A 144,179-nucleotide genomic window follows, 5' to 3' on the forward strand; every position below is an offset into this window, starting at 1 on the left:
ACTGTTATCTTTGCATGTCGGTACGCGTTCACTAATTCTGTCATCACATCCGTATCGCTAATGCTCAGCTGTTCAGCTCTCCACTCTGCTTTTCTTTTCTTGAGAGACACGTCTTAGAAAGATTTACTGAACTGGCTAGAGACTCGTATGAAGGTAGAAAAGAAATCCAAAGGCACGAAGGACTGTAAATTCGAGGTTCCCGTGCTGACAAAGGGGTTGGGAACCAAAAAGGCAGTCGCTGCAGGTGTTGAAATGGGTCTTCGATAAACCTCATCTCTTCTGTGGTAACATCACACCGAAAAGGGCTGACTTCCAAAACGTATGTTCGAAAACAGTCCGACTTCTGCGCACCTTTAGACACAACCAGCCACAGGTGGTTCCACCTCATCACGCATGTGACATCTTTATGCAAACATTTACATTTATTCATTTAGCTGACGCTTTCCTCTGAAGCGACTTACAATGTTAAGGTACCTACACTTTATTTACTCGTTCAAACAGCTGGGTAATTTTACTGGGGCAACTGAGGGTGAATTGCTCAACGGTACTACAGCCGGAGGTGGGAATCAAACCCGCGACCTTTGGCAGTAGCTCTAAACTGATAAATCACCCTAATGTCCATTATGTTTATTTACGTAGCAGCAGGGGCTTTTACTTTATATATGTACAGGCTGCTATTTAAATAGGCTGGTAACATAGAGGTTAGAGCTAAATTGCTCCAGTAAAAATTATCCAGCTGTATAAATGAGTAAATAACTGTAAGTGGCTTTGGAGAAAAACGTCAGGTAAATGAATAATGTGTCAAATATGGCGAGGAAGATGTGGGGAAAACGGCCTAGGACGGTGACGAAGAGACTTGTTGAAAAAAAAGCCACAGAGGAACACCTCGAGATGAGGCAGAGTCTCCTACAACACAGAACATCCGCCACACTCTTAAAAACTCCAAAAAAAAAAAAAAAAAAAAAAAGGTTGTATGAGAATTCATGAGCAGTTTCACTTTCCGTGCGTACACACAAACAGGAGAGACAGAGTTCAGGCAGGGCGATGGGGTGCCGGACACCGCCTTGACGAGCCTGTCCTGTGCGCGCGCGCGCGCGCTCGTTCACTCGCTCCCTCGCTCGCTCGCTCCCGCCTGGCCAAGGAGTGTGCAAAAGCAAACTTCTGCTTCGGCCGGGGGTTAAATTCGCAAAGGGCTGGGCGACAGCAGGTGTTGCGCTCAAGTTGTTCGCGGCCGAAGTGTGACGAGCCAGGCGCGCGCTTCCGGGTACGCGCGGCTCTCTGATCCCATCCCGCGGCGCGCGGCGCAAGGCACTCGTTCACACCTCGTTCAAACTTCACGCAGTACGAACATGAGCGAATCGATAGAGTTGGAGAAGTTGGAAAGGGCGCAGGAGGGAGCGGGAGAGCCGCTGGATAACAACAACTGTGGAGAGGAACGCGGTCACGGTGCCAAAGCGCAGGTAAGTCCTTCTTTCTCGGGGTTTCTTTAACGACAGGTCGCCGCGCGCGCGCGTCCGTCCGACACCTAGCTGTCCGCTCGCGCAGGTCAGTGCTACTGTACTTCTCGTGGCAGCACATTCCTTTTGTTTATGAAACAGTTAAAAAAAAAACATATTACCTAACGTTCTGTTACACCTTCAACCAAATTCATTCCTTTAACCATTTCTTTTGGGAATTTCTTATTTACCCACTGAAATCGTATTGTTTGTTTGTGAGTAAATTTGGATTTGATACCTTAAGACTTATGTTCCCCATTCATTTCCTGCGGCCTGATATTCTTTCTCTCTCACACACACACACACACACACACACACACGCACGTACAAAATGAAAGTGGAGATCATAACCTTTTTTGTGGTGTGAAGGATTTCATGAAACCTTATTACTGAAAAATGAAAAGAAACCATAATCACGGTAAAGAAAAGTTACAAATGGAACGTGACCCGAGGGCGAATGCTGTGTACTAATTTCACAGTTTGTACCTGTAGATAAGGTTTTCCACACACACATAAATTTGAATTTATGGTCCAGTAAAATTTGCATTTAAAATTGTTTCTGTCAGGCAGTCTAACATTCAGTCTTGTAGAGGAACTTACACACACACACACACACTCACTCTGTATGTACACAAGCTCTATAATCTTATCTTTAATGCAACCCCACACCAGCATTGCGGCTCCACTCTTTTACAGTGTCTGTAGGAAATAACGTCAGTGTAAGTCGCCTCAAGGTGCTAACTGGGACAAAGGCCTTTAACTAGTACTGCACTAGTAACTAGTCTCTGCAGAGCAATAGGCAAGGTCTGAAAACCTTCTCCTTTCATTTCTTCACATAAAGAGAAAATAGAAAACGTGCTCTTTTCACGTACGTACCTAAAGAGAAAACTGAGCACGTTCTCATTTCAGTCGTGCACTTGAAGAGAACGTTAAGCCTCGTTGTGTTTTTCTTGGCTCGTACCAAAGCTCTCACCAGGTTACTTTAGCTTTAATGTTGCACGGAGCAAACATTGACTTTTAAGTCGTTTGGCGAGGTGAAAAGTGGGCCGATATTAGGGTACCGTGTTCCATTTTCCCACGATCCTTGAATGATACAGCGGTATTGTTGTGTCACCTTCTCAAAGCCGGACATTGGTTGCCATTGTCACTGGGTGCTGACATGGTTCCATGATCTCATTTTCGCAGGCAAACGTGGATGGCTTGTGCCCCCCGGTTACCCCAGAAGAGGAAATCGAGTCACTCTTGCCCGCACAGGTTAAACTCTTTCAGTCCTTGCCTTGTCACTTGTTTGCTAAGCTCAACGGGGTTACTGTATTGAATCGTTCCTCAGTTTAACCAATTTATGGCCATTGTTTTTTATTGTCAACATTTTTCTTTCTTTCTTTCTTTCTTTCTTTACTTGACCTCATGGTCTGTGATCACGGCTAATATGTTAACTATTGCGAACCGTTCTGCAATTTTTAACTTCACAAATGACTGCTGTCAAATGAGCTAGTTCAATAGAATGCACTACCTGGGACACAGTTAGTTATTAATAATTAATTTGTATACTTCCTATACATCATCATTAGTAGTATTAGTATACTGGGGAAAACGTATAGGTGCGTTAAATGATTTAGGACTAAGTATCAAAATGTCACTGAAATGTCACGTTGTATTCACTTAGACAAAAACCAGTCAAAGCTGTCCCTGTGGGAAACGTGACTGCAGAGAATAAGAAACAAGAGCCAGAATCAAGAAGCTAAGGGTGCCAGAGAAGCATCTTCATTGCATGCTGTGTGACCTGAAGAAGGGTGTAATTTTCCTTTCGCAAGGTTTTTAGCAAGTGGGCAAGGGCTCTCACAGGGCGCGATGATGACATATCCACTATAGTGGCTTCCTTTTAGCTGTCTGGCAAAAATTAAGATGTACTTCTGAAGAGCACAGATCAGAATGAGACAAAGCCACTGACGTTTTGTGTATATTTCTGAACCAGGCGCTGCATGCTGCCTAGTGGAAGTAGACAACTGCAGACAACACTTTGCGGATTTCTCTGAGTCACCGACAGGGTGGCCATGTGTGACCTTTCTAAAAGTGACACACGGAGTGCAAAACGTATATTTTGGAGATATTTTCAGCACCGTCGTCTAAAAATGGAACAGTAGTCCTACAAAATTGGAGCTGAAAGATTTTTACTGTGCTGAACTTTGCCAGTCAAACACCAGTCGAGTCCGTAAAGTTGAAAGTCTTAGGCTAGAGATCTGTGATCCTGAATACATGCTACAATACATGATGATGAGTGTGTGAACCTTTCCTGAAACAGCAGGCAAGGTTATTAAAGTCTATACAGGTAGAGACTTGAGTCGGATCAAGGACCATAAAAGAACTGAGTAAGTTACTGAAGAACTTTAGACAGGTGAGCCATACTGGTCTCTTGTTTGCCAGCAGTCCATGGTTTTGGTCAGTTAGGCTACGTAACCCTTCACTCTGGGTACCATTGAAATATAGGGCAGCTGTGCAGCTATTTTCATTCCAGTCAATTTGTAGTACATTTATTGATACAGATGCATAGCCACTCTTAAAGTGCATGCATGCGTATTGGCCATCATAAGATCACGATCAGAACTGGCGACATTGTGTGTGTACATGTGCTTACTTGTGACTGGAAACACTGTGTGAATGCATGTGTGAATTTGTCTGCATGTGTATACGTACGTAGAAGCTGGATGGGTTTATGTCTTTGTGGTTTTTATGTAATGCAATAGACAGTAATAAGTGATATCTGTAAATGCTTTCAGGGTGCTGCAAGCAATGGGTCTCAACACACTGCGGAAAGCCACGTCATGATCAGCGTTGATCCACAAACAGTTCATGCACAGGAGAGCAGAAGACAGGTAAACACACACACACACACACACACACACATTGGCTAAAGCCGCTCATCCCGAGCGGGGTTGCATTGAGCCGGAGCCTAGCCCGGCAGCACAGGGCGTAGGGCTGGAGGGGGAGGGACATACCCAGGACAGGACGCCAGTCCATCACAAAGCACCCCAAGCAGGACTCGAATCCCAGACCTGTCAGGGAGCAGGACCCAGCCAAACCTGCCGCGCCACCACACCCCCAAGATTGATTTAGTACCACCAAAAACCTGTTTGTGGGACCATACCATTAAGAATTCTTGTTTAAGATAAGAGAATAAACCCTATAAGGTTTGTTCACTGTTCCTAATAATCCTTTCTGATATAATTTCTCATAGAATATTTTTATCCCATTTTAACCCAGTGTTTTTTTTTTTTTTAATACATTTTTTTTTAATATCTTCAATTAAACTGCTCCTGTTCCTCAGTGGTATCCTTAAAAGTTTTTCAGCATTTTCTGCTTTAAAGGTTTGACGACATTCAAACAATAAAACTGTAAAGCTGCCACACCCCTCTAGTCCAAACTGTATGATGTCATAACTCTGTCACTACTTCTTGAAAGCCGACAGTTCTATCGGAACCGCATTTTTTATGTTATTAGAATGAACTGTCCTCCTCTCTCCATGATCAGTTACTATTAAGTTAGTGTTAAGCACCAGATCAATGAAGGTGAAAGAAGATTCTTGTCTTGTGACCAGATTGCTTGCAGCTAAAGTTAGATATGTTGAAAAAGTGCAGTTTTACTGTTTGTCATTTACTGTCTTACGAAACTCACGGTTTGCAACTGTGGAAGAAAGTTCTGTAAAATAATATTTTCTTTCTAGTGTTCACCTTGTCTCCCTCATCTCTGCTTTTATGAATTTTTATTACTTTTTCCAGTTGACCTCTTGCCAGCTTCTTTTAGTCTGTAATTATTAACCGGTAATTAAACTTTAATAAACAAACAGTGAAGCAGCATGTTTTCATGCTATGTCCTTGGGGATTTACTGCTCCCTATTTTAAAATGAGTAAGGGGTGCGGTGGCGCAGTGGGTTGGACCGGGTCCTGCTCTCCAGTGGGTCTGGGGTTCGAGTCCCGCTTGGGGTGCCTTGCGATGGACTGGCATCCCGTCCTGGGTGTGTCCCCTCCCCCTCCGGCCTTATGCCCTGAGTTGCCGGTTAGGCTCCGTGACCCTGTATGGGACAAGCGGTTCATAATTTTAAAATGATGTGGTGAAAGGGTGGCACAGGAGGTAGTGCTAGTGTCTCACAGCTCCTGGGAATGTGTGTTCAAATCCAGCACAGTCCTGCACGTTCAGTGTGTGTGATGTGTGGGTTTTCTCTGAGTGCCACAGTTCAAAGGCATTTGATTCAGTGACTCAAACATGCAATAAGTGTCCTTATTGCATGTTTGAGTGTTTTACACTGCTGTGCTGTGTAAATGTACAATAAATAACTGTAGAAAGTTTACTGTAGTGTATCTAACATGGAAAGTCACTTTGGATAAAGGCACCAGCTCAACACGATTTAGTAATCACTGTACATTATTTCAGAGAAAATTGTTAAATTGTTAAATGGCTTAATGTAATCTGTAAGTGGCATACTGTACATCCAGTTAGCTACTGACAAAATATGATGAGGTAAAACTTGGTATTACTATAGTTATAAGTTTTGGTCAGTACAGTTCAAAGTTGCTTAATAAAATACATATTAACTTAATTGTTTAGAAATTCATATCAAAATCAGTCAAATCAAATTAAGTTTTCCTAGCTTTAAACATTTTTTGTGCTATGAATATGAAATTTTGTTGAACAATATTGTCTAATGGAATGTTAAATATTTTAACCGGCAAAGGTAACATTGTGGTTATAAACACCCAGGTTTGAATCCCACCACCTGCTGTAGTACTTTAAGAGCAAGGTAATTAAAATTAATATAATTAATTAATTTAAAAAAAGATCACCTGATTGAATGGGTAAATAATTTTAAGTAGTTTCATATCAAATCTAATATTGTAAATTATCTTGGAGAAAGGTGTCAGCTAAATGAATACATAATGATCATGATAAAGGTGACCCTTTTAGCAAATTCCACATACATAACTGGTAATGTCTTAAGCACCGTTACTGTGAATGGTACTTTTCCTTGTAGCCAATGAGCACCTACATGAGTGTTCTTTACCTGCTCTGGGATTACAGGTGTCATTAATGAAGGTCTCTGTGGAATGACTAAGTGGCAAAAAAAGGGTTAAAGGAAGGCATGTTTTTAAGGAATGCATCGTAAGCCGTAGTTTTTCCATTGTTTAATTTTTATGCTTCTAGAGCTGACCCCTACGCTCAAGTATCTCTGTTTTAATAAAGTAGACCAGATGGAGGCCAGATGTTGTGTGAGCAAGCAGGATTCATGTAAATAAAAAAGATACTGATCACTATAAAGTACAATGGAATCCACAAGCAGAAAAGAAGCTGTTATTCCTTTGAAAGGCTTTCATGTTTTTATTTTCGAAAATCACCCATTATTTAACGTCCTGATGTTATGGTGATCTAGTATGTTACCTTTATGCATTCATTTTCCTATTGTTACAGACTAGACTTCCCAGAACAAATTTTTGGTTTAGCAAACACTAAAAACTCTTTTAGTGCTTCATGACTGGGTTGAAAGTAGTGTACAAGTCGTTAGTCACATTTGCATCCAGTTACTGAAAGCAAAGGTGTCTGGTGTCCTGTACCCCCCTTACCACTGTGTGGTTATGAAGTTATTATTCTCTGTAATATTGAGAAATGTTGCGAGTCTGTCCCACACTGTTCTTTACTCGAGCTCCTCAGTGTTTGGCATGCGCTCGAGTTCTCCCTTACCTCCCCTTTGTTTTCTTTCCCTTTCTGCATAAGGATTGTGTGCTCTTCACCTGTCAGCCATACCTTTCGTGTTTCTGTTAGGTGTTGTACTGCACTTTTCTCTGAACTCATCCTCCCTGTTCATTTAACCCACACGCTACAACTTAGCAGTGATTTGCCTTCTGCCTTGTTGCGCCATCAGAGTGAATCCGTAAGGATGGAATTGGAATTTGAGGTTACTGGATGTGTGATGAGCAAACACTGACCACCGGCGTGTACTCTTCCACAGAGGAGCAGAAAGAACAAGGAGATACAGTGGATCACTGCAAGTCTGAATGAAATAGTCTTCTGGAAGCTAAAGTTGTGGATGATCATAGTCATCATCTTCCTGGTCATCGCTCTGGTCATCATACTTTCTCTGGTCCTTTGTTCAGGTACTGGGCAAAGAGGTGGTTTTCCCCAGAACAAATGGATGAAATTTTATCTGTAAATTGCTGTTATATTTCTTTTGTCCAGTACTTTCAGCTGTGTGCATTTGTACTGCTGGAGATTTTACTTCATGACCTTGCTCAGGGGCATCACAACAGGGTTCCTCCTGCGATTTGGACCATTTTACAGCTCAGTGCTTTGACAATTTTTATCCATAAATAAATCTGTTCTATATGTTTCTGGAGGTAGCAGGCATGATAAAAGACCTGGCACAAAACGCTTGCAGTAAAAGTGTGTTGAGTCCTGCAAGTTTAACATTATTTAATGGGCACCTGATTAGCACTTGTAACACCAGATAAGGTGAACTTACTATAGTACTGAGCTGACTATTTCATTTATTTATTCTTTCATTCATTAATGCATTCTTACATACTTGCCTAAATATGAAATTTATTTACTTCATTGTAATTCCAGTGTCTGTCATTACTTTGATGTAGGCATGCTGCTGTAGCCCCAGCAAGTTCCCATTTGAGATTAATACTTAATTTGAGTTACTTCAATGTCCTGTTGTTTAAATGGTTGAACTGTGGAGCAACGCAACGGTCATCTGTTAAACACTTTTAAAAAAGGACCATTCAGATTTTTACTGCGATTCTTATTGCTGTGTTTTCTTCATAGTGATATATGAAGACGAGGACGAGAAGTTCGACAGGGACTTGTTCACTGTCCCAATCTTCTATTCTGGGACATTCAAACTGGTCAATCAGGAGTTCACAGAGGAGCTGCTTTCCACATTGTCTCCTCAGAGCCAGAACCTGTCAGCCCAACTCAGGGAGAAGGTCAGACTGAACCTGGTGTGGAGTGCTGTTTTCAGGTCATCTTTAGTTGAACTAAAGGAAATGCTGAGAAACAGTTCAGTCAGAAGTGTCTTGGGATCTGGTTCAAGGCAGGTCAAAGGGGCTTTAGCAGGACGAGGAAAGTTGAAGGAAAAAGTCAGTTCCACAGCAAAAATGAACATTAGTTCGCCTGTGAAAGAATGCATGGTGTTTGTGTTTCTGCGATTTTGGGCACTGAAGGTAATTGAAGTTGTGAAAGTGAAAGGGGAGAGACTTTGTTGTTGTGTCGGGTTTTGAGTGTGGCACAGAGAAATGGCCCGACCTCCGATGTGATGTCACTCATCTCATGGGCTTTCTTGGGATCTACCCCAAATCTCCCACAGCTGTCTGACCTCTACTCGTCCTCTCCAGCCCTGGGACGATATTTCTTTGGTGCTGGTGTGTCCTTATTCAGGTATGACCCTCACAAGTCTGCTCATCTGAACACCTGGACACTGAGAACACAGTGAGAACCTTTATGAAACATTATTGGTATTGAACCAGCCCACATAGAAAGCAATGGAGAGGCTATGATGAATAGTAAGAATCCCCAGGAAAGGACCTGTTTTTATTATTATTTATCCATCATACCTTTTTTTTCAAGCTAGCTTCCAATGACAATGTGACTACAATACTAAATTTGTATTTGGAGTGTACAAGAAGGCAATCACATGATAACAATTTTAGATAAAGTACAGTACTATTCTTTAACATGAGAACAGCAACTTGCATATGAACAAAAAGAACTGACAATCAGACTTGATTAAAAATGAAATTACAATAAAATTACTATATTAATAAGAGACGGTTACTTTTATAACCGGAATTGCTCCAGTAGCAGTTCCAGCTTTGTGAATGTGTAAATATCTTGAGTTCAGTTGCATAAGGTGCCTCTACTCTGCCACTTTCCTTCAGCAACGTCAGCATCATGGCCCATTACTGGCTGAAGTTCCAGCTGCCCTCAGAGCATGTTGACCTGTTGCAGTATACTGTGAGCAAGGAAATGGTGCTCAATGTTCTACGGCAACACCTCTATGACAAGGACACCGACCTTCAGGACTCACTCTACATAGATCCCACCTCATTGCATATGGATGGTCAGTTCACCTCCCCATACGCTAGGTGTATTTAGCCTAGCATACATGCGATGGACATTACAGACTTTCCGTCTTCATGCTGGGCAATTATCTTGAGTTTCTCCTCAAGAGTAATTGCTCTCCTCTTCTTCTTCCCACCATTAACAAGAGACAAAAATGGGCGTTTCTGTGACAATTTGGATGTACAAAACACAACTGCATGGCAGACTGGGAGATGCAAATCGCTGCCACTGTCCAACATTCCGAGAGAGTATCACATTGCGTATCACTTATTTTGGAAAAAATCAAAATTCGAAGTACGGTTTCTACTGAATATCTGATAGCTCACCATGATAAAGTCGAAAAATCGTAAGTCAAGGAGCATCTGTATGTACTTGAAGCATTCCATATTTTCTCTAAATCTGTTTTGATAGGGTAAAGACTCCTCATGTCAGTGTCTGTTTACACCACAGAAATGCATTATGTACATCTGTAGCAACATTTTCTTTCTCACCAAAACAACTTTGAACAAGGTTGTAGGAAGCGGGGTTTGAAGAGCATGTGAGATACCAGTTTTAAGTTTTGACGGCTTAGTAATCGGGTTTCGATGCATGACAGTGGCAGCGATCCAGGCCTGTGATTGCATGATTAGTTCACCAGTAGAGACGTGATGGAGAGAGACGGTTTCTACATAAATTTACAGTTAATGAAGACATTAATATAAAAAAAACCAGGATAGGAAATTGATATGCTGGCTACAGATAAAGGATCTTTCTCTGTTTTAAGAGAGAGTAGGAAGATGACAGCTGGGAAATACAAAGTGATGTGATGTTGCACCAGCACCTTTGAGATGATGTATTTCAGTACATATACAATTATAGAAACATAGAACAGTATGAGTCAAAGAGATGTGCAGCGAGCTGCCTTTTTCCGTCGAAAAATGAGCCATGCAATTCTTGGTTAACGATTTCTTTTTTCCTCCTCTTACAGCTGGGCGTAGCATTTTGACGGAGAAGTGAAATGTGACCCTGGTAAGTACGTGTTCAATAGCGTGTTGGTCCATACACTGCTTTTTATGTGCTTGTTATGTGTCACACAGCTCAGGGAAGACTTTCCCCTCGTATTAATCAGTGGTTATGTACCTGGTTTTAGGAACTTTGCAAATTGTTTTGTTTTTATTTTCTGTTTCCCTTTGTCTCTTATTTTAGTTTTGCCTTGAAAAGTTTTCAGTACCTGAAAACATGTTTTAGAAACTTCTCTAAATAGCGGAGGGCCATGCTGGAAACCAAAGCTTCTGACCTTCTGCCTCGCCATTTCCTTCGCGATTGCTGTAAGGAGCCTGCACCCAATACACATTTTCCGTGTGTCTGCACTCTCCAGGATTTTTTTCATCATCATGAATTTTATACTTTTTGATACATCCCAGACTCAAGTATTTTTCACAATCATTCAAGGAAATATTTGTTTCGTCAGTATGGTTTTAAAATAAAATGGGTATGTTTTTTGGTTCCACTTTTCCTGTGTGTGAGCATGCACATATGTGTATATGCAGAGATCAACATGACCTTTGGATGGCAGGTGTTAATTTAAAACCTGTAAATTATTGATTGAATTCCCTTGTCGTATGTGTTGGTGCCAAAACAAATCTGGCAGCTTGCAATTTTACAGTGGAATTATTTGAATGCAGTTCAATGCAATATACATTATTTTTTGTTGTTTTGTTTTTTTTTTTTTTTTTTTTTTTTTTTTTTTTTTTTTTTTTGTTTATCAAATGTTTATTACTGTTTGGATAACTGTGATAATAGATTTTTATAAACAAAGGGAAACATGGTGAAAATGTTATTTATAGTTTGAATATACAATATATAAAGAAACAATGAATGAATGTCTGCACTTTATTTCCTGCTGAAGAAAAAATGTTTTAATATTAACCAACGATGAAATTACAGTACAGGTCCAGTGGGGGGCAACAGTGTTGGTAAATCGCGGTTTGTTCCTTGTTCTTAGCAAAGGCTAGGAAGAAGACTTCATAAACCTCACCGAGACTGTAAATTTGAAATTTATATTTTAGATTTTAAATGCTGTAACAGTTTATAAAATTCATTCCATGGTAGATAAAACTCTGCATTTAAATCACAGTTGTCTTTCGGGCCCTTGGATTGCAATATGTTATGTCTTACGTCTGTGAGGTATAAGTGGCCCAGCTGCATTCTTGACGTGCCCAGACTTGTATATCCACAAACTGGCCTATCAAGCTGGTAAGGGCACTGTTTGTGAGAAAGGAGTGGCTTTTTCTTACACTGACTTTTTTTTACAAAGCTTGTGTACTCCATCTTTGATCTCCTTGAAAATGGATTGAAAACGAAAAGGATGCAACCACCACAGTGACCCACTGCAGCATTATGTACACATCTCATTTATCTAGGTTTATCTAAGAGGTGATGACAATCGGAATCAAATTGAGTTTTACTGGCGAAGTGTGCTCATGCACACTAGGAATTTGCTGTGGTTCTAGATGCTTCAAGTATTTGCAGATACACAGCTGACACAACATTGCAGAAAAAATAAATAACATATTTACAGAGTATACAAACACGAGAGTATAAACAGTAGTATAAATACTAAAAAAGTAAATTTGTCAATGCGTAATGTTGACTTATTTCCATAAAAATTGCCCTAAGACTAGAAAATCAACAAAGAAGCTTACAATTCAGGTCTGTGGTAATCCTCTGGATGACAAAAGGAAATTATTACAAAATAACTGTATTCACATTTTATTTGACAGTAATTTTATATTTCTTAAACAATTATCCAGTACATATAAATTTTCTCATTTCAGTCTTATAGACTTATACTCTTTAAACAGTTTAACAAAATACAAAGCTGTTTGTATGCTATAAGAAAATTGTTTCTATTTTGGTTACATTTCTCAATTTCTCAGCCTTTACAGGCCACCATCCTCCCCCTATTCTTTTCAACATTTACAAGAACTTCAGGACAGAAACTGAGTGTATCTATGTAGGTTTATCATACAGCCCTGTCATTAGAATCCTAAATCTTTTCAAAGACTAAAAGCTCTTTCAGGATTCCAGTTGTGTGTTATCTATAATATAGCCAAATAAATCTCAGACTAAGCAAAACCAGCGATTTCTGCTTTGTGATACACTATGTTGAAGATTACATTTGAATGATCTGCTGATTATAAGTTTATGTGCCAAAGTACACAAAAATTACAGTACATCTAGTAGGCAGGACTTCAGTAAGTGTCTAATAGTGTATTTTCTCTTTTACTTCTCTTTTACTATATTAAAAATACAGGCCCCACTGTAGGAACTAAATGCAACAAAAGTCAGTACACCTTTCATTACTGAGATTCAAATCTTTAATTTTCCATTTCCACATTTATTTTTGATGACAGACTCAATCCTCCTCGGCATGGAGGATACAAGTGTTGCATAAATTTCTGGAGAAATGTTCTGCCATTCTTCAAAGACAATTGTGTTGTCTCTGAGGCAATGTGTTGCTCTACCTTTCTCTTTAAAATACCCCAAAGGTGTTCTGTCAGGTCAGGCAACATACTTGGCCAGGTCATAGTTTTCACTTTGTCGTTCTTTAGATACTCTTGCGTGATACTGGCAGTGCGCTTTGGATCATTATCATGCCAGAATATTCCTCTTCTGCCAAGTTTCTGGAGACTGGGAGTCATCTTGTCAGCCATTATTTCAGGCATTCATGGAGCCGTCTATAAATGTCATCTCCCCAACACCTTTTGCACTCATGCAGCCCCATATCATCACACTCCCACCTCCATGCTTCACTGTCTTCACTGTGGTAGTCCTGGCCAGGTTCACACCAAACATGCTGAACCCCGTCTAAACCAAACAAATTTATCTGGGTCTCATCTGATCAAAGACCCTACTGTATAACTAAGAAGTAATGCAATTATTGAGATGAGAAACAATTTTTAATCATTTGACATTTAAGTGATAATGCAACTTCTGTTGTATACTGTATAATAAAAAGGTTATTTTGAATGCATCCAATGTGGAGCCAGTGTTAGTGTTTGTCAGTTACAGCATTAAATAGGTCACCTGGTGACTAAGTGACTTCAGCTCTGATATCAGTTACTTTAAGAAGCTCATTTTCTGGTCTTAGGATGGAGACAGTATAGGGTCCAAATGTTGTACTGTATGTATTAAATATTATCTGGGATTATTATTTGCTCAAGTTATTAATACTGTATTATTGTAGTTGGTCCCCTTCTTATGAACCTAAGCAGGGCTGAGAGTTGGTTCGTTACTTAAAGTTTGTAAATTAAATATAACATGGAGCAGGCCAGGGGCTCCTCATCAATTCTATGTGCAGCTACTTGTGTAAGGTATATTGACAAAACCCGTGGTATTGGACTAACTACTGATTCTGATTCTACTCACATGAAATGCGTATCTGCATCTGTAACTTTGTCTGTTGTGCATCTTGCCATGTCTCCAGACAATCCATCCATCTCACCGGCACACAGTCAAGAATGACAAGTAAAAGACTGTCACATCCCACGGGGTCACTGCCCCTCCTGGTCAGAGGCGGCGCCACTCAGTGCCGCTAGTTAACGCTTACCTATCACCTCACAGTCTCGTAGGACATAGAGGTATAAAAGGAGCCAGCAGAGCAGAACTAGTCGCGGATTATTAATCAGCAGTTCTCTTGTGCTTCTTTGGCGATTGGTAGTCTCTTGTTCCCTCAGTCTGTTTCCTAGGTGTGCATGTTCCAGTCCCGAGTGCCCGTCCCGTCAGTTCCTGCCTCTTGTTCTTCAGTCCTGGTCCATCGTTCCTGTCCGGTATTTCGTCACGTCTCGGGGTTGCGGTCAGACTCACAGATTAGCGTTTCACTGTTCACCGTAGTTCCAACACCGTGTGTGTTTCCTGGTCTCGTGTTTCTTGTTTCACTTTCACCGAGTGTCTTACAATACTCACCGTACACTTCTAACCTCACACTGCACGTGAAGTCATTATATATTTCGTCTGTGTTTGGACGTAATAGCAACGCGCGTCCGTGTCGGACTCCCGTCCGGACGCTACAGAATAATCCGCCTGCTAATATGACTTCAGCGGAATGGCGTGAGCTGGCGGATCTGACAGAGGCGAACCAAGAACAACTCCTGGTTTGCACAAACGCCGCTAGCCGCATCACAGATCAATTGGAGCGGTTGACACGACTCCTCAGTCACGGTGGGCGGGGCGCCGATCCGACCAGTTCACAAACGCATTGTGATTGGCGGACATGTCTTTTTGATCGTCTTTATGCTTCCTCGGGTCCTCGCGCGGAGCCCACGAGCCCTGTGCAGACCAATGGGATCAGCGCTACTGAGCAGCTGTCCGTTCCCTTCCAGGAGGCTTTGCAAGGTAGCAGAGATGAGAACCAGAATTACCCAGAATACTCAATCTCCAGTCCAGCCTCTCTGTTCCCAGGGCCCTACTCTCCTGAGTCACCCTCTAGCCCAGACAGAAAGACAGAGAGACAGTTCTTCCCCAGCACCAAGAGTTTTCAGGTGCGTTCCTGGTCTCCAGTGGAGAAGACATCCAGCCCCCGATTGTCAAGACCACTCTCTCAGGAGTTTTCGCCGGATTACCGGAGCAACTCCGGGTCCAGCCGGACCCCGACGCCGCCAGGGCAGCAGGTGCCCTACAGCCCTGTGGACAGTGAGCCGGCTAAAGCACGCAACCTTGTCAGCTGTGCAGGGCTCGAAGAACAGTGTGTCAGGCAGGGAATAATACAACTCAGTAACGGGCGTTTGACAGAGGAGGAAAGGAGGCGTCGTTTTCTGCAACGCTTGTGCTTTTACTGTGGGGCTGCGGATCACGTTCAGGTTTCCTGTCCAGTGAGGCCACCCCGTGGATCCCAACGGACCGACTTACTGGTGAGTGATGTATCTCTCCATACCTCCCTGTTGACATTACCAGTTACAGTATCCTGGGGTTTCCAGCAGCAGCAGACAAAAGCTATGGTAGACAGTGGCGCTGCAGGGAATTTCATGGATCATGATATGGCCGCGTCCTGGGGCTTGCCCTGTGCCCGATGCCCCAAACCCCTGGCTATTAAAGCTATTGATGGCGCTCCAATCGGGTCGGGGCGTGTAGAGCAGCGCACAGAGCCCGTTACTATGCAGGTAGGGCCACTCCATAAGGAACAGATATGGTTCTATCTGATTAAGTCCCCTGATAACCCCATTATTTTGGGATATCCATGGTTATGCACCCATGACCCTATTATCTCTTGGAGTGAGGGGAAACTGCTGTCTTGGGGAAAGCAGTGTCCCAAACACCTGGAGACGTCTTGTAACTCCACATCCATAGAGAGCCCTAATGCAGATCTGCCCCTGCAGCTTCCAAGGGAGTATGCAGATCTAGTGGCGGTGTTTAGCAAACACAAGGCTGCAGAACTGCCTCCTCATAGACCTTGGGATTGTGCTATAGATCTTTTTTCTGGCACTACACCCCCTAGGGGGCGGGTATACCCTCTTTCTCAACCTGAACATCAGGCAATGGAGGCTTATATAACGGAGGCACTAGAAGCCGGACTCATCCGGCCGTCTACCTCTCCAGCTTCCTCTGGCTTTTTCTTTGTTGAGAAAAAGGACGGGGGTTTGCGCCCGTGTATTGATTATCGGGGGCTAAATGCCATTACTGTGAAGTACCCGCACCCCTTGCCTCTTATCACGTCGGCCCTCGAACAGGTTTCCGGTGCTACCATCTTTACAAAACTGGACCTTAGGAGCGCATATAACCTGATTCGCGTTAGGGAAGGGGATGAGTGGAAGACCGCTTTTAGCACCGCCCTCGGCCATTATGAGTATCTGGTCATGCCTTTTGGCCTGGCGAATGCACCTTCCGTATTCCAGGCTTTTGTTAATGAAGTACTCAGAGAGCTAATTAATCGCTCCGTATTAGTGTATCTGGATGATATTCTGATCTTTTCTCGGTCCCGTGAGGAGCATATTGGACATGTCAGGGAGGTGTTGCAAAAGCTGGCAGCACATAAGCTGTACGTGAAAGGGGAGAAGTGCCAGTTCCATGTGCACTCTGTGGATTTCCTGGGGTACATCCTAACACCCAACGGGGTCACGATGGATCCACAGAAGGTCTCGGCAGTTCTGTCATGGCCCCAGCCAAAGACAGTAAAGGACCTGCAACGGTTCCTAGGTTTTGCGAATTTCTACAGGCGCTTCATAAGGAACTTCAGTTCCGTTGCAGCCCCGTTGACTGCTCTGTTAAAAGGAGCCCCTAGGCGCCTGACCTGGACTCCTGAGGCTAGTCAGGCCTTTGAAGACCTAAAGAAGCGTTTTACTTCTGCCCCAATCCTGAAGCACCCTGATCCCAAACTGCCCTTTATTGTGGAAGTTGATGCTTCCGAGGCCGGGGTAGGGGCAGTGCTCTCACAGCGCCAGGGAAGTCCCCTGAAGCTCTATCCATGTGCGTATTTTTCACACAAGATGTCGCCTACTGAAAAGAATTATGATGTAGGAAACAGGGAGCTCTTAGCCATAAAGATGGCCTTGGAAGAGTGGAGACATTGGTTAGAGGGGGCTACGCACCCATTCTTAGTGTTAACTGATCACCGGAACCTGGAGTATCTGCAGAAGGCAAAGAGGCTCAATTCCAGACAGGCGCGGTGGGCCATGTTCTTCACCAGGTTCCGTTTCACGGTGACCTATCGTCCTGGTTCCAAGAACGGCAAGGCCGATGCCCTGTCCCGCTTGTTCGAGGTATCGCCTCAGCTCTCCCCACCAGACACCATCTTGTCCCCGACGCAGTTTGTGGCTCCTATCCGTTGGGCTTTATTGGACGATATCCAAGCAGCCCAACGTCAAGAACCTGGTCCCAACGAGCAGCCCCAAGACAAAGAATACGTCCCGTCCACTGTTCGGTCCGAGCTCCTGCACTGGGCCCATGATGGTCCAAGTACAGGACACCCAGGGGTCAACCGAACCTTGAAGCTTCTCTCTGAACGCTTCTGGTGGCCATCCATGAAACAGGACGTACGAGACTTCGTCCTTGCCTGCACCACATGTGCCCAGGCCAAGGTCCCACGGCAGCTGCCAGCAGGGCTTTTAGAACCACTCCCGATTCCCAACCGTCCATGGTCCCATATAGCGGTGGACTTCCTTACTGATCTTCCGTGTTCTGATGGAAACACCACCATATTGGTCGTCATAGATCGCTTTTCCAAGGCCTGTCGACTGATTCCTCTGAAAGGTCTACCTACAGCCCTGGAGACCGCGGAACTGCTGTTCCAACATGTCTTCCGGCTGTATGGCCTGCCAGAGGATGTCGTCTCGGACAGGGGACCCCAGTTCACCTCTAGGGTCTGGAAGGCCTTCTTTGCCCGCTTGGGAGTCTCAGTCAGCCTCTCCTCTGGTTATCATCCACAGTCTAATGGGCAAGTGGAACGCCTCAACCAGGAGGTTGGACGTTACCTGCGGAGTTACTGTGCTCAGAATCAAGCGGATTGGAGCAGATACCTCCCCTGGGCAGAGTACGCCCAGAACTCCCTGGTCCATTCGTCCACAAACTTAACTCCTTTCCAATGTGTACTCGGTTACCAGCCTCCGCTGTTCCCGTGGACGATGGAGACCAGTGGGTTGCCAGCTGTGGACGACTGGTACAAGAGGAGTGAGTCGGTGTGGGAATCCGCACATGTCCGTCTCCAGGAGGTGGTGTCCAGCCAAAAGGAGAAGGCCGACAAAAGGCGTAGGACTGTATTGTACCAACCAGGGCAGAGAGTATGGTTGTCCACCCAGGATCTCAAACTACATTTGCCCTCGAGGAAGCTTGCCCCCCGTTTCATCGGCCCATTCAAGATCCTGAAGAGGATCAACCCGGTTTCTCACCGCCTTCAGTTGCCCTCACATTATCGTATCTGTCCCACGTTTCATGTTTCGCGCCTCAAGCCCCATTGTGTTTCCGCCCTGCAGAGCCCAGCAGTCTCTCCACCTCCACCGTTGGATGTGGATGGTTCTCCTGCCTACTCCGTCAGGGCCCTCCTGGACTCCAAACGGAGACGGGGTACGCTGTACTATCTGGTCGACTGGGAGGGCTATGGGCCGGAGGAGCAGTCTTGGGTACCAGCACGGGACATCTTGGACCCAGCTCTTATTGAGGACTTCCATGAGTCTCATCCAGATCGGCCTGCTCCGCGACGGCGGGGGCGACCGCCTACCCGCCGGCGTTCTGCGGCTGGAGCCGCCCCTGGAGGGGGGGGTACTGTCACATCCCACGGGGTCACTGCCCCTCCTGGTCAGAGGCGGCGCCACTCAGTGCCGCTAGTTAACGCTTACCTATCACCTCACAGTCTCGTAGGACATAGAGGTATAAAAGGAGCCAGCGGAGCAGAACTAGTCGCGGATTATTAATCAGCAGTTCTCTTGTGCTTCTTTGGCGATTGGTAGTCTCTTGTTCCCTCAGTCTGTTTCCTAGGTGTGCATGTTCCAGTCCCGAGTGCCCGTCCCGTCAGTTCCTGCCTCTTGTTCTTCAGTCCTGGTCCATCGTTCCTGTCCGGTATTTCGTCACGTCTCGGGGTTGCGGTCAGACTCACAGATTAGCGTTTCACTGTTCACCGTAGTTCCAACACCGTGTGTGTTTCCTGGTCTCGTGTTTCTTGTTTCACTTTCACCGAGTGTCTTACAATACTCACCGTACACTTCTAACCTCACACTGCACGTGAAGTCATTATATATTTCGTCTGTGTTTGGACGTAATAGCAACGCGCGTCCGTGTCGGACTCCCGTCCGGACGCTACAAAGACACCCAACAGCTGCAGAAAGATTGTGAAATCTCTTAGGGAACACACACCTCCCTTGCCATCTTTTCACGTCCAAAAACCTCTGAGTAAACCACGTGCCCGACTTTGGCCAAGACCCTCGACTGTGATTCATATAGCATTTTGAACCTGACACCTGCTCTTCCTTGGTCAATGGAATCGACCCTCACCTTGGTCTCCACCCAGCAACTTGGCACACATCGTTCCCTAACTCAGCATCGCTCCATCCTGTATCAGTTTCCTGGTTGCAGCATCCAGTAAAACTCTGCTCTTGATTCCACCCACGTCTGTTTTGGCATTTTTCATTACACCTCTGTTAAATGAATACATTTAAAAGTCAGTAACCTGGACAGTTCCCCAGGGAGGAAGGCAACAGTGGGGTATTTTGGATGGAACCAACAGCGGGCTGTCTCTCTCCCATTGAGCAGACTGTGGACAGTGTGAGAGAAAAATAAGAAAACTGAGCAGAAATGAGAATATGCATTAAATGTCCAACTGATGTGTTCTGTTACTGTTGCAGAAAGCCCAATGTATGAAAAGCAGGAATGTCCCGAAACTGCACCCCCATCTCAGACACTAACCAGATGCTGGTACTGAAAAAACAACAAAATAAATATTGTTGACAGGTTTAGAGATAAGCTGAAGGGGTGTAGGGTACCTGCTATATGAAGTGCTTACCCTACTGTAGCCTATAGAAAATGCAGTAGATAAGTAACAAATTAGAAGCAAACATGAGCTGAGCATGTGTTGATCATGCAGAAAGAAAGCCAATGAGAAATGTTTCCATATATGTATCATGTGCTTTTAGACCTATATAATGTGTGTATTGGCTGCTCGGGGAGACTCCGTAGACTCTAACATGGGACAGAAGACTCTCCCTCCAGCTGGGGTGAAATGAAGTAAGATACTCTCCTATCTTGTTTCCTTTGTTTGAGTTGTGTCAAATTTCTTCCACAACAGCGCTGGGGCGTACAGCCCTGATCTCTGGTGAGCTGGGATGGCTCTTGCATGCTCCTGAAGGTTATGAGTTCCTTGGCAGGAGTATTTTCAACACATTATAAATAAGAAAATCCAGTAAAGAGCCAGTTGCAGAGCTAGAGCCGGGCATAATTGCTGTATTTCCTTGATACCTTCTTTCACACTATCCATCGCACACAATTCACTAATACCAATACAAGCATAATAATATAAACCAAAAGCAAAATTATAACACATCTCTTCAAAAGTGTATGTTGCATGTTATTTCCCTTGAAGGGCACATAGCTGTGCCAGAGGTGCTACACATAGGTGAGGATGAACGAAACGGTGTTTTGCTGACCCCTCAAAAATATTAGACGTAGAAGCTGTGAGAGAATAATTTATGTTGCCTGTGGACTGTGAACTGCAGAGACCACCTACACATGGCTGCCTTGAGCCCCCAGCCACCAGATGCTCTGTCTCCATCTTGTTTGTTTCCCTTTGTCCCTGTCCCTTTTGATAAACACATTTTGTCGTTCTACTGTCTACATAAACATGCCATGTCCTGAGACTAGGCGCCATGTTTTTGAAACTAATAAAATCATGTTATGTGAACATACAAATGTAACCAATGAGAAGTTGTCAGTAGTTTACACCCCCTCCAATTTTATTTAAGGAGTGTGTTGTTTCTTGTCTGGGGAGCCCTGCCTCTCCAGCACTGGTTTGAGCGCTGAACTGCTGTCCAGTGCTTTACTGAAAAAAAACTTTATTACTTGTATTTGGGGGGGCGCGGTGGTGCGGTGGTGCGGTGGGTTGGACTGGGTCCTGCTCTCCAGTGTGTCTGGGGTTCAAGTTCCGCTTGGGGCGCCTTGCAATGGAGTGGCGTCCCATCCTGGGTGTGTCCCCTCCAGCCTTATGCCCTGTGTTGCTGGGTTAGGCTCTGGTTCCCTGCAACCCCATATGGGACAAGTGGGTCAGAAGGTCAGAAAGTGTGTGTGTTTGTGTGTGTGTGTGTGTGTGTGTACTTGTATTTGCTGAGTGGTGTGAAGTCTTGAAAGAATTCCCTGACAGCGTCTTCGTGTCCCAAACAGTATCTCAATATCCAGTCTGACGTGCTTCGGGTGTGGCAACCTGGACGCAAGGTTGGCCTTATAAGACAAGGCTCTGCAGACGGTTAGAACGGGTACCGATCAGGGAAACTCGGAGGGTGGGAAGGGTGTTCAAGTCCTACCAGTACCTCTACAAGAGAAGTCTAAAACTGAGCAGTCGCACCCTTTTCAGTCTCCGTAAGATGATCACAGCGCCTCTGGTCCCTGTCGGTGAAGGGCGGTCCATTCACCACGATACATCAGACCACGGTTGGGTCTGCACCTGACCGCAAGTGCTGATGCACCTTAGAATGACTTGAAAGTAAACTCCTGCCTGTGTCTCACCCTTGTTGTTTTGCTATTTTACAGAAACATATCCTTGTATATCCCTTAATTACTATTGAACTTACCTATTGTTTGCATAAATGTGACAGTGGGCCAGTTGGTTGTTGGTTGTCAATATATGTCGCTTCCTTGTCAGTGTTTACTACAGTGTTAAGTCCATGTTCATGTAATGATTTCTAATTATATAAGTATTGTTATACGTGTAGTCAATGACCTGAGAAAGGAAAAAAGAAAAAATGTAACAAAATAAAGCAAAATATTGGTAAACCGGTGTTCAACTTCCAGTCCAGAGGGAGGCCAGTCTACAGGACCAAATTCTCAAAAGGTGAACAGGTACGGTCAACAGTGTTTCTAGGAGGTCAAAATGGGAGACATGGACATGGGACTCTCCTGTACTGTGGACCACTAATGGCTTTTTTGACCATCCACAGTTGGAGACAGACAGTGGCAGAAAAAAGCAACGGAGGACGTAAAGGACGTGTGACGAGCTCAAGAGAAATTTGTCTTGTGTATGTGGAAAGTATTGTGTCTGGATGGTAGATGTTTGAGGCATATTAGTGTAAAGTCATCAGTTGCTTAGAGGTGATTATAAGTAGTGGTAAGTTGGGTAGAAGAGACTGAACACAATGGGTTTTAATGCTAGTAAGCAGAGTTAACAGGAGGATCCAACTCACCATGGTCCTTCCTTTAATGCATACTAAGTAAAGGTTTTGAAATGGTTAAAGACTTGGATAGAGGAATGTAGTTGACTAAAGATGCAGATGAATTATAGCCATGTAGTGGGAGTTTTGACAGGATGTGTCACGCCCGCACCCTCCGACACATCGGGAATACCTGCATTTGATCAAGCGGGCACGGCATAAAAGAACAACCTGGAAGCCCCACAAGCACGGAACCTCATAGAGAAGCTGCAGCGCTCTGTTCCCGTGTTTACTTCCTTGTCCTTTGCTTTGATTCCTTTGCTTTGTTCTACCGACTTCCACTTTGTGTATTCCCCCCCCTGGACAACGTACGCCATTCGACCAACCTTCGCCTGCCTTCCGACTACCCGTTTGCCTACCCCTTGTTGAATGAAAGGACAAGCCCGCACCTGAGTCCGTTGCTCGACTCGCGGCCTCCACCATGACAGGGTGAAGATAGAATGTTTGCAGAAGGATTTTGAACAGAGAGAAAAAAAGTCAAGGAGTTTCAGTTGCACACAATGCAGTTGCAGGCTTGTCAGCAGCAGGCAGAATGTAGAAGAATGGGGTTGAGGTCGAGGACTAGGTACGGCAAATGTACCACCTGGTGCCTGTTTTCATTGTGGACAAATGGGTCAATGGGCCAAGGATTGTCCCTTTTGTAGAAGTCAGGAAGAACTTCACCTCCCCGTGGCACAGCCTCAATAAGCCCCTTAAGATGTACCCTTTACCTTGAATAATCTGCTGGGGGAGCATAATCCTTGAATAGTCTAGGGAGAACATGTGGTACAGAATAGGGGGAGATCCAAGAGACATCAGCAGTGCAAGGTACTGCTCTGATTGCTTCTCCTTCTTCTGAGCCTCATTGCTTGCTTGAATTTGGAGGTGCCAAGTTGCCTTTCCTTGTGGATACCACCATAACCCTGTCCTCTGTTCACCAGGTTGACTTTCCGGACGCTAATTTGTCTGGTAAGGTTGTCAAATACTAATACTAACTATACTGATATTACTCTCTGATATAATAGTTATAACCTGTGTGCATTTTCATATAAGGGTAGGCAATACATGTGGACAGTTTTACTGAAAGATTACACTGAAAGCCTCAGTCTCTTTCCACAAGCTCTTAAACAAGATCTTGAGGATGTTCATTTTCCAGCCAGCTCCACACCGGTCCAGTATGTTGATGACCTCTTCATTGTCTGTCCTTCGAACCGGGCCTGTGAAGTTGATACTATTTTACTGCTCACTGCAGTAGCTCGTAAAAGTCAAAAGTATCCTTGAAGACGTTATATTTTTGTTCACCTTGTGCCATATTTTAGACAGCCCCACTCGCCACATTGCCCCAGATCACCTCCAGGCCATTGTTTCTTTACCTTCCAACTCCAGCTGATGGTGAAACCCATGGTTGTTAACTTGCTGTCAATACAGTACTGAAATCACATACTGATTTATCAGACCAGCCCCTCTCCAGCACTGACCTTGTTTTGTTTGTTGATGGTTCTTCACCTCGTTCACTTTCTGGTGCTTTAGATGTTGTATGCACCCTTTATGACATACTCGAGGCTGCCCGTCTTCCTGATACTGTACATGTTCCGCCCAGCAAGCTGAACTTTTTGCACTCACCCATGCCTGTGTTTTATCCTGTGACCTATCCGCCACAATTTACACTGACTCCTGTTATGCCTATTGTGATTGTACACTATTGGATCATCTACAGCTTCTTATATTCTCTTAGTTTTGAGAAACTTAAGGTAGCTATTGCAATTCATGATCACTATTTATTGGCACACTTGGTGACACCTTGGCATGCCATTTGAACTGGTATACTACATCTGCTTTTAGAAAAAATAAAAACTTCTCAAATTTGTATGGCCAAAAAATTTGTTAAATGAAAGTTGGGGACTAACTGTATTTATTAATCTTCTAATTAATATTTATCTAGCTCACATTCCCATTACAGTATTTATTTCAAGTTCAAGTTCGTTTTACTTGTCACCTACAGAACCATACTTAGTACAATGTGCAGTGAAATGCTTTTTTGACTGTCCATAATACAGACTAATAGTAGAAATAATAAAATTGAAGTAGAAATTAGAAACATACTACAGAAATATGAAGAATATATAATGATAAAAATACACACAGACACACAGACACACACTATCTGAAACTGCTTGTCCTGAGCAGGGTTGCAGTGAAGCAGAACCTAACCTGGCAACACAGGGCGCAAGGCTGGAGGGAACACACCCAGGACAGGACGCCAATCCATCACAAGGCACCTCAAGCAAGACTTGAACCCCAGCTCCACCAGAAAGCAGGACCCAGCCAAACCCACTGTGCCACCACGCCCCCCAGCTTGAAATATACAGCAAAATATTTTTCTTCATAGTGACTGGTAATGTTAAGTTTCTATAGTAAGCCACATGTCCATTTATGTAGCTTTATAGTTTTTACTGGAGCAACTAAGGGTAAGTAAGTTTTCTGACGATACCACCGTTGTGGATCTGATCACCAACAACGATGAGACGGCCTACAGAGAGGAGGTGAGGCTCCTTGCAGAGTGGTGCCAGGACAACAACCTGTCTCTCAATGACAGTAAAACTAAGGAGTTGGTGACTGATTTCAGGAAACAGGATACGGTTCATGCACCCATTTACGTAGGAGAAGACACTGTAGAGAGGGTCAACAGCTCCAAATTCCAAGGGGTCGCCTTCACTGCCAAATTCACATGGGCTGAGCACACAGCATCAACCATCAAAAAGGCCCATCAACGCCTCTGCTTCCTCAGGCGTCTGAAGAAAGCCAGGATGTCCACTACAGTCCTCACCACTTTCTATAGGTGTGCTGTGGAGTCCATCCTCACAGGGTGTATTACATCCTGGGGTGGCAGCTGCTCCATACAGGACAAGAAAGCCCTACAGAGGGTGGTCAAAACAGCTCAGGAAATCATCGGCACACAGCGACCAGCAGTCCAGGACACCTACACCACACGCTGCCTCAGAAAGACGATGCGCATCATGAAAGAGCACAGTCACCCTTCACAGGCACTTTTCTCTTTTCTTCCATCTGCAAAGCGGCTCAGGTCTATTCGAACCATTTGGCCATTATGGCAGATCTTAATTTCAGAATCTCCATGATCCTGTTTTGTTCTTGGTTAATCTGCTCCATGGCAGGTTTGCTAAAAGGAGTGCTGAACTTCAGCCACCCAGTTGATTAAAAAGGCCCTGCATTTCATGGCTCAAGTTCATGATCTCCAACAGAGGATTGCTGATTATACCACATGCAAAACCCACTCATCCACTAGTCACCATCATGCAGGTCAAGAGATTATTAAATTTTTTGGTTAAAAAAAATCTAAATAATATTCTCCCAAAATTGAAAGTGAGAAAATATATACTGAGATGGTAAGGTGGTGGTCTCTTCACACAGAAAAGTATAGAGAATAGAGCACACTGAAAAAAAAGAGTGTTGAAATCCAGTTGAGTGAGAAAGTAGCAGCTGGTGTAAGGGCTGGTGCTTGACTTTGAGGCCAGAAGGTTGTTCAGGTAGTAGTCTTCTAGTAGTATCAGCTGACGTCACTGTGATAATGTGGCATGGATTTACTCCAGTACAGTGCATCCCGTTATGGTTCAAAAACCTCCTGTTCTTCTATATTTTTCTACTTAAAGATCTAGTTAATTATGTTTGAGTTATTATAACTTTTTTTCTAAATAATTAATGGATCATAATTACGTTCCTTTTTAATTAATAGTTCAGAGCTCCTCTCCAATTACCCTAGTGACTGATTATTATTAAATTGAACACTAGTATGCTTTTGTTTGAGAAGCGCAAATGAACCAAATCAATTTAAGGGATTTTTTTTTTACATTTACATTTATTCATTTAGCAGACACTGTTCTCTAAAGCCGTGCACATCTCAGTAAAAATACAATTTGTGCATTGCATTAAGAGAAAGAGACATGGTTGCAGACGTGATTCTTAAGTAAACCCAGTTTGTTACTTTCCACTTGATGCACCGATATTCATCGCTCGAGTAGGTGCATAAAACGCAGGATAGATGAATCCTGATAACCTTCCTTGGGGATGCTCATGAAGTTATGGTGCACGAACATTTACACCATACATGAGCTGGAGAGATCTTGGACGAAGTGAGTCCGGAAAAAGTAAGTTTTCAGACCCTTCTTGAATGTAGAAAGAGTTTCAGCAGTTCTAAGTGAGAGGGGAAGGTCATTCCACCACAACGGACCCTGAACTGAGAACCTTCAAGCTTTACCTTTTATGCGCGGGACCACCAAGTGAGCAGAAGTAGATGAGTGAAGGGACCTGGCTGGGGTGTCGTGGTTGATTAAGTCCTATAAATAACTAGGAGGAATTCCACTGATGCATTTGTAGGCAGTAACCAGGGTCTTGAATTTTATCCGGGCGGCCATAGGAAGACTTTTTTTGCCCTTTTAAGAGGGACAAGCACAGGACATATTTTTCATTCAACATGTGGGATATGTAATTTGGGATTAAAACCAGCATATTACAACAGCCCAAATTGCAGCAGGGCAGGGAAGCATATTTAAGATGAGCTGCTGAATGTCTGTATGACATCCACCGATCGTTGCTTAGGCAATGCAGGATTGTGGTGGTTCATCAGTTGAACAATCATGGAAGCAGGGGAGATGAAGCATGGTATACCCTGGATGGGACACCATTCCATCACAAAGCATTCACACAGACACATGTATGCACATACACACATACACACACGCGGGCACACACAATGGATAATTTAGATCTACAAGTTCACCTGAAACCAAGAGTCCCGGAGCAGTGAAGCACCAGAGTGACCCACTATGTCACCATCATTTCCGTAAAATAACTACCTTAATGGGAATTTCTACAGCCTATGTCTAATTGCGGGTGGCATGGTGGTGCAGTGGGTTGGACCAGGTCCTGCTCTTCACTGGGTCTGGGGTTTGCGTCCCGCTTGGGGTGCCTTGCAACAGACTGGCATCCCTTCCTGGGTGTGTCACCTCCCCTCTCCGGCCTTGTGCCCTGTGTTGCCGGGTTAGGCTCTGGCTCCCTGTCGCCCCGTATTGGACCAGCAGTTTCAGATGATGTGTGTATGTATAAATGTACAAAATAATGATAAAATTGTCCCTTTTTTTAATATATCAGGGATACATACATAACATCATTGTAATGTGAATTTTGGACTTATAAGAATTAAATGACAATTCCTTTATCTTTATCTTGAGGCTAAAAAGTACTGGTGGAAGGGGGTATGCCTGCTTTATCCCTCTGGCAATGCCACTACTATATGTGTCAGTGCAGGGGCCCCAAAGGCGCTATGCTCAGGGCCACACAGGGCTCCATTGTGAGGTACAGTATTTGCCTGTGGGGGGCAGAGGAGCCAGTTTCCATTACTTACACATCCTGCTTCATTTACTCATATCTCCCATGTGGTCTCCCTCATTTTCTTGGAATATTGTTTCCGTCATCCCATTAAGAGGAGGTTAATTCAATGCCGTAAGAGGTTTAGGCTGCCTCCGGTCCTGTGGGATCAGAGTCACCCCAGGCGACACTCTTGCCTTTGCCTTCAGGAGTCCCACACGCAGACAGGAGACATGGGTGCCCAGGGCTCGAATCTGGACAACGTCTTAGCTGAGGACATGCATCACTGGTACAACAAGTTCATGAAGGAGTCGCCCTCAGGATTGATCACACTCTTTGAGCTCAAGGCCATGTTGGGGCTGCAGGGCATTTCTGAGGAAGCCAGCAGCTATGTGGACCAGGTCTTCTTCACCTTCGACATGGACGGAGTAAGTCTCCTCCGTCCGCCTCATTTCAAATTCCGTTCCAGTTTCTGATGAGATTTATCAGCTAGCTATCCCGTGTAGTATTGCTGAATATTTTCTCAATGAAATACAGGAACCATACACACTAGTTGTACAGATGTTTGTAAGAACTTTAAAATGCTTCTGGTTTTAAACAGTGATCCTAGGAAATAAAAATATTATTAGTGTTACTGCAAGAACTCCACAACTACAAATTGACCTAAAATGTGTTTAAACCGAGGTGCCTTGCTGTTTTGATTGGTAAATGAACTTAAAAGACAGAAAACATAGATATTATTTTCACTGCACTTTGGTGTGTTTTTTTTTTCCCCTCAGTGTCATCGATTCAAACTACAAATGATCTGACTACAAAAATTAAACGGTTAAATCAACCGATCAAATTTAGGATTTCAGAATCCGGGAAACAAAAACGTAATGGAGTCTGATTAATGTGAACAACGGCAGCGGGGGTCACTTCGAATCTATAGTTGCAGCTTTAGAGGTGGTCAGCAATTTCTCAGTGGCAACAAAATACCCTGCCTCCGTGAACCGATATCTATGAACACATGTACACTTTACGGTTGCAGAGGGAATTGCACACTTCAGGGAAATAGCTCTGTCCATATTCTCTGACCACAAAGTGACGCCGTGATATTTCTCAATACTTCTGTTCTAGATCTGCTGCTACTGCTCCTCCTCCTCCTACTACTACTACTATTACTACTACTACTACTGCCTTATAAGCACAGCATTAAGTGTAGGGTTTAGGACATAGATACTTGTAATCTAAATGCCCCTGGTTCAAATCCAACTCCTTCTTCAGTACTATTGATGAAATACTTATCTTAAACTGATGCAGTAAGAATACCTTGTTGTAAAAATGGGTAAAATAGCTTCTTTGACAGTGTAAATTGCTTTATACAAAGGTGTCAGCTAAGTAAAGGTTAATACTACAAATAGTAGTAATTGTAAGAGGGAGGTCTATAATTTTTTTTTTCTTTCTAGCCCGAAGCTTTGTAGGAAAACCTAAAGACAATTCACGGGAAACCTCATGAGGCATAAAGCCTTGGATTCATTAATCTTTTTAATATTGTGTCCTGGAATCTGATTGCGAGTGTAGTCTGACCTGAACAGATGGCTAAACCTATCAACAGACATCCCTACAAGCTCCCTACCGCCATCATGACACTTAGATTAATGCCGTGACTTATGATATACAGCTTATTTAAAAATTGCCCATTTTGATGAGCACTAAGACCATTCAAAAGCTAAAGAAAGAGGCTTTGCTGTGACACGAACTGACAGCCTTGTGGTTGCAAATGTGCCATTAAGTCACTGAAGCATAGTGGACAAATTTGATCAAGGTTTCTGGTCTCAGTGTTCACAGTAAAAGTTCTTCCTTTCCGGAATAATACTTCAGGAAAATACCAGCTATATAAAGAGAGAATGAGTAAAAGTGTACACCACTTTTACCACTTTAAAGAAGAGTGCCTGATATGCAATCAAGTAAAAATATATTGAAAAAAACAGCAGCAGAGCCATTCACTGACCCATGATTTTGCGCATGGTAAAAGAAGTGATGGGGTTGGGTAAGCCTGGGATGTGAGCCGAAGATTAGTCTGATCCACGGACGGGATTTTCTGCCCTTACTGTCAGGGACTGTTAAGTTCTCATCTTACTTCAGGCAACACAGAGGTTAAAAATGAGGATGATGAAAATAGCACTCACTCAAATTGTGAGTATATTCAGAATTGTGCAATATTCAGAAATGCTGCAGTGCCATCAACTATAGCACTTTCATTACCTAATGCTAAAGAATGACAGCAGTCCAGGTTCTGGTAACACTTACTTGAAGAGGCCAGTGAAAAGGAGCAGTAATTCCACTTTTGTTTTATAAAGTAAAAATCTTGTCCGCTTTTACACAGAATGGTGCTTTGATGCTTCAGAATGTCATGTAGGGCACATTTATCGGAAGCTCTCTTCCTCGCTTCCTTGGGGAATATCTAAATATAAAAACAGGTTAAGGGAGAGAGCTCAACACTTGAGATAAATGCACATTTACATCCATAACTTTTAAGACTTTTTTTTAAATAGCTTTTTCTTGTGGGTTTTTCTCTCTTCCTTTGCAGGATGGCTATATAGACTTCGTGGAATACATTGCAGCTGTCAGCTTACTTCTAAAAGGAGAGGTCAACCAAAAGCTCAAGTGGTATTTCAAGCTGTTTGACCAAGATGGAAATGGAAAAATCGACAAAGATGAATTGGAAACAATCTTTAAGGTACCTTTCCTGTGGTTAATTTGAGGAGTCTGCAAAAACCAAGACCCCCTTTAAATGATACATTTACAGCTCAAAAAAAAATGTGTTTCATGGTACGGGACAGTTTTTGAATCTCATTATTTAAGATATTGGCTATACAGCAAATACTTGTCATCACGCTTAATTTGATCTAACTGAAAGAAAAAGGATAGAAGATGGAATTGAACCACTAAACTTACCTGAACTGGTTAATCTTCAGAATATTTTATTTAATCCCCTCCTAAAATGATGTAGGTTCAGTCTCACTGAGCTGCTTTCCTAATTGTACCAGTAGGCCATGGACTCCATGTGATGTGTGTAACAAAATTTCAGTGGCTGAACTGTAATTTCATCACCATGTCTCTGTACAACGTTACCTGGGTAGGTGTTGCGATGCATTCTCAACTTTGAGAATTCAAAGTTAATACACAGCGGGGGATAGCCTCACTTAGTAACTGCAATGTTCCTGGTTCAAATCTTACTCCTCCTGCAATAACACAGATGAAGATACTTACCTTAAATTGATACTGTAAGATTACCATGCTGTATAACTGGGTAAATAGGGGTACAGTTGATATCTAACATTATGTGTCACCTTGGACGAAAGAAACAGATAAACAGAGGTTAACAGTCCTCCCACGATAAAGACAGCAAGTCTTGTAAGAATATTACTATTGATGATGCATATTGCGCAGGATAAAAATTTTATGAAGTAATGTAAAATAATGCTGAGATAACTAATAAGTGTTGTAATGAAGACTCCATTTTTTCTTAATGTTCTTAAAAGGATTTAAAAGCACAAGTTAAAAGCTTAATCAGTCTCTCTATTAGGTTACCTAGACTAGAGTAATGCCCTCATGCTGACAATAAACCTCTTAATTAATTTCCTCGGTGCCAAAGTGCTGTTGTCACATTTTACCGGAGGTTAGGGTCCCGTCGTTGCTTGCGAATGCCGTTCGTCATGGCTACTGTTAATCTCTGAAAATACCTCATTAATCCAGCTGGCTGCCCAAACAGCACCCAGTAACCTTCCAGCAAAGTATTTTAACATTCCTTGTGTATCTGCATATTCATTATTGCTGTTACGTTTTCACAAATGAAAATGATCTAAACGAGCCATAATAAGTAATTGATGCTAATGTATGCTGCATTATGCAAATGCTGTGCAAAGTGCTCTTTTGCATAAAGCAGTATCTTTTACCGCTTGCAGCACAGCCACTGGTTTTAGTGTACCCTGTTTTGTTTTTTCTCTGCAGGCAATACAGGACATAACTCGAAGTTACGAAGTTCCCCCAGATGAAATCGTTACCCTTATATACGAAAAGATTGACCTGAAAGGAGAAGGTGAGGAGAAGGGAGAAGAGGAGTTTCTTGTAGTGTCGTATGGTGGTAAAAGCTGCACTGTTACGCTGAGGTTATGTTTCGTACATTGCGAACAGTTTTGTCAAGGAAAATACACATGAGCTACAGTTGAGTTAAAGGCTCTGTATAGAGTTTAAACATACAGATTTGGTTACTATTCAAAACAAATTAACAAAGCATTGATCTTGTAATCCGCACTCTGCTGATTAACTTTGGTTTAACCAGTGGAACTTGGGCTTCACTTATTTTTACACCTGCGCTACTTCTGTTTTTCTCCTATGCACATGGTTTCCTCTAAAGGAACGTATGGAATTGGTCATTTCACACCTCTTATGTCAGATGAAAAAGGCTGCTTCTCATTAAATAGCCATTTTCATTGTAAAACTAAGGGACATAGTGGGTTCACATACTTTAAAGCAACACTGTAGCTATTTTGAAGAAATATCTATGTTTATTCTGCTCAGTCCAGTTGTCCAGATTAATTCTGCATCCATGTATATGTATTGATGAGAATTATTCAGGATGTGTATAGTGTGTGTCTGTAAGGACTGGGAAAAACATTGGATCCAGCTGTTTAAGTAGGTGCTCAGTCAAAACTGACTACTAATGGTCATAAATGGAACAATGTAGTCCTGCTGTAATAATTACAGCATTAAAAATGACATTTTGTCATTTTACATTGAGCACTAAATTATCTTTCACATCTATCTGATGCTTTTCTCCAAAGTGACTTACAATGTTAATCTACCTACAACTGCTTACCCATTTGTGCAGCTGGGTAATTTTACTGGAGCAATTTAGGGTAAGTACCTTGCTTAAAGGTACTAGAGCCAGAGGTGAGATTTAAACCGGCAATCTCTGGATCCAAAGGCAGCAGCTCTAACCACTATACTGCCATCTGTCTCTGTTTTAACTTGAATCATTACAGATTTTCTTATTTGGCATTAAATTTATTTTCAGTGTTTGGAGTAATTTTTCTCAGTATCTGACATATTCTAATCATCTATTTTATCCAGACTATGTATCTGCAGTGTATATTGCTCGTAACTTGTATTCGGCAGTGTTTGTTATCTGAATAATTCTCTAAAATATCTACAAACACTGTCGAATACAAGTTATGAGCTGTTTTTTTGAAATATATGAAAATATTTGTTATCTGAATAATTCTGTAAGATATCTACAAGTACCCCTTTTGTCCTGGTTAATTTTACACCTTCTAACCCTTACCCCATTCCCCTTCAGGTGAGTTAACACTGGAGGAGTTCATCAGTGGAGTTAGGGAGCACCCTGACATCATGGAGATGCTCACAAAGATGATGGACCTGACCCGTGTTCTGGAGATAATCGTGGAGGGACGGCGGAATGGTGTGTGAGGGGGGTGGGACATTGGACAAGGGCGGGGCCAACCCAAATACCCTCAGTGAAAAAACAGATGGAAAAAACATTTTCTGAGACAAAGGACGGACATTTTTTACACCAAATATATTTTTAATATGGCACTGCTATTGAACAATCTAGGATAAAGGCTGAAGTATGAACGAAAAGAAGGGCAGCTGGAAAAAACTGCTTGTTCCCTTAGCTACTTGAATAAAACAAAACATCCAATTTGCCCCGCCTACCTCGTAGAGAGTCATCGGTACTAGCATGATTATTTAATAGGTGTACACACACACACACACACACACACACACAGTTTCTGGACCGCATGTCCCATACGGGGTCGCAGGGAACCAGAGCCTAACCCGGCAACACAGGGCATAAGGCCAGAGGGGGAGGGGACACACCCAGGACGGGATGCCAGTCCGTCACAAGGCACCCCAAGCAGGACTTGAACCCCAGACCCACCAGAGAGCAGGACCCTGGTCCAACCCACTGCGCCACCACACCCCCTCCTTTAATAGGTACATTTACATTTATTTATTTAGCAGACACTTTTTTCCAAAGCGACTTCTAATGAACGCTATGTATTGTTATAAGCCCATACACCTTATTCACCATGGTGACTTACACTGCTAGATACACTACTTACACTGGGTCACTCGTCCATACATTAGTGGAACACACTCTCTCCGTCACTCACACACTATGGGTGACTTAAGAGTCAGCAATCCACCTGAACAACATGTCTTTGAACTGTGGGAGGAAACCAGAGCACCCAGAGGAAACCCATGCAGAGAACATGCGAACTCTACACAGACTGATTGGGGATCAAAACCAAGCCATCTCGCACCACCCAGGCACTATGAGACAGCAGTGCTGCTCTTTAGCACTTCCAAAGTTATAAGCCATAAACAGTCCTTGTCCCAAATAATGTAGGAGTGAACACAGCATAAGGGCACCTGAGGGAACACAAAGGGCCAGTTGGCTTGCTCTAACTGGCTGGAGTCGTCACTAGCTAATTGTTGATCCTTTAATGCTGTAAAGGTTTCCGAGATCCTTGATCGCAGGCAGTATATATCAATTCAGGTCAAGACAATGGGTTTGTCTCAGCAGAAAGCTTTTAATTGTGTTTGAGGTTTTCATATGATTTTTTATGTTTTACCACGGTGTAATAAAAAGTATTATAATCCTCCACTGAAGACTCATTTCCTTCTGATGCCAGTTTGTTTCTGCACAACATAGTTCTTTCAAGATGTAGGAAAGTGTACTGGGATGTCCATACTGTCCTCATGGATCCCACAGGCCGATGGCACTTCTGACAATCCGTCTTGGACACTTTCCTTGAATCTTGTGTGGAGTCAGCTTCTGCGGTCAGTTGGGTCACACTGGACATCACTTACAGTAACTGGGTGGCTGGCCTCAACGGTGAAGTTTAGCACTTCTTCACGGATCACAATAACAGCATAAATCCTTCCGTTTGATTTTACACCTCTAGTCATTGAATTGTAAGTCATTGTTAGAATATAACATTATTGTGAACTTTACACATTGACTAATTTGACAATGACAATGTGATGGCTTTTTTTTAACAGATGTTTAGTTTGCAATTATATCCAACAAAGTGAAATATGCATACAATAAAACAAATGTATTCTTCGTTTGATTTTCAGATCCTGAAGTTTTACCCTATTCTTATTTGCTGATTAGGAAATTTTTCATTAATTTGAGTTTGATCAGTATTCTGTTTTGTCCAAACGTATGTGTTGCCTTATTAAAAATACAGCTCTGAAAGAAAATAAATGTTAAATTGATAATTACGTTGCATTACTATTCAGTATTCATTTATTATGGGTATTGTCTTTATATGATTACTCCCAAAGTCATTTTAATTTAATAATGTAAGAACATTATAAATATTAAGGCAAAACAAGTGTGTGATAAGCATGATTATTCTGTGGGGAAATATACAAATGAAGTTGTACTTTAATTATGCTAAATCCATCTGGCAATGCTTTTTGCCTCTGAAAATTTTGCTTGCAGGGAAAGTGTCTTCAAAGGATTACAAGCATTGCCACTTTGGCTCTTTGTTGTTTTGTTTTGCAAAAAGTGCTTCCCGGTGGTGGATGGGAATGGGACAATGAGGATAGGGAAAAGATTTAAAAAAAAAGAATATTTAAAACATGCCAAACACAACACACCTCAAAGAAACACATAACCTTTCCAGGATAGGGAGCAGATGGAGGAGCTACAGGAGGCAACTGATCCATGTGGTCCTCTGACCCTGTAAGAAGGAGGAAAGGATTAAATGACAAGAAGACAATGAACAACAGTTGGAGGGAAGTTGAGGAATATTTGAATTTTTCCCTCATTCTATAGAGGACCACAGTTGTGGCTGATGAAGTATGAAGGCCACTTTTAGGGAGAACTTTGTCACTTACGGGATTTTCTTGTTGAGTTATGACTAGAGATCTGAAGCAATATGGCTATTCAGAACAAGGAGAAACAGGAAGAAGGTCAAGAGAGAAAGAGCTGTCAAAGTGTGGGTGGATGACAAAATCAGTGTTGGGATGAAAGAGAGATGGAGATGGAAGCTGAGGTCTGGTGATGACAAAATACATGCGTGTTGGGGGGAAGTGGGAAGGGGACTGTGACAAACATGTCATCTACTGTATGACAGTCAATGCTCATTCATGGGTCACAGGGGCAGCTACCAACTTGTGATGGAGACCACACAGAGGTGTCATAAGGAAAGGAGCATGCTGACTACTGACCACTCTAATGTGTGTGAATCACACACACACTCATAATGTGTGTGAATCACTGTACAGATAAGAACAAAAATAACATGTGATAAGACATGGCTTGGTAGGTTTACATTACATTTGCATTTATTAGCAGGCATCTCTCCAAAACGTGACTTAGTCATTTGTTTGTGTTTTACATTTATTTTTAATTTTTTTCCAGCAAAAGGTTACAAGTTATGAGGAGAATGGAAGGGAGCATGCAGACAATCTCTAATAATGTTCAATTACGATATATATATATATATATATATAGGGACATTCTGGTCACCCTGTACATATCAGGGTGATCAAAAGTGCATTTCACAACATGCAAAGACCTTTAGACAGAAATATATAATAAATAAAGCAAAGATTGTTTGTCTGACACCACGGTTTTTGCTGGTGTTCATTACGAGTATCTGATTTTAGAGTTTGAGAGTGAGATATTATATGCAATGCTGGTTGTGACAGATGGTGTGATGTAAGGTTATGGAGCCACTGTGAGATATGGAAAGAAGCGGATTCAAAAAAGATGTATTTTGAGACACTTCTTGATCTTTGAAAATGATTCGGTAGTAATGGTGGAAAGAAGGAGCTCATTCCACCACATCAGGGCCCAAACTGAGAACATACAGACTTTTGATTTTGAACCTCTTGTAAGTGGGACAAGCATGCACCTAGAGAAGGTGCGCAGCACTCTAACAGGGCTGTAGAGATTTTACAGATCCTGTAGGTGTTGGAAGTAAAGCAGGAAAGGACATGGTCACTCGAAAAGTTGTAGTAGGTCATACACAGACCTCAGAGAAAGAGGCCTTTGGAGTCAAGAAGCTGATGCAGAAGGTCTGACACAACGCAGTGTGGAATCTGGCGTAAATCACTGCTACAAAATCAATGACAATTTTGTTGGAGTCTTCACACTGTTAAGAGTCTGACGTTTGTTTCTGAACATTCCTTTCTTCCTACACTTTGTTTTTTCTTCCCAGGGGTAAAGAGCTCTATCTGGTGGAGAGAGAAGGCAAGTAAACATGTGGAGCATGTTAACCAAACTTCATCTGATCCTAATGAAATAGACACTATAGGGCACTATTAAGTTCTTATAAAACTCACAAAATTATAGCACTGAAACGCATTGCTTCGGTGAATCTTGATTTACCAAAATAGGGTCAACATGAGCAGTGCCAGAAATTCACTTTAATACAAGTTTATTGCAGTAACACTGTTTACTTTTCATTCAGTACAGTGGGACCTCAGCTTATGGACATAATTGGGACTTGAGCTCTTACTGTAACTCAAACTGTATGTATAATTAGTTCAACCACTACTTTCTTTTTACTTTACTGTTGTTTTTACTGATGTATGGATGAGTGACCCGTTGTAAGTAGTGTATCTTGCAGTGTAAGTCATCTTGGTGAATGTGTGTGGGCTGATAACACTACATAGAGTTCATTAGAAGTCGCTTTGGAGAAAAGTGTTTGCTAAATAAATAAATATAAATGTACCTATTAAATAATCAGACAAGTACTGCTGACTTTCTAACCAGAACATGTCAAAATTACCTTAGGAATATGACTTAATAGCGAAGCTAGAAAAGTTTTTATGGAATTTCATAGAATGTAGCTAATGGTGAAGAGTTGTCCTTTTTTTGGAAGGTGAGCGTCTGAACTAATTGGCCAGCTGTATAAATAGGTAAGTAGTTGACTTTACATACCATTGACGTTGCAAGTTAACTTGATCAAAGGTGACAGATTAGTCAGCGTAAAACGGTTTGTATTACTTTGCAGTCTGTGGTATTTTATTTGGTTAGTCTAGTTTCAAGTAACTACTTTTATTGGCACAACAGATTATTGAAAAACGTACAGAAATGTTTTTTTTTTTTACATAAGTAAAAGTATACTGAAGGTGTTCTCATTACTAGTTGTTGAAAATATTAAAAATGCAGTATGATTCAGGAAACTTGATTAGTACAGTAGTTTTTCTGACTTGACCTCATACTTTTACTCATGTCAATTTTTTATGAGTACTTTTACTTTTTTATGAGTACTGTAACAGTAATTTGACTTGAGCATTGTTTTTGACTACTTTACTCACCTCTGAGGGGGTGCGGTGGTGCAGCGGGTTTGGCCGGCTCCTGCTCTCTGGCAGGTCTGGGGTTTGAGTCCCGTTTGGGTCGCCTTACGACAGGCTGGCATCCCGTCCTGGGTGTGTCCCCTCCCCCTCCAGCCTTGCGCCCTGTGTTGCCGGGTTAGGCTCCAGCTCACCGTGACCCTGTTCGGGACAAGCGGCTTCAGCCAGTGTGTGTGTGTGTGTGTGTGTGTGTGTGTGTGTGTACTCACCTCTGGTGGTGGGAGCCCTTGCCCTGTAAAGTGCAGGTCACCAGTTTACATTTTCCGCTCTCTGTTGAGCAAGGTGTTTCCTCTAACTGATACAATAGACACAACCTATGGTATAAATAAACAGTCTGTAGATTATAAATAGTTTGTTGCACTAACCAACCACTATAAGTCACCTCGAACAAAAGTTTAAGCTAAGTACTGAAAAAATAAATAGCTGTGGGCAACTAATAAATGATGATAAAATATAGAGAAATAATATGATAATATAAACCTTGCCTTCAGCATTTCATTAGCTAGACTGCTTTCAGAAAATGTTGCATTTCTAATTTGTTTCCGTTTCACACGGCAGTGAGGACAGTGAAATTCTAAAATCACATCCACATTCTACGCTTTATGTTGACAATAAAAGTGCTTAAGATGACATATGATGATGCATTTGTAGCTCCTTTCAACAATTAAATCAAAATGTTTCTGTTAGAAACTGTTAAACTGTGTCCCATAAACATGGGTGAGTGTAATAGCCCCATGGATTTAAAATTCATAAAATGTAAAATTACAGTGTTAATGGCAAATAATATTAAAACAGACATTTCAGCAAACTTTTAAGTGAAGGGCTAAGGTTTGTTTGCAGAATCAGTGACATTTTTAAACAGCATGACTTACTGTAATAAAACAGGATCGGGTGATACTGCCGTGGTACTTCTAGCTTCCAACTGGTCTAAAATTTTAGTCTGGATCAAGGTTTGATGAGATAAACATGAGATAACCTTATTGCAGCTGCACGACCTGCAATAACCAACCTCCATAAAAAGTGGACTTGAAATAATAATAACAATGAAATAATGGAACAGATATGCAGTGCTTTTCCAAAAAAAGTTTCCTCTCCTGCTTTCCATTTACTCGGGTCTCTTGTTTCTCCTTATGTGGTTTTTGATAATATGACAGATTGTGCTGCTGAAATTACACCGTTATTTTATGGTAAAACGATGAGTTTTCCAATTATCACCTTGGATGTTACTGCAGTTAAGAGCAGGAGTAATTAAATATTTAAAAAAATGGAAAATCTCCCACTCTGTGGTGCATTTAAAGCTTAACTTAATTTAGTCCTAAGAAAAGAATTAAAATTAACTGAAATATTCTTTGTGTTCCAAGTTCATTCACAATCTGCCTCATTGCAGTACATCTTTACAAGATACACACACACACACATTTTCAGAACCGCTCGTCCCTTACGGGGTCACGGGGAACCGGAGCCTACCCGGCAACACAGGGCGTAAGGCCGGAGGGAAGGGGACACACCCAGGACAGGACGCCAGTCTGCCGCAAGGCACCCCAAGCGGGACTTGAACCCCAGACCCACCGAAGAGCAGGACTGCGGTCCAACCCACTGCGCCACCGCACCCCCTTCTGAACCGCTTGTCCCATACGGGGTCGCGGGGAGCCGGAGCCCAACCCGGCAACACAGGGCGTAAGGCCGGAGGGAGAGGGGACACACCCAGGACGGGACGCCAGTCCGTCGCAAGGCACCCCAAGCGGGACCCGAACCCCAGACCCACCAGAGAGCAGGACCCGGTCCAACCCACTGCACCAGCACACCCTCTCTTCTTTACAAGATATTTTGAGGGAAATCTTAGCTGTGTTTTAAGTGCAAGGCTGCTCTAAGCACTTTGATACATTTATTCTGGGAATATGACAAGATAGAAGCTTATTAAAGAGACCTACATTTATGTAGGAGGGCATGGTGGTGCAGTGGGTTGGACTGGGTCCTGCTCTCTGGTGGGTCTGGGGTTCGAGTCCTGCTTGGGGTGCCTTGCAACAGACTGGCGTCCTGTTCTTGGTGTGTCTCCCTCCCCTTCCAGCCTTATGCCCTCTGCTGCTGGGTTAGGGTCTGGTTTGCTGCAAGCCTGAATAGGCCAAGCAGTTCAGATTATGCTTGTACATTTAAGCATTCAAAAGACCTTCAGTATAAAATATAATTTGCCCTGTCAGTCCACACTACAAACTAACTACTCAGATAAATATGTGATTGACTCAGGAGTCAAAAGGAAAGTTTATACTAGATCTGAGGGATCATTTTTCATGAAGATTTAGTTATGTTTTTGAATATTCCTAAATAGAGCTGTATGGCCACCCTAAATAACTGCTTTTGCCTTTAAGCTTTGAGTTGTATTATGTACAGTACTTGTATGTACTGTATTTGCAGTCTCCTAGTATGTTACTCTTGCTTTTTCCTAGTATTTCCAGAAAAAGACTCATTGTTATTAACCACAGTGCAGGATCACAAAGATCCAGAGCCAGAGTCCCTCTTGGATGCACAGGGCACTGTGCTTGGCAGAATACAGCCTTGATGGATGCTCACCTAACCAAGCAAAAATGAAAAACAATTAAGTATATACAAGCAAATGAGTCCTAAAACATGTAGAGGCCCGAGTACAGAAATTTGCTTTTGGACAGGTGGCACACTCTGTCTTCCTGCAGCCTGCCAAAAGGAATGGGCTAATCTAAGTCAACATCTGTTGTCAGCAGGATTCAAACTGTCACCTGATCCTGCTGTGTCATATTCCTGTGACACAATCTGACTATCAAGGTCTGTGTGGTATCAGACATCCAAGGTGCACCATTCTGGAATCTGACTGGAACATCCAGTTGCACAACCAAGTGACCATTCCCCTTGTCCTGTTCTATAAATGTCTCGGCCGCTGCTCTCTGGTCCCTGCACTTGGAACAGCCAGCGCGAAACCCCTGGGAGCCATGCAGCCCGCCGAGACCAAGCTACCCAGAAGCAGCCTGCTCCGAGCCCTGAGACACTACAGCTCTGCTGTGAGGGACATGGAGCAGACAGTCATGCTGCCGAGCCTCCTGCGTGAGGTGCTCTACGAAGAGGCAGAAGAGGTGACGGGCAGAGCCGATCTCTATGAGCTCTACCTCACGCTGAAGGCGATCCGAGTGACGGCGGAGAGCGGCCTCATCCCTGTGGAAGACTGCATGGCTAAGGCCTACCACACCCTGGGGGGGAACCTGGAGCCCCTGACGGAGACGGATCCTGAGACCCTCTTCCACTTCCACCTGGAAGGACTCCTCTCCGTCATCAGCAACCTCACCAAGATGTCCCAAGCCATCACCACAAAGTACATGGACATCATTGGAATCACCAGCTAAACCAACTAAAGTCAACAGAACAAAAGAGAGCATTACAAGGATACCTCTTAAAATGTACCTTTCTGTGTCATTCAGAGACTAAGCATGAAGACACAAGGATGAAGAGTGTAGAGCTGTTTAAGGATGCGAATGCTGGATGACAAGCAACAGCCTCTGTAAGATCAAATAAAGGTGCCCTGCTGAAACCACAAGTCAGTCTGTTTCTTTCCAGAGTGCACTTGTGTTTTGTAGCTCGTTTGACTGACTCTTTATTGATTTTTTTGTAGAGGAATTTACATTTATTTTCTTAGCAGACACTTTTCTCCAAAGCAACTTTCAATGAACTCTATGTAGGGTTACCAGCCCACACACTTTATTCACCAAGGTGACTTACACTGCTAGATACACTACTTACAATGGGTCACTCACCCATACATCAGTGGAACACACTCTCTCTGTCACTCACACACTATGGGGGGAACCTGAACAGCATGTCTTTGGACTGTGGGAGGAAACCAGAGCACCCAGACACAGGGAGAACATGCAAACTCCACACAAACTGAGTGGGGATCAAACCCACATCCTCTCACACCACCTAAGCGCTGTGAGACAGCAGCACTACTCGCTATGCCACCATGCCATAAATGGATACATATAAGCAGAAAATCCCAGATTTATCCTTGCAGAATTGAAAAAACCAACATTCCATTCTGTCACTAATATTGCATTAGTGTTGAGAAAACAAAGGATCAGAGCTGAGAATTATTTGTCTCCTGTCAGTTCAGTGTTTAATAACTTTTTCTATGTGGTTAGATAAATATTGCCATGCAGGTAAACAGACTTTGATAGAACCATATGGAGATGCTTGAAAAGGCTCCATACCCTATATAGTCATGAGCTTCTGCCCATATAGATTAAAAACAGATTAAAAGTCTGTATATAAACCTGTGAGGACCTCCTTTGGAAAGGACCCAGTAGCATCTAAAAACTACATGAAAGTGGAAATTAAACTTTTTTCCCCCGTTTCAACAAGATCTTAGTTGTGATCACTGTTATATATAACTGACTCAGAATTTGGATTTCTGTGTGTGTGCAATGCAATAATGCAACAATATGTTGCTGTAATTATAAGAGTACAGCAATGATTATTAATTGTTAAATAACTTTGGTCTTGGGGCTGCACGTTGTATCTTGGTTTGGTCCTTTTGTGTTGTGGTCTGGAACTTCCTGGGTTGAATACTTGTTGAATACTGATAACTGGGTAAATCGGTGTAAAAGTTAATGAATTAATTAACAGGCACCTTGGCTTGGATATAATGGCCTCTACTAAATTAAGGTTAGCAGTAACAACTGAATTAGGACTCTAAATTTTATGATTAAACTTTCAGAATTTATTTGGACATTTATTGCCAGCTAGCAGTCCAAAGACTACGTGTTATAACCGTATGCGGTATTAAAAAAAACAATCGCTTTTAGCCAAGTGGACGCAGACAGATATAGGTTCGAAACCAGCAAGCGCTGCTGCCGCTAAACACCCGGAAACACGTCACAACTGAAGCCGCGCCCTATTTAAAGTGACAGGACGCCCACTTTTCTGAAGAAGTGCTGAGTGTTTAATCTGCCGCGGGAATAATAAATACGTAAACCGCTCTGTCGATTTGCGTGGCTGCGCGACACATTAATATTGTTTATTCACGATGAAAATAACTTTGATTGCGTATGGGTTACGATACAAGAATTGTGTTGATTTGACACTACTTAGCAGACCTCAAGTGAGACAGAGAATATTAACGTGCGGAAACGTAGTCTCTACTAGAGACTCGTGACGGCGCGTGTGTGTGTGTGTCTGGGGGGGGCGAACACACACCCTTTCCCGTCGAAACTGCTAATGTTACAAAGGTCCTTCCCCTTTTGACATGATTTGATGCGCAGACACACACACACAGACTAGCCCAGCCCGGAACACCATGCGGGCGCGGAGAGAAGTGTCCGCCGGACCGCCGATCGCAGCCGTGGCTGCTGTGCTCCTGTGTGCCACTCTGCCCTTGGGTACGGCTCACGCGTTCAAATCACAACTGCTGTCCAGGCGCGGGAGCGCGCCTCTCGGCGCCACGCACTCGGTCTTCTACAGAACAGTGTACTTCGAGCAGAAGGTGAGTGCGCGCGCGCGCGCGAGAACCAGCGAGTCTCGGAGGCTGTGAAGCCGTGTGCCACGGTGTCACATGCACACTGACTCGTGCAATAATAATTAGTGATGTTTCGCAGTGCAACGACGGAACAGAAACGAATTCTTCTCGAAAAATGTGGTAGAATGACGATTGTTAACTTCAGGTTGTTTGTTAGTTCATTGTTAACTTCCGACACCTTCAGGTGATGGACAAACTTGCAACACTGCGGAAATGAACTTGGATGGAGGGGATACACTACATGGAGAGTCAGGGAGCGCGTGCATGCGTATTTTTATGCGTTTTTATTGTTACTGAACTTTATTGTAGTGTCCCACTGAAACTACAGTGGAAACGGGCTCCGGAGTCAGGATGAAAGAAAAGGGGGTTTTGTTAACACTATCCATAGCATGAGTCTTTGATTGTCTAATGTCACAGACACTACCAGCTTCCCCTCAACACTAGTCACTCCCAGGCCCCCCCGTTGCGCCCGACGGTTGGTGCCACTTCGAAGAAGATTCCCCAGAATTCCTCTCGTGGCAAATTGCATGTAAACGATAAGACAACCAATCATAACAGAACACCACACTCTGTAGAGACATGAACACTAATAACAACTATAGTATTTACACGAAGTTAGCCTTACGCCCTGTGTTGCCGGGTAGGCTCCGGTTCCCCGCGACCCTGTATGGGACAAGCGGTTCAGAAAATGTGTGTATTTACGCTCCTTTCTCGCCGTTACATACCTGACCCGCTTGGTTGGTCCAAGGCAGCTTACATTTTTAAATGCTAGATTTTACAATGATTTACCCATTTCCTCAACAGGGTATTTTTACAGTATCAGTTCAGGGTAAGTGCCTTGATCCAGGGCACACACACACACACACACACAGAGTTCAGTTGATAATGCAGACAGGAGTTGCTCTCAGGCTCTCTCCTTTCCTGTGTGTGCTTGTCTAGTGAAACACACTCTGCTGATTAGGCATTGTTTCACACACAATCAGTGTTTCCTCCTTTCCTGCATGCTGCGCGCCGGACCGACAGATATAAACCTCCGTCCACTGCGTCCACTGTGCAGAGCGATGTCCCAGAAGGGCCGGCGCCGTGGACACAAGCGTTCGGATCTCCACATCTGACTGCTGCTGCTGCCTTGACACCTGCCTTAATCTTCAGGTTATCGTGGTAATTTAGAGTCACACCACACTCATGAAAATGAGAAGAAGCATAGTAGGCCTTCATTGATGGGCGTGGTGAGAGCAAACATCAGCAAAAAACACACTGTGCAAGGAAAACAACTATTTTTTTTTTTTTTTTCCCTTATTGTAATAACAGCAACACTGGATCACGGTGAACTACAGAATATGCTAACAACACACAATGTGACATAGAGAATATGGTAACCATACCGTATTCTGTACGTCACTGTGATCCAGCTTTGCTGTTATTACAATTTAAGTCTAAGTTGAGGAAAACAAATAAGTGTTTCAATGAAGTAATCAGCAACCACTCTCTAAGTGAAGTAATCTACATTTTCAGTTAAAGGATAACTCGAGATGCACGATGGACTGCAGTTAATCTTCGGCATATCAGCGTCAAGGTTTTGCGAGCAAGCAGCTGTCAGGTCAGGTGTCATCTTCTGGCTATTTTTTTATTTAAATAAAAACAGAGGAACATTTAAACTGGAGTCTTACTCAATAGCTGTAATTGCATGTCTTTTCATCTTTGACATACTTCTTTTAAATCAACTTGTACTCCACGTAGCATTAGTTACTCATTTTTAAATGCACCTTTTTTTTTTTTAAGGACAAAGTACAGTACACTGATATTCTTTTGAAACCGTAATTTCACCGCTCAGTTCTGGGAGGAATCTTAACCGTTGAAACTCCTACAGGGTCTTTTCAGAAGGATATCCTGCTGGTTGACCAAGTAGGATGTCCTGATATAGCTTCAGTAGTAAGAGTGAGACATCCTTAGACAGGATATATATGAACTTCTGAGCAGGATTTTAATAAGAGTTTCAGCCTTCGGTATTAATGGCAAAAACCGAAGAATGAGTTTGGGACAGAAAGGTCTTTACACTCTAAGACTGGGCTCATTGTTACGCAGCACATGTACTACTGCATTAAGAAAATTTGAATATCAGCCTGGACACAGCTAGAGGATGAGGAGCGGTGGTTTTTGCAACACTCCTTGTTTTGGGGCAAGTGGTGGTGCGCGTTAAAGGCATGGATTTGTAACGTTAACGTTGCTTGTTGTGCCCACACTCCCCATTATGTACTTTTTTCAGTTTTATGGACAGCACTATAGAGGCAGAGAAACTGCAAATACATCCACATACATAAAACAAAGGCAGAACGTGAAAAGGTTGTAATCCTGTAACACTAGAACTTTCTAGAAGGGTGTCCAGACCTTCTGGAATTCCTTTGAATTGTCATGCAGATCAGATGTTAATTTTTCAAGGGGAAGAAAATTAAACACCTTGTTCATGCACATATTTGCGGAATGAACTTCAGGTGTAGAGCATAGCAGTAAAATGCATTTTCTTACCCAGTATGTACGAGTGATCAGCCTAGGTTCAAAATTCCTATTAAAGGTTTTTTTTTTTTTTTGAATGATTGAACGAACCCCATTCCAGTAAACTTGTAACCTGACTCATTCTGAAAATAAATGTATCTGAGGAAAAGCTTTATGTTTAAAACACAGCCGAGGTCCCTGGGAACATCCTACTGAGACGCACTGGAGTGACTGAATGAGTTTTAACATTTTTTTTCCTGGATGCCGAGGGAAGCGTAGGCAGGGGAGACTTTAGAACATCTGTGAATGACTGTTTATGGTAGCTAAATGACAAGTCAAGGTCCTGTTCCTATGTCTCCCTCAGTGCATCGTACGTGCCAGTACCACCACTTGTGAAAAATGTATATAATGTTTTTCATTAATATAATGCAACTGTTTGGTTATCTGACCTGTTTTTTTTCTTTTTTAAAAAAAATAACTCTGTCCGTTCAAGGGCTGAAGTAGAATGCCATGGTCACACATCATCTGAAACCGCTTGTCCCATATGGGGTCGCGGGGAGCTGGAGCCTAACCCAGCAACACAGGGCAAAAGGCATGAGGGGGAGGGGACACACTCAGGACGGGACGCCAGTCCATCGCAAGGCACCCTGTCCCTAAGTGGGACTCGAACCCCAGGCCCACCGGAGAGCAGGACGCGGTCCAACTCACTGCGCTCCCCACAGAATGCCATAGTTGTTTAATTGCAATAGTAAGCCAAAATTATTTGTTAGGTGACTGAAACTTACCACTGTTTGACCTGCAAACTAATCCAACACCCCTTTAGACAACCATTCCCAGAGTTCAGTTTGATAAATTAAAGTGAGCTGCTGCAGTACGAACAACTTACTTTATGGTCACTTCAGTTAAGATAACATTACATTTATCTCACACTTTTCTCCAAAGCAACTTAGTTATTTTCCCATTTATACAGCTGGGTAGTTTTACTGAAGCAATTTAAGGTAAGTTCCTTGCTCAGGAGTACAGGGGGAGGAGAGGAGACTTGAACCTGTGACCTGTGGGCCCAAAGGCATCACCTCTAGCCACTCTGCTACCAGCTGTCAAGCTTAATAATTTTAGTAATGTGTTTGTGTTCCAGTACAAATGAAAGTACTGTCTTCTGGTGAAAATGTACATGTGCATTTTACTACTAGATCCTGAGTGTGTTGGGCGCACTTCTGCTTTCAAACTTAGAAGCACCACTTGGTATGGAAGGTTAATGAACACAAGTGCTGTTAGTTACATGCCACAGGGTGGCGTAGTGCAACTGTGGATGCTTTCACTTCGGGGGGGGGGGCTGTCGAAAGTCTCATGCAGACAAACCATTTTGGAGGGAAGCATGTAAGCAGGGGGCCGCCACTAAGATCACTTAAGCTGATTTCGGATGACTAGACCATAGTATTAACTCGGTGTGTCTGGCTGTTGTGCAGAGCAACTGTTCTTCAGACATTGTATTAAAATACTTAAATTTTTCGTATTACTGGTGAGGTGAAAATTCAGTAAGAGTATGGAATAAACAAATGCGGGGGATTCATCCCAAATACGGTACAAAAATATTTTTCTCACATGTTAAAACGCTGAAATTCCTGATGTACCTTTGCGTGTCTAATGTACACCCTTTTTTACTTTTACAGACTGAATGAAATACATTTTATATTCATATTCTAATTGTTTGTTGTCGAATGTTAATAATGCGAGTGAGCTTTTTTAGAAAATTGCAGGTGGATGTTTTCTTGCAATTGATGACCATTTCTGGGTCTTTTTTGAGTGTTTCTGCAAGTGTCCTTATAGTATAACTTGATTTTGAAGAAATTATGTTTAGGCCTGCTGTATTCGTCGAAGCAGCATGTCCTGTTTGCGACAGCGATGTGCGTCCGTGACCCCCTGTATGTCGGAGCTGCGGAACGCAGTGTTTTCCAGCTTCTGTAAAGCAGGTTGTGGAACACGCCGTTAAATTTATATTTATTCGTTTAACCGATGCTTTTCCAAAAAACGACTTGCATTAAGCTGCTTACGTTCATTCACCCATTTACACAGCCGGGTAATTTCACTGGAGCAGTTTAGGGTAAGTACCTTGTTCGAGGATCGTGCGGCAGGAGGTGTGATTCAAACCCGGGTCCTTTCGGTCCGAAGGCGGCACCTATAACCTGGAGCCCTCCTGTGCTCTTGGAGGGAAGGTGTGCGAGGAGGCAGCTCTGGTGTGCTGAGCGCTCCCATCGTGGCCCGCTGGTGGCTGCTGTTATCAAGAGGCTGAGGGTCATCCCCCCCCCGAGTCTCCCTCTCCTGGGTTCTGTCAAACATTGACTCCGTGCCACAAATTGATGGCAGCAGAGGGGCAAATGAGCGCATTCAACTTGGAGAATCTTTTTGTTGTTGTTGGCTTGTAAAAAGGCCTGGGCTCTGTGGAAGTGGTGAGCTGGGGGGAGGTGGGGCAGCAAAACATATTTGGTGCCGACCATTGGGTGGGTTTCCCGAGGGGGGAGGTGCCCTTTGGGGCGAAGCGCTTACTGTTATGTGAGTTATCCCCACTCGGAGGGGGAAGGGGGGAGTGTGCTGAACAGGAAGGCGCTCAGTAAGCGCCGTAGATCGATGAAAGGCTATCGCTGAGCTCTGCTAAACTGGAACTAATGCGGCATCCCTGCAACTGGCGCTGGATTTTAATACAAATTGAGGCTAATTATCCTCTCAACCGACGCAAAGGTTGTCCATTCACACTGACCGCGTGGCGCTGGGCCAGAGTCCTTTGGACACGACCCCGCCGCCCCACACAACTCGACCCGAAACGTACAGTGGATCTCCTGGAGACACTAGATGGTAACACCCTTTCCCAAGTGCACTAGCATTTAAGGGGACTGTAGCATTCCATGACCAAGGTGAAGAAAATAACAAGGTTATAAAACGAAATTGTAATATTAAAGATCATGTCAAAATGATAGATGCTCATGATGCACCAGTGTAAATTTATTCAGATTTTTATTATGTGTAAAGTAGTGGTTCATGTTTCCATCGCACATCTCTGCATGCAAAGTAATGTCTCTGCGGACACCGTCCAGCACAGCGATCCTTCAAGACTTTGACTTCGCTCATGTTTACGTGTCTGCTTTCTTCTTTAATTCCTTTGTTGCAGATAGATCATTTTGGGTTTTTTGAGGATGGCACGTTTAAGCAGAGGTATCTGGTCAACGACCAGCACTGGCACGAGGAAGGCAACCCCATCCTCTTCTACACTGGCAACGAAGGAGACATCACCTGGTTCTGCAACAACACTGTAAGCACACCTTTGCACCCCTTGAGCTAACCTGTCTTGTGTGTATCAAGACCTTGTGTTGAGTATCTCCAAAGATACAGAATCGGAGACTATAACCTCAATTTTATTCCGCAGGGCTTCATGTGGGACGTCGCTGAGGAGCTGGGTGCCATGCTGGTGTTCGCAGAACATCGCTATTATGGCGAGTCCATGCCGTTTGGACAAGATTCCTACAAGGTGAGTAATGACCGTCCTGCAAATAACGGCAGGGCACCGTAACGTCGACACATCGTTGTCTGATGGCTCTGACTCCTAGTTTTTCTTTAGGATGCAAAGCACCTGAACTACCTCACGTCAGAACAGGCGTTGGCTGATTTTGCTGTGCTCATCCGAGAGCTGAAGAAGACTGTCCCCGGAGCCCAGGATAGTCCCGTGGTGGCCATTGGGGGATCCTACGGGGGGATGCTCTCGGCTTGGATGCGGATGAAGTACCCCAACGTAGTGGTGGGGTAAGGAAGCCTCAGAAATACAAGAAAAAATGCAGTATAGTGTTAAATGGTATTGTGACATTACTAGCGGCACATTTGCAACTGTTTTGTCCTTAAGGAATAAAGGAAGACGTTTAAAGATGGCATAACAGGCAGCTGGTAGTGTAGTGGTTAGAGCTGCTGCATTTGAACCTAACAGTCACAGGTTTGATTCGTATCTCTGGCTGTAGTACCCTTGAGTAAGGTACTTAGCATAAATTGCTCCAGTGAAGTTATCTAGCTGAGAAAAAGTGTCAGATAAATAACCTTTGTTCTTATTTACTTGATGTAGTCATTCTTAGGTTATAGTTTTATCGGTTTTATTTCCCATTGTAAGTTATTTCATAATTGTTTCATTCCTTCAAGAAAGAAGGTGCACATTTTTAAATGAGTGTATCGCCTGGCTGAGTTCGGCCTTTGGTGATGTCATGGTAATCAGAGACTTGTAAGGCTGCTTGTTTGACTTAGTTTTCCACAGGATATACAAGTTCGCTTAGGTGGGTGTTTTACTGAAACTTAAGGCTACGCCATCAGTTGAACCTGCCTTCTTTCGGTCTCACTTCCTCATCCACTTTGAGAAAGACTACCTTTTGGACGTTGAGCTATGTTTGCCTTTTCCATGCATTTGGTGCTGAGGTTCAGGAAACGCATCACTTTGGAGTGGGGATGTACGTCTCTTTGTACATTTCACTTCCAGAGCCTTGGCTGCCTCTGCTCCCATCTGGCAGTTCACCGATATGGTGCCTTGCAGTGTCTTCTACAAAATAGTGACGGAAGGTTTCTCACGGAATGGAGCAGACTGCTCTGACAGCATCCGGAAGTCCTGGTCGGCGGTGGACAACGTGTCCTCCACTGGTATGAGAAACTGGATATGGCTTTTGAGTTAATTGTGTTGGCTGCCTCACGCATAGCATCAGTCAGAAGTGTTGAGTCCCCCTCATGGAGACAAGTTTTTTTTTTTTTTTTTTTTTTTTTTTCTTTTCTACAAGAAGTTAACAAGTTTGATAAGGAAATGATTCAGCATGTCTTCCCAAATCTTCTCCCAGAAATCTTACAGGTGTAGGACACTTATCTCACTTTGCTTGTGTACGCTTTCAGGTGTACTCAGACCTTTCACTGTTACTTCACATATCGCTTATACACCTGAAATCTGAATGGCATGTCAGTGTTTAACATTGATTTTTTTTCTGTTTTTTTCTGGCACCCCTGTGCACGTTATCTGACCCCTCTCACTCGGACCAGAGGGTGGCCTGAAGTGGCTCTCCAATGAGTTCAGCTTGTGTTCACCCCTCGAAAAGGAGGATGTCCTGGTTTTCAAGGCTTGGCTGCAGGAGACCTGGGTCAATCTTGCCATGGTCAATTACCCATACGAGGCCAACTTCCTGCAGCCCCTTCCGAGGTGGCCGGTTCAGGTAAATATATCGGCACCCTGTACAGCAGCACTGCAGCTGCTATTGGCAAAACTGGAGATGATCACTGTCTTAGCGTTTCCAGTGTTAACTGACTGAGAATCACATTCCCATTTACGTGACTGAGAATAATACATGCCGTGCTGAGTACTCTGGAATCAGAAGGAAATAACCATTAAAACAACTATTCTTTTTTTTTTTTTTTTTTTTTTTTTTAAAGATGAAGTACAGACAGGTTATGAATCGAGGGTTTTTACAGTGCTGGCTTTGAACAGCAAATGGTGCATTGGCATAATTCATAATGACTGTCATTTAAAGGACAATGACTTTACCTCAATCATAACGGCTATACAGATCACAAAAGGTTTGCGTCTGCTGATTTAATGAGCAAGTATGTCAGTAATTCATCTGCTTCAGTCACTTAGTCTGTATTCTGCCCTTTGCAAAATTCATAAGGTCTTCAAACTTCTAAACAGGTGGAAAGTTTTCTTTTGTTGCGACAGCTTTTTTTGAAGGCCCCCCCACTGTATCTACCCAGGCATTGTCATTTTAAATTTTGAAAATGGTTCTAAATTAAATAGAAGTATTTTTGAGTAATTTTGACAGGATTAAAAAGGCTCATTCACTGTACATTCAACTTTAGAGCATATTTGGGACTGGAAGTCTGTTTGTAACTCGGTTTGTTTGTAAATCGAGCCTCTATGTCACAATCAGCAAAATTTTAATGCAGGTGTTCCCTGATTTATTGGCAGCCCAAGTTCTGTAAAAATCCTCAGATTAAGCTATTATCTGTTGAACATTTACTGCAAGATTTTTATTTGTTCAGTTTTCATCAACTTTTTCTCCTGTGTACATTCACCATGTTCTAGAGTATACCATGGAGAAACAGGGCATAAGACATGGTACGCTGTAGATAGAGCTCCAGTCTAATAATGTTTTTCTTTTTATAAATTAAATTTAAAACGTGCAACATTTGTCAGCATCTACCTACTACTATCAGTTATAGTGTAATAAGAGACATACCTAGATTTATTCGCTTAGGTTCAAGATGTACGGTATCTGTAATAAAAATACATTGCATGTTTTTTTTTACTTTACTGTATTTTTATTAACTTTGAGCTGCATTAAAACTAAATTAAAATGACAAAGTACAAATGTCATCTCCTCAGACAGGAAAAAGACATTAATTGCTGATTATTGGCTGGTTTATTCCATAAATATTTGTAGCATTTGACCATCTTGTGATTGATCGGCAAAACTCACGAACATCAGACGGACTGGAAGTGAACTGAATGAAGGCAGACCTCAATGTGAAGGAAGGAGAAAAAAAAAATGCAATTGCTCTCTGAAGCATCTTCCATCTACTTTTCAGATCGGATTAGGCTTATACATTGATCTTTACTCTGTTTGGGTGCTTATAACTGTCCAGTAACAACTGGATGCAGACAGTCACATTTGCTGTGCCACCGACAAATTTTTAAAACTAGAAAAGTGAATAAAATACAATTAAAACTCAATAAATTAATAGAAAAATGTTTTTATGTTTGAAAATGTGTAACTCGAGCGTTCTTAACATGGCGACCCAGTGTGTAGTGGGAGTTCTAACAGTTGACATCTTACATGCACGACATTAGTTATGGTTGTCCTTCACTTTCCTTCTTTCCAAGCAGTTGTTACACAGCTTTGAGGTGTGTTTCTGGTCATTGTTTTGCTGAATGTAGAAAGACTGTCTGACTGGCCATAACTTTGGTGGAATGGCCTGTCTATGAGATGTGCTGTGATAGTCATGCTGGTTGAGATTGTCAAGGATGTGGTCAAGATGACCGAATCTGTCACGAACTCAGCAACCCCATACCATGACACTTCCTCCTCCGTGCTGGATGGTGGGAACCACACAGGCAAAACTCAAGCGCTCCCCCTCTCTGTGTCTTTCAAATACTCACCAGTTGGACCCGAATATTTCACATTTGTTCCTCATTTGTCCGTAAGACCGGCTTCCGCTCCTCAAACACCCCGTTTCTGCGTCTTCGGGTCTGGTGTGATCCATACAAATGTTTGACTGGTACACTATGAAAGGAGAAATAGTTCTCTGTCCAGATATACACCTACAGGGCAAGACTGGTATTTATTAATGTGCTGAATGGTGTGAACACATTGTTTGCAGTTTGTGTGACCACTTTATTGGCAACGCTACAGGGAAATTGTCTTACGGATCGAACAGCCCTAACAGAAGAACCCTTGGGGATTTACTTTGCAATGGACCACCTTGCTGAAGCAGTGACCGTAGCCGGGTTGCCTCTGAATAGGGGGTGGGATCGCGGCTTGTATGGTTCAGTTTGAGGCCAGAGCTCCCCATTCTGTGACTGAAATGGGGAAAAAAAAAAAAATGAGCCTTGTGTATTTATAGCCATGTGTCATGAGCCCAAACAGGACTATCAAACAAGTGAGGCTGTGCCCAGCATGTCGTAGTGGTCTACCCCTGAATTTGTGCCATTGCCTTGATTTAGTACTCAGCCCTAGTGTTCACACACATGGTACGTTATACACAAATCACACATACGTACACACACGTTTGGTGTGAACGGTTTTTACGTTAAGCAAATACGTGTGTCTGTGCGCCACTGCACACCAACAGTTTAGGGAAGACAAACAGAAAATGGTCATTTTCAGCTCTTTGGCTGGGTGCCAGTAATGTATGCGACCCCTATGGGTGGCTTAAGCGGTTTAGGCAGTGGGCGCAAAGAGGAGCTTTTTAATGACAAAGCTAATGTGATTATCCGAGTGACTGGGAGAAGGAGGTATTGAGGATTTAGAGGGTGGAAATCTGTTGGCAGAGCTCAATGTATAAGCCTAATCCTATCTGAAAAGTAGATGGAAGATGCTTCAGAGAGCAATTGCATTTTTTTTTTCCTCCTTCACGGTGTAAATCTCCGGTAGGACATGCCTGTAGCTTTTCCCCTCCCGTTGGCCGCCTCCTCCTCCACTAGACTCGCACAAAAGCCCTGGTGGCGGACTTGGCCCCACCAGGGAGACCCTCCTCCCTGTGCCCAGAGCCTCTGCAGTTCTCACAGCGCGTCCAATAAGAGCCCCCGTCGCCGCTACGACTCCCAACTGTTGCCACAACAACCAGCGGCGTGGGGACTCTTGCAGCGGATGCCGCAAACTTTCCGCTGATGTGTTTTTTTTTTTTTTCTTCCTTTTTCCCCCGCCGCTACTGTCGGGATGACGCCCGTGATGGTAGCGAGCGCTGCAAGAACGCAAACGGAATTTCAAAACGTTGTCTTCGCTTGTTGTTGCCCGGCCGAAGCCGAATTGGCCAGGCCTTCCGTTCTCGCGCACCATTAAGTCCTCCCCGGCTGAATGCCGTTCCAGCCAATTTCATATGCAAATCGACGGCTTGATTTCTGTCTAGGAAGCTGTCGGAAGGGGGCGTGATTAGCAGCGCTCTACGTCAGAAACGGTTCGAGGAGCGTGCAGACGGCTCGGATTGGCCCCGCTCAACGGACGGCTCCCCGTTTCACGTAGACAACCGAGCGTCGGGTCCAAACCGGATTCCGGCCGCACTTTTGTAAAAACAGATACGAATCCAAATGTGAATATGCATTGTTTTTCTTACCCAAATTGTTATTCCGCTCAGCCGTTTGTGCGGTGCTCTCGGTGTGCGTCGTTACGAGCAAAGAAAGTCTATTTCTCATCAGGGCATGTCGAGATTTGTGAAAATGCTTCGGTTTAATTATAATTAAGCTTCCGCTTCACGATGAATTTGAGCGTAACAGTGCGTTGATTCTGCTTTACCCATCAGTCACCGATCTGTAACTGGCGAGAGTGAATAGTTTTCAAGATGCGGACTATTAATTTTAAAAGCTCTCCGATTCCACCTTTCTCTCCCGTTTTTTCCCGCAGTAGAGCTATTTTCTCCGAACAACGAGTCACGGTCCTTCTGCTTCTCCCTACGTGCGGTACCAGCGTAAAGTTTGAGTACGCTTGCTGGAAAAATAGTCTTTTCTACGAGGCATTTGCTGAAGAAATTCGCGCAGAAAATGGTCTGCAGCAGTTCCCGGACACTTTCTGTCCGGTTCATCCCATAGAGGTGTAGCCCAGGTCCGCGTCCCCTTTCCACTGGTTCTGTATCTGACTTTGAGCCGATTTAACTGCCGCATTTTCCCAGGTCGCCTGCACGTACCTCCAGGACTCATCGCTGCCAGACGCACCGCTGCTGCAGGGCATCTCCAAGGCTGTGAAGATGTACTACAACTACACAGGGAACACCCAGTGCCTCAGAATTTCCGAGACTGCCACTGGAAATCTGGGCTACCTCGGCTGGTACTATCAGGTAGAGAAATCTAAAGTGCAGGTAGTTTATTTGAAAATGTGATCTATGACTTTAAAAATAAATAAAATTCCCCTTAACTTGCTGGAGGGTTTTGGATAGCGATTTTTCGAAAATATGTAGGGCATTTCTCAAAAACCTCTCTGTATTTATAAGATATAGTGTCACCCTCTGGCACTGAAGGCCTGTTAAAGTGTTATTTGAATGTTTTAGACTGGTTTGCTCTCAAACTTCATAAACCCGGTGGTGAGCCTGTGTGCAACTGCCCCATGTACAGGCCTGTACGGAGATGGTGATGCCGATGTGCACTGATGGCGTTCAGGACATGTTTGAGCCCCAGTCCTGGGACTTCGAGGCCTTCTCAGAAGAGTGCTACGGCCGATTTGGAGCGAGGCCCCGGGCACAGTGGGCTGGTACTGTCTACGGAGGGAAAGACATTGGTTCCCACAGCAACATCGTCTTCAGGTGAGGGTTTCCCCGTTTTGGAAATATGCTTTCTTAAATTTTTTTTCTGTTTTTTTTTTTTTTTTTTTTAAATATATATATAATGTGGGGGGTGCGATGGCACAGTGGGTTTGGCTGGGTCCTGCTCTCTGCTGGGTCTGGGGTTTGAGTCCTGCTTGGGATTCCTTGTGATGGACTGGGGTCCTGTCCTGGGTTTGTCCCCTCCCCCTTCAGCTTTGCGCCCTGCGTTGCCGGGTTATGCTCTGGCTTGTTGCAACCCCGCTCGGTACAAGCAGTTTCAGTCAATGTGTGTGTGTATATTATATATAATGTGTATGTGTATATAATTTTTGTCTAATGTACAATATGAGCCACTGGCAACTGACACAAACTCCTTGTATGTGTGTGCGTACTTGGCCAAATAAATCGATTCTGAGAGATATATATTGTATCCATTACATGTATTCATGTAGCTGATGCTTTTCTCCAAAGCAACTTACACTGTTAGTCTACATATAATTATTTACCCATTTATACAGCTGGGTAATTTTACTGGAGCAGTTTAGGGTAAGTATCTGCAATCTGTGGGACCAAAAGCAACAACTCCAACCACTATGTTACCAGCTGCCACGTATATACATATGTCAAGGTCCATAGCAAGAAACCGAGTTCAGTATTTTTTCTGTATTTATTCATTGACACTATTGTAGAGGGAGGATCTTAGTTTGCATCAGAATCTTAAAGGGGTTGGTTGCCTACAAAAAGTTTACATCTATGATAAAGGAGGGGTTTTGTAATTTGCAGATGTTTTCAACTACCTACAGTAGAAACGACAATTAAAATGGGAATGCCTTGCATTACTTGTTGTAATAAGTAGTAAAACCACATTTACCTTTAGTCCTCCTTGGAATGCTGTTATAGAAGTTGTGTTTTGAGCTCTTGGTCCACCCTTCAGGAGAAAAATCCTACAGTTCTTTGATGGATTAATGCAAGAGTTCGAAATGTCCTTCACACTCTCACATTCTGTAAAATTTATCTTAAGGATTCAGTGTTGGATTTTAGTGATGTTTAGACCTGATGATTGAATCCATCCAAGGTTTTGTGTTTGGGTTTTTTTTTTTTTGTAAATAAAACTGCTGTTGAACCCATTTGGTAAGGTGTATGGGTGTGGTGGTGCCATTGTGGAAGTCGGGAAAGAGTGTTTGGAATGTTTGATTTCATAAAAGGGCTTCAGAGGCCTTGTATGACCACGCAGAGCAGTCATCATTCCCTGTGACACTTGGTTCATACCATATCAGATCCACTGCCACCTTTAACTGTATAAGGCTCTCAAAGTGAGTTGGTTTCCTTTGGTTTTCTCCAAATACTAAGTTACCTAGATGCAAAACAAAGAGTGGAAGAACAGCAGCCCTTGGTCACCAGTTGGGGTTTTCAATAGCTATTCTATTAACTATTCTGTCTTTTACAATGCAGCATTTTTTTGTTTTCCATGTTTTATCGTGATGTGTTTTGGAACTTCCTCCTTTCCATGATAAGTCAGTTAGATTTTGTGACTGATGCAATTCAGGCACCAACTGTTTGAGTTCTGTGCAGACTCTATTTATCATGTTGCTTTCAAAAGTCATATTTGATTTATGATTTCATGTGTAGGAACTTTGATCATTTAGTTTGGTCATACGATAGAGTACTCTCTTTCTCTCTTTCTGTCTCCGGAAGGTTCCGGGTGGTCTCATGTGGGCGCTCGCAAATGGAACTGTTGAGAGAAGCAAAGTTATGATGGAGAGTGTGTGCTGGCAGATACTTACCTGAGAGATATCGTGGTCAGGGATCGGCTGCAGAAATGTGTCATTTCCAATCAGGGAGCTCCATTCATAAATGGAACACTCAACACGCTGGTGAAGCTGTTGGGAATGCTGGATGGCAGCACTATATCACACCCCGCAAATAAAACAGCTGTGTTATCCATCATACCTTACGCTTACATTTTATTTCATAACCAAACACTCAATTGTTCCCACATGACAATCACAACTTATCTCGAGTCCTTTGTCATATGGCGTCTCCTATTTCTACATAATCTCTTATTTCTGCATTTATGTACAGTGGCTCAAGTGGGCTACTGTACACAAAGTAGGGACAGCTGGTAGTTTAGTGGTTAGAGCTGCTGCCTTTGGCCCCAAAGGTTGCAGGTTTGCGCCCCACCTCCAGTTGTAGTACTCTTGCGCAAGGTACTTACCCTAAAATTGCTCCAGTAAAATTACCCAGTGCTATAAATGAATGAGTAAATCTAAGTACAGATTTTTTTCATGGCAGTGACATGAGAACACTTTTCATCTCATTATCATTATTAATTTCAGTTTTATATACAGCTTAAAAATTCAAGTTAAGTACAGCCAAATCCCTACTGGAACTGAAACCAGCCATTTTCAGGATGTCTTCACACACAATGCTTCATGCCACACACACCCAAAAACGTTTGAAAGGTTATATACAGATACAGGAACCAGCTCACTTTGCCTTGCTGATGTGTCCCAGCAACGGGAACCTGGACCCGTGGTCGGGCGGCGGGGTGACTCAGAGTTTCTCCAGCAACCTGGTGGCCGTGGTGATTCAAGATGGTGCGCACCATCTGGACCTACGCTTCAACAACAACTATGACCCATCTTCGGTGCTGAAGGCCCGGGCCCTTGAGTTGAAGTACATCAAAATGTGGATCGAGCAGCACTCCCTATCCAACAAGGCGGCCGCTCCCTGCTGCCTCTGAAGCTTCAGGTACTCCACCGATTAGATGATGGTGCTCTTAGGAACTTTCCATCCTTAGCATCAAATCGCTTTGTCGCCCAAAATCAGTCAGGAAAACTCTTAGCTTTTATGAAATGTTCTTTTCCTGTAATGCTAAATGTTTACTTAATTTTCCTTTATGCCATATTACCTCATGGTTGCTGTAATTTTACTTCTCTTGATGGTGATTTATTCAGTCACACATTGTGCATGTTACATCAGTTTGAGTTGATCAACATTAAGACAGAGGTGGTCTTATTTGCACTGTTATTTAATTAGACTGTTTTTGAATGTTTTTTTTTTTTTTTTTTTCCCCTCCATCTTCACCTGTCTTGAGCCCTGTCTTAAAATGCCTTCTTGAAATCCACGTTGAAAACACAATTTTTAGATCTAGGAATGATTGTTAGCTACCATTCAGTGTACATGGGGGAAAAATGAACATTATTTTCTCTCATGATTGGTAGTAATGTATTTGTGCCATTTGCCATGGGCTCAGCCAATTAAATGGCGTCCAGAATTACCAAAGAGTTGTTGGACCATAAAGTTTGTCAGGCTACAAACTTCACATGAGTTTTGGATAGCAATAATTAAGCTGAGTTTACATTCCAAAAAACCAAAACAATATTACATTTAACACCAGTGTCTTGTATAGTCATAGAAAATCTTAAGTGCTATGACAGAATAGTATGAACTGTTGGTAATCCTCACCGAATTGTCTTTTGTATGTTTTTCTATATTATCATGTTTCACTTTTTACACGAGGTGATTAAAAGATCTGTTGCTCTTCAGTCGTTGTACATGTCATTTTTGAGTAGTTTATTTGAATTCATTGAATATTTTGTTTTTGTGTCTTGATTGCGCTTACAAAATTAGGAAGTTACTTCAATGTGTGTGTGTGTGTGTGTGTGTGTGTGTGTGTGTGTGTGTGTGTTTTTTTGGTCCGTCACCAGAAACTGAACGCTGGTCACAAAGGCTTGTCCCCAACACTTTTTTGTGCACTCCATGTCACGGTTGTGTGTGTGTGTGGTCTTTATGCCATTTATTGTGAGGCTGAAGCGGGAGTGGACTGTGCACTGATAAGGGGAGATTAAGTAGTGGAAATAACAGGATGTGCTAATTGTTTCAGATGCTTTGTGGGCCTGTTACATCGCAAACAAAAGGATGTGTGCCCTCTCTTGGGAGTAACTTTCAACGCCCCCTCTCCTTAGCTGCTGTTAACAGCTGTTTCTTTTTCAATTGCTAGCCATGAATATATTTGCAGATGGTCAGTTGTGATGTAGTACTTCTGCGGTAATGTAACGTGACAGGATACATCGGATGAGCGCGTAAATGGGAAAGTTGCATCCATGTGAGTTCTGATGGTTTTGATATATTGAAGGAGATTTGATGTGCCTTTAGTGAAAATCATACTTTGCCCTGTATCCTGTGTTAAATGTTTCAAACCTGTTGTTATTTTATGCATTTTTTCTTCAGTGTTGTCTGTGTACTTGTGTTTTGAATTATTCATATGAATGGAAGGGGTCAAATTTATTATTATTATTATTATTATTCATAATAATAATAATGTTGTTATCTGTAAAGGCATCCAGGTTGAACTTTACAGATTATAACTTTACGGAGAGCTATATTACTTCTATGCACCATAAAATCAGACTTCTATGTTTTATTTCTCATGTTTCAACAGCCTTTTAAATTGTTCTGAACTGTTACTGTGGTTGTCCCAAACTGAATGTTATTTTTCCCACCGATATGTTTGTCAAGATTATTACAACCAGAAAGTTGAACTGCATTAATTTGAAATAGAAAATATAAATAAAATTTATAGCACTGGCACACTGTAAGCTTAAAATAAATTAATAGTGTAAATAATTTGCTCCATTATCTTGGTAGTCCTGTGTATGCTGGTATTTTTGCAGCTGAACTCTTTTTCTTCTTATTGATAACAACAACAACAGCAATAATAATAGCGTTATGGCAAATCATTTGTTTTCATAGCCGGGAGCTTTGATTTTCCTGTTTTTAGATTTTGAGCTACAACAGAAGCTCCATCCCATTGACCCGCATTACACCAACTCAATATACCGAGATACCCTGTACCGAAGGGTGCTCCTGACATTTTCTAATGTTATTGACATTTATTAAAATCATCAGTCTTCACTCTGAATCTTCAGCAGAAATCTGAAATGATGACTCTAAATTTGATCTAAAAGGACGAGACGGATTTTTTTACAGCACTGAAAATAAGAAAAGCAAGGTAAAGATCGCTCATGGTGAACTGCCTTCTGTGTCTGTTTTGCGTGTCCTGCCCTCCTTCAGAGCGAAGTTTTCATTTGCTTGCGATTTAATTAAAATCCAATCGGGGAGAGGCAATAAAGACGCTGGCGGGAGGTGAGTGTTGTGACCCGTGGGACTTTCTGCTCGCATGCTCATTTTACGGGACCCTTGAAGTCGTTAAAATTTCGGCGCTTGGACGGCATGGGCCCTGCGGTAGGCCGACCCCCGCTACTAATAATATTAACGCCAATGATTTGGGGTGGGGTGTGCAACAGAGATCCAGATGTGAAGTGCAAAGCTGATGGACTGAATCCAATATCACAGATGGCTCCCCGTGGTGCTGAGCCGGTCGGGTTTAGCCCGCTTGTTTGTTTACTTGGAGCCCCGATTGGGGGTCTCCTAGAGGCGTGTGAAAACAGATGCTCGCGAGGAAGTTTTTGCGCAAATCCTACGCGACGCTCCCATCGACATCCGAGGGTGTCACTTTGTCGAAAGGTCCGCGGCAGCGAACGCAGGGAAGCGCAGCGGTGCTTACAAGCGATCGTTTCTTCCCTCTAATGCCTTCGGAAGGGTTTTCTGCTTGGGATACAGTTGTTTTTGAATGACCTTTTTATTCTCCCGCATGGTGATTATGATCTGTATTGTCGTTACGTATCCTGGAATTCTATTTTTTGCCCGTTTGCGTCATTTTATACACTCGCGTCTTATATGCACGTAAGATAATAAAAACGGGCAATAGACGTAATTCTCCGTTTAATTTCAAAATGCTTTCTGCCTATATCGCAAAACGCACACGGCCCTCATTACTCTTTAAGGTCCTCTCACCAGGCCCTCAGTTCCACCCCAGAGAGATGCCGCGTTGCTTCGTGTGTGGGAGGAGGACGACCCGGGGCGCGCCGCTATAACTTTTCTCAGGACTCGCTCAAGTAATTTATTTATTTCTGTCGCCTTTCTCTGGCCCTGACACCGCCATCAGTCAAATTTCGTTTAGTATTCCGCCGACCCCCTGTGTGTGTGTGTGTGTGTGTGTGTGTGTGTGTGTGTGTGTGTGTGTGTGTGTGGGGCGACCTGCCCATGTTGCGGAGGAGATGGACCACACACTGAAGGGTAGAGATTACACCCCGTCTCATTGCAAACAGCTGAGCAAGGGCTTCGAGGGTGAAGAGCGTGGAAGGGTGGGCGTTGTGGGGGGGGTATTCTGGGGTCTTGACGGATGCCTCGTAGCACTGCGTGTCACACTTTCCTTGCGGGGTGCGTTGTTTGAATTTATTTCTGGGTCTGCAGCGAGCTGTGAGACGAACAGCCCTCGCCGCTGGTCAGCGTGAGGAGTCTCGACACAAATAAACAGAAATAAAACCTGCCGCTCCCTTTATGATCGATCCTTTCTCTCAAGCCGTCGGCGCGTCCTTGTGTATTTTCAGCACAGGTAAGGTTTTTGCCTTTCTACAGACAAACACACACTTTCAGAACCGCTTGTCCCTTACGGGGTCGCGGGGAACCGGAGCCTACCCGGCAACACAGGGCGTAAGGCCAGAGGGGGAGGGGACACACCCAGGACGGGACGCCAGTCCATCGCAAGGCACCCCAAGCGGGACTTGAACCGCAGACCCACCCGAGAGCAGGACTGCGGTCCAACCCACTGCGCCACCGCACCCCCTACAGACAAACACATTTAAGGTAATTTTTCACGGAAGATTTCTTGCAGGAATAAGGAAATCCAAGACCGCGGCTTGTCTTTAGAGCTGAGCATGTAAGTGGAGCACAAGCCGTCATGGGGGATCCAAAAGTTCAAGTGTGTCTTTTTAACGCCGCTCTGTTTAGTTTGCTTGTCCGTATTCCCCCGTCACACCCCCTCCTTCCTTCTAGAGCTTTCTGTGGCCATAGAGACCGCTTTCCGTAATCTGTGCGCCACGTCTTTTAACGCGAGCGCCCGCCTGGCACAATAGGCGGAAGATCCGGACACGGCGAGGAAAGTTTCAGGCTTCCCGGAGGTGTTTTCCTTCGCAGCCCGTGTGGCCGGGAAGGGATTAGATGTGCAAACAGGTTTTTACCAGGTGGAAGTGGGCCGTTGACTCCACTGTGGCATCGATGGGCTCAAATTAGAAGTGCTCTCGCAAGACCTTAGAACAGGTGCATGCTTTGCACGAGGACTTTACTGTCTCTCACAGACACACACACATATGATCTTTAACCATCTGATTATTTCAGAACGTTTGTAAGGTTTTGATTTTTTTTTTTTTTTCCTCCCTCCTCTTCTTCAGTCGCCAGGCTTATTTCTTACCGAATCCGAGTTGCAAACTATGAAACTTAAATGGGGGGGAAATAGTGAAGGGAAAAGAAAACTGCTTCCAGTATGGCCTCTGAATGAATGGAAGACTAAGAGAAACGGTCAATATTTCCTTCAGTACTTCTCCTGCTTTTCTGAGGGAAGAAAAGAATGAAAGAATGGCCATAAAAAGTGCGGAGAAAAGCTTGTTTTTGCGCCGTTGCTACGTTTCTTATTGTTGCGCGACTGTTTATTGTGCGCCAATGGCCGCTTTTCTGGGAGCCTCTTTCAGGAGCGGGGCTTGTATCGGGCTACAGATAATTAGATCAGTGCTATCAGTTTCACTGTCCCTTTTCTCCTCCGGGATTTACATGATAATAACTGTTTCTGACGGTCCCCTCTTTTCCTTGAAAGAAGCGAAAGCCCAGACTTACTCCCCTCCCAATACTTAAATAATTCACAGGCTCACCTTGAAACGCACTTTTAGAAAGAAAGGAGGAGTCCTTGGGAAAACTGACAGAGCATGCATTTATTTTTATATTTATTTATTTATTTAACTCCCGTACCCTTTATTTCCATCTCCAGTATATTCGGACATACAGTACACCCGGAAGGACAAACACCAACCTTAATCCCAAGACGCATGCTGTTGGGTCATCGAATAAAATAATCCTCGATTTGATATTTCTGAGATTTTCACAAAATGTCCCGCTTGTGATGTTTAGCTTTTAAAGCTTCCTTTTTTTTACCGTGGACTCATATGGTTTGAAGTTCAGCGGGAATCTGCTAGGAATATGTGTGACAGGGACTTGGTGCAGAGACGGGCTCGAAATACACTTTTTTTGCGTTCCGCTACAAGGGCGTCGGCTGTGTCGCAGCTTTGACGTGCACCATAGAGGCACAAACAATAAACGCGCATGTTCTGGTGTCGAGGATGTGGATCAGGACGAAACCCAACCGATGCGGGCCGTGCTCCCGTCTCCCATTATATCCGCAGCGGGGCCGGTCGCGTCCTGTAAATGCATCTTTGTTTACGGGGGCCGAGCTTGGGCCCAACTCGGGATTTCTTAAGGTCAACATTTTCTTCTGGCACACCGGGCCTGAACCACACTTTATTCCCCTTTAATTTAACAGCTCCGGCAGCTTTTCCAGTTAAATCGACTGTTCATTATTGAGCCCAATTTTACGAAGGGCTGTGAGGTGCAGTTTAATGAATCTCTGGCACAAAGCTCCCTTTCACTGGCGGGGGGAAGAATAGGAGCTATTTAGACCCTGTAGGGCTGTACGTCAAAGGCAGGCCATAATAGCTGTCAAACTGGGGCAGAAATTCCCACTGGTGCGAGGGGGGGTGGGAGAAACGGCACAAGGAATCAACTTCGGCCACGACCAGATTAAGACGCAGGCAGGAAGTCGGAGAAGACGTTCCGAAACAGTGGCACCTGTTTGGGGTTACAGGGATTTTGCCCGTGGAAAACAAGCAGCCCACGTGAGGGTGCGAAACGCCGTCCTTCATACTGATGGTGGCGGGACGCGCAAGTGAGAGGCAGAGTAGCGCAACTCCTTCAGCTTCGCATGTAAACAAGTGCAGGACAGCAGGTTTTGACACGGCAGTACCTTTTTAGGCGGATTAAGGAGCAAGAAAAACGGACGAGCGCAAAGCACATGAACAATACAAAGTGTTCAATGCAGGAAACAAGAAGTTTGGTCACGCAAACAAATTAAATTTTTAAAAAATTTTTAAAGAGGTATTTCTTTACTAAATCTTTTAAGTTCACTTTTCTTTTTTTCCCCACTGTTGCAATTTTTTTTTTTTTTTTACTCTTTAAGTGTAACTAACAGAAACAGAATGGAGTCACGATACAGAAATAGATGCAATACGCCAAGAAAATGCAAACACGTGCAGATGCATGATAAACACAAGGGCAGAGAGAATATTTAGCTGGGATGGTCACATAGCACAAACAAAAAATATTCCAGTAGTTTTTAGTCAGCATTAACAAGAAATACAGTTTTAATGTTCAGTACATATAAATTAAACCCAATCTGATGTCAAGTTTGTATCAATAATATGCTCTTTGAAGAAGAAAGAATAATAAATCACTGATGCAGATGAAATTACTTGCTTTAAAAATTTGCCAGAAAAAGTTTTACTGTGCCTCTCAGACCCATACCACTGTAACATTTATGAACGTTCCAAAAAGTTTTAAGATGTCTTGCATATGTAATGCCATGTCCAGTGTACCTCTGCTTAAAATTCCCTTTTTCATGATGCTGGGACTAATAAGAAAACTGCACTTGAATACAGTGTTCATGATGAGGAGGAACATAACAGCTGGATTGTGCACATATTAGTCTGCACTTGGGCACTGCATATTGAATAAAAGTTCAGTTCAATGAGGTATAATACTGAGATTAATTCTAATAATTACTTGAGATTTTAAAAATAGTTTGAGTTACACATACTCTTTACCAGGTTTGTTTATCAAATATTGGCATGTAGGAAGCGATACACTAATCTGGCTGATGTGCCATGAGGACTTTTGAAATAATTTCTATGTACGCAAAGTGAATTTGATTCCGGTGGGACAATTCAGTGCTTAAAGTTGCAAGATGTTGCAAAATCCAGACTTTTTAAAAGTTTTATTTCTAAATCTGAGCTTAAAAGTAATTAAAAAGGCTCCAGAGCAACAACACGGCGTCCCGTTCTTAGCAGATTCATTGAATATTCATTTCTTGGCGATCAAATGAATTCCTGAGTCATTAAACCCCCATTGAAACACAGAAGCTTTGATATATTGTGGGGAAGCTTGATGTAAAACACCCCGAGGGAAAAGTTCCCACATTCAAACATTTTAATGCGCCTAATGTTCCAATATCCACTTAAAAGAGACCTAGAAAAAGGATTTAAAACAATCGTGTAGAAATCCAGTGGAGTCAGTGCTTAAAACCGATGGCGTCCTGCACTAAAAATGAGTGACTAAAATGGATGCAGATGGAAGCCTTTTGGTGCAACTGCAACATGGTATAGTTTCATAGTGGGCTTTGAGCTCACATGCGTGTACACCGCCATTAAACAAAAAGGAGGGCAATTCCCCCAACGGGTATTGTCTATCCCCACAGCAGGGGACCTCAGACAAATCCTTCTTAGTTGCAGGTGGTCAAGCGTGAGCAAAGAGTTAAGTCTTGGGGTCTCTCTGCTCCACCTCTTTGATGTCCTGACATCATTGGTCCGGCCCCTTTAAAAAAAAAAAAAAAAAGGGAGCTCTTCCCTCCCCCTCAAAACGCAGTCCCTCGGTTCAGCTCGGAGGAGTACAAAAGTGCCCGTGTCAGTGGCAGGACCAAGGGTTTGCACATCTCCCTCCGGAACAGGAGGACGCAGCATGTTTCTGTGAGGCCCCTCCTCCGGGGACCGCCGTGGACGCTGTCGGAGAGGGCGCCGGATGCGACGCTGTCATGGCGGTGCAGGCCGCCCTCATGACTCCCCAGTTCGCCAACTTCTGCTTCCCGCCGCCGGTGCTGGAGTACGAGGCGGAGAAGCCGTTCGACGGGAGCCTCCTCGGGGAGGGCGCCTGCGAGGGGGACTTCCGGGAGGCCACGCGGGACCTCCTCAGCTTCATCGACTCTGCATCCAGCAACATCAAGCTGGCTCTGGACAAGCCGGTCAAGTCCAGGCGGAAGGTGAACCACCGGAAGTACTTGCAGAAGCAGATCAAGCGGTGTGCTGGCATTGCGGGTACACTGGGTGCCGCGCAAGACTCGGGCAAGAGGCCGGGCTCGTCCCCACCAACGCACCCAGGCGGCTGTGTCCCAGCGAGGCCTCCCAGCAAGCGCGATGGACTCCAGGCCAACCTGCAGAGCCGTAGTCTGGCGGCGCTCTTTGAGCCGATGAGAGACGCGCGTGGGGACAAGGCCCGGAAGCCGCCGCTACGGCAGCGCAACCTGCCCCCCTCCTTCTTCACAGAACCTGCCCACTGCGCCAGGGTGACCTCCACCTCCGGTGTGACCCTCAAGGACTTGGAGCGCGGCAACCCTGAGGCAGCTGACTTCCTCGAGCTTCTGGGGCCCGATTACAGCGGCATGCTTATGGAGCAGGATGTTGGCCGCACTGCGCCGGCGAGGCTCCAGGGCCCCTTCGAAACGCAGCCGCTGGCCGGAGGCCCCGTCTACACGGAGCCGTGGGGCGGCTGCGCGGGCCCGCCGAAGACGGTTCCGCCTTGCGCCTCGGGCCAAAGCGCGAGGACGGAGGCACCGCAGCCCCCGCCCTACTGCCCCTCAGACTCGAGCGTGTCGTCCACGCTGGAGGAGGCCGCTCCGTACGCACTCGCCTTCCACAGCTTTTTCACAGAGTGCTCCATCCCGCCGGGCGCCTATGACTTTGGTGCGGGATACAGCAGGGCTGCCTTTCCCTCCCTCTGAGGCGCTCTGGGCCGCCGGAGCACAGACAGGCCGCACGAGACGCAGCTAGTCCCGACGGGAAGCACAGTGCAGGCGAGGTGACAGCTGCGGCGTAGCTTTGCTTCTCCTGTTTCGTTTTGTTTAATTTCTCTCCGTCTCATTTTCTTGCATTTTCAGCAGGAAGTTGACATTCGGTGTCTCGGCCGCCTCGAACGGATTTTGGTGGTATATTAACTTCAACTTTTACGCGACACGTGGTTTATAAAAGCTCAGCGTCACGAAAATAGTACTTGTATTCAAAAGTTGATGTAAAAAAAGAGTTTAAGTTTCAAAAAAGTGCCGTCGATACATTCTGGACCCGGAGTGTCAAAGTTTGACCGCGCAAACTTTTCTTAGAAGTTTTCTGAAGTCGTGAAAAAATGCGGCAGATTTATAACGCTGCAACCTGTAGTTCTTGAAATTTTGCAATGCCCTTTGTTCTTGAAAGTTTTCCTGAAGAAGTATTATCCAAGGATATCCACCGTAAATACAAATTTCCGACGCAAGTCTCACTTTTCCGAGAGGTGATTTCCAACGGAATGAAATCTGAGCGAGATCAATGCTAATGGAATGTGAGAAGTATCAAATACGACCGAGTTATCAACAGCGTAATCCGTAACGGAAGCAATGCTAGTCTTCAGTCGAGGATAAATGTTCTTTACAATAACAGGCACCTAAAGCGTTTTCACAAAGCAGGAGCTATGGCGAAAATAGCTTTTTATGAAATAGCATTAAGCTTTGAAGTTATTATTTATGAAATGGAGGAAAAAATGAAGAATAATTTTGAGTCAAATGCCCACAGTTAACATTTTAACTTTACTTTATTATGTTATAAGGCTTGGGGCCTAGTGCTAAACGTGCTGCTTTTCCGCCTTCCGGTCCCTGTCCCAGGGTGTTCAACCGAGACAAAGTACTTTTCTGTCTCCTGTCATAACTGATGGACTAATGTCCTGTTTCGTTCAATGACCAGCAGGAAAAGACATATGGAGGTTTTTCTTGTTAGAAATTCTGAAAATCAAAGCGCGGTTGCACTCCAACAAGCTACAGTCAAATAACGCAACCAGATGCGTTTTTAAAGAGGAAGTGTCCAAGTTTCGGTTGATTTTCCGTCAGATTTGCAGCATATCGTATGTTCCTTCCTCGATTAACGCCAAACCCAGTCTCGCAACTAAACTGCGCAGCAAAATCAAAATGATTTTAAAGTCTCTTGAAAAATTTTCTCCTCACGTCTCTTTGACGAATGTGTGGAAACGCTCACGGTGCACGCGTACAACGTACTTTTGGAGGAGAACGGAGTAGTGAGAATCGCTAGTGCGTCCGTTGAACTGTTTACGAGTGACATGATGATGTGCGGAGCCTTTCATTTAGGGCGCCTTTCTCTGGAAGTCACCAGCCCGAGCGCATAAACTCATTAACAAAACAAAGCATGGAGACAGTTTTAAAAAGGAAAATGCAATTTGTTACTTACTTTGAGACTCAAACTATTAATTTTGTACCACCCGTAATGATAGCATTTAGAGATGATGATGAGTACTGAAATAACAGCAGTCACCTGTAGCTCTTCTATAATTCTGAGGAATTAGAAGTAATGGAATTACATTCAGAGACACTTGTTGGAGAAGCAAACCTTCCTCGAGTTCATGGCGAACGACGCACAGTTACATGTGCTCTGCTGCGTGTACCTGTGCGTGCGCTTCATGGATGTCCTGCTATAGCGAATGATGGGAATGCATGCCTTGTGGCTGATTTAAAAAAAAAAAAAAAAAAAAAAAGTTTTAAAGTTCTGTATTTTATGTACAAAGACAAAATAAAGCTGGTCTTTATTTCTATCAATTTGTTGTCAGTTATTTTTACTTTTTATAAACTGCAAATGTTTGGGAAAGTCTACAAATATCTAATATATGCATTTTTTCTAGTAATTTCTGGAGGGGGTCCGTACAAAATTATAGTGATTATCATGTGTCTTGTTAAAGCGAGCCTGCAGCGCCCCCTATTGGAGAAAATGTGCATTGCGTGCCAACCATGGAGGGTCAATGGTGTCCTCAGCTTATTGCTTCCTCCAAAATGTGTTCCTACATAATTTGCTCATTGAGTCCTGCACAAGGATGTGCAAAATGCTCTCAACACCTGGAACAGCCGGACCGCACTTTGTGGCGGTTGGTAATGTAGTGGCTACCGCTGCTACCTTTGGACCCAAAGGTTGCAGGTTCAAATCCCATCTCCACCTGTAGTACCCTTGAAAGCAAGGTACTAACTCTAAATGGCTCCAGTAAAAATGACCCAGTTGTACAGATGGGTAAATATACTTTGTTGATTTGGAGTAAAAGCATCAGCTAAATGAATAAATGTAAATCTCTTAAACCAATGGGAGAGGTGGCCAGCGGAGGATGTTCACAGCCCTCAAGTGGCCGTTAGCAACATGGGGTCTGTGTCCCTGCATTCAGCTGTCCTTGGAAGAGGCCGAAGAGCACACTCAGCAGGAAGGATCGCTGTGTCATGCCAAACGTCCTTCGCTGTCAGCAGCTGGGCCTTTCGAGAGGCGAATGCACCTGGTGCCATGTTTGTCTGTGCCTTTTCTGTGGAACTGATGCTACAACATTCCTCCACTGTGTCATATGCTTCTAAGGCATGGCTTACTATGTAAAAGGAAAGGCGACAGGGGCGATTATATAACCTGTGAAAGGGTACGAGTTGGAACCCCTCGGTCTGACAGCCTGCGCTGAGCGGCTGTGAAACCTTCCCCGTGTCCGAGATGAAGAGTAAAAGTGCTGAGATCAGGGCGCTGAAAGTCTACACTCGGGCATTAGCCTTCCATCATTTCGCAGCCAGTACTTTGGACTGTGTGTTTCTAGTGTTGTCAAATTACATTAGTCCTCGTGTGAAATCCTGGGCAAATTAAAGCAGACGTGAGTCCTTCAAGAGCCGAAATGCTGTGGGTCCTTCCATAAGATGGCAGTGTGGTCACGCTGAGTCATGGACCCTGCAGTGGACTCACACAGCTGTACAAAGATTCATTTTCTCACCTATTAAAACGTGAAAATGGCTTTGCTCAATAATAATAATAATAATAATAATAATAGTGCATAGTAAATTATTAAAATGACTTTCCTGATTTTGAAATTGCTTGCGGCCCAATTGCTAATATGAAATTATCAGTCTTTCCTTGAACAGGTAATAATTGCAGTGCACGGCTTATACCCCCAGGATCTCAGCAGCAAGTGATACCTTAGGGAGATGGCGCTGAGATATTTCTCTGTGTATTTGGTATTTGTGAGCAGAATAGAACCATTCTCTTTGTAACTGTAGACGTCACTGTCGTGCCTCCACAGATTTCCTATTTATTATTTACGATGATAATTACGATGACGCGAGAACATCATCGCTGGCATGGATTATCTCCGTGTCTGCGCTAATGACGAGTGGAAATAAAGCACCCCGTTAAATTAAAGCATCTTTGCCTTCAAAACAGTTATTTAGCGGATGACTTCCTAGTTCATCTTCGGTGTGTTCTTTGGTAGGAATTCAGTCTCTCCAAAGAGCTATTATCTCACATCACGGAGCTGTGAGATCAGGGTCCAGCTCAGGGTGGGGGGGGGCATTTTAAATTTGACCCCTGCAGTGTGCTGAAATACTTGTGTCCTACATAGAACACAGAGCATACGTGTGCTTGTCCCATGAGCATGAAAAATAGACGATTGTGACGAGAGCCTCTGGGGGCCCAGAGTTCGAACCCGGGTGTGTGCAGTGGCTTCCAGCCCTCCCTGCAGCAAGCGATTGCCGACACGTGACCCTCCGAATCACAGCCCTGTCACTCCATCTCCTTTTCCACCTACCAATCACAGTAGGCTGCAAAGGACAGCTCAGTGCTGATTGGTGATTGGAGTGGATCAGCATCCCGACCCCCCCCACTGACAACACGCCACCCGACAGGTCAACGAAGCTGCTTCATAAATAGAGTTTGTCTTTTTAAACAAGAACCTATAATTTAAATGTCCACTGGCTTTACTCTCGTCGCACTTAAACCTTTCACTCTCCAAAACTGCACAATCCAAGGACAACAAGGCAGGCGTAAATTAAAGGACACAACAGGGGCTTTCCGCATGAAGCATTATGAAAAAATATGTTTACGTACTATGTATTATATCTGAGTTGCAAGGCTGCAGAGAGGAAAAAAATGATCACTTTCTCGGGGTATAAGATTTAAAATTTTTGCTTCACAGCATGTATCCATTGGTTACACAAAATGCGAAGACTATTCAAATCATCGCTATTATGTCAGGCTATTTTGTTTATACCCTTCCTCAGTGTTTTCTTCACCTGTTTCCAGAGTAAAATGGCAAAAAATGTCTTGAACCATTTCCTACACTAAGTATTTCTTTGTATGCATGCATTCCACAGGTCTCTCCCGGCACACATTTGGCACAGTAGGTAGCGCTGGTGCCCCGCAGTGCCAGAGCTGTGTGTTCAGATGTAGGTTAGAAACCTCCCCTGTCTGTGTGGCGTTTGCATGTTCTCCCCGTGTCTGTGTGGGTTTCCTCTGGGTGCTCTGGTTTCCTCCCACAGTCCAAAGACATGCTGTTCGGGTTCCCCCATAGTGTGTGAGTGAGAGAGAGCGTGTTCCACTGATGTATGGATGAGTGACCCAGTGTAAGTAGTGTATTTAGCAGTGTAAGTCACCATGGTGAATAAGGTGTGTGGGCTGATAACACTACGTAGAGTTCATTGGAAGCTGCTTTGGAGAAAAGCGTTGGCTAAGTGAAGTAATGTAAACATATGGTTTGTCTGATAATGTGCCCACTCCCACCTCCAGGATTGCTGACTACACCTGGATGACAAGGGCCAGGTGTCGTGACACTTTTTAAGTGGAAAAACAGAGGACTGGAGTGTTTGCACTAGGGGGGCTCAGGTCTGGTGTGGATGCAGGTGGCTACCCAGTGCTCCTGTTTGATGTTTTGTTTATGTGTTTGCTGGCAGTGCTTGCTCTATATTTCAATACAAGCTTTCAAGTCCACCCTATTCCACCTCACTCTGGGTCACTCACCTACACCTTGTTTGGAAGAACATGGTCTAAGTGTTATCTGTTTATTATAATTATTATTATTATTATTATTATTATCTGAGAAGGCATCCAGAACACTGAACTTTCCTTTACTGAAAAGTATATTATTTTTGTACACCATTAAATTAGACTTTAGCTTTTTATTTCTCATCTTTCAACAGCCCTTTAAGTTGTTCTGAACTGTTATTCTGATTGTCCCAAACGGAACGTTATTTTTCCCACGGATACATTTGTCAGGGTTATTATAACTGGAAAGTTGAACCGTATTATTATCATAACAGCTCTTTACTGAACAGAAAATAGAAATAAAATTCATCGCACTGGCACACTGTAAGCTTAGAATACATTATCAATGGGCGTAATTTGCTCCATTGCCCTGGTGGGCCTCGTGACCCCCGATGTACGCTGGTTTGTTTTCTAGCTGAGCTCTTAAAAAACTCCATATAGCTGTCAGTTGAAAGCATCGCAGCGTTACATCAGACGTCTAAACCGAAGAATCAGTTTTATTTGCTCTCGCGGCCGAAGTGACATTTCAGGTGTGTCTTGTCCATCGCGAAGACACCAGATGTATGTACGCGGTGCTAAAACATCACGGGTTCCTGCAAGCCAAGAAGGTCATCTCGACAGAATGAAACTTCCATTTGGGTAAAATTCACCAGTGTAAAGTCTCCCAGAAAGCTTACACCTGTCGCGGAGCGTCGTGCTGCAGAAGCGCCAGGTGACCGATAGTTAGGCAAATAGGCAACTCTGAATGTCCTATAGAGCTTTTCTCAACACTTCCCTCGCGTCGACATCAATCTTCTTGCTGCGCTCACTCCTTATAAATGCACTATTTACCGCAGCTTTCTTCGCTCCTGTAATAACTGGATCTGCATCAATAAGACCCTGACGGTATTGGAGAAAAACAAATAGCCGGGGAGGGGAGTGGATCATTGCATTTGCCATGTATCTGAATAATATATCTGAGTCACCAGGAGTGACCGAAAAGCGACATGTTAGTACACTGTCCTAAGGGGAAAATACAAGGTATTGTGTGCCATCGAGCAGCAACAGTAAATGGGCAATTAAGCGGGGTAATGGGTAAGAAACCGGGCAACATCCGTCTGAAGAAGCGAGCAGCGGCTTTAAGCCTTTGTGTGGAGGATTGCCGAATCCTCTGCGCTTTGGAACAGGCGCCCAAGGTGTTCGTTAAGAGTGAACTGGGACACACCGACCGCACGTGTCACGGCTTGCTGAGTCGTTCTTGTTCTCCAGCAAAAATGAAAGAAAGAGGTATTTCGGCCGCCCCCTTTGCACCACCATGAAGGGGCACCGTCGACGCGGAGTCGGGGACGCCGCGCAACCCACAGACTGCTTAATGCTGTTTCCCACTTTCGCTATCTGGGAGCAACATGAAAGATCGATGTGGAGACCAAATAACCCAGATGGTGCTTTTTTCGAAGTATCACCTGCTGAACGCAAGCTGTTAACTAATGCAGCATTACCGCGCTGAGAACTATTCGCAGTGTTTTCTCCCAGGTTCCTGTGAGGTCTCAGATCTTTGTGCAAATGTAATTTTCTCTCCGAGCTGATCTTCATTACGATCCAAAATGTTCGGTACTTTGAGGAAAGACACAGTACCGGTATACCTTTATATTCTTCTTTCGCTATAATTAGAGATACCACAGAATATTGCTTCGGTGAAATATATCAGTTTAAAGCCCAAAATATCCGCTCCGCAGATCCTGATTTGAATGCGCTTCAGGATTTGTCTCCTGTGCCTCTTTTGACCTCTGGAAAAACTTGCTCTGGCTCTGCTCCTGCACGTCTCAATCTAGAAATCCAAAATCTGTACCATACATTACCTCAATCTATCTGTATTGCAGGGGATGTGGTGGCGCAGTAGGGTGGACTGGGTCCTGCTCTCCAGTGGATCTGGGGTTCGAGTCCTGCTTGGGGTGCCTTGCAATGGATTGTCGTCCCATCCTGGGTGTGTCCCCTCCCTCTCCAGCCTTTTGCCCTGTGTTGCCAGGTTAGGCTCCGGTTCCCCGCGACCCCGTATGGGACAAGCGATTCAGACAATGCGTGTGTGCGTGTGTATCCGTATTGTAGGTTGTTTGGAGGAAAGTAAAGACAGCCTCTCTTTCTTTTCAAATTCATTCCTTTTTTCATTGGGTTTTTTGATTTGTCATTTTAAGACTCCCAAATTTCAGATGTACATGCTATTAGATGTTTAAATTACAGATACCTGTTATGTCGAGTATCTAAGTTAAAAGTGCACTCAAGCATTACATTGCGGCTAATGTAGGACGTGAGCAGTGCTTTATGGTCCATTTTACGGCGCTTCTTCTTCCACAGGAATGACAGTACTGTAAGATAACATGTAGAAGTAAAACTGGCAAATCAGTGTCATATGCAAATTAGGCAGATGGGAGTCCTCTTCTGGATGACACAGTGTTCACTTGGCTTGGCAATGCTGATTCCTCACAGATACTGGCTTGCTGCATGTTCTCTGAATGTGTGTGTGTGTGTGTGTGTGTGTGTGTGTGTGTGTGTGTTTCCCCTCCCAGGTATTCGACTTTCTTTCTACATTCTAAAGACATTCTGTTGAGGTGACTCTACGGAGTCTGAATTGCCCTTACTTTAATGAGTAAACATGCCAATGAATGAGTCTGCATGAGCTGTGATGGAGTAAAGGAATGGAGCTGGTTTTACACTATGCAGGCACCAAGTTCATGGAATGACTCTTAAATTCTGCCAACATGAACAGTGTTTCTCTAGTGGAGTTTGAAGCACTGAGTGGGTAATGAGTACAGTCCTACTTGAAAGTTAGTGAACCCTATAGGGATGGTCGTTACTCTTGCATAAAATATTAAAGTCAACTTTTGAATAAATGACTCATTTACAAACCTGATTCTACTTACCTACCTGGTTTAACCAATGCAACTTGGGGTTCACTTATTTTCGCACCGGCACTACTTCTCTTTTCTCCTATAAACGATTTTTTTGTAAAGGAACACGTGGAATTGGTCATTTCACACTTACTATGTCAGACAAAAAAAGGCTGGTTTTTATTAAATTACTATTTCGTGGTAAAACTAAGGGACACACGAGGTTCGCATATTTTCAAGTAGCACTGTATGTACTGAAGGGGGTTACTTAAAAAGTCTGGCGGAGCGGTAGGTTGCTCAACATTCATTGAACCGCATCTGTGGAAAATGCGACATCCTCCTGTTGTTATAAAACCTGTATCGTGGGTGTATTTGTTCTTTCTGTGACATCTTTGGCACTTTCTTGCCATCGCAGCCAGCAGCAGTCAACGTCTCGTTGCTGCCAACCTTCCGGGTCAAAAAAAAAAGCTCTGCACACCTGATCTCTCGTGCTACTTTGCACTCCTGCGCGACCTCACGGCTCTAACGTGATCCCAGGGGACAGGCTGTTAGCCACAACATGACACAGCGGCAGTTCTGTTCCCTTCACAGACCTCTCCCTCGGTTAGAGGCAGGGACAATACTTTCAAGTATATCCGTGTATCAACGATAGGGCATCTGGTTTCTACGAGAGCCAAATAAATCAGTGAACCAATCAAAGCAGCCGTCCTCATTAAATTAAATATACTCTGCTGTGTTATACCTATTTATACATTACATTTGTTCATTTTAATGATGCTTTTCTTCAAAGCAACTGTTTTTACTGAAGCAATTCAGGGTAAGTACCTTGCTCCAAGGTACTAGAGCAGGAGGAAGGATTTGAACCCGGGTTAGGTACATCACTTGCTGGCACTTGTATAAAAAAAAATATCATAAGCATACTTATACTTATATATATAAGGGGGTGCGGTGGCGCAGTGGGTTGGACCACAGTCCTGCTCTCCAATGGGTCTGGGGTTCGAGTCCCGCTTGGGGTGCCTTGCGACGGACTGGCGTCCTGTCCTGGGTGTGTCCCCTCCCCCTCCAGCCTTACGCCCTGAGTTGCCGGGTTAGGCTCCGGTTCCCCATGACCCCGTATGGGACAAGCGGTTCTGAAAATGTGTGTGTGTGTGTGTGTGTGTGTGTGTGTGTGTACTTATATATAGACAGTGGTTTGTCTCTCACACACACACAAACACATGTCTACGTGTGTGTGTGTGTGTGTGTGTGTGTGTGTGTGTGTGTGTGTGTGGGGGGGGCAGCAGTCATACAATTTGCAGGGGACATAAATCATCTCCAGATCAAAAGTATCTGTTCCTCTAAACTTTGTAACCACAGCAGATGTCTCTTAAAATTGACTGACAAGAACTTGTCATGCAAATCATATTGCTTAATCGTGTTACAGAACCCATTTCCTACGCTGCTGATGGATCGCTTGCCCTCGTATCAGCTTGCGTCATCTGCAAACACTACCGATCTCCATCAACTGGCCACCTTGGATTCTACTTCCATCAACATGGGGAGACATATTACCGTGTTGAATATTGCATTATTATGGCGTAATGAATGTTTTAAATGAATGCAAATTTTCCTCCCTTCCGTGAGCCATTTTCTGCTGAAAAATCTTTCTTCCACTTGTAAAAAAAAAAAAAAAAAGAAAAAACAGTTTCTATTATTGTGAGGTAGCATCCTTTTTGTGAGAAATATTTCTCAAGGGCTCATTTCAGTCCTTACTCATGATGATAACAGGGAAGAATGAAAAGTAATAGGCGGCCCTGTTATATGAAGAAACTCCCAGAATCTCAGTATTTTTTGGCAACAGCATTGTTTTAATTTATTCAGCTCTCATGACAAGCCTTGACACCAAGAACAGCTTGCCTTAAATATCTGCTTTGTAATGAAAAGCAACGTATTGTGCATTTGTTTTGATAAAATTTCTGCCTGTATTCTGTTGTATGTGATTTGAAAGTAATGTAAGTAGCAGTTGACCAGTGTTGGGTTTTATTGGGAATTCCATCCATCCATCCATCCATCCATCCATCATCAACAACCCCTTGCCCACTCCAGGGATGCTGTGGTCCAGAGCATATCCCAGAAGCCCAAGGTGCAAGGCAAAGTGTACTCTGGACCAGACACCAGTCCATGTCACTACGGTCACACACACTTATTCACTCAGACAATTCAATCACCACTTTAGCAGAAACACACATCTTTGGCAGTGGGAAGGATGCTGGAGCACCTATAGGAATCCCATCCAAACCCAGCAGGAACATACACCTCCACACAGACTGAACCCACAGCCCAGGAGTTGTAAGGCACCAGCACTACCACCTGTGCCACCGTGCTGTACAAGCTTGTAACTAGACTGATAATAATATTAAAAAAAAAAAAAACATTTACATTACATTTGCATATTTAGCAAACACTTTTGTCCAAAGAGACTTCCAATGAACTCTATGTAGTGTTATCAGCCCACACACATTCACCAAGATGACTTACACTGCAAGATACACTACTTACAACAGGTCACTCATCCATACATCAGTGGAACACACACACACTCTCTCTGTCACTCACACACTAATTTATACATTTAATAACAGTAGTAAAAATAGTACTATTCCGTATCAATGTACAAAATCTAATAATTGGACAAAATACTGAATCAGTGCATGCCTTTCTAGAATCTGAACATGCTGAGGCAAAATGTTATCTGATTTATTAGTCTAGCTGTCTTATTGTATCTGTCAAAATAAGCAAAACTGTCAAGTAGTGACATGGGCCGAGAAATCACAAACAAAGACTCGAGTATTTCTCCCAAGTTTACACTACTGTAATAAAGGAGACACTGTTTCTGTAAGTAAGACTGCTTAAGTCATATAGCAGAATGTATTAAAAGCTATTTTATTATATAACAGTTAACCACACACACACACATTTTCAGAACCGCTTGTCCCTTACGGGGTCACGGGGAACCGGAGCCTACCCGGCAACACAGGGCGTAAGGCCGGAGAGGGAAGGGGACACACCCAGGACGGGACGCCAGTCCGCCGCAAGGCACCCCAAGCGGGACTTGAACCCCAGACCCACCGGAGAGCAGGACTGCGGTCCAACCCACTGCGCCACCGCACCCCAACAGTTAACCAATTGCAGTGATTTGGCTAAATGTTTCATGGTTTGTTTTAATTTAGGCAATTAACAATGTCAACTGGTTTCAGTCTACATGGAATCGACAGCTAAACTGCATTTAGTGAAGAATCATTTGTTGTCCTCACCCTTGTAATTTTGCATATTTGAGCAGATCAAATTTTTCATGTTAAATTTTCAGATTTCCCTGCGGTCTTAATACAGGATGTAGCAGGTGCAAAACCAAAATGACCTCAAATGTCACGTTGCATTATTGCTTCGGAACATAGAGGAATTTATTAATGGTGGGAGGTCCACAACTGCACTCCACAAACTTCTACTATAAATTATTGTCAGTAAAAGAGAAAAAAAAAAAAATCACTCGATAAAAAAGACATTTGCTCCCTGCATCCTCGTTTTGCAAGCTCCCAGCGTTCTGCCTCTGGCGTCCTGGCACTTGTTATTGTATGTGCCAGCCTGTTTAATAGCTTTGACTGATGTCCAAGAAATGACTGCACAGACTGTTAGATTGTGTTGTTTTGTTTGCTTATTTGATTACTCCTCTTTCATGCGATATGCACTTTTACCTTGTTTTACTGAAGACTTCTGAGCCTCTCAGTTGCCATCCATTACTGTCAGATTACTGATGTTAGCAAGAGGACAGACAAGTACTACCAGTCTCAAAGTCTGGCTGAATTTCTTCAGTATACACACCAGCTACTTCAACATATACACCTAGCAGGTACCAGGAGGGACCTTCGTTTACCTCCCGAACAGCATGAATTCAGCAACAAGGTGCTGGACACATTCCATGGGGTTCTTGGTCTATGTCTGCTTGACAGCTTCACAGAGTTCCTGCAGATTTTTTGGCAGCACATTCATCTTGCTAATATTGCATTCCACTTCATCACAAGAGGCTTGAGAGGCATTCAAATGATGTTTTTGTTGCTGCTAAAAAACCTAAAGTGATCCAAGAAGACATTCTCAACACTTGTACACCAGTACCACCAGTCTGTACCACTGGCACTTCATAGGAAGAGTCCATAGGTTGATTCTTTTTATGGCAGTTTATGACCTTGCAAACAACATCTCACAGCAGAAACATCACTTTGATGGACAAGGCAACATGTTCCTACTTTTCAGCTGCCAAGCTGTGTTGGTGACCACATAGCCATTGTAGCCTCCTCTTCTTGTTCAAGATGAACCTGGCATGGTCTTCTGCTGCTGTAGCCCATCCCCTTCAAGGTTCAATAAGTTGTTGGTTGAGATACCGTGGTGCACGCTATCATTGTACCGTGCAGTTATTTCTGCCCTTGTTGCCTTCTTGTTAGCTTTACCTGTCTGACCGCTCTCCTCTGTCCTCTCTCCTTAACAGTGTTTTTGCCCCTACAAGTGCCTGATTTTTCTCTACCACACCATTCTCTCTAAATGCCTGACATTAGTGTGCAAAAATCCCAGGAGTGGTTCTTTCTGAGATGCTGGCATCCACATGATACCACTCAGATTACACATCGTGTCCATTCTAACATTCATTTGAGAAGTAACTGAATATCTTGCTCCTCTTTACATGCTTTTTATACTGAGCCATAACTGTGTGACTCACCAACTGGGGAGAGAAATTGTATGTGTATGACAAAGCGTATCTAATAAACTCACAGGATAATTTACATGATTATCACAATAAAAGAAAAAAAAAAAAGAAGGATACCTGACAAAGGGTTCGTATGAGTAACTTAAAACAGATGTATTCCTGAGCTTGAGTAAACAGTTAATGTAACAGAAAAACAGACAAAATAAATTGACTGTGATTTAAGTGTCAGTCATGCACTAATTGTAATTGGTGTTTTTACATGCAGTGCTGAGAAATCAGGTACTGACTGTGATCAGCTGAGCGGCACCGCATGTTAAGGTCCAGGTGTACAAATGTTTGGAAGGCGATGTGTACTAGAGGGAAAAGTCCTTCCAATATACCGTTTCACTTGTTATTTGTAATTTTTTCCATTTCTTTAGTATCAAAGCTTCTAAAAAAAGAAAAAAAAAGAAAGTAGATTTTTCATAGTAAACTAATAATATACAGCCTTTTGTCCTTTTAAACGTAATTTTTCAACCTCTATCCTATGTCCAATAGGTTTCAAACAAATCTTCTGACTAAGTGAAAGTGTTTGAAATGCGGGCCTGACTGTATAAACTTGTATAAAATTCATAAAATACATGCATATGTATTTAAGTGTGAAAAGAGAGTCCTTTTAGAAAAGAGCTATAGTGTTAATTAATTTTTGCTTCATTTTAGACTACTATCTTCAAAAGGACTTAAAGGGTTTTAAAGATGGGTTTGTGATTCATTTCGGAAACATCAGAGCGAAACAAGTTAAATAATTTTCTCCCTACAATTTATGTCACACACATGAAAATAACCAAATTCCTTCATTCAACTGAAATGGACTAATTTCCCTTGATAAAACTTCTGGCAGTCGGCCAGCATCCTCAAGGTAATCCTTTTCAGCTCTGATACCGAATTGTGCGGATTCCCGCTCATTAGCCCAGTCGTCGCACTGCCCTTCTAATGAAATAACAGCTTTTTTAAAGCAAATACATAAATGTCCCTTTAGGTTTTAAGTATGAATTTGCAAAAATGCACATGCCAGAGATTAGCACCCCTGGCTTGAGGCGCAGCGGCAGGCGAAGTGAAATTAAAATGGAAAAGGATACGATCGCCGTAAATGGGCCCGCTTTACTCTGCGGTGGGGGCGCGACGAAACGTGGTATATGCTTTCCATCTTTAATGGTCCAAGGGCATGGTTTTCTCTGCTGTGTGCAATCAAAAGCCTTTTTAATATTTGCCATCCGCAATTAGTGTTTACTTTGTTTCGCTGATGTGCATGGGCATATTGGAGTCTGTTTCCCGCTTTGCAAGCAGCCTTCAATATTTCTGCGGTGAAACATTTGCATTTAAACGGCCCATTTCGAAAGCCCTGCAACAGAACATATATAGCATGGCTTGGGCGTGTTATTGATTTTTAATGATACTCCAGTGTGGGTTTCTCTCTCTCTCGCTCTCTCTCTGTATGTGTGTGTGAGAACAGGAAATGCCTAATGTCTTCTCTGCAGGGCGATCTATCCGCAGCCTTTTAGCTGCACAGATCCAATTGTTTAAGACTGTGCTTCAAGGTCTCTGACTATTAGTAAGCTAAATGTGCAGAACTGTGCTGCAGAGGCTCCTTTACTGTGAGACCGTCTTTGTGAAGTTGACGCTGGGGTACAGTAGGCTAATAAGGGTTAAAAACACTCGAAGCTACGCTCTGCAGGAAATAATCAAATTAAATATATATTTAAAACTTTTTTTTTATTTCAGGAAAGTAGAAAATATTAAAAAAAAATGTTTTTGACATCTCCTGCAACGTTCATAGCACTACTTTGTGAATATGAAAATGTATTTTTTTTTTTGGCAACGGTACAGACACATTTGAAGATTGAAAGTTGGCTTTATATACTAATGTCATCCACATGCCGAGTCTTAGTTCAATGTCCAGTGAAATTAATTTCAAGGTTGTAATTTCAGTCTTTGTATTCTGGATACAAAAATATTTTCTGTTTTGCCTTTACAATCGATGGGGGGTGCAGTGGTGCAGTGGCGCAGTGGGTTGGACCGGGTACTCCTCTCCAGTGGGTCTGGGGTTCGAGTCCCGCTTGGGGTGCCCTGTGACGGACTGGCGTCCTGTCCTGGGTGTGTCCCCTCCCTCTCTGGCCTTACACCCTGTGTTGCTGGGTAGGCTCCGGTTCCCCGCAACCCTGTATGGGCCAAGCGGTTCAGAAAATGTGTGTGTGTGTGTGTGTGTGTGTGTGTGTGTGTGTGTGTGCGCCTTTACAATCTGTAGACTCTAAGAGGTAGTCCTTTCACCTTTGGGCTGCAGAGGATCATGCTGGTTAAAACTCTGCGCTGTGTGAATTCCTATGAGTTTAATCCAATTATCTGAGATGTAAAAGTCAAGTGCAAATGATGGCTCTTCATGACTTGCTGTTGTTGCAAGAGTCTCATTACATGTGCAATCAATGGCAGTGAATTGCTACTTTTATTTGGGAGCTTTGCTCAAACATGAAATGAAGGGAAAAACACATCCAACCCTTTGACAAAAAACCAAGTCATTGGGGGAAACTCTTGTTTACACATACGTCACTGTGATCCCGGTGGTTCCAGAGGAGGACCGGCGTGCTGTTTAGTGTCGGCCACCGGGAGGCGCTAAAATATGAACTGACCACTTGAACTGCACGGTTCTCTACACCTGGGAGGATATATGCTGTCAAAAACATATTTGTATGTGTGCTGAAGATGAAGCTAAACAAATGCAGTAGTAGGAGATCTTAATGATATGTTCTTCATATCAGCCAAGTGGATTCATTGATATTAATGGTACCTTTTCAGGATTCACTGGAGTACAGTCAGACATTGCTGGCCTTGGGGTGTTGAGTTTACATTTAGTTACTTAGACGCTTTTCTCCAAAGCAACTTCCAATGAACTCTATGTAGTGTTATGAGCCCACACACCTTATTCACCGTGGTGACTTACACTGCTAGATACACTACTTACACTGGGTCACTCATCCATACATCAGTGGAACACACACACACACACACACACACACACACACATACACACTCTCTCTCTCTCTGTCACTCGCACACTATGGGTGAACCTGAACAGCATGTCTTTGGACTGTGGGAGGAAACCAGAGCACCCAAAGACTTACAATGCTAGATACACTACTTACACTGGGTCACTCATCCATACATCAGTGGAACACACACTCTCTCTGTCACTCACACACTATGGGTGAACCTGAACAGCATGTCTTTGGACTGTGGGAGGAAACCAGAGCATCTGGAAGAAACCCACACAGACATGGGGAGAATATGCAAAGTCCAGACAGACTGAGCAGGGATCAAACCCACATCCTCTTACACCACCCAGGCGCTGTGAGACGGCAGTGCTACTCGCTGTATCACTATGCTGCCCAGTTGGGTGGTACTGAAAGCCAGAGACCAATTTACATTTATTTGAAGTTATCTTAAATTGTTAAATGATAAAAATCGTTGAACGATTCAGTGTTGTTATTGTCTTTGAATAGAAGTTCATTTACAATTTTCAGTGTCAGAGATCTTACTCCTGCAGGCTGTTAAATTCAAGTTAACATAAGTGTAACTGAATTTATTTTTTTTAATACTCTTGGTGTTATTCTGCTGGTTTATGCATGCATGTTAAGTGTTAAATGAGGGTAATGAAGTTTCTGAGAGCCAAAACGCTGTGTGAAGGACTGTATTGACTTTGTGTCACTTCACAAATACTCAGGTACAAAATGTTGGGCCCTCCGTGTCAGTCATCTTATTTTCTAGCGCAAACGCATCATGAGCTGGAATTGACAATCCTTCCAGGTAATTGTTAGCAGTGACTGAAAGTTCACATTCAGTCAAAGTACAGTGCAGTTTATCCCCACGTTTAACTAAGGCGTTGAAGGCAGCCCTTCCTTCGTTCCTCAAATTGCCCAACATCGTGAGTTTGGTGGCCTCGCAAGTGACAAAGATGTTGTGGCAAAAGATGAAAATGATGACACTGTCTAGTCTGGCCCCCAGAACCCTGCAGCACAATTACCAGTCGATAAGAATAATGAATAATGTTATTTATGTGGGGAAATTGCTTCTCACCCGGCCGCTGCCTCGTGGCTCACCTTTGGGCCTCTGTTTTAATGGATTATGCCTCCGCGCTAGGTTGTCCGTCATGCTGCTCGGCGCGCGGTCGGGCCACAGTCCCACACTAACTACCATCGAGTGAAAATGTGCAGCGCTTGCGCCATTGGCTGCTTTTAGCTTCCCTTGGATAAATCCCAGAGTGACAGCGTGATTAAAATTTTGGGACTTTTTTTTAGCTCATTTGTAGAAGACGCATCCTGCCTGACTTGCCGATTAGCATTAATGCTTTAGCCTGCATAGGAATGATTTTATTACCCAAAGGAGGGGGTATCAGATCAGACTGTATTAATCTTAGTGTGTGGTCATGGTACAGAGGAGGGATGAATTTTAATACGCTCCTTTGAAAGGGCAGGTGACACCTACCAGCAAGCTGGTGAGGTTCAACTTTTGCCATTATATTTCACTTCTGAGCTGCCATTGCCGCACTTTTCTTCTCGCGCCTGGATATGTGTTTAAAACGTGACATGCCTCATTTCTGCTCCGAGTACTTCGGTGCAATTACTCTAGATGGGACATTTGCTATGGAATTGCTATTAATAGTCAAGATGAAAAACCTATGTGGTCTCTAAGAGCGAGCCACTGGCATGTACATTTCGGTAGCTTTGTAGAGAAACAGAGTGTTCCTTCTCACACAGAAGACTACAAAAGGAAATCGGCAAGGACAAATTACATGAAGTCCTTTTTGGGAGACCTGAAACGCATGCCATCCCACAAAGAACTGTCAAAATTAACAAGGTAACTTGCAACACAGCTGGTAGCATAGAGGTTAGCACTGCTGCCTTTAGACCCAAAGGCTGCAGGTTTGATTCACACCTCCAGCTGTAGTACCCTTGAGCAAGGTCTTTGCCATAAACTGCTCCAGTAAAAATTGCCCAGCTATATAAATGGTTAAATCATTGTAGGTAAACTAGCACTGTGAGCTGCTTTGGAGAAATGCTTCAACTTACAAATAACCAAAAGGTGAATTGGAGACTTATTAAGTAGACTGGGAGGATGACTGACTGTATGATGTTAACTAAAATAATGCAGTTCTATGGAAACAAGTCTGAGATGAAGAAAGACATTTGTACACTTCCTATAAGAAGCAGAACACTTTTCTCATTATTCAGCGTTTTTCTTCTGTTCAGAAGTTTCTCACTATTGTATTGTGTTGATGAAGAAGACACCAGCAGGAACAAAAATTGGAAATACCAGAACACAACGGGTAGAATAGCTCAAGGGTGGCACAGTAGAATTCCATCACTAAAGCCTCACATTTGCATTTACATTTACATTTACATCTTTACATTTAACAGCACAACTCCGAGTAAGCAAAAGTGCATATCTCTTGATGCACAGTGAGTTTTTCCAGTACCACTATTTCTGCCAGTGCATACGGTATTACACAAATAACTGCATATAGAATTGATAGGAAAAGCAAAGGTGATTGTGACACATCATTTAATGCACATTTATGGAGCAGTAAGAAGGTGAAGTGTGTCTGACATGATGTGTTTTGGGATCGTGTTTAAATGCTGAAAGGAGTCCAGCAGTTCTGAGGGGGAGAGGGAGCTCATTCCCCCTTATTAAACCAAAACTAAGAACCCATAGACTTTTGATTTGGAACATCGCATGAGTAGGACCTCCGAAGCAACTAGAGGTGGAGAAGGGCAGCGCTCTTTCTAGCATGTAGGGAGCGATGGAGTTAATCAGGTCCTGAAAGTATTGGGGTGCAGATCGTTTGACTGCCTTGAGCCTCGGATGTGTTTTAAACCATCTGACATCCGTTTATGCAGTTTACACCAAACTTGTTTGTTGCATGTTGTAATGTAATGTAATGTTAAAGTTCAAATATAGTCAAATATTTCTAACTTATGGGGGTGCGGTGGCGCAGTGGGTTGGACCGCAGTCCTGCTCTTCGGTGGGTCTGGGGTTCAAGTCCCGCTTGGGGTGCCTTGCGGCGGACTGGCGTCCCGTCCTGGGTGTGTCCCCTTCCCCCTCCGGCCTTACGCCCTGTGTTGCCGGGTAGGCTCCGGTTCCCCGTGACCCCGTAAGGGACAAGCGGTTCTGAAAATGTGTGTGTGTGTGTGTGTATTTCTAACTTTTTTTGGATGACATCACAGTGTTCCACCTTCCTGCCTTCATCAAACTCTATCCTCAACCTCACACCCAACCTGTGAGTTGAAAAGGAGCCTTCTAGCCTTCTTATGTTTCCTGATGAGAAAATTCATAGGAAAATGTGATTGTTTAGATTTTGTAACAGACTGTGCAAACACATTGGTCTTAAGGTTAACCAGCTGTGTGTACTGTTGTAGTCGAGTGAAGATCAGTCTTCCAGGACCAATAAGTTTCTGTTACAATATCCACATCTTACCTCGTCGGTTAAAATCATCATCCTGAAAGGACACGTTTTAAGATGCACCTCTTTTCATGTTACACCTCAGATTAATATAACTCAGAGATAGGGTGCAAATCTCAATACCATGCAGATTACATGCAGAGCTAAGTGTCAGAAATGCCAGATGATATATTTCCATGTGCCAGAATGGAAATATCTGCCAAACAGACAAATAGGTTTGTATCCTGCTGCAGAACTTGATAAAGCCGAGAACACAATTTTGCACCGGACAAATCTCGCCTGCAAAATGTTCCGATGTGTCCTAAATATAGATGGTTTGTTCACACGTCTGCATTCTGGTGCATGTGACTGATCTTGAATTGGAAACATTTTTGTGGATTTTTGCCAAGCGCGTAAATGTTTGGCAGCCGTGGTCTGCTGAGCAGTGTTGCTTTGAATGGGAACAAACAGAAAGGTTTAATTAATTCCATATGGAGTGACCTGATTGCAGAACTGGTGCAGTGCGATAGACGCTCAGGAAGCCCTGCTATCTTTGTATTTCGAACAGGAAACGCCACACTGGTGGAATTATGGTCCAGTGGATGTCTCCCATGCCTCAGTGCCTCCCGACAGGAAAATAGATGGTTTTGACATGAGGGTGTCCTGTGCCCTGTATCGCTTGCTGATGCCTGCTTTGGAAAATAGATTTTTACTCATCCACTGCTGAGTACCTCCATATCTTTCCCAATTTTGGTGGAGAAAATTAAACTTCAAATGTCCGTTCCCAGTTTCCCTGAAGAAATTAAACATTTTTTTTCCCCACTACTCATTCATCCATAGCAAACACCTGGAAACCGCCTGATTGCTGGCGTGCAAATTATCTCGATGCCCTCGGCACGTTTTGACGCGCGATAGTCGCGTGTCTTCAGACGCTCCCCGTCTGGCTTTGTTCCAAGTAGTGGAGATTAATCGTGGGCAACATATCTGTGTGTCGTATTTCCATCAAAGCAAATAACGGGAGAGGAGGTGGTTACTGCCAGGGGTTTGACACCAGTGTTTCTGCAGAGATTTGCATCCCCTACTGATACTGTTGCTTCCCGTGACTAAAACAGGCATTGACGTCCACCTTGACTACCATGTTCTGTTGCCCTACAGCACAGTGTTTCTCTTACTTTTACTCTGTAACACTGCCTAACCCCAGGTATGGCCACTCTCTGCAGTTTCTTAAAGCCCATTTCTTCTTCTGGTTTGGGTTATCATCATTCAACTCATAGGGACTGTGGGTCAGCTGAATAAGTGGCTGTCAAGACCAAAGGCTGTTGGCTATTTTTCATGTGCCTTTATTTACCGGTCTTTTTGCAATTCTTTTCAGTGGTTTATCTGTTATCTCCGTTAAATACCTGTATCAATTCCATTCCGTCACACACGTTTATTATGATAGACAACATAATTGTTTTGTGAAACATTTTAATATTGAATGGAGAGAGAAAAGGCAATACTGAATTTCCAAAACTGCACACTGATCCATCAGCAGATATGGAGCAATTAATTACCTTAATTTGAACACGTTTCTTGCTATGCGGTACAAAAAAAAAAACATTCAGTTGTGGGGGGGGGGGGGGGGGCACAGAATCTGGTATTGCTGCCTCCAGCCTTATTAATATTTAATTTATTGTTCTGTCATCTGCTCTCAGAGCAACGATGCATGTAATGTTTTCCTAGTCCCTAAACAACACACTCTTGGTAATTTACTACTGAATTATTTAATTAGGAATTTCCACATAGTGGCAACTGCCGCTGAAGTTTAAACACACTTGTTTTCTTAAGCTTATCCTATAGTTTTCTGTGGCATTCAGACTAATTAAAGCAGGTGGACCTTTTTATAAATCAGTGGTCACAGAAGTTTAAGAATGAAGAAATGCTGTACAAATCAAGGACGATCGCAAGCGTTATTGTCACTAATGTGTCCTTAAATGTCTTATATCACAAAGCCTCAGTACTGGTGAAGAAACTTGCTAAACACTTGATAATGTAGCCTATTCATTACTCATGACTGTTGTGACTGGATTCTTTTTTCCACTGCGGCAACGATAAGGCGGTAGAGCGATTGCTCGGCCGGATGGACGATGTTTCTTTCCTTAGAACAATCCAGAGGACAAGAACTCAGATATGGGCATTGCTACTAATTATTTTCTGTGTGTGTGTGTGTGTTCATGGAATTTCTTTTACCTTTATGACCACTATATGCTTTTTCTCTTTGCAAATATTGCATGTTGAGACAGAAAAGAAGCATTATTACAAACAACCCCTTGATTTAATTTCCTCTTGAAAGTTTGCAGACTTTGCTACTTATTACCTTTAGGAGTCCTTATAAAATAAAGAAAAGATAGTTTTCAGTTAACTCTTTTGGTGCCAGCCTGAATGATTGTTAACTTCCAGTTTTAGGAAACAGGCAACGTAATCAGTAGAAGGTTTGAGAAATGAAGACATTGTGACATGCGAACATAATCTGCTTTAGAAAGAGCCCATTCTGGCGGCATCCCTCTGCATATTTTGCACTGATGATCAGTGAGCTGTGTTATATTGTATGTCCTTTGGTGTCGAAAAATGCTTTATGAAAGCCCAAAATCATGCATGCATACAAATAAAGGAGCATCATCTCATCTTGACAGTCCTCACTATAACAACCTTCAATGAGGATCCTGGTGACTGAAGCTAGAAAGTGCACTATAATGAAGAATTTGTATACATCCCTTTCCTTAGGCAACGTGCACCGGATGACCATCTATTTGTTTGTTCAGTGGTGTGGAACGTCAGGACAGAGCACTGCAAGATATTCTAAAACATCACAAATATCGGTTTTAGGGGTGACCTGGCCAATAGTAGGAAGGCTGAGATGAATGATCAGTGATGGGTTCCAGTGGAAGCATGAGGCAATGGCTTCACCCTGGGTGGCTCACAAAGAAAAAATAACAACATAGTTCAGCATGGGTTGTATCTTGCACAGATATGGCTGGTTACTGCCGTTGCTTATAACACCCTGCAACAGCCTTTCACGGGTGCAACGTCAAAAGGAAGTGAACGTCTGAGCAGTAGAGAGTTTGAGATGTGTGATGAGTTGCTACTGTCTGAGTTTAAAAAATAAAAGGTTTGCGTTGAATTTAATCAGCGGAGCTATAAATTTTGTAAGAATGTAAATGGAATAACATGTCAGTAATAAACTGATCTTCCAGGACGCATCATTTCCTTCCTGCTGTCCAACAGAACGACAAGGGTGTTTTAGAAGAAGAAGCCGTCCTTCTTTTACAGTCCTTCCAATCCTCAGACCCCAGTGACATGGACCATTTGTGAGACTGGCTGGAGATTCCTCTTCAACAGTACAAGAGCAGTTACTGCCTCCATCAAACTGCCTTCTTTTGGAGAAGTTCCTTGTGGAAGACTCATGCCAAATTCCGACAGAAGATTATGCAAAATATGTCGTCGTCCCCGCAAATGACTCTTTGTGGATTGAAAAATTCCAGAAATGAACAAATGGTAAGATGCTCCTGTTCAGACCAAATGTTCTTTTATAAGCCAGTTCATTTTTTTCTATACATATCATTCTTTTCCTACAATTTTTTAGCTAAAGCTCTGTAACTGCAAAATATCCCTTTGTACAGCTCTCTGCCAGCTGTATTTTAGTGGATTATCACTAGTGCCTCATTTCTGGAGTGGTCAGAGAAGAAAACATTTCCAGGCGTACCTTTCAGTTCTTAAAGAATAAGCGCATGTTCAGAAAGTCATGCTGTGCATATAACAGACCAGTACGTTATTTATAAAATTGGAGCTGGTGTTTTGCTGAAAAAAGCTGAAATTATAATGTAAAACATAAGGAATAATGGAGCGCAATTTGAGAGCAAGCTGGGAAATGACAGATTTTATGCAAATGCTCAAAGGAATATGGGCTTCACACTTCCGCTGTGCTCACTTAGTAACAAAACTGCATGAGAAAGATGCAGCCATTCCCTCTGAAACGCCGGGCGGACTCATAAACATACATTTACCCCTGAGAATGAGTGGAGAAAGGAAAGGGATGACAGAGAGGATGGGGAAGTGTGATGCACATCTGAATGACGTATGTCGCAGGCACTGTGGTGCTCAGCGATGGCAGTTTGTGGGCAGGTAACAGCTGATCACTGTGAGGGTTCATGTGGTTAAGGTGTGAGCAACCCCACCCTTCCGTCCAGCAGGGCCTCGTCGAAGAGCAGATGTCGGGCGCTGAGTGACGTGCCGCTGATGTGCCTCATTAAAGCAAGAGGTGACCAGGATTCGCTGGAGGCTCTCTGGTGGACCCACCGCTTAGGCCCCTCGCCGGTCCCTCGTGCTGCCAGAACGGTTTTATATCAGTGAGAGCAGCCAGCTGGGAGGGATTCCAGTTCATTACGGAGAGGGAGAACAGAGTAAAAAAATATATAATAATAGCACTGAGAAAGGGACCACGGGGAGCCTGTGATGGCATTAGAGGAAGGAAAACTGTTTCCTCTGAGTAACAGATTATGGAAACATTAAGCAACAATTACTGTAATGAGAATTATTAAAGTGGCGAGGCCACAGCCAAGCTGTGTGCATCTGGCTGTTGCATCTGCTACCAGGAGTTCGGTGCAACACAGACCTGGGAGGGGGTGCTTTTCAAGGGGCTGGGGTGTTGGTGGCTGTAATTTATTTTCAATACCCCCTCGGACGACAGATTGACATTCGGGGGATTGTCACGTACGGCCGGTGGTCCTTCTGAAGTGATGGATTTCATTTCGGTGACCTGCATTGCTGCGGGCGGGCCGTAGCGAGAAGGACTATTTAAGCGGCTCCCCGTGTGACCGATTTTTCAGAGGAGGAAACCTGCTGTAGGCTGCGTCCAGCTCTAAGAAGTGTGTGTGTGTGTGTGTGTCCATGTCTGCGTGTCTCATGCTCCCTCTCAAACAGGACCCTTTAAATTGTCTCTTAATTAAGGCAAGTGCTTCATCGCTGCAGTTCCTTGTGAACCAACAAGGGAGAATATTCTTTTTATAGCTGACATATCACAGTCTAGGAACATCATTCCGTGTCACTGTGAGCCAACCCTGTTGCGAGCGGAATCTAAACTGCACGGCACAAACATGCATTCCGTCACCGGGCTGCTCCGACATCGATCAATTAACACCCGGGCTGGAGGAAGGGCGTGTTTTTATGAGATCCGAAACAGTGCTTGAGAGGTCCAGACAGCTGCTTCTGAAAAACGATCCTGTCAGCCGCAATTAGGTTCTCTCCTCCCCTCCCGAGGTGAACGAAATGCACACAGCTTGAGTCTAAGGCGCTCGGACATCGGTGGCAACGTTACACCCATACGCGTCTCTCCGTCCCTCTCTGCATCCCAAGACGTCATGCACCAGGTACCTGGGATTGCCGGTGTCTGCTCCACATGAGGAGTGGTCTTGTTCTGACACCCGAGGGGGATCGTTGCTTTTAAAGACCGGTGGTCCGACCCAATGGGAAGAAGTAGGGATGATTCCGAAAATTTTAATTACGCTTTGCCTTGCAGGTATTGAATTCTGGTAAGGCTGACAGCTTTTTGCAGTTTCACACCAAAGCCTTTTATAGGTGCCATGAGGGTGGACTCATTAGTAAAACTGACTCTTGCCATGGATATAAAAATGTATTTGTCCTGCCCTTGAACTGAGTTCCTCAGTCTTATGCAGACTGATCAGTCTTCATTCTGATTTTTAGGCAAACTCTTTTCTGTGCTCCAATTGCTTATTAATATTATTCGGTAAGAATTATTTTTCCACACTTTGCCTTATTATACAGGACTCTCTCATATGTAGGAGTGCTGTAATGTAGACTGCAGATGGGAAAATTAATAGAAAATTATTCAGCAAGATATTTTTGCACCACATTCTCACAGATGATGCAGGTGTTGGCAACTCCTACAGTTACACCACACCAGCCATTATACTTCTGTCTATATACACGAAATTAATTTAAAATTAGCCCGTTGAGTTGGTGGTAATGGTGTTTTGGTAAAACTGAAATCTTAAATCCCCCTACTGTGAAAGCACAGTAAGCCACTGTGCATAAAAGCACAATACACATAAAAGCCATGTGAAAATATTAAGGAGAGGCATGTGCCCTCAGTATGTGCACCACGTGTTCAACATAAAGCGGTTCCTTAAAATTTTGGCCTTGGAGCAGTTCTGAGTTGTTCCGGTTTATGTGGAATTCTAGCATTAATGGTGGATGCCAAAGGGCAGAGAAGCCGAAGCACACAGCTACAAGTAAAGCTGTCTAGCTCTGAAGTTAAAGATAGATGGTCTCTCTGATCATCTGGACACAAGATATCTTTCAGGGCTCTCTGGCTTAGGTGGAGGCCGGGGTTGGGGGCAGGAGTCATCGATCAGGGGTAGTTCGGGGGCTCCCTGCCAGTGGCCATGTGGTCCAGGCTCAGGTGGAGATCCTCTGTGGTGCAACGCAGTGCCACCTTTCCAGCTGTTTAAAACTCAGGCTGGAGCATTGTGTGATTGTATTGGGGGCTCTGGGTCATCTTTGCAAAAATAATTTAGGAAGAGCTGCTGCAGGAATTGCATAATTAGCGGTGATAATTTAAGCTGATATGCAAGGTGCATTCCCATTCTCAGTTCCGTATTTTTCTGATGCAAGACGAAATTGTGCTTGAAAACGCCAACCCTTTGAAAATAAGCACAGAGTTTTAGCCAGGTTTGTGAGGGCCTTTCTCCATGTTCTTGTTTTAATTATTAAAAGCAAACAACAGTGATTCAGCATTTTTCTCTGTGTAACGGAGGCCTCCCTAGTCTTTTTAGCCAAATCTCAAGGAGAACCCAAAGCAGTAAGTTACCTGTTGTCATTCCCAATCCATTATTGGAACGACATACAGACAGCTACTGCCAGAGCCTATTTCTCAGTTTCATTCAGCCAATATCCACTGGCTGGGATCCTGAGATTTTCTGGACTTCCTTGGAGTCTATTGTAGCCATATTTTTTTTTAAAGATACTGTTAAAAAACACATAGAGTATCTCATGTAAATAAAAAAAATGTTACCTATAAGACCTAACACAAATGGGGTACCAGGTGGCAATCGTGGTTAGAACTGTTAACTTATACTCATGGGCCCAGGTTTAAGCCCCACCTCCCGCTTTAGTGCCTTGATCAGTATAGTTACTCTGAGATGGTACCCAGATGCGTAAATGGGTGATCGCTGTCAGAAGTTTAATGTTGTAAGTTACTTTAGAGGAAAGCATCAGCTAAGTAAATAAATGTTGGCGACACATGAGATCTTGATACATTCAAGCAAAGTACAGCCATACACTGAGATATGTCCATTCAAGTGGGCATATATCATATGCCGTAAAAATTTTTCACTTTTTGAGTTTCATTTAATAGCTCTACTTCAGCTTATAAAACATTTCTTCACATTTACGAGAACTGAATTTGGAATTTGTGCATCTCCCGAAAGATGAGTGGTGCGAGACGTTTACATTTACATTTATTCTTTTAGCAGATGAGTTTATTCAAAGGGATGTGCAGTTATTATTAAGTAGTATTGAGCTAACACTTTTATTCAAGGTGACTTACGATGTGAGATACGTAGCTCTAAACTCCATATAATCATACAGGCAATTTTGTGCCACCAATTTTGCCGAAATACGTCTTTGGGAGAAAACCCACAAAAACACGGAGAGAACATGCAAACTGTACACAGATTGAACAGGGATCAACCCCCATTGAATCACAGAGCGCAGGTGTTATGAGAAACCGTGTCAGCTTGTTCAGGAAATGTGAATGTGGGAATGTCTTATTGATTTTTAATCTTTTGACTTTGCTGTACTTTCAAATTAAATGTTGAAATAATACTTAAATTCTAAGTATTGCATGTGTTTATGTTTTGCTGGCGAAACTCTATTAAGCATATGGTTTGTAAAAGCTACGAATGCTGAAGAAACACAGGTAGACAGCAATACTATATTATCGGGTAATTAATGAAGGGAGCCTGCCTTATTTGGTTGTGTTATAACTAACTTTAATTACTGCAGGGGCCCCATATTTTACCATAAATGGGTATCATTTTTGGAGCTTGGGAATGCATAGAAACTTTTACAACTGAAACTTATGGTAATTACATCCTGGAGTTATTAGGGTTCATGGAAGCAAAAAATGCACATGATTCACTTTCTTAAAGGACCTCTTTAGTTTTGTGAAACAACACTGTTAGGTGGGGAACAACTATACAGGGGTCAATTTGCCATTACTGTATTTCTTGTGGAGCAAAAAAACACCTTCATGGACAATGAAACACTAAAATATCGACCCTGTTAAATTACAGTTAAATGATCATACTAGTGTTTTATTTTATATTTGTGACAATAGTTATTTCTCAGTACCCATTTACAGTATCGATCACACCATGAGCAGTGGTCAGTGGACAAGCAAAGGGAACTGTTTCATACAGACCTCTTTTGAAGTCTTAAAATGTTGCTGAATAAAAGCATATAATACATGACACGTGACACCTCTAACACCACACACTGACCTTCTTTTCGCAAATGGGGCAGTTGGTAGTGTGATGGTTAGAGCTGCTGTGTTTGGATCCAGAAATTAAAGGTCTGAATCCCACCTCCAGCTGTAATAGCCTTGAGTAAGGTACTTGCCCTCAATTGCTTCAGTAAGATTTACCCAGCTGTCCAAATGAGTAAATTATCGTAAGGTCATTTTGAGAAAAGTGTCAGCTAAATTGAAAAATGTTATTTTTTATGAAGCAAAAAAAAAAATTTGCAGAAATCATTGAGCACATTTTTAGCATAACTGTGAGGTTTTAATGAATACAGCTTCCGGAGATGACTCTACCGTGGTATAATGCAATCCATGGTTAAATGGCCACATCGAAAAGGGTTTGAACTGTAATACTCAATGGAGTTACACAAATACAGGAGGGCACATTAAGCTTGCTAGAACATGAGTGGTAATATGTCATCTGTCTGCTATCCCTATGCACTTTTCCATATTTGTTAGAATAGTTGTTGCACAGTAGCTGCTTACTTGCAAAAGAGTACAGTTAATGTAGGGTAAATCAAAGTATAAGTCTAATTTTTATATTAGGTTAAAGCTGCTGGTTAATATACAATATAGATCCTTATAGAAATAGGACCCATGCAACTGCCAAAAACTGCTGGAGCCAAGGCTTGTTTTTTGAACAAAATATCTCCTATTTTCATACATCGCTGTACTGAATTTTCTTTTTATGAGATCTCATTTAGCAGGGGATGAGTGTATATGTAGAAGTTGTTCGCTGTCAGGAGAAGGCAGTTAACTAATGCCAACCTATTCAAGATATAACTGTATAAAAAAACACTGTAATTTCACAATATAAATCTGCAGGAAGGAAATCTACATTTTGACAGGTGCTTTAAGAAGAAATATATAGATTTTACAGCCATCACTATCAAGTCATATGAGGCAAAAACTGATTCATTATAAAGGTGCTTCTTAGAAAACTGCATTTTCCCCTATAACCTATGAATACCATTCATTGTGGCTGATATTTTTTCTAAACGTCTTCATGAAGAAAGGGGTGTCCCAGCCATACCAATTACTCAGAGTGCCTTATAACTCTGAAACAGTCTTTTATGAAACTTTTAAACATAGAGGAGTGTTTGCTGAAAAAAATGAGCTCTATACATCATGTTGCCCTAATAGCAGCTTTTAATGTGCAGTTAGCATCAGCTAACCTTTACTGGCCTAATCAGGAGAGTGCATGCCTCACATTAGAATAAAGCACAGTTTGTGAGTGTAGTTCATAAAAGGACGCGTTTTATTGCCCATTTTTATGGTGTATAGCCTTCACATAAACCTATTATGCTACCACAAGACGCTAGCCTAGCGGATCACATCAAAGTAATGCTGCTGAATATGAGCGTAATGGAAGAGTCATTCAATCGCTGTGGACTGAAAGAGGTCACCGTGTGATTCTCTCCCATAATGGGCTGTGAAAAGAAAATGTGACGAGAAAAACAGTGAATTTGATACGGTGAGTTTCAGTTTGACGCATTTGGATTATAACTTTCAGACTTAGGTCTGACGGCTGCATTTTAGAGTACTGGAGACCCAAAATCCATTACACAAGACATATAGATATGGAATAGGCATGCTTTTCCTATTGTTTTTCAGTCTTTAAAGATACTTCAGGGTAAGCATATCCGCAATTATGTGAAATATAATTCCTGAGTTTATTTTTGGATGTTTCTATCTTTTTATGTATGTGTTATATATTGAGCGAGTTGCTCTGCATCGTCTTCTAAGGATTAAACCAAAAATTTATCCAGGCGGTCAAAGCATCTTTTTCACCTAATAATGATTTAACAGTCCATATTTAAATATGATATCACTGCTTCTCCAAGGCTGAATAAAATGCAGAAGGACGTATTTGTGGAATATCACAGTTTGCAGCTCCGCTCTTTTTCTCTTGTATGCGGAAGGAGCCAATAAAAATCCTCAGTAGTGGAACATTACAGCAGAATGCTGGCACAGCAGTTGGGGAAGCATCGGAATCGTCTCGGGAACTCAGGATTTGCGACCTCTGAAAGTGGCCAAGGCAGTGCATTCAGTTCTTAGTTAATGGTGGTCCTTCCTGTGCCTCCTTGCCATTAGCATTGTCAGCAGTCTATCCTATAAAATTCAATTAACAGTTGTGGAAAGGGTGCTGGCATTCTTTTTTCCTTTCCAGTGATCTCGTACACAGGTGCTTAATCAGTAAGGGAATTAGCAATTGCAAAGTAAGATGCTGCTTAAAATCAGTTAAGTCGCCACCACGTTGACAAGGTTTTGTTTAACTCTCGTGGCTTAGTAGGCTCACAAGTATAGGTTTTCATTGGTTTTATTGGTGTTCATACATTTGCTGTCATTTTGCTTCATGTATGCTGTCACATTAATAACAATAACAAATTAATAAAACCTAACAAGTAGTGGAAAAATTGATGAATGAATGAGATCACATATATCAAAAGTTATTCTTTCCACACAGGGGATCTTGAAGATAGGACTGATGCCAATCACTTCTCAGTGGCATTGAGCCACTCTCCTCCTTGCTGCGTTTCTTTCATACTGGAATAGCTATCTTTCAGGGTGAGAGTGTCACCACCCTCAGAACACATGTGGTTGTCCAGTGGTTTCCTAAGAATGACACTGGTAGTGAGATATTGTGGAATGGCAGTATTTCCTACCTCCATCACCCAAGATGTAATCAACCTGTTTATTGACCTGGCTGTGGGAGATAAGTGCTGCTTCCCCACTGCAAAAAACCTAAAGCTGCCAGACCCTGCTGTAGCACATGTAGTCTGAAGCTGTATTGGGCACGGGTCATCGCCCAGCACCCTATTAACTTATTGATGTTTACGTTTTGTGAGCTGATGGGTGGCCCAGCCCAGGGCAGGAGATGGAAGCATCATGATGGACAGCTCTCAGGGACCACCCCTGGCCTAATTAAATTATGACAGGAAGCTGCATCCACTCAAGGACAATAAGGTGGACTATAAAGACAGCTGGCCTGAGGACTTGAGGTATTTGGGTACCACTGAGGCAGAACAGGTCAAGAGTGTAGCTGGTAGAAGGATAGTTTTTCTTCTGTTTTGGTTTAGCTATTGTCTTAAGTGCTGACGGACTTGTTTTTGTTCCTTTTGGTTTAGAATAACCCCACTTTGGCTTGATGTCCTGCTGTCCAGTGCTGTAGTCTTGCCCTGTGAGCCCCTCAGCCCCTACAACTGGTCAGAAGCTGGTCGTGAATACAGGCATGCTAGGCTCTTAAATGGCAGGAGGCATTTTATTTTTTTTGTTACGAACACTCTTGGGTTTTTTTTTTTTTTTTGGTCTGGAAAAACAATGAAGAGAAAAAGCAAATGGTTGATACCACCAATGGGCTATGGAGGAGGCACACTACCAGTTCAGGTGGGCACCAGATGAGCCAGAGCCCCGGCCACCTTTCCTGGATGCATCCCTGCTTTCTGTTTGGCCTGCTGAATAGATAACAACTTGGATGGGAGCTGGAGGAGGAGCCCAGACATGTGGAAGGTTGGGTCAAGCCAAATGCAAAGCATTTTTTGGGAGAAATTTCTGTCAAGTGTCCTTCAGGGGCTGCCTGAGTGGCAAAGGTTTTGGGGGACTCTGGCAGGAGGAGCTGACGATGAACCTCGAACAAGGAGGTGTGGCTGCTTCTGTCCCACAACCGACTGCAATTGTTTGTCCGTTACCTATATCTGTACTACTTAAGGACCGGCCAACACAGTAAAAGCGATTTTGCAGAGACCTTAAAAAATGTGTCAGTGTGCTCTGATCTACAATTTATAGTAGTAATTTTGGAAAGCCAGGGTAATCACTTATTAGCAGAAAACAGGGTTACAATGCTTGAACTAACTGTTCTGCAGAAAACAGAGGGAATAATCACAGTGGAGAAAATGCTTTATTGGCTAGTCTGAATTCCCTTGGTGTAGAATCGTTTTAGCAAATTAAATGAAGTAAGATTTGGCATGCATTTCTTTCAGTCATAACGGATTTTGTTTTTATTCCTCCACAGTTCTATTCCACTAAAATTAGTAAGATTTTTTTTTTAAAGTCATAAAAGCATTTCGTTTTCATGTAATCATTTGGTTGTATACTAGTTGTTCAATTATTTCTTTTTTCTTTTATCAGTTTAACATTATTCAAGTAAAATAGAGGAAAAAATCTTATTACAACTGAAAACAAATCTTCAAACTGGAAAGCACCATAGGAATATAACAAATATTCTGATTGCTACCCCAGGAGTTCAGATGCCACTATGGTTTATAAAAGGACTGGCAGTTGGGTGCTTGCTAACATGACCCCTAGCGACTCCAGATGTCTGCCTAGTTTCTGTCTTGAGAAACAAAATGCAGCATAAAGCTGCCATCATCTGATTGCATGAGCCAAAGAAAAGACTACAGAGTGCCCTGAGCCTCTGCTTTTTACCCCATGTCAAATTATTGCACTTGATGAGTCCCTCAGTCTAACTCACTGTGCAAACTGTGTAGAAAAGAAATGTTAGAATAAATGACAACCAACAAATTTTGTTCACTCAGATGTGAATTGTGTATGTAATTCTACAGAACTATACACATCTTTTTTCATTGTCATTGACATATTCCTCCAAGACTAGGTCTGTTTTGACTTTTTTCATGTTGACGATAATCTTTTTTTGTGCATGTGCTTAAATTAAATCCACAGAGTCTCCTCTAATCCACTTCAGGCAGTATGGCTGGTTTCTGTTTATGTGCAGAAAAGGGTGGTGATCTGTTGAGAGATGTACGATTGTGCATTAAACCACTGAGGTCCAACTCGTGGGTTCATGTTTTTGTGGATTGCCAGCCAGCAAATTACTGTAGCCTGAAATGCATACAAGCTCGAGTTTTCTTACAAAGACATAAGAAGCTATAAGCTCACCTAGTACCTCTGATAATGAGTTTTTAGATTTTTGTTTTTTTTTTCCTTTCTAAACTTTGTGAAATGATTTAAACAGGATTATATGAGTGGTAATTACTTTCTTCCCATTCTTCATTGAAAGTAGGCTGGGCTGCAGCAACACTTGTACAAAAAAATATTTCAGTCAAGATGCTCATTTATATATATATATATATAATAGGAATTTATTTTTCTTCTTTTGAAATTGTCATCCTCCTTTCTGTGAAATTATTACATCAAACTAAACTTGAAGTCATTTAGCCAAGAAGATGCTTCCAGTAAAAGCTGTACACTGTTTATTGTAAAATTCAAATTAAAAAAAGGAAAACAAGACACACTACATTCATTTTTCATATAGCAATAAAAAAGTATGCCTTTGAAAATGCACCAATGAAATTCCTGTCGAGTGCCTTATGAAATGATACAAATGCTCTTAACAATTAATTCTGGGAAGCTGTGTGAATAATAAATTGAAACGTTTGGTGTTTCAAACTAAATTAATGAAATCACAAATTTCGGAAGTTTTCTGGAAATTACACGGCGTCTCATATCTAACAGATTAGCATCTTAATCTAGCACTGTTTTTTAAGTGACTGTTGGAATGTAAAACATCTGAATACAGCTGCAGCTACTTGTGTGATGAACGTCGATGCATATAGTGAAGGATACAAACTGTACTTGAGTCACATCTGCAGCAATGTCTCTTTCTCCTAAGGTAATGCACACGTTTTATTTTTTCTATGAGATGTACGTCGCTTTGGAGAAAAGCGTCTGCTAAATGAATAAATGTAAATGGGAGCTGTGTCACGGCCACTGGCATTATACATAAATGGTTCGGCAAGTTGAGTTTGCATCGAGTCACGTGCTGCTTTATTTGGCTGAAGGCACAATGACAGTCCCCACTTCTCAAGTGCCAGTCACAAGCTTGAACGCATTCTTGGCATCACATAAGGGGTGAATCACACCACTGTGTATTTATGGAAAAGTAAAGCAGTGAAATAAGACTGGGGGGGGGCGTATTGGGACAAACAAAATGCTAGAATAAGTGCCTGCAATCTTTCCCTCCTGAATGCTCAAATCTGTTTTGAAACACCAGAAAGTTTTATGAAAACTTTGGTTTAATATTTGTTTTATACCTCATTTGATTAAACTTTTTTTCCCAGTAATTTTACACAAATGAGTGCAAAGGGCTAAAATGGTTTGTTTACTGGAACATATATTTATTGCAGAGGGTTTGACAGCATGGTATGGGCTCTCCATCTTCATCTTGACTTGGACTCTGCCTCTTCAGGTGGTGGTTTGCAGTGAATTATAAACAGAAATGGGAAGTGTCAGTCACCCTGACAAGCCTATTTGCTAGCTGATCATTCTGGACTGGCTATTTAAACACATACTTACATCAGGGCCATTGCTCTGTTTGCTTGAAGATTTTTTTTCTTCACATGTTTGAATCTGTCGCCTTTCAGAAGTAGCATCAAATGAATTTTAAACAGGGTTTTAAATTCAGAAAATTAAGCAATTAATAATGTAGATCTATACAGCCTTTGCACCGTGGAGGGAGGCAGCAGGTAGAACAGGGGTTCGAGGCTTCCACCTCACACTCAAAGGGTGGAGGTTCAAATCCATTCTGCTGCTGGAGTACCCTTGAGCAAGGTACTTGCCTTGAACTGATACAGCAAAAATTTGCCAGCTGTTTAATAGCTGAGCTTTATAAGTCACTTTGGCAAGAAGCATTTAATAAGCAAATGTATTTCCTTTTAATGCTTCATGTTACTAAAATCCTAATCTAGTATGACAATTTTTTCCCCTACAACACTAATAACATTTATAATGGTAAAGGAACTAGTTTACTTCTGCTGTTTTATTAACTTGCTAAAAGGTTTACATTTTATGCACTAGTCATCCTGTCAAAACATTATGATGTAGTTTAAGGAGACAGGATGCAAGTATTCATCGAGCTATATCTATATCTATAGCTATAGCTATATCTATATAGTCAGTTGTCTAACTGACAATATACATATTGATATGAGGATATAATCTATATGGACAGTTGGTAGTATAGTGAGAAAGGTACTTACCCTAAATTGCTCTGGTAACATTGCCCAGCTCTGTGAATGGTAAATAATTGTAAAGTAGTTTTACATTACAAGTTGCTTTGGAGAAAAGTGTCGATTAAATGTAATATATTACTATACTATGTCTATATACATACATACATACATATAGATACAGCCTTCTTTCCTGTATTGTACTACAAAGTCCTTATAGTGATGTTACAAATGAGAGGAGGCCATGTCTTGCTTGTTTGTGTCTTTGACAATGTGGAACTATTAGAATTTCCTATCAGAGCACATTTGAATGAATCTGAACAGCAGGCATCATGTACGCTGCTGGGAAGCCTATTCCAAACGCTTTCTACATTTCTATAAAGAAATGTTTTCTTATCTATTTTACAGGTCCCAATAGTCAATTTGTGGTCTTGTACTCTTGAACTACCAACCATGAAGCAGGGCTCATTGTTGACCTTATCTATGACTCTGAAGGTCTTTATTTATTTATTTAACAGTAAAATATGTTTCTGTTGGAATAATTGACTGATAATCACCATTTCCAACATGATTAAATAGGTTATATTTAATTTAATAAAGTAGTGCGTGTTACTGTGGTACAACCCGGTAATGTTGGATCAGGGAAGGAAAATCATTTCCTTTTCTTCAGATATGAACTAATGTAGTTTGGACACAGATGTTTTGCCTCCTGTGGGAATCTGCATGAGCGGCTCTGGAGGACTGAGAGACCTGTCCCAGTTTGACTGATTAGGGGAAACGTTTGTCAGGAGGTCAGGACGACTTACCCGTTGTCAGCGTTTCTCAGAGAAAATCGGGTCGCCGGCCTCGTAAAGCTGTGCGGCCCCTCTCCGCGGCAGGCAAAATTGTGTCTCACCGAAAGTGTGACGCCGTCTTGCTGTTGTGTGGCCTTGGAAGCCACAAGAAATGCTTTTGCTCTACATCTGCTACAGATTTGTGTTGTTCCTGATTTTTCCTTTCATGGCCTTAGTGGTACAAGTGATGAGTGGTACCAGGGCTAAGCATGTGTGCGCTATTCCTTCTAAACATGGAACATGTGAGGAAATATGTAACACTTCAAGGGATTTGTCTGGCTACTAAGATGCTACTGAGGATTCTCGGAGATGTACGTCGCTTTGGAGAAAAGCATCTGCTAAATGAATAAATGTAAATGTACTGGTTTTAAATGTATTCAGAGTCAGGTATAATTTTTGAAACGATATATATACTGTGAATGCAGTCACATTACTTTTCCGAGAGGCATAAGATCAGACTGAAAGTGCTTTTTCTTTTTGAATCCTACCTCTGAAGTTCACACTTTTAACGGTGGATATATGTAAAACTTACTCACTATATGTAGTAGCTTGCATCCTGAAGTGAGAAAGTTAAAATAAGCCTTTCTCATTACTTCATGCTGTATTCATGTTGAATTATCTGGTGAAAATTGACACATAGCAAGTAATAAAGAAGGTGACATTTGCTATTAACACATGCAAAGACAAAAACATAATGCTGCTACAAGCTATCATAGTGTAAGTTAACAATTTACGCTTTACAATATCTCCTCTTTGATGCCAATAAGAAAAATATATTTACAACAGTGATCATATTTTATCTTTGAATGTGACATACTTTACCAATGGATTATTTTCACCCTTGTCACTTGAAATTGCTTTTGAACTTCTCACAAGTTTTGCAGGTGATCTGTCTATATCAGTCTAAGGGTTTTTTCAAGAGTCAAAAGCCAGGTGGATATTTGGAGAGAGATATGGAGGACTTCACAACCCAAATAGTTATGTTTATAACTCATGAATGCGACATTGTTTCTAGAAGTTTTTGTTAAATACTGAGCACTTAATTATTACAGTTTTACTCTGATATGAACTTGGTTCTGTGGAAATCCACTGGCTGGTTCCACTGGTTCTGGAAGTGAGAGGAAAAAGTACATAGAACTGGATATGAAGGACAGGAAGACCTTTCCAAAACGAAATTACTAGTGTAACTTAGCTTCGCAAAAATTTCTTTGTTTAAAGTTCCTAGAGCAGAAACTACATAAATATGAATAACTTTAGGGGACACAGTGTCTTAATGACATGCGCCACTAGAGGACTCGGGATCATCACTACCGCTTGTGTTTTGTTCTTCATCTGCCTGTAAATTCATTATAGGAATAATCAGCTCTATTGAATAAGTTAAAATTCACGTTTGTAGACATGCTTCGTGTATGTTGCCCGGAACCGTATTGTTTGAGCTAGTGAAGGCTTTAAGTGACACTGTTGGCTGTCTCCGGATCTTAGAGATGATACCCAACAAACACACTGCACAACTAGGATGAGAAAGTTAGCAGTCGGCCATTAGCATGGGCTGTGCATCGTCCAACATTGACTTTCGCAAAGAATCTGTAGCATCTTTTCTGGCCGTGTTGCTTCGAGGGACCGGCTGGGCCTGGGAATGCTTTGGACAGCTCCAAATGCAAATCCATAATTAGCTCTTCAGAGAGCTAGCCAGTCTCGCAGGGTATGGGGGGCAGGGGGGGGGGAGTGGACAGCCGTTGGCAGCACTCTTGCAGCTACTCTGTCTGCAGTGTGTGTAAGGCTGACCATTCTGTCTTCAGCCCATACAAGTGAACAGTTTATTTTGCTAAAAATTAAAGTCTTTTTATTAGAGAGTTTTTCTTGGGATGAATTTATAGATTTCAAGACAAATTTGTTGTGCATTTCGGTTACTCAGCTCTAGGGATTTTCATCTAATTTTACTAATGCAATTATATTTATTCATTTAGCTGATGATTTTCACCAGAATGACTTACAATGTTAAACTACTTACAATTATTTACCCATTTATAGAGCTGGGCATTTTTACTGGAGCTATTTTAGGATAAGTACCTTGTTCTCAGGGGTACTACAGCTGGACGTGGGACATGAATGTACAACCGTTGGGTCCAAAGGCAACCGCTCTAACCACCACACTAGCAGCTGTCCTCAAGTGGCCAATTAAAAAAAATGAGCAGAAAGAAATTCATTTTTATTTTATGTTTAATTGGTTCTTTTAATTAAACAAATTCTTTGATTCTGTGACCGCTGCCCCACAACCACATTCACAATTTTTCTTTCGGTTGTTTCCACTTTTGGCTAAAAAAATGATCTTTTCAAGGCTCTGAACAGTACAGGTGACACAGATCCCATCTCAAGCACAGGTGTGTCCCCCCCCCCCGACTCCCAGATTCCCCTGCAGCAGAGGCCCTTTTGCCACACTCTGCTGATGACAGAGCTCAGACTCCTACCGCTCTGACAGCTAAACTGTAGTTCGCTCATCTTGAGGTACAAAGACGTTTGCAGACTCAGGGTTTGAATCCCTTTACCGAATTGCTCCCGGAGGTTACAGAACCACCCTTTTGCTAATGAATCACACTGTGACTGATTCAGCACCGTTTTCAGTGACTCTGCGCTGCGCCATACATTCCGCTGCTGTACATTCATAATGCGCTGTGAGGTGCTGGTTATCACCTAATTTTGTATGGTCAAAAAACACGTAATGAAGAGGAATCATGGAATTCGAATTTGCGGAACAAATCGGATGCGCTGATACACCGATCATACATTTGCTGGGTTTAAGGTAACGCACTGTGGACTCCTGGCTCAGGATTCCTGTTGCATCACCCTTTTAGCTGCACACGGGGATTAGTGCTAATAACTCACATTCAGTTTCAATGTGCATTTAAGCCATGTCTGTTTCTTTTTCCCCTCCCTGAATCTGCCCTGAAATATGAAATTACATCTGCTGCTTTGTGCTTTTACCAAGATATCACCACTCAGCATGTTATCTGCAGTTATTTGCTTTTTATGTTTTTGCTCATAAAAGAGCTGGATAAATAGTCACTGCTAATGCAAATCATCCATATTTAAGGTATGGGCTATTTAAGCTATACATTCTGATGTTATATTCACGCGTTGTCGAGCACATTGTCACTGAAGAATACAGATAAGAGTTCATGTAAAAATTGCACCTGAAACGTTTGCATTTCGTCGATTTTTCAAAGAATCTTGTTGTTTAAAACTTATTTATACAACTGGATACAGTCATTGTTCCAGCTGAGTATCTTCCTGAAAGGTACAACAGAACTGACCTCCTGGGATCTGAACATGCATACTTGCGGTCACACATCCAAATTCTCAGCCATCACAGAAACTGGCTGTCTGTGTTACTCTGGTGACTGACTTGCAGATGATGGGGAAGCTGTATCAGAATACAAATTAGCTGATTTGCACGAATCGTATTCATATTTATAATGGCCCTGCCTTACTGGAAGATAGGATCTATTTCATCACATTATATTCGGGATAGAAAATTGGACAGATGAGGGTTTTGAATGTATGAATGCAGCACCATGTATCTGTGACCTTACACTATCCACCTGTGTCACCGTGGACTGTGTTACCTGTATGTATCTATTCATTCATTAATTGTGTTTAAAAAAAAAAAAAATGGAGTAAAAAAGGAAAAAAATGGAACTCTGATGTCATAAGTCTATTTTACAGGTTGATCTGGAATATGTACCTCTACTGGATATGAAATATCGTTTTCCTTACAAATCTATATCTCTGTACACAGTCGTTTGCATGAATTAGTCCAGTTTTGAATCAAGTGAACTTTTTAAAGATAATGTAAAGCACACACCTAAGGAGAAAAAAAAATCTCAATACTTGTCTTAGGAACAGGACTTCTATATTTTATGTGGTGGCTGACTATTTTTGCACCATGGTGGCATTATCGTAATGAGAAATTTGCAAGGGAGGTCAGGGTTTGAATACACCACCCGCGGCACAGTATCTCCAATCAAATCTTATTTTTTCCATATTAAATTTCCCTGCAGCTGTAAAACAACGTAGTAATTTCTGTCACCCTGTGCTATGAACTGTTAAACATATTTCTTTTTGATCTTTGTAGTAGCAATAGTGTAATTTTATTTGGATGACCAAGTGAATGTGTTACACTCTTTAAAAAAAGTACCTTTGAATCTACAGCTGATGTTCTGCTGTTAAGGGCAATGCCCATCAGCTTTTTATACATTTGATTTCAAAATATCCATATTTTTGCATTGCTGCTTTGCTGAAGTTGCTTTTGAGCCCTACAAGTTTGTATAGCAGAAAGTTCTACTGGAACAAACAGGGTGAAATACCTTGTACTTACTGAAGTGAAAACCTCATGCTTAAAATTATGTGCTTTACACCACTTTACCACCTGCTGCTGTATTTTTGTTTTGCTCTTCCTTTTGTTTCCCTTTTATATGTATGTGTATTACATTGCGTGCCTTCGGTATTCATAATGTGGCAACTGGTTGCTATGTTTAAAATCATCCAGAATCCAAGAAATGTGTACTTTTTTCTTATCCACATCTTGCACTGTATCTTTATTCATTTTGCTGACACTTTTCTCCGAAGAAACTTGTAATGTGGAGGTATTTACAGTTATTTATGCAGCTAGATGATTTTACTAGAGTAATTCAGGGAAAGTACCTTGGTCAGGGGTACTACAGCCAAAGTTAGAGAATGAACCTGTAACTTTGGAATCCAAAGGCAGCACATCTAACCACTACACTACCTTTGCTTATGGGCAAATTATCACTAATGTAGTGTAACAATCTCTCAATATGAGACACAATTGCCCAGGTAACCCGAGCAAAGGAAATGACACCTCAGCCTGTGTACAGGAAGCGCTGTCGTAAGCTCAACGATCTATGAAAACATAGCTAAGCCAACTCCTTGTTAGTATAGTGGTGAGTATCCCCCCCTGTCATGTAAGAGACTGGGGTTCAATTCCTTGATGGGGAGAGCCTGGGACCCTTTCGAGCTGCATGGGTAACACTGCTGTTATGCCTCCAGTAAATCAAAGGTTCATCTGTCAAGTGCATAACAATACAGCATTTTGAAGTGGTTGTTGGCAAGGAGACATCCAGGGTGGCACACATGAGTAGCGTTGCTGTCTCCCAGTGCTTGGGTGGTATGAGAGGATGTGGGTTTCATACCTGCTCAGTCTGTGTGGATTTTGCATGTTGTCTGTGTGGGTTTCATCCCACAGTCCAAAGACATACCGTTCAGGTTCACCCATAGTGTGAGTGACAGAGAAAGTGTGTTCCACTGATGTGTGGATGAGCGACCCAGTGTAAGTCACCACGGTGAATAAGGTGAATGGGCTCATAACACTACGTAGAGTTCACTGGAAGTTGCTTTAGACAAAAGCGTCTGGTAAATAAATAAATGTAAAGGTAGATGGAGAAACTTCAAGGTCTCATAATAAAACTTTAAGACATTTGATGTTTAGGGTATTACAATAGAAACAACTTGTACACACACATTGGCTGAAGCCATGGCAAGCTGGAGTCTAACCTGGCAACATAGGGTGCAGGGGACACACCCAGGACAGGATATCAGGCCGTCACAAAACACCCCAAACGGGACTTGAACCCCAGACCCACCAGAGAGCAGGACTCAGCCAAACCTGCTGCACCACCACACCCCCCGTAACTTGTATACTGTACATTAAATCATGTACTGGAGAGAAGTTAGTCCTTACATAGGAATTCTTTCTCATCTTATAATGAGTTGCAGGATTTGGTGGTTTAGAACTATAAATGGACTTAGGAATTTTCAATAAATCATGTTGAGTGTAGGATTGATAATGTCTTCATGTTCCCGGTTAAACATTTCTAAAATGACACTAAGGCTTTACAGCACTATGGATTCATTTGAGGACTGACTGTTCAAAAGTTGTGGATACTCCTAGGGCAGGTTATTTTCAAAAGTCATCACTGTTTCTCCACAATCGCATTTTTTCTGTGATCTGTCTTCACCGTATGTCATGTAAAATATTTCCCAAGAACTTGAAACCTAAGCAGGAACAAAAGAGAACATGCAGTCGGGGGACTTTTGAAAGCGGAGCAAAGATGGTTCAATCCATTTCCAGGGATTTATCATTGCTGGAAGCAGCACTATAGGATGGGGAGAGTAATAGAAAACACAGAACTGAGTAACATGCTTTGAATATGGGGAAGAAAAATTAATCTTTTAAGGCAGTTGATTTTAACAATAATGCGTCCAGCTATAAGTAATATTTTAATAGTGGGGTTCTTTCTAAATGTAAGTCTCATCCTCCCAGTAAAAGCAACCAAAAGTAAGTGTGCAAGGGTAAAAGCACATGCTAGATATTTAACTTAGAATAACTGGTGACCTGACTGGTCAGAGGGTGATGAAATATGGAATTCTAAATCCAAAATTTATTTCCAAAACAAACTTCTGCTGCAATATTTACAAGTGTAGACGGCCCAAACAATGCTTTTGTTTCATTTTCATAAAGGTACTGTATTTTCTTTGTTTTGGCTCCAGTTTAAAGCAAAAAACAACCATAACACTAATCATCTCCCCCCACCTCCAGTGAGCTGTTAGTATTTAAAGGACTCAAATTCCCATCAGTCCCCTTTTGTCCTCATTGCATCATCCTGCCATTTTAGCGACAGGTAAGGTGTGCTTTTCTGTGTAAAACATCAAACACATTTTCTATGAACATATTCACAGCCACTAATATATATTACTACATACAATACTTCCATTTATATTGTGGAACACCTGCTCTTTGACATAAATGCATATTCTGTGCAATAATATTAATGCAGTATTGCAGGTACAACTATAAATTTAAGACTGAAAGCCATTCAATAAAGAACTTGCATAGATGTGCTGCACAGAAATCGTTACTCATTTTCCTGTAACAGCTAATAAACAAGATTAACAGTATTTCCCAGTGAGACATCTTTCCCCTTATACGCTCCTGGAAATTATATTTCAACCATAATATCCAGGGTGAACTGAGCAGGCTTCTCAAAGGTAGCAGTGTGGGAAAAAATTAACACTGCTTAAAGTAAAAGGTAAAACAATGAAATCAGTGATTGAGAATTCAAACACTTTTTTATAGGACATGCCGTGACCAAGCACTCTGTCTAGTTTCTCCTCTACACTAAGAAGCCTTGATTTTTAAAAAAAAAAAAATAAAAAAAATAAATAAATGTTTGGAACACTCCCTGATGAATGTCTTTATGTCTCATGGTTCTAATATAAATGAGCTCAAGTGGAGCTTCATGAAATTAATGCCCATTTCTGTAATTCAAGCAAAACCATAGAATACTAGCCTACATTTACATTTGATTTAGAACTGAAAACGTCATCATACAGTGAACAGTTGAGGACCACTAAACACCAAAGGGGAACAGCTTTCTTTCCGTTGAACTGTAAATCAGAAATGCTAAGTGCTACTCTATTATTAACAGCACATAAAGACTTAAGTGCTCTAAATACTGGGGATCAATGCTGACTTTCAGCAGTGAGATTGAATAAAGACTGAAAAGATGCAGCTACATCCACCATCAAGAGTATCAAGGTGCCATATGAACTGTGGGGGATGGGCAACTTCTGTAGCCTGCACTTTAACAACAGCAACAAAATAATGTAGTGTCCCTTTGCAATCGGAACAGGATACAGACTGTAAATAACTGCAAAAAAATGAGAATTATGGGAAATTTAAAGAGTTGTGCAACCGTGGAGGGGTCTAAGAGGGCCTGCAAAGTTCCGCTGTGATCTGGTTTCCTCCCACAGTCCAAAGACTTCCTGTTCAGGTTCTCCCGTAGTGTGTGAGTGACAGAGAGAGTGTGTTCCACTGATGTGTGGAGGAGTGACCCATTGTAAGCAGTGTATCTAGCAGTGTAAGTCACCATGGTGAATGAGGTGTGTGGGCTGATAATACTACACAGAGTTCATTGGAAGTTGCTTTGGAGAAAAGCATCTGCTAAATAAATAAATGTAATGTAATAATGAATTTTAAAGGTGATTACCCCCTTTCTCAGAACAATATTTCCTTTCGTGTGTCGATATAGTACTGCTGCTTCAGTGTCTGACTGGTGGGTTGGACCTGGGCTCGATTTCTATTCAGTCTGTGTGGACTTTACATGTTCTCAGTGGTTGCATTGATTTCCTCTCATAGTCCAAAGACTCTAACTATGTGACCCTGAATTGTCCCTTGTGTGTATGTACGTTTTTCTTTGCTCTGCTGCATAGATAGGTAGTGAGTTCACCTGGGATAAAGGTGTTTCCTCAGTAGTACATAGTACTCATTCCACTTCAACTAGCCTTTTTAGTTGCCTTGAATAAAGGAATTATATAAATGCATATTAGTGTGTTAACTTTACTCATAACTCTTTCCAGAGTTGACTGAATTTGGCTTTTACTCTTTTATTGATTTTCAAAACAAATTGTACAGTTCCTGAATTAATGCTATTGCTTTTTTCTTTTCATTTATTTATTTTTTTTAAACCTACCACTGCAAATTGTACTGCACCACAAGATGGGGCTGTTTTCAGAACGGCTGTTTCACTACGATTTTGCAGTTACAACTTTATCAGTCTTCCTTCCCAGGCTTTTCTGTATTAAAGGTATAATGTGAACAAAGTAATTTCTTGGTAATCTTTAAATCCTGTTCAGGGAGTGATGTTTGGAAATTACTCCATGCTTCAAGTCCTTTGATACAGTGGAAGTAATATTTGTAATAATCAACCCATAAATGTTTCACTTATTTGCCCATATTAAACAAACAAATTGAATAATTAAGGGAATTGACTGGGAGAGACTGGATCAAAGGATGTTAGGCAGTAATCTAATTTAAATTAAACAACTTCTGATAGGTCCGGCTCCTACAATGCTCTGTCTTTCGACTAGATATAACTTGGTCCAGTTAGGCTCATCCCTGTAAGCTGTTGTGAAACAGACTTTGAAGAAACATGTAAATTTCATAATCTCTAGCCTTTTCAGATTTTTGCTTCAATCAAAGACCTTTGCAATATTGTCTTGCCTATTTATTTTAATTGAGAACTGATTTCATCTTTAACAGTAAAATGTGCAACAATTAATTAACCTTTTCAAAACAGATTATGCTATGCATATGTATAATTTGCTATGATAAGAATCTGAGCTGCATATAATGATCATACTGTATATTAAAATATTTTTAAATCTGTTAGAAGCCCACTTTTTTCTTTAAACGTAACTAAAACAATTTTAGGCATTAATGGATGTTACACTATTTTGAGAAAATGTAATATTGTTACACATTTAAATTTTTTTGTAACTTTAAATTTGTTTCATGTGTAACGGACACAAGCAAAACAGCATGTCAGACAAACAACAACACTATCAGGGACTTGCAGGGGGTTTATCTAATGCGTACGGTACAAGCTGCTGTCTGTGAAAACCAGTGCTATGAAAAAAATCTCCCAGTCGGTGTGCTCTAGGCTGAAATGTACCTAATAATGAAACCCTCTTTGGATGTGTTGATGTGCAGCTGTCTGCCAGAACAGTCAATCAACTTTTTTGGTCTCGGCAGTCTAGGGAGCACCAGCAGACATACAAGTATCCGCCATATTTCAACTTCCGCTGACAAATAGTTTAAAAAAGGCTTACTTTCCTCTTTGGAAATCAGGTGACTATAATTTTCTTTCTGTCGATTGTGGCATTGCGTAGTGTTTAAGATACACATTGCAGTACTTATAAACCGTACCTTAATTTCAATCACAAGCTGTAAAGTTTTATTAATTCCTTTGAAAAGTGCATAATATCAATTTGCAAAATTACTTTAGTTATCATATGAAACATTGTCATATGAAATGTGGCACTGGAAACAATATATTTTAATTAAAAAACTACCTAACTTATCAAAACAAATTGGAAAGACTGTTGTGTGCAATTCAAAGATAATACATTTACTAAATCACATAATTCTTTAATATTAATCTCCTGTATTACATTATCTAGTTGCAGAAACAATACAACTGGCACCACTATCTTGTTACAAATTGAATTGCATATATTTACTGATTCATTGTGACAATCTTAACATCATCTAAATATTTTGTGTATTAAATATGTAACTGTTGTTACTGAACTGTATTTAAAGCAGAGAATCTGGGCACCACATCCTAATTCCAAAAGAATTTATTCAAAAATAATCGCTAATAATGGATGAGATCAGGCAAAAACCTTAAGGGGCTGATGGACATCAATTTTTAGTACAAATGACAGCAAATGAAAAGCTCTTTGTGTGCTATCATTTATTATCAATTATTTACAGGTATACAGGTTAGTACTTGGATCCTGTGGCTATAGGGTGAAAATACGTTTCTGTTTCCAGAGCTCTTTGATTGATTAATCTCTACTCCTCAACTTGTGATGATATGGATTAATGGGGTAGACCAGGTCTGAATAGAGTAGGGACAATCAATACAGCACTTCAGATGGCAAATGCCTGCAATATGTGGGGAAGAGGAAAAAATGAGCTCTTGATCAATCGCCATTTTAGGCAGACATTTTAGCCTGGCTCATATTCAAGAAGAAGGGCAACCATCATATCTTACTTCACTGCCCCTTTTTTTAATCTGGGGATATCAAACATTACAAATATTTTAGCAGTGCAGCATGCATATCATTTTGGCATTTCATATTTATCAGCACCTTGATCTTTATCAGAGGTGAAGATGATTTGGAATACATTCAGTTATTGTCAATTACCGAGGAAATGAAAAACTGTGATTTCCTGTAAAGTGCAAAATTCAGTTATATTGCGTGCAAGATAGGGATCGCTCGCAACTACCAGAGCATAGCAATGCTGCGTTGTTAAACAGCATTATGTGTCAAACCCAATAATTAATGAAAATAACTAAGTGATAATAGTTATACATACTGCACTCTGGTTTTTATCTGGATGAGTCCATGTTCAAATCATATTTGAATCCTGTGAGCTATAGAAAATAAATAGGACATAATTTTGAAACTCATGACTTCCCTTTTCAACCATATCGCTACAAAATACATACACCTTGACTCAAGAGTATGGATTTTAGCCAGTGCCTCATGCTGCTAAGTTACAAAGGAGACTAAGGTATTGTGGCATCCTAAATGTCTAATTACGAAATAAGATTACAGGAATGATGTCTGTTTTGATGAATGTTCTCTTTATAACATTTTTAGTCAGCTTTAAATCCTTTCAAACCTCTGGTTTGACTTAATGAAAATTATACTTTCGGTCAGTTGTTTTCAGCAAATATGTGCAAACAATATAGAGGTGTAATGTCTTTTTAACTGTCTGGCACTATAAGCAGCTTTAAGAATTGAATTGAAGCCAGGTGACACAATGAAAAGGGCTTGACTTCATCTCTAATTCCTGTCTCTTGGCATTCAGTGAGAGTGTGAGCTTTGTAGTAGGTTACCATGCAATTTTTCCCCACTCGTCCATAAAGTTTGGGTAGGCTCTTCACAGGATCAAAAGCTGACAGGGATCCATAAGGGTGGTCGATATTGAGCTAATTATGCGCATCGGCTCATATCTGCATGTGGTATAGGCAACTACAGCATATGTGCGATTGAACATAAACCAAAACTGCACTTTTATTGTTTTATACCAGTTTACTGTTTTTATTCATAAATAGTTTGTTTGCATTAGTGAAAATGCTTCAGCTTGACCAGGGTGTGAAAAGGAGCCCCATTCAAGACTGTCCTTGGTCAACAGCCCACCCTGACAGAGCAAATACTTGGCATATCTCCTGAGATGCCATTGCTATCAGAAGGGAGAGCCCGATTCATCAATCACGCTGTCGTTCCCAAGTATGCTTTTTTAAATTATATTGATTGCGCACTATCTACTATTGATGTATTGGTTATTTTAAATAATTTTTCTGAGAGGATTTGACTGTCAGAGGCAAACAAACGGCTTGTGGAATTTGACTGAGACTTGAATTGTCATCTCAAAAGTGACAACGCGCTTATTTCCCCACCTGCTGCGGAGCGATCGGACAAATCCTGTGACTAATAGCCACTGTAACGCCGACTGTCGGGATGTTCCCGGAGGCTACATGCCACCAACTACAGGTTTAATTATATATCGAAACAATATCACAGCATGACAGGTTGTAGTCGAGCAGAATTTTGATGGAGCGCAGTGCGGTGCCCTTGGGCCTACATACAATGTTCCAGCTATAGTGAGCTACATCTCAACACCACTGTGATTTGCAGGCAATTTCTGATGCAAACAACAGCTTTTCCCTGCTAACTTAGCAATATCTTAGGCACCATTGAAAATCCAGTTTTCACAACATTTTAAGGCCCACTGGGGATAAAACGGTTGAACAATACATGTCAAGTGTTTACTGTTTTGTAAAAATGGAGGGAAAAACTAGTAATAGCTGATCAGAAGGTAAAGCTCAGAAATCCCAGATGGTGGGTTTTTTTAAAAAAATACTGATGGCAATGGCCACAGTGGAGGTTTTTCTTTTTTAAACACTCAGCATTCAGATCTTTCCATACTGATGTGTTGGACTACATTTCCAAAAGTCAAAGCCAAGTTTGAAACTAGGGACATGACCGGGCATTCCTACAAACTGGTTGAAGCATGACATGAAGACTGTTTTGCTCAGGAAGGCTGGAGACTGCTCTAAATATTTTGGAGCATTTAGACTCAAACCGCAGTGCTATGTGTACCGTTACATACAAATATTCTAAGGTGACCATACACAAGAATTTATGTTTTAGCACATTACCAATTCACTTAAAATTTGCTCCATGGATGCATTTTGTCACAAAAAAAGTTTTCCCATATTTGCAACGTTTCTGGTGAATAGGAAATTTCCAGTGGAATCTATGACAAAGGAATGTATTAATAGATGTTTATTACTTCCACACATTTAATAGTTCTTCTTGGAAATACATTTAGTTTTCAGAGCTTTACCAATGTACAAAGTAAATCTTATCCCATTAAATAATTGGCTCTGAGTAGTGTAATTTACAGAGACAAAGTTATTATCACAATATTTTGACAGTAATAGAAACTGTAGCAATGGAAATTAATTCTGACTGTTTGAATATTCTTTCACTTCCTGTCGTTAATTACCTTTAAAATGTCCTGCCACAAACAAGTCATATAGAAGAATTCCAGAGCAAAGATTTTTAAACATTGATTGTTAAGTGAAAATATTATTTTTTCTTGTACTTCAAATTACAAACACAATTGGAACTGGAACTCTGTTCATAACTCAAATTATTTCCGAATCCAACTGCTATATCATAACTAATGAAAGCTTAGTAGTGCAGACATCACTTGATTTATTCATTGCCAATGTGGGACAGCTAGTAGCATAGTGGTTAGGGCTGTTGTCTTCTTTGTACCCAAAGGTTGTGCGTACAACTGAGCAAGGTACTTACTCTGAACTGCTCCAATAAAAATTACCCAGCTGTATGAATGGGTAAATAATTGTAGATAGAATAATGATACTGTAATTCACTTTGGAGAAAGGCATCAACTAAATGAATAAATGTAAATATTTAGTAAAAATCATCACATAAAGGTATTAAAAATTTGCTGTAAGACTTTTTCTTTTTTCACAAACAGCTCATAGAATGCAGATTTTAAGTGCTCCTCTATTCTGATAGCATGAGGAGAACGAGTAAAGTGTTGACTTCTCTTTCACTTGTGAAGCATGATGACAAAACTGGCCATAAGGAAAGGGACCAAATCATCACATCAACATGTGGATATAAGATGACTTTCAGTTTGCAATTGAAAAAGCATAATCCTGGGAATGTACCTCTGTTTCTTAAGAATTAAAAATAAGAAAATGAATTTGTCATTTTAATTTTCTAATCTGACGTACCAGCATACCACCAGTTACAGAAGTTTTACTGTAATACTCAATTAATTTACTTATTTATGTACAGAATGTCATTGTATTAGAATAAACAGAACTGGTAGAACTGCATAACATTGGTTGTTTTAGCTGTTTTCTCGCTGTTGCAACATATATAAGAATAACTACTTGCAGGACTCATAACACTCAAAACGTGAATGCATTACAAAGCATATTGCTACTGGATATCTATAAATACTGAATTTTACCTTGAGCTATCTGTAGAGACTTTAGTATCAGTAAGAAACAAGGCACAAAATTGTTCTGTAAAACTTTGCATTTAGACATTTATCCGTCATCCTACTGCATTTCTTACACCAGTTTTACTTTTGATAACATTGAAAAAGACATTTTAATCACCACTTTGTTTACTTACAGGTAACGGGTATTCCGGTAGTTCAGGAAATATAACTGTCCTTAGTTTTATTTCAACTAAGGCTCAGTTTGGCAACATCCAGAAAGGGGACTCATGTAAACTACACATAAATTAGATGAGTACATAAAAGATGTTTATATATTTTAAAACCATGAACCATATATCTTGCCATGACATAACTTCAACTGTTAATGCTACAAGAAGATGAAGTGGTTATAATGCTATTTTAGCATATTTTAGCATGACTAGTCTCAATACCATGGAGGGCTACAGACTCACTCACAGTGGAGTACAACCAAATTATGTAGTCAATGGTTGTCTGTCCTTCATACCTCATTGACATTTTCAGACAAGGTATCGTCAGCACTACAGAGCTGAAAATAATTCTTCTGCGGAGCAAATTAATAGAAATAATTCTCAATCTGTCATCAGTGATGAAACTCATTACATCCTTGGTATAACAGCCCTGCAGATTTTTATGCACTATGGTTAATGAACATAACAGAAACAAGTCAATCAACACATTCCATCTTGCAGATTCCATCCTAAACAGAAAGTATGAGGATATTGTCTAAATAAATGCTTTAATTTCTTGACTATTTGACTCCCTGAGAGAAAATTTCAAGATCTACCCATAATTTCTAAAGAAATGGCATTAATATAATGTTAAAAAATCCATGGCAAAGCAATACAATGTTCAGTTAAACCAAAGTCTATTTGTAAAGGAACATGAAACAAAAAGTCTGTTTTCTGCTGTGCTTAAAATAGGATATATAAAAGTTGCCTAACCTTCTTTAATCCTTAAGTTTTAAAAAAGACATTTGGTAAGATGCCTGCAGTAGGCGAAAGTAATCTAGAAAACAGATAACATGTAAACTTGTTTCTGTAAAAATAATGTTTTTTATCTTCAAACCATTGTTTTCGAGTAATAAAATAAGTCACATGGAAAAACATTAATATCTGACTTAAAGACTAGAAAATAGTTCATTGCAGATCAGACTTTAATAAGAAATTAATGCAATGTATGCAGCTTGAATACAATGTTTCCCAATAAATACAAATAGTTTTGCATGCTCTGGCTTATGTTGCAATGCAAAAATATAATAAACTTCAAATCTCCTTAATTCTCTATAACATTCCTTTCATTTAGTGAAATAAATTATACTGTATCAGTGCACTTGTTGATAGTAATTACTACTATTTTGATTTTCTTATTATTTGATTTTGTATACTGTGAAAAAGTTGCTTTCAGGATATTTCTAGCCCTTCAATTCTCTGCTTGAATAACAAAAAGGGTCAAGACATATCCCACAATTTTTTGGGAATGAAAATGTGCCACAGAGGCAATTGTGACAGTGCTGTACCTCTTCGCTGGGCAATCACTGGAAGTACCTGTTGAAAGTGTTGTTGAGAAACCATTGTCAAGCACTCTTCTGTAGAGTATTTTACCAGGTTCTGCTTGTATATTTATAACAAATGCAGAGAACCAATGCAGAACACACACAAGACAGTAGACTCCAGCAGTGATATATTTTTTACTGCCACTGTCTGTCAGTTCTGTAACTGAGGGCGAACAGTTAAGGAAGGAGTCCTTATGGAGGTCTGGACCTCCTGTTACTGCTTAGATCATTATTTTCACCAAGTTTACTGCAAATTAGCCAAAAAAGAAAAAAAAAAAGAAAAAAACTCTAAGAACCAATAACCCGTTCACCAGATCCCTACTGATTTTTTTTTTTTTTTTTTTTTTTTTTTACTTAAGGACAATAAGGTAAATTGTACTCCAGAATCACAAATTTCCTTCTGTTTTTTCAAGTGTCATGGAAGATACTAATGTACATGAAGTAATCAACACTAGAAGTATGGGTAGAAGTCCTACCAGTTTGAAGTCAGTCAGCATTTTGAAACACCTCCAAAGCTGAAGTCAGCAATAAAATGCAAAACACATTAATGGCTATAAAAATGTTTGTCACCAAATGATTTAATGTGCCATACAGCTTCCTTTTTTTCAAATCCAGTCATATTTATATTTTATTCATTCAATTTCAGTGCCAAACCAGACCGATTCCTCCAATTAACAGAGCAAAATACTTCATCACGTGTGCTATCATACCAGCTCATAATGGAAAATGTACCATCAAACCTACAATCATACAAATACAAGCATTTTAACTCAGTGAACTGATTTATGGCCAAGAGTTTAAAATACTCAAATGTGACAGCTGACTGACATGGATGCAAACATCTGGCTCCTATTTGCTGCCACAGTTGTCACTGCACCTTATCTTGCAGCCACCCTTTGCAAGTTAATTCCTAAAAGCACAAATAAAACCACAAGGTCATTTCGGCATGACGCCAGAGCAGGCGATTGATGCTAATCGTTTGGGACGGTTGGTGCAGCGGCTGAGGGCCTTCGGATTAACGCTACGCTGCAGAGCGGGTGTTGTTTATCATCTTAAGTTGCTCATCGTAGCCTTGTCACAGGAAGGCTTCCCTTCTGCGCTATTCTGAACCAACAATGTCCTTTTCCCCCCACTACATTAAAAGAGGACAGCTGTGACAGCTTTAGCTCCCTCTTATAAAGCATCTGCTGATAGGTTCTGGTGTCAGGGGGGGATTTGCGTGGAGTGGTTTTTCACTTGTCAGAAAGCCCAGGTAGAGGAATATGCAGGCAAGAATGGGTGAGAGGGAAAAAGAAACAGATCTGATGTTCTGCATCCCAGTTGTGATGTCTGTGTGCCTATTAACCAGTTCTCAACTATACATCTGTCTAAATGATCCAGGACAATCATTCTCAGTTGCATATTTGTAATTTCTTTCAGTGCACTCACCAGTCAGATAAAATAGAAAATAAAATAAAATTTTTCCTTTAGATAATATGCTTCAGGGGGGTGGTGGTGCAGTGGGTTCAGCCGGTGCTCCGTGTGTGGCAGCTCTAGGGTTCAAGCCTTGCTTGAGGTGCCTTGCGATGGACTGGTGTCCAGTCCTGGGTGTATCCTCTGGCCTTGTGCTTCTGGGTAAGACCCTGGCTCTCTGTGACCCTGCTCAGGACAAGTGGTTGTTGATGATGATGTATAGATAATATGCTTTAATTTTAAAGGCAGTCAGAGTTTTAAGATTCAGCAACCATTGATGAATCAGGCTTACTTTTTAAAAGCCAACAATACTACTCTTAGAGAACCAATATTTTGGAATGCGCTCAACCCAAACCTCTACCGAATGACATGAGGCCAAGGGTTATGGTAGGAACCAGGAAAGCCAAAAATCAGAGAACTGCCACGCTCGAAAGACTCTGTCGCTTTAGTGTCAAGTCCAGAGACGGTGTGTCATGTTTCACGGTAAATCACAGTGCAAGAGATTTTATTTGCCTCGCCTGCAACGAAGGCAACCTTTCCTTGCGGCAGCTGTATTTTATTCCTTCAAGCCCTGTGGCTTTTGCCTTGTTGGTGAGTCACTAGGAGCACCTGTGGTTACTGGTCTCCTAAGCACCGACCTGCTGGTCCCTCTGCAGGTGTCACTTGTAACCAGAAGCAAAAGCACAAGTGTTTTGAGTCTCACAAGTGAGGCACTGGCAAGGCCATCCCAGTATTGATCTTCCTGTGGGCCATATTTCGTCTCCAAGGAATTATGTTCTTGATGTAGGTTTATTAAAGCAGACTAATGCTGGTACCGTAGAAGGACTCTTGCCTGCTGCTGCTCTCGGTGTGAGTCAGCACATTGTTGCCTTGAGGGAAAATCCTTCTCAGACCCTACAGACACAGACATGAACAAAGGAATCGGCGTTTCAAAAGGAACTGCTCTCAGCAGATTGCACCGGGCACCTCTTCTATCTTCTAATTTCAATCACAGGAACTTGTCAAGGACCTGTCAAGAACTTAAATTTGATGTGTTATCATTATTGATATAATTGATTTTTCAAATGGGTTAACATTTATAATAATAACAGCAGCAGGACATAAAAATGACAAGGTGTGAAGACAGGAAAAGGCAATGAGAACCTCCTAGAAACCTGAAGAAATTCTTTAGAGAAAAACAGACTCAGAACATGATGGGTTTCTTTACGTGCTTGGTCAAGAAACGATAACTCAAAGGTGTGTTGCAAACTGCTAAAAATTCCTGGGTAGCTTTTCATGAAGGCAGCTGGGAAACAAGTAAAAGAAGATGAGAAGGGAAATAATAATAATAATAATAATAATAATAATAATAATAATAATAATAATAATAATACAAACTTCAAATGCAAAATTACAGTATTTTCTGATTTTTTTTCTTTTTTTCTCCCCCCTCTGCTTCCTAGCTTGGGCACCGGTAATTGTTTATGTGACTCTAAGATGCCATATATAAACATACCAACATTCTGCAGGAATACGTGCCTCCCTATCACCAAAAAGCCTGTTGATATACAAATCATAGGCTCCGGCTTGATATAGAGTGTTTACTCATTCATGAGAGCTCTACGGCACTGTTGGTTCTCTCTCTCTCTCTCTCTCTCTCTCTCTCTCTCTCTTTCTCTCTCTCTCTCTCAGGCCCCAGGCTGACAGTTTGCATTAGTGCAGTCAGCTCACCAGGAGGCAAAAGAGGAGCAATGTACATGACGGGGGCTTTGGGTTTCAGCATATCTTTTGAAATGGGTTACCTCATGGTTGGTGGCCCATTAAATAATCCAGTTGCTGAGCGGCTGGCGGAGTGGTCTTCCGCCTTGCTTGACACCACTCTTCTGTTTTCTCACTACACACAAAACAGCACTAAACATAGACACAGTGTGTCTGAAGTGGGCCTCGAAAAACTTGAACCCGCATCTGTCGCTGCCTCTTATGTGATCGAGATACGGCAGCAAACCTCCTGAATTTACATTTTTTGAGTTGTCAGACACTTCTGGATTTTTTGGGATAGCTTTAAAATGTGAATTTTTTTCTTAATTGAAATGCAGTGTATAGCTCTACAGTTACATTAGATGCAGCAGAGGCATTTATTGCACCAATTTGGGTAAATGTTCAGGAGATTGGGATTTTCACTGTTCACTGGTTTCAGCTTGTATTCTTCAGGATAAAAGCATGTCTTTTGTTTCACAGCTCCATAAGAGGTTTTGACATAAGAGGTACATATCAGAACTGAAAGCTGACCAGTATTCAATTGATGGTGGTATTTTATCACAGTGATGTGATTTGGATGCAGCCAAAGGGAGCAGTACTCAGTTATGTTCCTTTGTCTTTGAGTCCAGTGAAGGAATCGGGCCTGGCCATCTGGACAAGGGTATTGATTCCTCCCATTAGGACATCTTATACAGAGAATGAAGTGGGAATGCAGTGGGGGTGTGATGTTGTAAACAGCCAAGAAGGAATTTAAGGTTTGTGTGCCTTCATATTCTGGTTCCATGGCATTAGTATTGTAAGAATAGTCTAAAAACTTTGTTAGAAACTTAAGTAATAACAATAGCAAATATTTTTGGGTATTTTTTTGGCTCAATGCAGGATTTGTCATTTATGTAATGCCTGTGGTCATGAGTTGAATTTGGTTTCTATAGTAAAATCAGTGTGCTGCACTGCTGCACTCATTTGCATGGCCATCACAGACAGTCCTTTGTAGTAAACAGTTATACAATAGAGCTGAGATTAAGTCATGGAGGTATTTTAGCATCTTAGACATCATAACCTATTTTTTTCTCTCACTTCTCATATGCCGAGAAGTGAAAATCACACTGAAATGAAAACAAATAAAGACCTGGGGGACAAACTACATGGAAGAAAAGAACATTAAAAAAATAGGTTCTTTACTCAAACTAAGATAAACAAGCACACAAAGCTCAAGTGAAACTTAGAGGTCTAAATCGATAAATAGAAAATAAGTAATTTGGCAGCAAAGTTTAAAAAAGGGATAATTTATTCATTATTTATGAATCATTTACCCCGAAGACTCAAATATTAAATGACATTACAAAAAAGAAAATTATGTGTTAAGTTATGTAAAGTTATATTTTACCTTGACCACCCACTCGAGTTGCATTTGCAAACTAGCCCTTAATATTTCATTTTGCTATGTGTTAGTTTATAATCCACAGTAGTGATATGAAATGGCTCCATTATAAATGGAAGAAGTAATAAATCCTTTAAGTATTCAGCAGCAGAAGTAACTCAGATTGCTATTATGTATGGCCTTGAATTCCTGGTTACTCTATGGGGATGGAAAGAGCATAGACTATAGCGTACTCTTCTAATATATCTTCGCAAATGCAGTTGCTAAAATAAAGCAAAGGCAAAATGTGTATTCTGCTAAGTAGGGGAAAGAACAGAGCTGTGTGTTTCATCATTGTGTTACACCAGTATGAGAAGGGATATTCTGTGGGGACTTGGTTTTCTGTGTCTCTCTTAAAGACCTGGAAGTCACTCATTTGTAAGCGGTGCAGAGAACCAGAGAGGGAGCTGAACCACAGCTGTATGTGAGCTGAGTCAGTAGAATGTCTGGGATGTGGCTGAGTAACTGTAACCACGTGTCTCTACTGCTAATGGTTGTTTTTCAGTTGTGTGACTGATGCAGGACAGAGCAGCATCTGTCTACCGAGAAAAGAAATTACTTAGTAAAGACATCTTCTCTAACTTCGACCACATGCTAGTGAGTCACCAAAGACATTTCCATATTTAATTAGTACTTTTCTCTAAAGTGACTTATTTTTTTTTAATCCATTTATACAGCTGCTAATTTTACCGAAACAGATTTTGCTGCACCTTGCTCAAGGGGACTACAACATTAGGTAAGGCTTGAACCAGCAACCTTGGGGGTCAAAGGCAGCAGACCACCCCACTAGATATCTACATACTCATTATACCTTTCTTGCGGAAGTGTCTGCATTATGATGCTGTGTATCTTTTCTTGAGTCGCTTGGCCATTGACAGGCTCATGTCATTGTCATCACTCAGTGCCGCGGCAGCTCTCGATGCGTGACCACACACAAAAGAAAAGGTCATTGCTCCTTGTTTACCCCTCCATTTCATCCTGTGGAAGGTGTGAGGCTGAAGCCCGGCCCAGCCCGACTTACAGCCCAGTGCAGCAAGACTGATGACCGCAGGGGGAAATTCCATTATGTTGCACAGATCCAGGATTGCTGTATTATTTCCTTTGCCTCTGCTAACAGAAAGGGTGGATACAAAGGGGTGCTCTCCGTATGAAATCAATAGCAAGCAGTACTCATACCTGTCTGATTGATTTGAAGTACTCCCCAGGGTTCAACGTGAGTTCTCTTCGGGTCTTCCTGGCAGCCGACACACTAACATCTGCTTTTAAAGGTCCTTGTGCCGGCAGGGACTCCCCTGTTTTCTTTGCAGATGGAGCGCAGTTGTTTTTTTTTTCTTTGCTTTTTTTTTTTAGTTGTAGCATAGTGGTTCAGTATGTAATGTTGTAACTAAGGTTAAAGTTCTGTGGGGGGGGGGGGGGGGGGTGATGCTGCTGTAATTCTTTCTGTATGGTCTGAAATATAGAGACTACAGGAAAAAAAAAAACTATGATAGCATCCTTCAGTCTATTCCCTGTTAGAAAAAAAATATAGAAGTGCAGTATTTTAATGTAGTGTTTATTTTTTACCCGTGTTTCAGTAACTGTGTTCCTGTGCTCCTTATGCGACTAACCTTCAAATATCCCTTTCGGAGAGCTCGGTTCAAACGGACGTCAAGCACCTTGCTCAAAGGTTCCAACTGGGATTCAACGGCACAGCCGAAAAAGAGGAAAACAGTACAAATATGTTGCTTAGGATTTGTAAATATTTTTCATGCCAGCTGCCGCTTCAGAAATCCTTGGGGACATGATAGCAGTGGGAAAACCTTTTTAATGAATTGTGTAAGTGACAAATGCCGGGAGTTATTTCATTATATCAGGGGGAATAACTAAGATGCCGTAGCGGCGGTTGCGTTTTTGATGCTGATTTAGCATTATGCACATCTTAAGTGGAAGACCCTTGAGTCAGCGTTGTGTGGCTTTGCCGTTCACTTGGAAGCAGGCGTAAGTGAGGCAGGCGTTTGTACACAGAATGCGGTAAACAACCCAGCCTTTAACGCATTTGCGAGTGTGTGAGTCATTGACTTGCAATGGGCAGTCGTCCTGTCCAGGTTGTACCCACGCGTTGCTTCTGGGATAGGCTTCGGACCACCAGGATCCTGGCTTATTGACGATGAATGGATGATCTACTAAGGCAACTAAGCCTGACTAGTCAACTAAAACAATAGTACCGTGAAACTTCGTAGAGGTCTGTTAAGGTCAATTTATTCTTGATCAAATGCTGTCCACTTGACCAAACGTAAAACTGAAAAGGTATCGGAAAGGCATGTTTTTCTGAGCTCGGTTTGTTTATGATTCCAACAGACATTCTTCACTGGTTTGTCAAATTTTTCTGTGCCTCTTTGGCCTTCATGTCAGCTCGAGCGTAAACAATGGTATGGGCATGTGCTCAGTTTTCACAATGAACCACACCAGCTTGTTTATTTCACTGTCATACACATAGATATGAAACAACTGCGGGACGAGATGAAACATGAACAGTTACACTCTTGTTCCTATTGTGGTCTGGCAGTCTTCTCCACATCATGTTCACTTTCACTAACACAGTCGCCTTATGTCAAATTATCCTTTATACCTTGCTAAGTGGCCTGTGTTCACCTATTTTTGCAATGGCACAAGGCCAATGCAGCCAGTTGTGTTTTTGCAGAAATGAACGAAAAGATGAAATGCAAACATGCCAGCATATTTTAATCACGCCCACCTCTGGGGATGAACATTTTTCCCCCTCTGCTCGGGTTCAAGTGGAATGCTCGCCTCTCAAACGATGCTATTGGCGTCCTTCCGGAGCCCGCACAGCGGCAGCCATGAGAGAGCAATCGAGCGTGACAGCAGCTCCGAGAGAACAACCTGCCGTGCGCGCCAGGAGCCCGCCTCGTGCAAAGCATCATGGGTATATACCCTGCCTAAGAATGAGTATTGATGAAAGGGCCTCAGAGCAATTCCTTGCTCTCTGCCCTTTTTTCAGCAGGTAGAAATGACTGTGCTGCTTATTAACATGTGCAGAACATTAGGAGGAGGGATGTTAAATTTTGATCATTATTCGCTTCTCGTAACACCAAGAGGCTAAGCTTAGTCTCAGGGCAAGGCGGTCATGTGAGCGATTATGGATACGCTTGTTCTCTGTCACCTAGCAACGCAGTCTGAGAATCTATTGTGCGACTTAAACAAGGCTTTGCTTTTCAGGTGAATTCATCATGTTTTCTGGCCCAGAATGTAGTCATTAACGCTGAAACATCTGTCATTAATGTTACTAGAATAATTTTAGAGCGGCGCAGTTGTACAGATGTGGCAGTTTGGCTGCATGTAGTTACACAGTTGTGTAAATAGTTGTAGAAATACATGACATGGTTGTATTTCACTCTTAATTCAAACCATACATGTTCACATATGCTTCTGATGTGTAAAATGCTGAATTATTTTTAGACTTTAGACATCCAAGGAGACCCTTTAAATTAGTGGATCCCATGGTAACATTCCCAAAGAGTGTGTGTACATAAGTAAAGTATACAGGCCAAATATCCCATATTTGTTGTCATATGGAAAGAATAAGAAATATTCAGCATCCTTTCATGTATGTGCAGTTTTTAATGGTTCTATAATTGGCATTAGCTGAAAGATGGAAAAAAAAATACTATTTGGACTCGTATCTGAAGTATACATTGCTGCACTAAATTATATTAAATAATGGCACTGGTTTTCGTAGTTTTCATTACAAGGTAATGTCCATCTATTCATTATTTAACTGAATTCAAGCATGACACAATTTCAGTTTCCATTAGACCATTAAACGTTTTTCTCACTTAAGACTCAACTAATATTTCTAAATTTGTTTTCCTTTTGATCACATTACTGAACCACTGAAAAAGAGTGGTATTACCCAGGACTCTGTAACAAAATGTATTATTTGACTTTACATGAATCTCTGACTAAGATGTACTGTTTTTGCAGTTAAACAATTAACGTTGTTTTTTGTCTTAAAAAGAAAAAAAGCTTTAAAAATTTTTCAATAAAATTGTCGCACTGAGCTGACGTGAAATACTATCTATGATACAGATTTAGAGGTGACAATGGGTCTCAGGACTCCATTTAAACTATGAAAACTTGTCAGTAATAGAAACCTGTACAGCACTGGGTAAAAACACAAATTCCTTAAGTCTAAATTTGCTGCAATAATTTTTTTTCAACATCTCTTTTGATAGTTTAATTTATTTTTCAGGTCTTGCATCAAATAGAAAATATTTCTTTCTGAATTTTCATAATGCCAGTGGAAGTGTTTGTTTTGCTTTTTTTTGCCCCTAAAAATCTCCTGTTTGTGTAGCATAAGTTTTACACCTATGAAAATAACTTATAACTTTTGATAACATAAATGTAAAAAAAATCAAAATTAAAATTGTTCAGTGGGCTGAGATTACGTTACTCTACAGATACACTGTATTTACCAGTTTATTTAAGAGTACTGCATAGCAGACAGTCCACAGCAATGAAAATTGAATCCTTTCTAAATTTTGCACGAAGGTGTATTTAATAAACTTTATACTATGCTGTATTTTCAATGTACATAAACATGTATATTTATTTTTTTAAAGAATGGCCTGTCTTCACCGGCATACAGTCATAAGTTCTGTGTTTTCAGATGACTGATTTGGATAAACAAAATTTAAAATGTTAATGAAATGGACCTTGCAGCTAAGAAATCTGATATACTGTTATTGAAATTGTGTGATGCCTGCAATCACAACTGAATGAAGCATGATTATTTAAACTCCAACAAAAAACACCATACACAGGGAACCAAAGCCGAAAACCCCTGAGTTACGTGAAATCAGGATGTTACCATTTATAATGCAAACATGAATAACCACAGCCAAATAATGAGTAACTTTCAATCTACACAAATGGAAAAACAGGAACAATATTGAAAGCCTATGCCAACCAGCTGCACTATATCAGTATCTTGCTCGGTACACTAGGTGCTGGCAGCTGGTCTTCATTAAGCAGAGGAGTCGGCATGGTCCATATAACCCAGAGCTTTTCAGTGAGTTCACACTCACTGGATGTTATGGCTTTGCATCTCTCCAGCTTATTAAATGAATCGCAGTTCATTTGCACTTAAATTATGATTATTTTTAAATGCAGAAAAAAAGATTGGTCCTTAGTACTAATAATTCACCAATTTTTACCCAAATATGGCAATAACTTGACATACAAACAAGGGCAGACATTCTTCAATATTTAGTTCTGTAATCGTAGCAGAACTTAACTAGGCAATTCTTATGGGTTTAATAACCTTTTAAGGTTTATCTCCAGTTCAGCCTTGAAATGTGATGATGTCATGCCCTTCACAAAATCCCAGACCCCTGGGCCTAATCGGAATGACTAGGTATAAGAGGAGCCAGTCCACCACTGTCCTTTTGTAGAATCTCTCCTGAGACAACCGTCCCCTCTTTTCTCTCATATCCTTGTTTCATGCCTAATCCCTCACCTTCCCACAGCCCTGCTCCTCAACTCCCTGAATCTGTCCACTTGCTTCGTTACCTTCGACCATGACTTTGGATCCTCGTGACCACCCCACTTGACGATCGACCGACTATTCGCCTGTCCCCGGTCATGAGTACCCGTTAGATCCCTCGGTTCAGGATAAAAGATTCTGCGTTTGGGTTCAGCATCCTCTGCGTCCCCTATTCACCGTGACAGATGTGGCAAATGTGGATTGTACGATGGGCAAATGTAAACTGGTTTAGTAGTAACATGTAAAAATTGTTGTGTGCGTGTGTGTGTGTGTGTTGGTGACACAGGTCATCATCACTGTGAAATGATAAATGAAAAACGTCTCACAATACATAACAATAACTGAACGGCACTCATGAACTTCCGATAATAACGATGAAAAAAACATACAAATAAAGCACAGCATGATCCCTGCTGGAGGTACTTATCGGCTGTCCTCGCTACTTCTTGAGTTTGCATGATGATTACACATTGATTAAAAACTGGCATGTGAACAGTGAGATTGCTGGAATGATTACTAACCATTGTTTTCCTGGGTACGACCTCTTTCTTTTCATGTTGTCAGGGACTGTGTGTGACATGTGCGCTTTTGGAAAACTAACAACAAAAAAATTAAATGATGGTAACAATGTTGTATATTATTGAATGTTTTATAGAAATCAAATAGATGAAATGAAGACAAACCGTCCCTCAATGAGAAAGTTACCGGAAAGAGTATCATGTAGTTGATTTTCTTCCACATCATGAATCAGCATAGATTGCAAGTTACACAAATTCATTGTTATTGAACATTTTTGGAAACTTTTTTTTCCCCATTTCTGTTAGCTTTATGTTCAAAATGAACATTTGGAAACAAGTTAACACTTTGCAGTGCTTCCATTAGCCATCTATTTTCTTGCATGTAATCAGTGTTGAAAGCGTTATTTTGAGCTTGGCATCCCTTGGTGCAATAAGGCTTTCCAGGGAAAACAAATTAATTGGCAAGTTTTGGGTTTCATATGGGGCGGCTGGTGGCATTGTGGCTGGAGTGGCTGCCTTTGGCTCAAAGGTTGCCGGTTTCATCCCCACCTCTGGCTTTTGTGCCCTTGAGCAAAGTGCTTGTCCTGCAATTGCTCCGGTACCTTCATCCAGCTGTGTGTCTGGGTTCATAGTTGTGACCCTGCGATGGACTGGCATCCCGCCCAGGGTGTGCCCCCACCCCTTCAGCCTTGCGCCCGATGTCTGCGGGATAGGCTCCGGCTCTCTGCGACCCTGATTGGGACAAGCGGTTATTGAACTTGGTTGATCGGTTGGGTTTTATACATTACATTGGTGAGTTTGACAAGCAGTTAACTAAAACAACCCGTAGTGACAACACACACACAGACACAAACCTCTGAAGAACACCCTTTGCTTAATGTACATTAATTAAACTGTAAAATTTATACATAATAATGTACAGATAATACACATTCACAAAAGTCATAAGTATTGGACAAACATTTATAATTAATAGTAGTAAAACACATACATAATGCAAAACATGCATAATGCGGCCTGGTATATGAAACACTTATAGGAAAATATTCTGCAAAATTTAATAATGCATTATGTATGCATTGTTATACATTATGTATGCATTAGTGTTTTATTAACATACTTAAAATGCATTAAATTGCACTACAGAAAACAGGAATTACTTACAGGGTCAAATGCATCGGTAATGAAAAGAAGATGTTTCTATCTGTTCTGCAATCTGTCTGCACAACCTACTGTTTGTCAGAGAAAACTGAACGGACAGGCGACACCACAATAACTTTTCTTCGAACCTTTTTGTTGCACAGTTTCAGACTGCACTCTTTAAGAGGAATGACAGCTGAAGCCAGTTCTTATATGAACAATGTCTCATCATATATTCGTACATCAACAACGTCCTTCGTGCAGATGTGCATACAAGTGGTTCAAGCACTGTACACAACTGGCAATTAGAACACTAAATGTCTCAATTACTGAATACTTTACAACTATATTGTTTGTAACCACTACCAGGTACAGTACAACAATTAAAGCGCACATTTTCAGGTTTCCAAAAAAAAAAAAAAAAACTTAATTAAATGACTAAATAGAATTATCTTTTGTAATATCCTGGTAATAGAAAAAGTATCACAGAGAACTGTACACTTTTAAGAGCTAAAGCGATGCTGTTTCCGTGGTAATCCAAACCGAGGCAATGTTAAATATGCATCAAGATTCCTCCATTTGCTACTCCTGTGCCTAAATCTTAGGACCATAATCCTAATCAAATGCGATAAAGATATTCATAGACGTGTCCGCATGTTGTTTAAATCGGCAACACATCACTGTGAAATGGGTTTCGGTGGAGTCTAAGCAGGAGGTCTGCAATGTCATGGCTATCCCAGACAGCAAGTAAATAAGATTTTAATTTTAGCAGCTTTATAAATGTGGTTTATTTTTAAACAGCACACTATCCCCGTCTTGGTGTGTTACATTTTGGTGAAGTAAGTGGCCTGGTCATATCCCCCACTGGCTGCACATCTTTAAAGTGTCCTCAGGGGGTCAAATGAAATGCTGTAAAGTCCATCCATATATTTCTTTTAATGTGTTTAAAGCCAGTATGTTAGTCATGCCCAAAACGTGACAAAACTTGTAAGTAATGTACACGCTGAGGCGTATGGAAATTATTAGGAAAAGATGACAGCCTCTCTTTTATGAAACCTGTATTCAATACAAATACGTATGTGCTAAAAGTTTGCCTTAGTCAAATACGCCCCTAATTTAAACAGGACCTTTCTCATTGCTCTGCAGTTTTTTTTCTCTCCTCTTTTTAATTCATCTTGAAATTTCCTTTTCAAGTTGTGTACAAATTAAGGTGGCCCAAGTTTCGCTGTATTTATTTGACTGTTTTGCTTTGAAGACACACATTAAGTATGCCCAAGCAGTCTCCAAAGAGAGGGCGCACATATCCTAAATCCCAGCCCCCACTCCCACTCATCAGTGCTTGCAGATCTTGGGCATGGATTAACAATGAGCTTTAACAATTAATGACTTGAAATCGTCGATTCCCTCATCACCTCATTTGCGCAGGTCATCATCATGTTAATAGAATTACACCCTCTTTAAGAAGACCAAAGCTTTGGTTAACTGGTGTCACTTCAGACAACTGCATATTAATTTTTAATGACAGCAATGCTTCTACCTTCATGTTATTTGAATGAACCGTGTGTGTGTCTGTGTATATGGTGGAGGCTGTGCTAGTTTGTGCTGATATATGGCTGAAACTGTGTTTTTTTGTTTAAAAAAAAATTAAAAAATCATATATTAATAAATTGTTAAATTACATATTAAATAAATTGTTTTTGCGTATCAGTACTGAGTATCTCACTGCATACAAATAGAGAAAGAGACTAAAAGTGGTTAAGGATCTGCGTTCTATTCTGTTTCGTTTGTTAAGTGTGGTAATGCTTTTATACATTGGAGAAAGGTACTTAACCTAAATAAGCATCCGTTGAGTATTCAGCTCTATGTGGAGGTAAAACATATTCCATGGACATTTTTTATCTAACCTGCTTAAATGTTGGGATAATTTTAGAAGCACGGATCACTGGAGATATCAAGATGTGTTTCTTTCGCTCTTATTTTTTATTTTCTTAGTTTCCCTGAGTTGTTACAGTCATAGCTAGGGCAAATAAGACAATATAGGGTTGAACGTAGACATACGTATTTACTGGACTTGATTTTCTCAGTCTTTCATATGTCTTACTATAGGGTGGGTTACAGTCCGCTGCTGCACTGGCACCCTGGTTATGAAGTTGTAATATTCCGTAACATTTGCATTCAGTTCAGTATTATATTGGTCACCCTATTCCAAGCTACCAAGTTTTGTAACAAGGGAGTAAGTTTCATTTTAAATGATGACAGTTGGACAAAAAGGGAAAAAATAGCTTTAGAGAACAGCACCTGTGCTGTTTGAAGTGATATATTTGCAAATATTTTGTTTCTAAAGTTACCAAGACTGTCACTGAAGACGCATGGAGATAGGCAGTGGAACTGGTGTTCACGGGACACTTCTAGTAAAGAAAAAGACATTTCATAGGTCCCAGACTTCTAGCTTACAACGCATCTTATGCCTAAGATAAGAGCATCCCATTAAAGCAATCCTCGGGGGGAGGGGGCATCTGTTAGTGCTGTCGTTCTTAATTAAATAGATGGAACGGTCTGCAGGTGACTGACCCCGTAAATAATTTTTCACTCCAGAATAATGTCATCAGTGAACGTAACAATGGTAATCGACGGCCTGTGGCCGCCAGCCGCCCCCGTACTCATCAAAATGATTCTGTTCAATAATAAAGCTGCATGGTTGGCATGACAAACTGCTGTCTCTTTCATCTCTTAATTGTTCATACTGACATAACTGGGACTTTCTTCTGACACCTCCCAGCTGCATTAATTGTAATACTTTTTGCTTTAAGTATAAACCCAATTTTGTCCTCTTAGTACACCTGAAAAGAGAAATAGTCGTTTGTTTTTATTTTCCTTTATATTTAGAAAGGGATTTCATAACATTTTTAGATGCATTTCAGTATAATGAAATCATAACAACAGTAAAGGAAGGGCATTACAAAAAGGTCTTTATTTACGACGCAAAGTGAGCTTAAGCAAAAAAAAAAAAATTTATGCAAAACCCACTGCCTTTTCTTGCAATGCCCTTGGTTAAATCCATTAAGACTTTTAAAGACAGTCCTTTGCTCTGATTAGCAGTGGAAATGACTGCCGATGGAATCTTTCATGACCATTTACCGCAATATGATACCGTACACGCAGCCTTAATAATGTGCAGGACCTACATTCTGGTGAAAGGTCTATTCTTGTACATATGTTTATAGGCAATGTTAACGAGTTTATGAAAATAAGAACATAATGTGTGAGAAAATAAGTACTGCACTTCAAATGAAATTGGATGGTACTGTCTTTTAAAGAAAATTCCGTGGCTGGTCTCTGAATTTCACCAGAAAAGGAGTTAAACTTTCTGTTTCTGCTCCAGGCTCAATGACGTCCGCGTTGACCCACCATTTTTACTTCCAGCGAAAAAGTGTAAATTATTAAAGGCCTACTGTATGTGTATGAATGCCTTAAAGGTTTGGGTCTTCCCTGTGGAAAACCTCAAGACAACTTAAAAAGGAATATGAATGAGTAGCAAAAACGAATGTAGATACCTTTAAAATGACAAAAAATATCGCAGGCTTTCATTAGCGTTGACAGTCGACACACTTCCAGTTTGCATGTTGGATTTTTTTCAGGAAATAATTTGTACACATCATGTCAGGCTGAAGACCTTTTCTTAATTTATATGACCATCCCATTTCATTCCCATAGCGCTACTGGTCATCCAAAACTGCGACAGTGAAAATAGCAGATGCAGCTTCTGCTAGTATTTATTAGTTGACAGACTGATCAAGACATTCATGTAATGTTTCAAGGCCCTGTGATGGTATAAATTCATAAAGAACATGCATATATATATTTATTTTTTGCACACACACAGTAGCTGATCTCCACAGTCCTCAAAATGCAAATGGCTAATGCATTCTGCAGACTTCTATTTTTTTCTTTTTTTTTTTCTCAAATGCAAATTGGAGTGTCAAGAGCAAAATTGCTATTTTTGTGACACTGAGCAGCTTCACAGATTAGGCGATGTAATTACTGTGCTTAGCTAAGCACAGTTAAGAGGTTAGAGGAGCGCTCTGACCGATCGAATGAGGCTCCATTTCCTTCAAGAACAAGCCGAGTGAATAAGGCATGTACTGTCTCCCCGCTTCTGTAAGTGGGGAGACCAGTGTACACACGAACTTGGAGCATACAAGTGGACGCATAAGCAGAGATGAAGAACAAAGTTAACCGTAGACTATAAAATGACCTCATTTGCTGAAAAAATGTCAGTATATATAATTGCATTTTTTTTTATGTATCGGGTTCATCTGCAGAAATTGGAATATTTAGCTAAATCTTGCATGGCATTTGCCTGCTCATTAAGTTGGCTTGGTAATTTAAACTATCTCACTCACTATCTCATTTTAATAGGCCAGCATATATTATTACATGTCCCTATGGACTGTCTCATTTGTCCCTGGCTTTTCTGTGCTCCTGAAGACAAATATCTTTCAGCTTCCCTCCTCAGTTGATTTCAAAAGCATCTAAATAACTCTGAGCACAGCCTGTGTTTTGAAGTAAACGGCTGTTTGCAGAGAATTGCTAAAGTTCAAGGGGAAAGATTATAGCTGCAGTACAGTACTTCAAAACGGAATCACGCTATTCTAATGAATATTCTAATGCAAATCATTCTTTTAATGCTGAAATATCTGCCTGCTGCCACAAATAATGTGTGAATGTGAGTACTATGTACTACACATAGTATTGCAATACAGAAAATTGCTTTTGGCAAATACAACCCAAACATGAATTACATTTCTTTGTTTAGATTACACTTTTCTCTAAAGCATCTTACACTATTAAGCTGCTAACAATTATTTACCTTTTTTTTTTTTTTTTTTGCAGCTAGGTAGCTTTCACTGGAGTAATTTTGTGATAAGTGCATTGCTCAGGGGTATTACAGGTGGAGGTGAGACTCAAACCTGAGACCTTTGGGTCCAAAGGGAGTAGCACTACCGAGTACACCACCAGCTGTCCTTATTTTTGCAAACAATATTGTTGAAGTAATGAGAAAAAACCCAAACTTTAAATGATGCAAACTACATTTATAATTATTTCATGTTTTTTTTTTTTTTTTTTTTTTTGTATAAAGAGTTAATGGAAAACATGGACCTCTTTGATCTTGTCAGTATGGCGATGGTGTTCAGTTTCAGAATAATTGCGGCCATTAGTTATTTTAACAAATTATATGTATTACATGGCTTCTAGGCTGGCAGGATCACAAGACTGTCCAGAAAAATTACCTCTGTGCCAGGAAAACAAAATTAAGAAATACAATTTCAAGTTTGTGCAACAAAAGATGATGGCTCCTTATTTTCTTCTTCATAAAACAGATATAGTAAGTGCTCCTTTGATGGGGCTTGAAAGTAAAAATGGTCTGAAGCACTTTTAGAATAATGAATGTTATTTATTCCAAACTTTGCAGAGGAGCCTTTTTCACATTGTTAACCTGATAATAGTGACATTAATGTTTTATTACAATGATTTTTTTTTTTTTTCTGAAGGTCTTTCTAGCACTGTTTTCCTCATATTTAAACTCATAACACACACATCTACTTCAATTCCTATGTGACGATTATCATTTATTTTAGAAATCATTCATTTGTGAAAAAATAAGTCTGAATACTCTTTTCAGTACTCCTATTTGTTCTGCAGGTGAAATGATGAGCAACATGAATCATTTTTGGACTAGAAACAAAAACTTAATGTCTTCTTCCAAGGGGTGAACAAACATGTTTCTTCACAGTTATGATATCCATGATGAATTCAGAAATGATATTAGATGTCTGTGTTAAAGGGTCTACAAGTGTCATAAAATGACTAGTACTTCTACATGCAGTACAGTTGCTCCTCGACTTACAATGGTTCGACTTTACGATGGTGAGCTCGTGAAAGACATTCAGAAGAAACTGTACTTTGAATTTTGATTTTTTTTTTTTCCCCCCCCCGGGCAAGCGTCATGCAGAGCAATACTCTCCTGCGATACTGGGCAGCAGCAGCCATCTGCATCTCCCAGTCTGCCATGCGTTGACTATACAGATACCCCGCTGTATCTACGTTGTGTTTTGTGCATCCTTAATGTCATGAAAACATCCATCTGTGTCTCCTGCTACTGGTGGGAAGAAGAAGAGGAGGACAATTAGTTTGTATATAAATGTTTGTGTACCTTATAAAAAAAACTTTCCTACAAACAATCATTTATTTATTTATTTCTTTATGTATTTATTTATTTAGCAGGATTCCTTTATCCTGCGTTTTATGCACCTACTTGAGCGATGAACATTGGTGCATCATTTGGAAAGTAGCGAACTAGGTTTACTTAATCACATGTTTGCAACTACTGTATGTCTCTGTCTTTTAATGTAATGCACAAATTTGTATTTTCTATGAGATGTACGTCGCTTTGGAGAAAAGCATCTGCTAAATGAATAAATGTAAATGTAAATGTACTCTTGAAGAGAAACTCAAGATAATTGCCCAGTATGAAGGCGGTAAGCCCGTATTGACCATCACACGTAAAATAAGCTATGATGTTTGGTAGGTTAGGTGTATTAAATGCATTTTTGACTTATGATATTTTGGACGTACAATGGGTTTTGCGGAATGTAACCCCATAGTAAGTCAGGGGCCACCTGTACTGGTACTGCTGGAATCCTTTGTTCACTGTACTTTTTACCTTCTTCATTACACATCTAAGTAAACTAAAGGGAACCTCTGACAGGACAATCTATGGGTATGAATGATACTCCAGGTCTTCGGGCTGCAAGGTTATGTCAGTGTCTATAGGACTCATGCAGATGTGACTGACAGGTGACAGGTTTCTTGCATGCATTCATTTCCTTATGAATGATCTATTATTCAGGTGTCTAACATAGAATCATATTTCATTTTGAAATCCACTGCATTTCCTTTCTCTAGTCACCCATCCCTTATAACGCTATACACACACACACACACACACACATTTTCAGAACCGCTTGTCCCATACGGGGTCACGGGGAACCGGAGCCTACCCGGTAACACAGGGCGTAAGGGGACACACCCAGGACGGGACGCCAGTCCGTCGCAAGGCACCCCAAGCGGGACTCGAACCCCAGACCCACCGGAGAGCAGGACTGTGGTCCAACCCACTGCGCCACCGCACCCCCTAACGCTATACAATAAAGTAAAATGTATAGCTGAAACTACAGAATGAAACACATTTTTATGTACTTACATTTATTTATTCAGCATTCACTTTCTCCAAAGTGACTTTCAATGAACTCTATGTAGTGTTAAGAGCCCACACACCTTATTCACCAAGGTGACTTACACTGCTAGATACACTACTACAACGGGTCACTCATCCATACATCAGTGGAACACACACACTCTACTTATATATACTTATATGAGTGAAAAAAATCAGTTTGAAAGCACAAAATTTGAAACACAAAATTTAAAAAAAAAAAACAAAAGAAGACAAAAGCTTTCCTGCTGATCTTAATTTTACACATTTGGATTTTGAGATGGCCCCAAAATGGAGGGAGCGGGTAAATGATTAGGTGCTGTGTGTACTTCTAGCAATCTATGCTTTACTTATTTATAACATGGACAACATCTGACAGACGTTTCCATGGTTAAGTAAAGGTGATTGGTTGACCTGTAAATTTAATTAATGCCTGTGTTTATTTGAGAGTAGATTAATGTAAACTAAATTTCTAACAAACTAATTAAGTTTATTATCTAAGAGAACATTTTAAACAGTCTCAGCAGAACATTACAGAATAGTACATTTATTCATGTACCAGACAGTTTTCTGCAAAGCAACATAAAAGTGAAACATAAGCGGATTCCGGACCACACCAATAGCTGTGGTAACAGACAATAGTTAAAACATACTTGTTTCATACCTTTGTTTTGCTGGGATGCATTGCTGAACTCTGTTTTTTTTTCTTTCAGTCATTCATAGAAACCCATATTTTGGGGAAAAGTATAACTTGTTTACTGCTGAGGTAAACAAGCTATTTTAATCTGTGACCAGAATATTTAGAGGTTGCCAATAAAGCTGCGTTTTAATTTATGAATGTACATTACATACTTTTATCTGACACTTTTTTCCAAAGTAACTTACTATGTTAAAGGTAGAATTACTTACCCATTTATGCAGCTGGGTAAATCAGTTGGAGCAATTGAGGGTATGTACCTTACTCAAGGGTACTACAGCCAGAGATGGAGGGTTGAACTTACAACCTTTGGGTCTAAAGACAGTACTTATAACCACTGCACTACCAGCTGTCCCAGCGATGAAAATTCCAAGGTAACAATGTAGTTTGTACCTTGAAAATGGAACAGGGAAAAAAAAAACTGGTGAAAAGAACACCTAGTAACCACTGGATGTAATGTAAATGGGGAAATTATGAATGTATTTATCTCTTGTTTGACTCTTCTGGATTCTTGGCGTGCAAAGGGTAAAAACTCCTTTGTTGCAATGAAATTGGTCTCATCTACCATTTAAAAGGATGTTGTCTTTAGTTTTTCATGCAGCCTTTTGTCACACAAAGAGTCTAAAACAATTATTTCCACAAGCTGCGTTCTGTTTCTGAAAGGACATGTCCAGCCATACTATCAAAATTCTAATCTATGCTGACTTTCATAGGAGTCTGGAGTAAAGAATCTTTGCCTTGTTTAACTATTATGCACAAACAGTAAATGATACTGTATGATAATATGAACTAAGCAAGCAGAGGGTCTGAGTCATGTCATGGGACAGCTGGTAGTGTAGTAGTTAGAGCTACTGCCTTTAGACTCAAAGGTTGCAGGTTTGAGCCTTACTTCTTGCTGTAGTACCCTTGAGTAAGGTACTTACCCTAAATTGCTCTGGTAAAATTGCCCAGCTGTATAAGTGGCTAAGTAATTGTAATGTCAACACTGAAAGTCATTTCAGAGAAAAGTGTCAGCTAAATGAATAAATGTTAGTTTGGTCATGACCATCCTCCTGTAGTCATGTAAAACTATCCAACAGTAAGTGGTTTGTAGGGCACAAAAATTAAAGAAAGAGTAAAAATTGTCAAATACTGCTGTTATGCTGAATTAAAACATTACTCTGCCTAATATAACCTTTTTTAGGTTACCCAAAAAGCTTGTATAATGATTTCAAGCTGTTACACTTGCTGAGCAAAATCAAATTGATTCTGTGTGTGTGCATGCTTAAGTATAACTCACATGTGCGTGTGCAGTGAATCAGAGGTGTTGGTCTCTTAATACTCTGTAAAAATATCAAGCTGGTTTTTTTCCCTTTTTTGTTACAGGCTCCTGGTGCCCAATTTCTATTTCCCCAGAAAAAGACACAGAGGCCTCAAAAGAGAATGCATAATGTATGTTTAATGGAGGAGGACCAGAATTCCAGCCATTTCTTCCAGAGATGACAATAATAATAATAATAATAATAATAATAATAATAATAATAATAATAAATCATCCAACATCATCCCCTCCAGTAAGACACTGCAAGCTTCCACTTTGATCTGTGCTGATGGTTGTTTTTTTTTTTTTAAACTTCAATTACCTTATCTGTCGTGGCAGCTGTCACTTTAGTTAAACCTGTGCTTACTCCATTCCTTTGCCCGCATCTCTCGTACTCAGGGACTGACTCTTGCTCTTATAGTGCCTAGAGTACATAGAGGAACAGAAAAAGACAAGGATAAATAAGAAAATAATGGGTAATATTCTACACAATGCTGATATGTGACAAGTTCACCAGGAATGTTTTTTTTCAGTTTGGTATCCATTTGCATGAGTCGTTGCAAAATTGGATGAGAAAGATAACTTTGATTTCTATGAGAACTGAGCTGTTTCTCCACCTGCATCTCCATGATATGCTTAGGTGGACATCGACCTATTCAGTAACTCCTGGGTTAAGTGCAACTAAGCACAGAATGAGTATAGTTCCTTGCCTCTACTCCTAACGTTTAGTATTGCAAGAATGATCCGGTAAAAACATGTTTTTATAACTATCTGCACAAAATCAGCCCTGTGGCCATCAAGGCCTATAGGATGCCATGAATGGAGCCCTGTGGTCAAATGGTGCCACATGTGAACTGCTCAACTGATAACATTAATTTTTGCCCTGCAGTGTGTACCTTTTCTTCCGCTAAACGTTTCTACTGTGTCATCCAGAAAAACCTCACACAGGTACTTTGATCCAAGGAAGAAAATCACAACGTGTACACAAGAGAATTGAGGTATGGCAGAATGTCTGTGAAAGAAAATTTGACATTTACACAGTGCTGAAATGAAATAAAAATTCTACAAATTAATTTTTATTTTAAATACGCTCCAAACTTAATCTACTGCATCGAAATTCAGTTTTTTTCTTTTGATTTATACATTCAAACATTCTTTGTAGCCACTTCTATGAAAAAAGAGAGGCAAGCAGGGAATGTAAATGTCTGTCACACACTGTTCACCAGTGGGAACAAATATTGAAGATGCCTTGTGTGATTGTTTTAATTGGAAGCGTCTGCTGAGTGGAATTGCATTTTGGGTTCCAGACAAGTGACAGGCAGGTAATGTGTTATGTTCCTCTCCTTGGCAATTGGGGTGATGACATGAATTGACCTCTTCAAAGCAGCAAAACTCAATTGTCATTTATTCTCTCTGTTTTTGTTTATATAGCTCCCAAGTCCATTAAAAGCAGTGAGTCAGAGCGAACCTTGGGACTTGAACAAACAGATATACTGTAATTTCTATTTGTTTTTAAAATTAAGATTATAATACATTCCCCCATTTTACTGATTTATTCTTTGTACTCCATGATATGCAAACTTTAATTTCGAAATCACATGAGCTCTCTAAATGAATCGTGCTTTTGTGTGTGTGTGTGTGTGTGTGTGTGTGTGTGTGTGTGTGTGTGTGTGTGTGTGTGTGTGTGCGCCAGTGAAACCTGATCTGTTAGGTTGTCTAGTGGCTAAACTGAAAATGCATGCTTGGTTTTGTGTGGTGTGATATCAAGACGGTTGAGCTGTTGTGTGTGTGTGTGTGTTTATCTGTTTTTGTGTGGTCTTGTTTTGTACTATGGAGTATTTGTTGATTTTCATATTTTAGAGTTTTGCTGGCGTAAGAACAGAAATCCTTTACTATGTTAAGGCAGGAATCACTGTGAAGTCCCTACGATAACAGCAAGCAAGGATCTGTGTGTGCGCTCGTGTAATGATCTAATGAGAATGAGAGAGAGAAATGTGCTAACGCTTATTTTATTTAAAAATCTTACAGATTTGGACCAGATCCAGGTCTGCATGTGTTTTATACCTCCTTGATATAAGAAACAGACCCATATTTTTGCATTTTATTTTGTGCGTTTTACTCATAGAGCCATATGAGAGTTGTATAAATTTTGTGTTGGAAGCTGGAAGAAGAAGTTGGGGTTTTGGGATTGCTTTATTGAAAGGCTGTCTGCCATGGAAGGTCAAGATGAAAGGATATCATGAGCTGTATCCCTTTAGCATGTGTGTTTAGTGGGAGAAGTGGGCTGTCTTTTAGAATGACAGATTGACGAAAGGAAGATAGCTGTAGCTAAGGGTCCTGCATACCTAATGACTCAAGGCTATTGACTAAATTACCTGCAGATTCCAAGTGCCTCTCATTGTCTACTGCGCATTCTTCTGTTTATACTTGTAAACACCAGCTGTGTAGTGATGCTAATGATCTGTTTAAAAAATACAGCATATTCTATAAGTCTATGTGCCTCTGCTTTTCTGTGCAGGATATAAAATATGCTTTCTTTTAATATTTTCGTAGCTCATAAGTTAGACGTGTGAAGTCAGCAGGGTGTATCTTAATTTTTTTGTGAACAGTTTATTGAAAGGTAATGCAGCCTGTTTTCATATATTTAATACCATATACCTATATTACAAAGCATTCACATGTTAAAATATGACGTGTCAAACTAGTCAATGATGTAAATACAATAGCATTAATTATATTGATTCCTCTTACCAAGGCAAAAACACAAAAGAACAGATTTCTCCTAACCCACAGCATCTATGAAATTAGATAAATAAACTGACAATACAGTACTGTAGATACACACACATACACATTTTCGGAACCACTTGTCCCATACAGGGTCACGGGGAACCAGAGCCAACCCGGGGCGTAAGGGGGAGGGGACACATCCAGGATGGGATGCCAGTCCGTCGCAAGGCACCCTAAGGGGGACTCGAACCCCAGACCCAGTGGAGAGCAGGACCTGGTCCAACCCACTGCGCCACCGCACCCCCCGTACTATAGATAAGAATTCGGAATTCAGAAACTAACTAATGGGTGTAGTAGAGTGTCGATGTAATTCAAGTACATAATTCTTCATAGTTTTTCATAGGTTAAAATCGGCTTAATTGTTGCTTTATGTAAGTCCTATTAGTGTTGAAAGCAATTATTTTTATTAAAATGCCCTGCAGGCAAAATAAAGCAAAAAAAAAAGAAAGATTAGAAGAAAAACCACATCCTGATTGTTTTTTTTTCCCCCATCTCTCTCTTTAGTTCTTCTCTTAACCTTGCTGTTGTCACACATGCTCTCAATTTATACTAAAGACCCAGTACTTCACCCTGTCTGTCTTCATTGCTAATTGCTGCCCATATGGCTTCCTAGATATTAAACATTTTTTAAATAGTGTTATTTTTGGAACTGTACAGTATGGACTGCTGTTCATGGCTCATAGGGAGGCTGCTATTTCAGTCCTCTGTAGAATTGAATTCATCCCTCTCTCTAGAATTGAACCCAAAGCACAAACTATTTATCACTGGAAAATATCAATCCGAGGTCAAGCTTGTAGGGCAAAGACAATTGGAAGAATTTGCCTTGAATCTAATTACAGAAAAAAAATATTGATTGTCAAAGCATATGTACAAGTAGAATTTTCTGATACAAATATAACCTTGTTCAGTTTTCATAACCAGTTATTTCCACATATAGTCTTACAAATACAATATGTTTAAAGGCCAAGTCTTGAAAACAGCTGGATTACTTTATCTTAGTGTTACTAAGTCGTATTAATTCATATAATACATAGCATATGAATGTAAATAG

At 41.6% G+C, this 144,179-nt stretch overlaps 5 protein-coding genes across 8 annotated transcripts; all 5 read left to right on the plus strand.

Annotated features, from left to right (window-relative positions):
- The first annotated feature begins 1,104 nt into the window (after positions 1-1,104).
- On the plus strand, positions 1,105-11,270 carry c15h3orf52 (chromosome 15 C3orf52 homolog). 2 transcript variants are annotated; one of them, XM_018764219.2, is made up of 9 exons: positions 1,105-1,460; positions 2,682-2,750; positions 4,274-4,369; positions 7,495-7,639; positions 8,313-8,473; positions 8,854-8,975; positions 9,425-9,606; positions 10,576-10,616; positions 10,794-11,270. In XM_018764219.2, the coding sequence occupies exons 1-8, from the start codon at positions 1,350-1,352 to the stop codon at positions 10,602-10,604; spliced, it is 915 nt and encodes a 304-aa protein (XP_018619735.1). In that variant the 5' UTR covers positions 1,105-1,349; the 3' UTR covers positions 10,605-10,616; positions 10,794-11,270. The 2 variants fall into 2 exon arrangements, with proteins under 2 accessions (XP_018619735.1, XP_018619745.1); XM_018764229.2 differs by having other exon boundaries at positions 1,111-1,460; positions 8,854-8,924; positions 10,794-11,268.
- Positions 11,271-28,083: 16,813 nt separating this feature from the next.
- On the plus strand, positions 28,084-33,325 carry guca1c (guanylate cyclase activator 1C). Its single transcript, XM_018763861.1, has 4 exons — positions 28,084-28,278; positions 30,423-30,572; positions 31,847-31,934; positions 33,195-33,325. The coding sequence occupies exons 1-4, from the start codon at positions 28,084-28,086 to the stop codon at positions 33,323-33,325; spliced, it is 564 nt and encodes a 187-aa protein (XP_018619377.1).
- Positions 33,326-41,142: 7,817 nt separating this feature from the next.
- On the plus strand, positions 41,143-41,798 carry thrsp (thyroid hormone responsive). The gene has a single exon (XM_018764304.2). The coding sequence runs from the start codon at positions 41,200-41,202 to the stop codon at positions 41,605-41,607; it is 408 nt and encodes a 135-aa protein (XP_018619820.1). The 5' UTR covers positions 41,143-41,199; the 3' UTR covers positions 41,608-41,798.
- A 1,498-nt stretch (positions 41,799-43,296) lies between these two features.
- On the plus strand, positions 43,297-59,806 carry prcp (prolylcarboxypeptidase (angiotensinase C)). Of its 3 annotated transcripts, none has more exons than XM_018763562.2 (9): positions 43,297-43,739; positions 49,429-49,569; positions 49,684-49,785; positions 49,876-50,057; positions 50,773-50,930; positions 51,318-51,487; positions 55,653-55,817; positions 56,092-56,279; positions 58,794-59,806. In XM_018763562.2, exons 1-9 carry the CDS (start codon positions 43,554-43,556, stop codon positions 59,020-59,022), a joined length of 1,521 nt encoding a protein of 506 aa, XP_018619078.2. In that variant the 5' UTR covers positions 43,297-43,553; the 3' UTR covers positions 59,023-59,806. The 3 variants fall into 3 exon arrangements, with proteins under 3 accessions (XP_018619078.2, XP_018619096.1, XP_018619087.1); XM_018763580.2 differs by lacking the exon at positions 43,297-43,739 and adding an exon at positions 45,305-45,372; XM_018763571.2 differs by lacking the exon at positions 43,297-43,739 and adding an exon at positions 46,937-47,013.
- A 7,050-nt stretch (positions 59,807-66,856) lies between these two features.
- Positions 66,857-69,748, plus strand: fam181b (family with sequence similarity 181 member B). The gene has a single exon (XM_029255687.1). It carries the CDS (start codon positions 67,033-67,035, stop codon positions 67,993-67,995), a length of 963 nt encoding a protein of 320 aa, XP_029111520.1. The 5' UTR covers positions 66,857-67,032; the 3' UTR covers positions 67,996-69,748.
- Positions 69,749-144,179: the final 74,431 nt, after the last annotated feature.

The sequence above is a fragment of the Scleropages formosus genome, chromosome 10, assembly GCF_900964775.1.
Source record: "Scleropages formosus chromosome 10, fSclFor1.1, whole genome shotgun sequence".
Taxonomy (NCBI): domain Eukaryota; kingdom Metazoa; phylum Chordata; class Actinopteri; order Osteoglossiformes; family Osteoglossidae; genus Scleropages; species Scleropages formosus.

What these genes read in the sequence shown, in the direction of transcription:
- c15h3orf52 (XM_018764219.2), top strand. Translation starts at nt 1,350, where the DNA reads ATGAGCGAATCGATAGAGTTGGAGAAGTTGGAAAGGGCGCAGGAGGGA. An exon ending in AGTCACTCTTGCCCGCACAG is followed by an intron (nt 2,751 to 4,273) that starts GTTAAACTCTTT and finishes AAATGCTTTCAG; the next exon opens with GGTGCTGCAAGCAATGGGTC. An exon ending in CACAGGAGAGCAGAAGACAG is followed by an intron (nt 4,370 to 7,494) that starts GTAAACACACAC and finishes ACTCTTCCACAG; the next exon opens with AGGAGCAGAAAGAACAAGGA.
- guca1c (XM_018763861.1), top strand. Translation starts at nt 28,084, where the DNA reads ATGGGTGCCCAGGGCTCGAATCTGGACAACGTCTTAGCTGAGGACATG. An exon ending in TCACCTTCGACATGGACGGA is followed by an intron (nt 28,279 to 30,422) that starts GTAAGTCTCCTC and finishes CTTCCTTTGCAG; the next exon opens with GATGGCTATATAGACTTCGT. An exon ending in AATTGGAAACAATCTTTAAG is followed by an intron (nt 30,573 to 31,846) that starts GTACCTTTCCTG and finishes TTTTCTCTGCAG; the next exon opens with GCAATACAGGACATAACTCG.
- thrsp (XM_018764304.2), top strand. Translation starts at nt 41,200, where the DNA reads ATGCAGCCCGCCGAGACCAAGCTACCCAGAAGCAGCCTGCTCCGAGCC.
- prcp (XM_018763562.2), top strand. Translation starts at nt 43,554, where the DNA reads ATGCGGGCGCGGAGAGAAGTGTCCGCCGGACCGCCGATCGCAGCCGTG. An exon ending in CAGTGTACTTCGAGCAGAAG is followed by an intron (nt 43,740 to 49,428) that starts GTGAGTGCGCGC and finishes CCTTTGTTGCAG; the next exon opens with ATAGATCATTTTGGGTTTTT. An exon ending in ACCTCGGCTGGTACTATCAG is followed by an intron (nt 55,818 to 56,091) that starts GTAGAGAAATCT and finishes CCCCATGTACAG; the next exon opens with GCCTGTACGGAGATGGTGAT.
- fam181b (XM_029255687.1), top strand. Translation starts at nt 67,033, where the DNA reads ATGGCGGTGCAGGCCGCCCTCATGACTCCCCAGTTCGCCAACTTCTGC.